This window comes from Canis lupus, chromosome 10 (assembly GCF_048164855.1).
Source record: "Canis lupus baileyi chromosome 10, mCanLup2.hap1, whole genome shotgun sequence".
Taxonomy (NCBI): Eukaryota; Metazoa; Chordata; class Mammalia; order Carnivora; family Canidae; genus Canis; species Canis lupus.
The window spans coordinates 58,540,421-58,662,316 of NC_132847.1; the positions used below are offsets into that span (position 1 = coordinate 58,540,421).

At 39.7% G+C, this 121,896-nt stretch overlaps 1 protein-coding gene and 1 long non-coding RNA gene across 6 annotated transcripts; one reads left to right on the top strand and one right to left on the bottom strand.

Moving 5' to 3' along the window:
- Positions 1–36,590: 36,590 nt before the first annotated feature.
- On the bottom strand, positions 36,591–70,471 carry LOC140641760 (uncharacterized). 2 transcript variants are annotated; one of them, XR_012038359.1, is made up of 4 exons: positions 70,371–70,471; positions 38,288–38,407; positions 38,098–38,196; positions 36,591–37,284 (listed from the first exon to the last, which is right to left on the bottom strand). It is a non-coding gene; the product is annotated as an uncharacterized lncRNA (long non-coding RNA). The 2 variants fall into 2 exon arrangements; XR_012038360.1 differs by lacking the exon at positions 70,371–70,471 and adding an exon at positions 53,825–59,019.
- Positions 70,472–72,571: 2,100 nt separating this feature from the next.
- Positions 72,572–112,923, top strand: NR4A3 (nuclear receptor subfamily 4 group A member 3). Of its 4 annotated transcripts, XM_072842090.1 has the most exons (9): positions 72,572–73,090; positions 76,370–76,543; positions 77,449–77,520; positions 78,838–79,892; positions 83,818–83,947; positions 84,404–84,576; positions 94,681–94,880; positions 97,371–97,549; positions 109,661–112,923. In XM_072842090.1, the coding sequence occupies exons 4-9, from the start codon at positions 78,840–78,842 to the stop codon at positions 109,906–109,908; spliced, it is 1,983 nt and encodes a 660-aa protein (XP_072698191.1). In that variant the 5' UTR covers positions 72,572–73,090; positions 76,370–76,543; positions 77,449–77,520; positions 78,838–78,839; the 3' UTR covers positions 109,909–112,923. The 4 variants fall into 4 exon arrangements, with proteins under 4 accessions (XP_072698191.1, XP_072698188.1, XP_072698189.1 ...); XM_072842087.1 differs by lacking the exon at positions 77,449–77,520; XM_072842088.1 differs by lacking the exons at positions 72,572–73,090; positions 77,449–77,520 and adding an exon at positions 74,604–74,830.
- The last annotated feature ends 8,973 nt before the right edge of the window (positions 112,924–121,896 follow it).

Below are 121,896 nucleotides of genomic sequence, written 5' to 3' on the forward strand. Positions count from 1 at the left end.
GAGCCCCACATGCCACTCCACACTCAGCAAGGAATGTACTTGAGATTCTCTCTCTCCCTCTCCCTCTGCCTCTTCCCATCCCTACCCCCACGTTATCTAATAAATAAATAACTCTTTAAAAACATACATTTCTGAGATAATCATCACTATTTCAAATCACAGTTTGATGCAGCCTTAAATAAAGTGTGCCTATATATTATTTGTAATTTATTATGTGGTGGTAATACATTTATGTTTAAGCTGGTTGTTTAATGAACTGTATATAATCCATTTAGTAATACATAATCAGCTCTCATTAATATCATCGATGCCCTTTTCTTCATTTTGCTATTTATTTTTTCTATTATGTTAGCATGAAAACTTTCAAACAGAAAAATTGAAAGAACTCTATTTTGAACATCCATACACATACCAACTGAATTTTACAATTAACATTTTGCCATGTTTGCTTTATCACATATCTACTCATCTTTGCACCTGTCTACCCATTCATTAATCTATCTCTTTTTCTGTTTTGTTTTAAAGTTTTTATGCTAATTCCAATTAACACAGTGTTACATTAGGTATAAAATACAGTGATTCAACACTTCCATACATCACTCAGTGCTCATCACAACAAGTTCACTCCTTATTCCCCATCACCTATTTCATTCATCCCCTGACTGACCTCCCCTCTGGTAGTTTGTTCTCTATAGCTAAAACTTTGTTTCTTGATTTATCTCTCTCTCTTTTTTCCCTTTGCTCATTTGTTTTGTTTCTTAAATTCCATATAGGAGTGAGATCATATGGTATTTCTCTTTCTCTGACTTACTTATTTCCCATAGCATTATACTCTCTAGTTCTATCCATGTTGTTGCAAATGGCAAGATTTCATTCCTTTTTATAGCTGAATAATATATATACATATATAAACAATGGGATATTATTCAGCCACAAACATATATATGTGTGTGTATGATATATATATATATATATCACTTCTTCTTTATCCATTCATTAATTGATCGACACTTGGGCTGCTTCCATAATTTGACTATTGTAAATAATGCTGCTATAAAGATAGGGGTTCATGTATGCCTTTAAATTAGTGTTCTTGTATTCTTTGGGTAAACACTCAGTAGTGTGATTGTTAGTAGTGTGATCCTAGGGTAGTTCTATTTTTATATTTTTGAGGAACCTCTATATTGTTTTCCACAGTGGCTTCATCAGTGTGCATTTCTATCAACAGAACAAGAGGGTTCTTTTTTCTCCACATCCTCACCAACACCTGTTGTTTCTTGTGCTATTGGTATTAGCCATTCTGACAGGTGTCAGATGAGGTGATATCTCATTGTAGTTTTGAATTACATTTCCCTGATGATAAGTGATGATGAACATCTTTTCATGTGTTTGTTGGCCATCTGGATGGATATTTTCTTTGGAGAAATATCTGTGCATGTCTTCTGCCCCTTTTTAGTTAGATTAGTTGGTTTTTTGGTATTGAGTAGTACAAGTTCTTTATATATTTTGGATACTAACCTTTTATTGGATGTGTCATTTGCAAATATTTTCTTGCATTCAGTAGATTACCTTTTAGTTTTTTTTTTTACTGTTTCCTTCTCTGTGCAGAAGCTTCTGATTTTGATGAAGTCCCTATAGCTTATTCTTGCTTTTCTTGCCCTTGCCTCAGGAGACACATCTAGAAAAAAGTTTCTATGGCTGGTATCAGAGAAGATACTGTCTATGTTCTCCTCTAGGATTTTTGTGGTTTCAACTCTCACATTTAGGTCTTTAATTCATTTTGAGTTTATTTTCATGTATGGTATAATAAAGTGGTCCAGTTTCTTTTGCATGTTGCTGTCCAGTTTTCCCAACATTGTTAGTTGAAAAGACTGTTTCCTATTGAATATTCTTTCCTGCTTTGTTGAAGATTAATTGATCATAGAGTTGTGGGTTTATTTCTGGATTTCCTTTTCTGTTCCATCGGTCTATGTTTCTATTCTTGCGCCAGTACCATTCTATTTTGATAACTACAACCCTGTAGTATATCTTGAAGTCTGGAATTGTGATGCCTCCAGCTTTTCTTTTTTAAGATTGCTTTGGCTAGTTGGGGTCTTTTGTGCTTCCATACAAATTTTAGAATTGTTTGTTTAGTGCTGTGAAAAATGCTGTAGGTATTTTGATAGGGATTACATTAAATGTATAGATTGCTTTGGGTGTTATAGACATTTTAACATTTGTTCTTCCTATCCACGATCATAGAATGTCTTTCCATTTCTTTGCGTCATCTTCAATTTCTTTCATAAGTGCTTTAAAGTTTTCAGAGTAAAGGTCTTTCAATTCTATGGCTAGGTATATTTCTAGGCATCTTATTATTTTGGGTGAAATTGCAAATAGGATTGTTTTCTTAATTTCTTTTTCTGCTGCTTCATTATTAGTGTATAGAAATGCAACAGATTTCTGTATATTGATTTTGTATCCTGTGACTTAATAGCTTTTTGGTGGAGCCTTTAGGGTTTTCTATATACTGTAACATGTCATCTGAAAACAGTGAAAGTTTTACTTGTTCTTTACTAATTTGGGTGCCTTTTACTTCTTCTTGATGTTTGATTTCTGTGGCTAAGACCTGCAGTGCTATGTTGAATAAAAGTGGTGAGAGTGGATGTCCTTGTCTTGTTCCTGATCTTATGGGAAAAGCTTTCAGTTTTTCCCCATTAAGGATGATGTTAGCTGTGGGTTTTTCATATATGGCCTTTATTATGTTGAGCCATGTTCCCTCAAAACCTACTTTGTTGAGGATTTTTATCATGAATGGATGTTGTACTTTGTCAAATGCTTTTTCTGCATCTATTGAAATAATCACATGGTTCTTGTCCTTTCTCTTATTGATGTGATGTATCATGTTGATTGATTTGTGGATATTGAACCACCCTTGCAACCCAGGGATAAATCCCACTTGATCGAGGTGAATGATGTTTCTTATGTATTGGACTAGATTTGCTAGTACATTGTTGACAATTTTTGCATCAATTTGCATCAGGAATATTAGCCTGTAGTTCTTTCATAGTGGTGACTTTTTAAAAGTATGTATTTATTTATTTATTTATTTATTTATTTATTTATTTATTTATTTGATGAGGGGAGAGCAAGCACAAACAGGGGGAGCAGCAAAGGGAGAGGAAGAAGCAGGCTCCCCACTGAGCAGGGAGCCTGCCTCAGGGCTTAATCCCAGGACCCTGGGATCATGACCTGAACCAAGGGCAGACACTTAATTGACTGAGCCACCCAGGTACCCCTTTAACTTGTTTTGGTATTGGGGTAATGCTGGCCTCATAAAATGAATTTGGGACTTTTCCTTCCTTTTCTATTTTTTGGAATAGTTTGAGTAGAATATGTATTAACTCTTCTCTAAATATTTGGTAGATTTCACCTATGAAGCCATCCAATCCTGGACTTTTTTTATTCAGAGTTTTTTGATTACTGATTCAATTTCTTTTTTCTTTAAGATTTTATTTTTTGATTTGAGAGAGAGAGAATGTGCATGCATGTAGGGGGTGCAGCACAGGGAAAAGGAGAGGCAAACTCCCTGCTTAGCAGGAATCCCAACTCAGGGCTTAATCCCAGGATCCCAGGATCCCAGGATCTTGACCTGATGGCAAACGCTTAAGCAACTGAGCCAGTCAGATGCCCCTACTGATGGTCTCATTCATTTGGGGAATATAAAAAATAGTGAAAGGGAATAAAGGGGAAAGGAGAAAAAATGAGTGGGAAATATCAGAAAGGGAGACAGAACATGAAAGACTCATAACTCAAAATAAAAAAAAAAAGAAAGACTCATAACTCTGGGAAACGAACTAGGGGTGGTGGCAGGGGAGGTGGGCGGGGTGTGGGTGTGACTGGGTGTTGGGCACTGAGGTGGACACTTGATGGGATGAGCACTGGGTGTTATTCTATATGTTGGCAAATTGAACACCAATAAAAAATAAATTTAAATCAAAAAAATTTCTTTGCTGGTTATCAGTCTGTTCAAGTTTTCTATTTCTTCCTGTTTCTGTTTTGGTAATTTATGTTCCTAGGAATTTATCCATTTCTTCTACATTGTCTAATAAAGTTTTTCATAATATTCTCTTATAATTGTATTTCTATGGTATTGGTTGTATTTCTCCTCTCTCATTTTGTGATTTTATTTATTTGGGCCTTCCTCTTTTCTTTTTTATTAGTCTGGCTAGAGATGCATCAATTTAATTTTTTTTTCAAAGAACTAGTTCTTGGTTTCACTCTTTTTCATTGTTTTTTTGTTGTTATTTTTGTTTTGGTTTTGGTTTCTATATCATTTATTTCTACTCTAATATTTATTCTGTCCTTCCTTCTGCTGGCTTTAGGTTTTGTTTATTATTCTCTTTCTATGTCCTTTAGGTCTTAAGGTTAGGTTTTAAGTTGTTTGATATTTTTCTTGCTTCTTGAGGTAGGCCTATATTGCTATAAACTTCCCTTTCAGAACTGCTTTTGCTGCATCCCAAAGGTTTTGGACCATTGTATTTTCATTTTCATTTGTTTCCGTGTACTTTTTTATTTCTTCTTTTATTTACTGGTTGACTCATTCATTGTTTAGTAGCATGTTATTTAACCTCCACGTATTTGTGGTTTTTCCAGATTTTTTCTTATGGTTGACTTCTAGTTTCATAATGTTGTCATCAGAAAACATCAGAAAACATGCATGGTATGATTTTTGGTCTTCTCAATTTTGCTGAGGCTTGTTTTGTGGGCTAAAATGTAATCCATTCTGGAGAATGTTCCATGTGCACTTGAAAAGAATATGTATTCTGCTGTTTCAGGATGGAATGTTCTAAATATATGTTAAATTCATCTGGCCCAGTGTATCATCAAAGCCACTGTTTCCTTGTTGATTTTCTGTTTAGATGATCTGTCTATTGATGTAAATGGGATGCTAAAGTCCCCTACTATTATTGTATTATTATGGATTAGTTTCTTTATGCTTGTTATTGTTTTATGTATTTGAGTGCTCCCATGTTGGGTACATAAATATTTATAATTGTCATATCCTCTTGTTGGATTGTCCCCTTTATTATCATATAGTGTCCTTCTATGTTGTTTATGTATACAATGGAATATTACTCAGCCATTAGAAATGACAAATACCACCATTTGCTTCGATGTGGATGGAAATGAAGGGTATTATGCTGAGTGAAATAAGTCAATCGGAGTAGGACAAACATTATATGGTCTCATTTATTTGGGGAATATAGTGAAAGGGAATAGAGGGGAAGGGAGAAGAAATGGGTAGGAAATGTTAGAAAGGGAGACAGAACATGGAAGACTTCTAACTCTGGGAAACGAACTAGGGGTGGTGGAAGGGGAGGAGGGCGGGGGGTGGGGGTGACTGGGTGGCGGGCACTGAGGGGGCACTTGACGTTTTGAATAACTTGGTGTTATTCTGTATGTTGGCAACTTGAACACCAATAAAAAATAAATTTATTATTAAAAAATATATATATAGTGTCCTTCTTTGTCTCTTGTTATATAGTCTTTGTTTTATTTTTTTTTTTTTAAATTTATTTTTGTTTATTTATGATAGTCATACAGAGAGAGAGAGAGGCAGAGACACAGGCAGAGGGAGAAGCAGGCTCCATGCACCGGGAGCCCGACGTGGGATTCGATCCCGGGTCTCCAGGATCACGCCCTGGGCCAAAGGCAGGCGCCAAACCGCTGCGCCACCCAGGGATCCCTAGTCTTTGTTTTAAAATCTATTTGTTCAATATAATATTGTTAAGTATTGCTCTCCAGGCTTCTTTTGACATCCATTTGCATGATAGATGTTTCTCCATCCCCTTACTTCAATCTGCAGATGTCTTTAGGCCCAAAATGAGTCTCTTGTAGGCAGTATATAGAGGAGTCATTTTTTTTTATATCCACTCTATCATGCTGTTCTTTTGATTGGAGTTTTTAGTCCACTTATATTCAAAGAAATTATTGGTAGATATGTATTTATTGTCATTTTATTTGTTTTGTGGTTGTTTTTAAAGATTTTTCTCTGATCCTCTCTTGTCTTTCATGGTTTGCTGATTTTCTTTAGTCATATATTTGCATTTCTTTCTCTTTATTCTTTGCATATTAATGGGTTTTGATATATCATATCTTGTCTATAACCACTTTTACATATAGTAGCCTTCATTAAGTTGATGGTTGTTTTTTTTTTAATTTTTATTTATTTATGATAGTCACAGAGAGAGAGAGAGAGGCAGAGACACAGGCAGAGGGAGAAGCAGGCTCCATGCACCGGGAGCCCGACGTGGGATTCGATCCCGGGTCTCCAGGATCGCGCCCTGGGCCAAAGGCAGGCGCTAAACCGCTGCGCCACCCAGGGATCCCAAGTTGATGGTTGTTTAAGCTTGAATCCATTCTTTGCCCGTCTTCTCCCCATATTTAGGTATATGTTGTTAGATTTTATATGAAAAATGTATATGAAATACTTTTATTTCATGGGTTCCTTGACTGATTTTTTTCAAAGATTTTATTTATTTATTCATGACACACAGAGAAAGAGAGTGAGAGAGAGAGAGAGACAGGCAGAAGGAGAAGCAGGCTCTGTGCACGGAGCCTGACGTGGAACTCTATCCCGGGTCTCCAGGATCACACCCTAGGCCAAAGGCAGCGCTAAACTGCTGGGACACCGGGGATGCCCCCTTGACTGATTATTTACAAAAATATTCATTTTTACTGCTTTTGTGTTTCCTACCTTCATACTATAATTTTTTATTTTTCCTTTCCACTCAATCCTCTTTAATATTTTTTTCAGAGCTAGTTTGTTTAGTGGTCATGAACTCCTGTAGTGTTTGTTTCTCTGGGAAACTCTTTATCTCTTCTTCTATTCTGAATGATAGCCTTGCTGGATAGAGTATTTTTGGCTGCAGATTTTTCCATTCAGCACTTTGAACAGAAAATTCCACTTTCTTCTGGTTTGGAAAGTTTCTGCTGAAAAATCCCGTGAGCCTTATAGGTTTTCCCTTGTAAGTTACTCTTCTTTTGTCTTGCTGCTTTAAAATTGTTTTCTTTTTCTTCTTTTTTTAAGTAGGCTACATGCCTAGTGTGGAGCCCAATGCAGGGCTTGAACTCATGACCCTGTGATCAAAACCTGAGCTGCAATCAAGAATTGGATGTCTAACCAACTGAGCCGCCTAGGCACCTCTAAAAATTTTTTATCACTATATTTTACCAATGAATTAGAATATGTCTTAGTGTGGATCTGCTTTTATTGATTCTGAGGGGAGTTTTCTGTGCCTCCTAAATCTGGATTCTTGTTTCCTTTCCCAGATTGGGGAAGTTCTCAGCTATTATTTCTTCAAATAAATTTTCTGCCTTGTTTTCTCTCTTCTTCTTCTTCTGAGATTCCTATAATATGAATGTTACTATATTTGATGGAGTCACTGAGTTCCCTAAGTCTATTTGTGTGTGTGTGTGTGTGTGCTTTATTTATTTATTTATGAGAGACAAAGAGAGAGAGAGAGAGGCAGAGACACAGGCAGAGAGAGAAGCAGGCTCCATGCAGGAAGCCTGATGTGGGACTCCATCCCAGGACTCCAGGATCATGCCCTGAGCCAAAGGCAGACACCCAACTGCTGAGCCACTCAGGTGTCCCTCTATTTTTGTTTTGAATAATTCTTTTTTTCTCTCTTTTGTTCAGCTTGATTTCTTTCCATTACTCTGTCTTCTAGGTCACTAATTTGTTCCTCTGCTTCTTCCACCCTGCTGTTCATTCCATCAATCATGTTTCTCATTTTGTTTATTGCACCCTTTATCTCTGCTATACTATTCCTTATCTCCAGGCTTTAAGCCCCGATGGTTGCCAGAAGTCACAAAATTTGGCACTTCTCATGTTCCAAGTAATTGCTATGGGGAACTGTTTTCCCTGTGTGCTCTCCCTATGCATTAATCTGTCTCTATGGGGCTCCCTCCTGCAGCAGCCATGATCTGCTTCTCTCCCAAACTGCATCTCCACACTTCCTACCTTCTTCAATGTGGCTTTTTCTCTCCTTTTAGTTGTGGAGGTTGTTCTGCCAGTCTTCAGGTCAATTTCTGGGGGGTTTTAGGATGATTTGATAGTTATCTAGTTGTGTTTGTGGAACAAGGTGGGACTAGGGTCCTCTCACTCTGCTACCATCTTCCTAACTCCCCTATCTTATTTTTTTTAATGCATTTCAAAGTAACTTGCAAAGAACACTTCCCTCAAAATACTTTGTCATACACATCATTAACTAGAGCTTAATATTTGTTTACAGTTGTTTGTGAGATAAAATTTATGTAGCATAAAATGCAAAAATAATGTTATAGTTGATGAATCTGACAAATGTGTACCTGTGAAACCCAACCCCTATCAAGTTGTAGAATATTACTTTAACTCAGGGAGTGCCCTTTGTTCTTCCCCTGTTAATCCCAGCCCACACTCCCCTAGAGGCAACCATAGTTCTTTTTTTTTTTTTTTTTTTTAAGTATATACTAGTTTTGCTTGTTCTGGAATTTTGTATAAATAGAATCACAAAATATTTGCTCTTTTGTATACTTCTTTCACTTAGTATAGCTTTTTTTGGTGTTTGGGAGGTTTTCATTTGTTTCATGACGTTGTGTATATGAGTATTTTGTCATTTTTTTGCCCAGTAGTATTCATTTTTTACCATACCATAGTATCTTTATCCATTCTCTTATGGATGGACTCCTAGGTTGTTTCCAGTTTTTTTAAATTATTGTACATTATCCTTGTACGAGTGATTTTGTGGTCTATTTTTCACTTTTCTTGGGTAAATACCTAAGTAGAATTTCTGGGTCATAAAGAAGTTGCATGCTTAACCATTTAAAAAACTTTCAGACTGTTTTCCAAAGTGGCGATACCATTTTACACATGCACCAACCAACAATAAATAGTTGTACTAGTTGCTCCATATTCTCTTCAACATTTGGTGATAAAAGGCTTTTAAACATTACACATTCTAGTGTGTATTAAATGTTACCTCATTGTGGTTTTAAATTGTATTTCCCTGCTGCTGAATACATTTTCATGTCTTTATTATTTAATGGCCATTTGTACATCTTCCTTTGTGAAGTATCTCTTCAAATATTTTGCTTATTTTTATTTGGTTGCTTTTATTTTTTTTGTAATTATGTCTTTGGTAAGATCCAACTTAAATGAACTCCTTTAAGTCCATAAAGCAAGATATCTGAACCATGCTGCACCAAGTCACAGTTTTGGTCATTGTATGATGACCAAAGTATAAAAACTTTAATTTCCCATTGATAAAAACTAAAACTTAATTTTTATCAGGTCCTTTTTAAAACAAATTAACATTTTCTCCTCCTCATATTGACCTTATATATACAGTAAGTAAATACAAGTGCTGAACTTCTTGATAAATGTTAAACTCCCTGGTCTATGCACACATTTCTGTAAAATGATATATACCACTCCCCCGTCCACTCTAAATCAGTGCTTATAATCTTTTTTTCTAGGTTCTCTGAACTTCTGAGTTCAAACCCTAGATCTCTGCATAACTTTCTAGACGACTGGGCAGCCCCGGTGGCTCAGCAGCTTAGTGCTGCCTTCAGCCCAGGGCATGATTCTGGAAACCCAAAACTGAGTCCCACATCAGGCTCCCTGCATGAAGTCTGCTTCTCCCTCTGCCTGTGTCTCTGCCTTTCTCTCTCTCTCTCTCTCTCTGTCTCTCTCTCTCTCTGTCTCTATGAATAAATAAACAAAATATTTTTTTTAAAAAGTGTAAAAAAAAACTTTCTAGACAAGTTTCTGGTCTCTTGTTTTCTAGAAAACAAATCTTGACCAACCTTAGATGTGAATCAGCCCTTCCAGACTACTCTTCTAGTTATTCTTAAATTATATATTACTTATTCTATCTGATTTCCTAATGATATTGCTTGCTTTGAATACTCAGTACACACTCAGCAAAGATACATGTCATCTAATATCTTAAGGACATTAATAAAAGAACAGTAACAAAATGAATCAAACAGTTATCTAGAGAAAAAGATGAGAAACGTGAAATGGCTAGAACTCCTTAGGTTGCAGAGTAACAGAAACCCAGCTTGAATTAGATTAGGCAAATGAGGAAATGTATTGGTTTGAGTGTTACAAGAAGGGAAGGACTACAGATGGACCTCAAAGATAGAGATTTGAATATAAGCAACTTTGAAACTAGAAATCTAGGTCCCACCAGGATTTTCTGTCTCTTCGTTGTTTTTTTCTCTGAAGGTTTATTTTTTTTTCTTTTAAACCAGTTGCAAGTATATGATGAGGAAATTGGCTCCCAACAACTACCATACTTCATCTCAGCTTTACCACCAGAGAACAGTCTATGCTCTCTGGTCCCTAATTCGAAACTTCAAATGATGAGTTCTGACCACTTTTCAGCCATCAAATGTGTCCTGGTTCAAAGTCTATCAAAGGAACATGACAGCTCACATCCAAATCAACTGTCTAAAGGGCAAGAAGGAACATTTTCCCAAAGGGGTGAATAATGTTCCCAGGAGAAAAGTCAAAACTGTAGACAGACAAAATAAGATTCACTACAAATAGCATAACCAGAGACCCAAAAGGCCTTCTCAGTGAAGGAAGAGGAAGATGCTGAAAGGAAGAGAAAGTCTAAGGGAAATACTTAATGTGGGTTGATGAGAGCAAAAAATCTATTTATGAGGGGGCACCTGGGTGGCACAGTCAGTTGAGCATCTGGCTCTTGGTATCAGCTCAGGTCATGATCGCAGGGTCCTGGTACAGGGGGCTCCATGCTCAGTGTGGAGTCTGTGTGATAGTCTCTCTCCCTCTCCCTTTGCCCTTCCCCCCACTTACACACACACTCTCTCTCACTCAAATGGATAAATTTTTTTTTAAGTTCGTGAGGAGACAGATTTCTTTCAAGTGCCTTTTGTCAGATACAATCTTTTATCTTATTTTCAAATACAATCTTTTAGATAGACATGCAATACTAATCCTAAAATGTCTAAGATCCTCACTTCCCGTATCTAATAAAAACACCCGATGTAATACAGACCAAATCCTAATCCACTTAATCCAACTATCCCCAGTGTATTTGTGTGCTGTTCTTTCCCAACTAATATGCCAAAATACTACACTAGATTTTGTGCTGTCCAATAAGCTCAATCTCCTACTTTCTGACAAAATTATAAGTAAACAAAAAGACAGAAATCAGTCACAACATTAAGATTCATTATTTGCTTAAAACAAAAATAATCGCCTTTAAGGTGGGTTGCATTTATTCTTAAACAACACCATTATATCACAGATGATTTGGAGAGAAAATTCAGGAATAGTTGAACAAACAAGAATTCGGTTGCATTTGGCTAAAGCTTAGTAATTTATCCCACTCTACATGGCTAGGTTAAATATCCAAAATAAATTTTTTTCATTTTTATTTTGTTATTAATACCCAAAACAAATGTACTCATGTGCTGAATCCAAAAGTCACTTAATTTTACTCTTATTTCTCTGTATTGCACATCCTCAGCAAATGATTGTTAAATAAGTAATACAGGATTCACAGAGGCAGAGAGAGAAACATAACTCATCCTTGAGGGAGGAGGTCGAGAAAAGCTTCATGAGTTCACTAAGGGGATAAGGCAGTTAAAGGAATAACATAGACAAACACAGAGGTCTGCACAAGCATGAGAAGCCAATTAGTTCACTGTACTGAGAAGGAAGACTACAAACAGGAGAGCAGGAAGAGAGATACAGTACAAAAAGTTGGCAGAGGTCAAATCCTAAAGGGCTTTATAAGCCATGCTAACAAATTAGATCTTCATTCAGTAAGTGATAGGAAGCCCCTTAAGATTTTTAAGTTGGGAGTGGGTGAAGGAGAAGAAAAAAATAATCATATTTTCAGTTTTCACATTTTACAAAAAATCACACTGAAAGCATTAAGGAGATAAATGGAAGAGATCTAGGCCAGCAGCTTAGGAGAGCAATTAGAGGTAAGTATTATATTAATTCATGGGGTAAATGATGAAAGGTCTAAATTGAGAGATTCCAAAAGAACTTCATCAAAAGAAATAATAGGATTTGAATCTTGGAAAGAGAATAAAGGGCAGAGACTAGAAATACTATCAAGTCCTCAGCCAAATATATGTTTGTGTCACAATCCAAGAAAAAATGCATACTAGCTTAAAAAATTGACATATGACATAAAGGGATGATTTGTTGCATGAAAAATATAAATAGCTAAGCATATATGTGTGTGTGTGTGTGTGTGTGTGTGTGTGTTTGTATATGTGTGAATACATATACAATAGAAGTTGTGGTTGATTCACTTGGAGGAGGATCCAACATTTGACAGAGCAAACCCCTCAAAGGACCATGAGTGGAAACCCTCTGCTATCAACTCAAGTGGGTAATGAGTATGGGAAGAGAAAGGTGGCATAACTCACATAGGGCCAAGTGAAGGCCAAGTGGTAACCTGAATACTTCTTGGTATACCACTTGGTATACCACTGGCTTTGATAACTAAAGAATGTCCTGAAGGCTTTTCTTGAAGAGCCTGCATTTTGCTCAGGTCATGAAAGACATCCATGATGCAGTGAGTCGACGGAAGGAGCAGAGCCAACAACTGCTGGTATGGAGCTGAATGCCATAGGAGAGCAGCAAGTTTTGGCATGAGAATTCTATGACAGTAAGAAAGATCCTAAAACTTACTGTGGACGAGTAGCAAAATAGCTTGAATGGCAATGTAGAATTGTTTACACTACGTAACTGTAACACTTAGGAATGGACCCATTTACTGACATATTTCTTGACTTGGCAAATCTCTGAAGAGAAAAATAAGTCTCACCCTTGGGCTCTCAAATACACATTTCTTAGAGTTGATCTAGAGATACTGCAGGAGACCTATAAAACCTATCCAAACCAGGGACTTATATGACAGTAAGTCATCAAAATATGTCATGTCATACTTTGATTCCTCAGTCCTCAGCATTCACCTAAGATGTTGTTCAACAGGTACTGGAAGATGGCCAAGGAGTGTAGACACCAAACAGTCTTAGAATATATTCAGACTTATCAAAACAGGGGCGCATAGGTGGCTCAGTGGTTGACCGTTTGCTTTTGGCTCAGGTCGTGATCCCAGGGTCCTGGGATTGAGTCCTGCATCAGGCTCCCTATGGGGAGCCTGCTTCTCCCTCTGCCTATGACTCTGCTTCTCTCTCTGTGTCTCTCATGACTAAATAAATAAAATATTTTTTTTAAAAAGAATATATTCAGACTCATCAAAAGATGCCTGGAAGGGGGCACCTGGATGGTTCAGTCAGTTAAGTATCTGACTCAGTTTTAGCTCAGGTCATAATCTCAGGGTTATGGCTCCTCTCTGGACATGAGGCTTGCTTAAGATTCTCTTTCTCCCTCTCCCTCTGCCCCAGTCCCAATCTCTCCATCTCAAAAAAAAAAAAAAAAAAAAGGATGCCTAGAAGGATAGTATTTGTTTGCCACTTTTTCAAGAACAAAGTTGTAAGTATCCTGGGTGTCAAATTCCATAAAGATCTCAGCTTGTGTTCAGGAAGACCAGTAGTAACAATGATGATAGCTAGCATTTATTGAGTACCTACCATGTGCCAGGCTCTATGGTAAGGACTATACACATATTAGTTCATTTAATTCTCACAACAGCCCTGTGATAAATAAAGAACACTTACAACAACTTCTCTTACAACAACTTCTATAAAGTCACATAGTAAAAAGTAGTAGAGCCAGAAGTCAAACCCAGATATTATTGGTTCCATTGATTATGTTCTTTATTTTATGCTACCTTGTCTGTTCTACTGAGAGCTTTGTATGGTTATACATGATGAGCTTACTAAAGTCACAGTTATCTTGCTAAAAAAGGTAAACACCATTCTTTTTCTTATTAAAGAAAACCAAGATAGATCCGGTGGGAGACATGGAAAATCGATCCATCCTCCACCATAAGTATTGCTGTACTTGAAAAGAATTTGAGCCTTTGGTTCTGTAGCAGTAGAAACACCAGCTTTCAGCTCCATAATACACCATCCTTGTGATAGCACAGAACATAAAGGGCCAGGGAAGCTCTTCGGCCTTCCCATTGGAGAATTCTTATCCATATATGGTAGAATTTTTCAGAATTCCTGGCAGAGGTAGAAAATGGGATAGCATATAGCCAGGTACCAAGAAAATATTGGTGGAAGAAATTTGAAGTGAACTAAAAGGTGTCTGGAACAAATTTAGGGAGAAATTAAAATAGTTTGGACATCTAGTGAAAAGCAAACCCCAGGCACTCTTGGTTTACTCTTCAGACACAATTTAAGGGGGGGCATTCTCTTTAGAATGTTGCCTTGCAAATAAGGACATCTATGGATAATGTCCAGGCTTTTGAGTCATAGAGAGCTTGGCCTGCCAAACCCAGGCTTCATCCACAGAGCTGCCAATACTTCATTGTGGAAACTGGATTCTTTGGCTAGGAATACCTCTGAAATGCAGAACACCTTTTCCTAAACTGAGACCTAAGAGGTAGTAAGGGTCAGAAGTCAGCTGTCCCTTTGTGGAGTTAAAAGTGTGGACTCCCAGCAGCAGTGAACACATATATACACACTCACACTCATACACACACATGTATACACACACCCTAGAAGAAACAGGTGTATCAGTAGCATTGCCTCTAACCAGAGGACAAGTTCTACCAATTCAGAAAAGTGATAAGGGTTTCGGTATCATTTCAGTGTGAAAGCCTCGCCTGAGGCCTCCTTGGAATTTAGCCAAGAAAACTGAGTCATTCCATTCCATCTCCTGGGCAAGAGGCCAGAATGATCACTGACCCTCACCTCACGCTGAAGCCTATGGACATCACTGATGGCATTCCCATCTGCTGTCACAGCAGGATAAAGAATAACCAACAATTACAATGCACTTTGAAAACACAAAATATCTAATAAAACTTGCATTTTTTTCTGGAATCACTTTCCATTTCAACAACCAAAAAAAGATACTCTGCCTATGTCTGTGACAATTCTGTCCGTGCAGTCTATGACTACTAAACCTGCATGTGAAAATGACACCGAAAGGCTGTGATCATTTTATTTGGCCCCTAAAGGTCACAGCTGAAATTCAATATAAAGTGCATATTTGATCCCATTCACAAAGATACATAAGAATATTATTTCACTACTACTTTTCTTAGAGTTCTGCTCAAAAATGAATCCTCAGAAATGCAAAGCTTCATCTTTAAAACGATTTATAGAAACTTGAGGGACTGTCTTGAGACCTGGAAATAAATTAAATATTTCTTAAAACATTTCAAATAATGTTCTCATTCCATTTCCAGAAATGATTGATTACTTTTGAATGTAATAATTTTCCAGACTATCTTCCACAACAATAGCTTTCACACTAAAAACTGGACCTTCATTATAGAATGAGCACAGTGACAACTGAGTTTCTATTAGATAAGTTAATTGGCAGTTATTTTGTATAAGTCAGACATTTAAATATTTACATGAAAAACCAGAATTGCTTAAAAATTTGAAAAAGCATTTCTTTTTTTAAAAGATTCAGATGGAGGGGCAGAGGAAGAGGAAGAAGCAGACTCCCTACTGAACAGGGAACCTGATGCAGGGCTCAATCTCAGTCAGCACTCTGGGATCACGACCTGAGCGGAAAGCAGACGCTTAACCAACTGAGCCACCCAGATGCCCTCAAAATTTGAAAAAATATTCTTATACACACACACTATACTATTACTGAATCATTTCCTATGACTCACTGGCCAGCTATCGTATTTATTCAACATACATAGGCACTGATCTTTGGTTGGGTCAATTTTTTATTTTCCAGATTCAGTCAAATTTCAGATTTAACCAGTTCCCTAAACTAACCTTACAATCAACTGTCACATCTCATTTCATGCAGAAAGAAGGGGGGAGGGAGACTCCAACAGATTCATGAGTAAGTTGCTTGGAATTAAACTCTTTATTTGTAAAATAGCGTGGGTGGGGGAAGGAGGAACTCTGTGAAATTCTTTTGAGTACTACTACTTGAAATAGTTTTCATTTTCTTGATTCATCTCTCACCTTCCCATCCTTATTTATCTCTATTACCACTCAAACATCCTCTTATTTACCTCTTATTAATTCCCTGTTCCATTCTCTTTAGTGGCCTTTTAAGACTTTCTCTTCCTCTATGTTCCTAAAATCCCCAATCACAAGACTTCACTTCTAGCCTGTTACTTTTCTGAGAAAATAGAAGCCATCTGAGGTATTTTTCTTTTTACTCTTCCCCTCTGAATTCCTCTGTATTGTAAATTGTATTCTTCCTTCCAATCTTTGGCTCCAGCATGAAATGTCTTTCATTCTGGTTAACATTATGCTCTTTGGCTTTACACTTAATCATAAACCCTCCTCTCCTTACATCCTTGCTTCTTCAATTCTCTTCCGTGATTTTTTTATCTTACTTTTAATCTTTTAAAATTAAAAAATTAATGAAGGACATAGAGAGAGAGGCAGAGACATAGGCAGAGGGAGAAGCAGCCTCATCTCAGGGAGCCTAATGCAGGACTCAATCCCTGGACCGGGATCACGCCCTGAGCCGAAGGCAGACACTCAACCACTGAGCCACCCAGACGTCCCTCGATTTTTTTTCTTTTCTTATCAGCCCTTCAACACACAAATAATTAGAAGAGGAATTTACATTTGTTTCCTATATGTCTTCATTAGCCCTTTACTCACATATGCCTCTAGAATCACAATGAGCTCCATGTGAAATCCAACTTCATTCTCTCAAGCTCTTACATTATTTAACACTGCAGATGAACCTTGGTTCCCTTGGTTTTATGACCTTATAGTACACTGTTTCTCCTAAGCATGTCCTGGCCATGCCTCTTCTTGTCCTTCCTTCTCCTGCCCTATAACACCAAGTATTTCCCCATAGTTTGACCCTCAGTCCTCCTCTTTATACTCTCTCACTCTATCCTTTAATAATCTAGTTCTTTGGGGGGTTCTTTTGACATCTGGATCTCCAGTCTACAAGTTCTCTCTCAAGCTGTTCCACACATACCTCTACCGGGAAGACAACGTCATCCATAACACCAGGGACTCCTCAAAGGCACAAACCAGGTTTTATTTATTTTTGTACTTCAATCTCTCACCTCCACCATAGAAAGGCAGAAATAGGGGAGTAGGAACTCAATAAAAGCTACTTAAGCTGAACAAAATAGTTTTCCCACCTGCACCTGAAACTGAACAGACACTGACAAAACAGCTGTCCAGCCCTCTATAACCCAAAACACCCAGCCTCTTAACTTCCCTATTTCTCTTAACTTCTAACATCCAGGCCTTAAAACCTCAGCTCCAACTCTGACATGTTCCTTTTCCTTGTCTCCTATATCCAATAAATTATCATATGTCATTGATTCTTCCTTTATGATGTTTTTACATCTGTTTACTCCTTTACCTTCTTTCTGTCATACCTTCAATTCAAGGCCTTAATTACACCCTACCTATCTTATTTTAACAGATTCCCAAATCAGTTTCTTCATTTCTTCTGCATACCAATTCTAGATTACTCTTCATTTAATACACTTCTAATACTAGTCTGCATCTCAGAAATGGTTAGGATTGATCCTTTGCCCAGCAAACTACAAATGTCTTGCTCTAGCATGGAAAGTTCTTCCTAATATGATCCCAAAATACCTGTATGTTTGGAAGCACCAGAGATCTACTCAAGCTACTTTAAGAGAAGAAAACATTAAAAAAAAAAAAATTCGTCTATCAACTGATAGCTGTCAGAAAACGAGAAAGATCTAAAACTGAGCCACTCTCTCTCTCTCTCCCTACCCATGTCACTGCTTCTCCTTTCAGTTTCTCTTCTCTCTATCGCCCTGCTCCCTCTGCTTATTCAGTTTCCATTCCCTCATGGTTTCAGCTAGCACACAGCACAATATGACCACTCCCAGACCTTTTCTACCTTGGCCATTCTCAACACTTCCTTGTAGTTTCTGCCCATACTGCTAATTGGTTCAGTCTTTGATTTCCCAGTTCTAAATTTTAAAGAGGCCAAAAGGCCTAGTCCATCTTTTCATGTTGACCACAGCTATGCCACAGAACAGCCTATGGACTGTCTATCCTTGGATCAGATGCCCATCCTCTTCCCATCAGCTGTGAACCAATGACATGGGGGAAGGGCAGGATAACAGGTTCAGAGAGTGGACCCTTTGGAAGCAGACCTGTGGGCAGAAATTCCTTTAAAAGGAATCCTTTTCTGCAGGGCAGGCAATGATCAACATCTCTAAGACATTACCTTTCCCTGCTCTGTTCTACATACACACCCTGATCCTATCACAGGATTTACCATTTCACACTCAATCCATAATTGTATAATTGTATCTCTTTGCTCAAGTTGTTACCTCCACTTAGAATAATCTCTGCTATCACCTTACCATCTTGAAATCTACCATCCAAAGGACACAACAGACATAAAATAAATTCACAAGTCAATACACAACAAGAAAAAGAAGCTATGAAAAATTATTTGAGCACACAAAAAAATACTCAAAATAGGTGCATTTTTTGTCAAATGAGCAAAAATAAATATTGAATGCTTAATGTACCTTATGATGACAGTTTCTTGTCTTCCAATAGAATATAGCTAAAAGGAAACACATTTAATTCCTGTCAAAATTTCACAAAGATGTCCAACTATAAATAAAAAGAAGAAAAGCACACCTAATATCAAGAATTTTAAAAATAATAGCGCTAGATGAAGTAATGTTAAGAACACAATAAAGCTGTTGGCCTTAAAAATAGCTGATGATATTGCAAAAATACTAGGACCCTCTTAGGAAACAATTGACCAACTTGATTCACTCTGGAATATACAGGAAAACTAAATTACTTTTCATTACTGTCAACTAGAGAAAAATATTTTTAATATTTTGGTTTGGGTACATATCCTTCCATACCTTAATATGTATATATTTTTCTTTTTTGAAAAAGCTTTGGGTCAAACTAGATATACTGTTAGATATTCACTTTGTTTTTTCTTATATCATGAGCCTCTGTCTATGCTATTAACAGTCTTCAAAAACATTATTTTTAGGAACTCCTAGGTGGCTCAGCAATTGGGCACCTCCCTTTGGCTCAGGTCATGATCCTGGGATCTGGGATGAGGTCCTGCATTGGGCTCCCTGCATGGAATCAGCTTCTCCCTCTGCCTGTCTCTGCCTCTCTCTTTCAGTCTGTGTCTCTCATGAATAAATAAATAAATCTTTAAAACACACACACATACACACACACACACACATTATTTTTAATGGTTGCATAGTAGTCCATCATATGAATAGATAAAAATAGATTTTTAACATAAAAATTCCTTAATGCTAGAATTCAGATTTTGTCTCCTTTTTCATAATTACTAATAGACTGAAATGAATATCCTTACATATAAATGTCTTGTACATTATCTCTGATATTTTCTTAAAATAAGTTCCCAGAGATATACTTGATAAGGCAAAGAATATAACCATTAAAAAGGTTTTAATAAGGGGTGCCTGAGTGGCTCAGTGGGTTAAACATCTGCTTTCAGCTGAGGTCATAATCCCAGGGTTCTGGGATGGAGCCCTGTATCAGGCTCCCTGCTCGGTGGGGAGTCTGCTTCTTCCTCCCCCTCTGCTACTCTCCCTACTTGTGCGTGCTCTCTGTCAAAAAAATAAAATCTTTTTAAAAAAAGTTTTAATAAAAGAACTTCCAAGTATCAATTTAACCAAAACTGTAATATGACAACAAGGAATGGGGGATGAGAAGGGAAGGGAAGGATGGTATAAGAGAGCTAAAGCTCCATCATCCACAGCAATAACCACTGCTACATAAAATGGGGGAAAAAAATTTAACTAGTGTAAGGGTATGATTTAGAAACAAGGAGGTAAAACAGCTAATAATGCAGAATAGTGGATAGGAATCAGATGTAAGAAAATATGACACAGAACATTGTTTTCATTATAAGTTTTGTTCTGACCTTTTAACCGTTCATTTGTATTGGTTTGATAAAAATACAAATTAAATCAAAAACATAAAACCAACAGTATAATTCAGCTGTAAAAGATGTAAAAGACAACAGATACACACTTCAGCTTCAGACCTCATGATTCTCATCATTAGGTAGAAAAAATCCTTTTTTTTTTTTTTGAAAAAATCCTTTTATGTATATATTGTCTATAAAAACCGTAAAAGTTACAATTTTGTGAATTCTTATTCAGAACCCTCTGTAAACAAAGCATGTTGACTAGGTGCTGTGGGAGGTCCTAAGAAATACTCCATCTTTCCATTCTCTCCAGAGAGAAGACAATTATTGTCAACACTAGAAATATTCTCTCCATATGACTCAGCTATGGAATGTCAGGAAACTGCCCATACAGAAAAGATCAAGTGTTCTCCCCCAAAATTTTAAATATAGAGAAAAACTAAGATTCCAATTCCTCGAGGTAAAGTTTAAGAAAGCTATATATTTTTCTTCAGGAAAAATACTTCCATTTTTCCATATCCCAAACACAATAGGCATCCCTCACTAAAATGTGTCAGAAAAATTGGAAAAATAAAAAGGAAAATTAGGATAGTGGTAATAAATAAAGTGTTAGAAATCTTCATTCTCCGGCAACTTCCTCACAGATCTTGTCATGTATACTTGGTAAATGTTTGGTTCTTCTTAGTTCATTTCATTGTAGGGCCAGAAATTTCCTCAGAATATTAGTACCTTCAGAAGAAATCATCATAGTGTCACCACACCAGTTCCCTTTCTTGATTCAGCTGATTTGAAGAGCATGTGTGCAGTACATAAGGAATCGGATGAGTCTCCACTGTCAATGGTTATTGAGTATCTCCCTCCCTCATATTATCTCCTACTAGTACATAAAGTGGAGCTAGTAGACCAAGAGTCCTGTCCCTTGCTCCCTCCCTAAAACCTTTCTCTGCCCCTTCCCCTCTTCACTCTTCATTTCTCCTTAACTCACTTTCTGTCTCCACTTCTCTTCCTCAAGCCTCATTTCTGGGTTTTCCCTCTCTCTCTCCTACCACTCTCCCACCCTTACCTTATCCACTCCAAACAACTGAAATGAAGAAGGAGAACCTTTCTTTTTCTTCCTCTATCTCCCTAAATGAAGTAGAACCATAAATTTTATTTATAGGTGATAGAAGTCCAGTAACAAAGACATCCAACAAAATCCAGCTAATATTTTAAGTATAATTCAGACTAAATTATTTGTAGGTTTATCAGAACTGCATGAACAATTTTCTCTTTGCAATTGAATGACTACCATTTTGGCATATTTATTTTTATTTACAATGGCAAACTAAATGTGTAGCTGCATTCTCTATGCCTATAGTTAATATGCTCCCTTCAAAATGTTTTGTCTAATGACCATTATACAACATCAGCATCCACTTACATATTGCTTCCTTCCCCAACTTTTACCAAAATCTACCCCTCTCCCCCAAATAGTGGGTATTTGGAAGGGAAAAAAGTGACTGTTTCCTATCTTCATCCAAGCCTCTATACTGGTCAACATGGATCTCTGTGCCAAAGAGTAAATTATATAATGTTCATTTCTTGGGAGTAGCCACTTCCAAATATCATACTGAGTAAAGTTCAAGTTCACATACTACATGAACCTTTAAACTCTGAAAAATGTGGCTTTGCATCCCAACAAATATGACTTTTGGAATGAACATTCCATCTTCCAGACAGAATGGAGATATTACAAGAAGAGCCTGGAAGGAGAGGATGAGATTAGTCTATCTGATGAATACATCAACTAATAAATGGGAGAAGATGCCAGAAATAGTTGGCTAAAAAGTAATACATCAAGCATTTATATTGTACAAGCTAGTCTTTACAGATAATCTAAATTTCAAAAAAGTATGTTCAAAATTATATTTGAAGTATAACAAATCCCAAAAATACCACCTTGAAACAGTCCTATAAAATAGGATGGCGCCCATGGGTCTAGGACTAAGGCAAAACCCATAGCCAATATTTGTTGATACTCCAAACTGTTGAATAGACGTAGTACATAAGAGCATAAGTACCAGAATGACCGGGACAAACTGCTCCCACTTGGTTTTTCTAATTCTTTTTCAGTATTATGGGCTAATGAATTCACAATTTATGAAAAAAACTTATTACAAGTCCACTATATGCTAAGCATCATGCTAGAGAATTTAGGGCATTTCTCTGCCATAAATGATCGGACAAAATATTAAAATTCTAAGTAAAGCCAGGATTAGTATCACCTTGGGCTCCAATAGGAGTAGGCACAGTACTATTACTGATCCTATTTTTATTCAATATGTTGGCATTTCATTCATCATGGATTTTTTGCATTATTTTTTAATATTGCATTAAAATGTTATTTAATCTTGATTACTGAGTTTTTCAGTGACCCTTTAAATTTTGCACCCTGGGCAAGTGTCTCACACTCCTCATCCTAATCCTGGTCCTACCTAGAGTTTACAATCCATGCAAGGGGTTGGAAAACTTTTCTATAAAGGACCAGATAGTAAGTATTTCAGGCTCTATGGGCCATGTCGTCTTTGTTAGAACTATTCAACTGTGCTATTATAGAGCTAAAACACCACCAATGATATGTAAATTTAAAAATGTGTTTTGTTCCAATAAAAATTTATTTACAAAAACACGCTGCAGGACATATTTGTCCCACAGACTGTAGATTGCCAACCCCTAATCTACACTAAATTCTCATTTAGTAGTCAAGCAATTCTCATTAATAAATTATCTGTAAATAGCTATAGCTTACCTTGAAGAGCCAATGGTAATAATATAACCAGTTTTGATCACAATTTTCCTAAAATGAACTAAAAAACTTATTTTTAATGTTTTATAATGCAGAAAAAAATTTAAAGAAAATTGAAAGCACCCATAATGACACTATTCCACAATTATCACTATTATAATTTTGGTGAATTGTCTTCAAGTCTTTCCTAAACATATTTTAATAAAGATAAGAGTATTGAGCAGGACAGGCATGAATATGCTGTGGTGACAAATTAACCCCTAAGTCCCAGTGGCCTAACTCAATTAAGGCTTATTTTTCACTCATGTTACCTGTCTATCATGGATCAGCAGAGTCCTTAGTCCATCAAGGACACAGACTGATTAGGAAATTTCACAATCCTGTAGCTACACCTGGAACATATGACCTCTTCAGTCACCTTGGGAAACAAAACAATATAGCTGGAAGATCTCACACCAGCTCTGCTATGCTTCAGCCCAGAAGTGACACACCACTTTCACTCACAGCCCATGTTCTACAACTAGTCATGTAACTATAGGTGGAAAGATAGAAATGTCAAGGACATAAAGTGAAATGTTTGATGGCCACCATTGTCCTTGTCACATTAAAAATCACATTACAGATATATATAAAATTTTATTCCCTTCTTTGCCCTTAAAATTATATCATAAGCTTTTTCCCCACATCATTAAATCTCTTCATAAACATATAGATATAATCCTTCATTACTCAGTCAGTTTTACTATCATAGCTTCTGCACAGCAAAGGAAACAATCAACAAAACTAAAAGGCAACCTACAGAATGGGAGAAGATATTTGCAAGTGACATATCTGATGAAATACCCAAAATATATAAAGAACTTAAACAACTCCATACCCAGGGACACCTGAGTGGCTCAGTCAGTTAAGCTTCCAACTCTTGATTTCAGCTTAGGTCATGATCTAAGGGTTGTGAGATCAAGCCCCATGTAGGGCTCTACATGGGGCATGGAGCCTACTTAAGATTCTCTCTCTCCCTCTCCCTCTGTCCCTCCTCATATCTCTAAAAACAAAAACAAAAACTCAACACCCAAAAAATGAATAATCCAATTTAAAATGGGCAGAAGACATTAATAGACATTTTTCCAAAGAAGACATTCAGATGGCCAACAGACACATAAAAAGACACTCAATATCACTGATCATCAGGGAAATACAAATCAAATAAAAACTACAATGATATATCACCCCACACCGGTCACAATGGCTAAAATTAAAAACATAAGAAATAACAGGTGTTGGCCAGGTTGTGGAGAAAGGGGAATCGTCTTGTACTGTTGGTGAGAATGCAAGAAAATAGTATTTACCCAAAGTATTGACCCAAAGAATACAAAAATACTAATTCAAAGGGATGCATGCACCTTTGCTATAAACAGCATTATCTACAATAGCCAAATTATAGAAGCAGTCCAAGTGTTCATCAATTAATGAATGGATAAAGAAAAAGTGGTATATATACACAATGGAATGTTAGTCATAAAAAAAATGAAATCTTGCCATTTGCAATGACATGGATGGAACTAGAGAGTATTATACTAAGCAAAATAAGTCAGAGAAAGACAAATACCATCTGATTTCACTGATTTGTAGAATTTAGAAAATAAAACAAACAAGCAAAGGGGGAAAAGGAGAAAGAGGCAAACCAAGAGACAGACTCTTAACTATAGAGAACAAACTGATGGTTACCAGAGGGGAGATAGGCGGGGGTTGGGTAAAATAGGTGATGGGGATTAGTGAGTGCACTTCTTGTAATAAGCATTGAGTGTTGTATGGAAGTGTTGAATCACTATATTATACACCTGACACTAATATTACACTGTATGTTAACTAACTGAAAATTAAATAAAAACTTTTTAAAAACTATTATAAACATTGCTATGTGAGGTAATTTTCCTAAGTACTTTATGCAGATATTGTCATCTAATTCTTGTAAGTAGTTTATGAGGGAAGTCTAATAGTACATCTACTTTACAGTTCTGCAAATAGAGGCCTAGTGAGTTGAAGTAAATTTTCCAAGCCACAGAGCCAGTAAGGGGTAGATCTGAGGCATATATAGGACTGTCAGACTTCATAGCCCATGCTCTTAACCAATGAGTGTGAACTAAAGGGCTGAGCTACAGTTCAAGTTTGAAACACAGCACTGCTGTGCTAGGCTATTGACCAGGAGGCAGATCATCACAGAAGTGGAAAAGGGTGCGTGAGACCATAAGGATTTGTTGTTACCGGTAATGTGGACAATAGAACAATGACAGATGAAAAATGGGACCCAATAGGATACTGGTCAAATTTTCTAGTTTTCTTCCTTTCTCTGTGAGGTATTTGGAAAAATTACTGATTTCTTTGAATTCATCAAGGTCCCTGGATTCTTAAACCATTTATGAGGGAGGGGGAATAATAAAGATACAGTGGACTCCACTACTCTGGCAATTTGGAGTTTATCAGATTTTAATTAAAAAAAAAAAAAGAAAAAAAAAGGAAAGCTGGCAGCCCTGATGAGATGCCACAAAGAACACAGGCAGGGCAGAAGCAGGGGAAGAAAAAGGGAAAAAAAAAACAGAAGAGTTATAAACATAAGAGTCTTCTTTAAAAATTTAACTATATCTAATCTATCTTTACTTAATGTGTGTTCTCTCCTTAAAGCAAGGATTGATATGTACAGATTTCTGTTGTACATAGTTTTTTGTATTCTTCATACATTTATGTCTTATCATAAAAATTCTAAAAATTGAGGGACTTGCTATATATAATCATGTATGTTAAAATTCTTAATGAACTGAAAGGTTTATATTTAAAAGGCACTATCAATATAATCATTTAAATATTACCACCAATAAATAAATAAATTAATTAATTAATTAATTAATTAATATTACCACCACAACTGTGTCTTAAAACTAAACCACATATCAAACTTAAGCATGCTGTCTTAGCCTGCTCAGGATGCTAAAACAAATATACCATAGACTGGGTAGCTAAAACAAAAAACATTTATTTCTCACAGTTCTGGAGACTGGGAAGTCCAAGATCAAAGTGCTGGTAGGTGTGATATATGGTTAGACCTTCTTCCTGCCTGGTTTATAAGCAGTCCTCTTTGCATGGGACCTCACATGATGGAAGGAGTGAGGGAGTTCTCTGGGCTCCCTCTATAAGAGCATTAATCCCAGTCATGAAGGTGGAGCCTCCCAAAGGCCCTACCTCCTAATGCTATCACATTGGAGGTTATGATTTCAACAATAATTTTGGGGGGAACACAAACATTCAGTCCATAACACACACTAAGTTCTGTTTTAGTAATAAGTCCATTCCTAGACTTACTATAGAGCAGAAAGACACATGAGAAATTTCTATTGGTCAAGTTTTATGTACTTAGAAGGTGTATTAGATGCCCAGGGCCACCATAACAAATTACCACAAACTTGGATGGTTTAAAACAAAATTTATTGTCTCCCAGTTCTGGAGGTTAGAAGTCTAAAATCAAGAAGTCAGCAGGGCCGTGCTCTCTCCGAAGGCTCTAGGGAAGACTCTCCTTGCTTATTCCTTTGTTTGGTGCTTGCTGGTTGGCACTCCTTGTCATTCCATAGCACATAGATGCATCACCCCAATATGTGCCTCCATCATCACATAGCATTCTTCTATATGTGTCTGAATTTCTTTTTATAAGGACACCAGTCCCTGGAGTAGAGCCCATTCTAATGTACTATGTCCTCATCTTAAATTGATTACATCTGCAAAGAACTTACTTCCAAATAAGGTTATATTCAAGGGATCTGGGGTCAGAATTTCAACATGTTTTGCCTGGAGGATACAATTCAATGCACAACAGAAGTCATAAAAGTGTTGTCATGTCTTCCTTGGAAGTATAGGTGAAGATGGCAGAAAGAGAATTACTCTTCACCAACTTTAGTGGAAGGCTCTGTGTTGAGTCATGAGAAATGTTTACCAGTAGATCCATATTCAAACAGTCTATCATATGCTTAACACATAGATTTTCAATCTTGAGTGGGTTTGGGGGAGCAAAACTGGGTACTTTTATCCCATATATAACAGTGTTTACCTAACAATCAATAAAAAGAGTTCCAGGTTCAAACAAACCATCTTACAAAGGAAATTTGGCAACCAACCCATTTGAAAGTTAGGAATTGCTTAGAATTTTGGCCATTACTCATTTTTCTCTCTTTTTTCTAAGGTTACGAGCTCTGTTATTTGATAACTACTATTTGTAAATGCTACTGGAACTTATAATAATCCCTGAACTAAAGGGTTAGCGACAAATATTAACAAATAATGATGATGATAATCATAACGCTGTTGATAATGTTAGCAATAAATCTAAACAGACATTTTTATGAATGTAGTAGCCTTCTGTTTTTATCATAAGTAAATTGTTAAAAGTAGATAACTACATTCAAGTGTTTATTATTTCTTACATAATAAGTACAGATAGAGATCCGGAGCTTATGTTAAAAATAAAAAAAAAAATTAACCAAAGCTCAAAATAAATATATTCAGTAGGGAACAATAGTCTTATAACAATGTAGCCTTTCGCAGAGCACCTTAGAGTGATGAATCATTGTACTTGATGATCTTAAACAAGTTTACATATAATTAGAGAGGCATGGAAGTTAGGGAGCTGGTATTGTTGTTTTACACAGAAACCTAGCACCAGACATCTAATAAACATTCAGACTTTGTATTTGAATTATGTAAGACTTACAACAACCTTAACAGAAAATAAAAATCCCTGGTCAAACTGTAAAATGATTTTTCACTTCCGTTTCTGAGTCACTTATTGCAAAAAGCAAGACAAAAATAAAGCACACAATCAGGAAAGGAGTCAAGCTAATTTTGTGTGATAGATAGATAGATAGATAGATAGATAGATAGATAGATAGATATTGTGTCTTAAGTGTATAATACACACATGCTTGTAATTTGAGTAATCTGGGGGAGGAATACTCACAAATATGTTGTGATATTGTAGTTTTTAAGCTTTTAATCTGCATTACTAACACTTAAAACTTTTAGAGACCAAATTTTATTTTAAATTATCCAGAAGAAAGAAAATTATCCAGGAGAGGAATCTTTGTGGTTTTAGTCATTTAATATATATTATGCTTTTCTTCTAAAAATTAAAATCTTGAATAAGATTGTTGTCTTCCAAGGTCCTGCCTTCTTATTACAAGTACCCTATCTTCATTAGGGTATTCTGCTATCTGGTTGTCCCTCCTCCACCTAAATACTGCAATCCTTACTACTTCAAACCCTTTATTTTTTAGTCTGTAACCCAGGACTCTCATCCCAATGCTTCTCTCCTAGGATGTGACACTATTAAGGCCTGATCTCAGCTTCAACGGATCACACTTCCAACAGAAGAGTGCTGACTAAGCCCTTAACAAAGGAGGAAGAACCAAACAAAACAAAAACCTTTCCTTTACCATATCAAACATGATTATAAGATTTGAACTTACAAAGTGATCCTTCAGCTGCCTCCAGCCCTCATACTTCCCCTCCCTTCAGGCTTTCTCTACCAGCCCTGAGAGCCTAATCACAGTTACATTGCTAAGACCTGGGGACCATTCTCCTGGGTTGCTAGGTTGCTACTTCTCATCCTCATGTCATTCAGCTGTGTAACAAGTTCTGTTTCCTCATCTGTCCTGAACCTACAAAAGAAAGACCTCTCATTTATAGATGAAACTATAAAAGCCTCTCTTCTTCATGAATCCTAGATAGCAAAGCTCCAGAATATGTGCCTATTTCTCCTTAAATCCTCAAACTCTCAAACAACTCTATCTCAACTATCAATTCTCACTGGTTCCTAAACTCCATAAAAATCTGCTTTTTTTCCACAGGAACCTTCTGTTGCTTTTCCTGTAACCCTGCTGGTATGAAACAGGAGGTAGAATGCTTTGATGAATTGGTCAAGTCCAGAAAAATAGGTGTACACCATGCCAGGAACCTAAGCTCAGAAAATTTAAGACATAATCAACTATTTGTGATGCTCTACTTAATAATAATAGTAGTAATAGATTGATTATGTTTCTTTGGGTCCTTCAGATGTAAAAGAACAAAACTCTAAATGGAGGCAGAAATCAGCCAGGATAGACAAATCCCAAGAAAGACATGATAGCCCTAGAGCCCTCATCTTTGAGCCTGAGCCCCCCGCCCCCCTCCCCGCCCAGCATGATCTAATATTTACAAAACTCAAATGGAGCAGACTGGGCAGGCAGGACCTTTGCCAGAGACCAACATATTCAAATGGGTAAGGTCACTTGATAAATAATATCTGGAAAATGATTCCAATTAAAATATTCCCCCCAAAATCTAAATATGCTCTAAATACAGTTCTATATGTAGATAGACATATCACTGTTAAAATGAAGACATAAACCACATTGGTGAAACTAAGCAAGAGAAATCATTAAGTCTTTGCCATGTTCAGTCTCACATTTCTGGCCACTTGCCTTGTGATGAACGAAGCTGATAATGGAAGAATTATATCCACAACCAGGCATTATACCCATGAGCTTGATACAAGGGCAACTTTGCTCACTTGGAAAATTAAATTTGCTGAATTAACAGCCCACCAGCCCAGTTGGAATGATAGTGTAGAAGGGCATTACTTAAAATAACAAATATGACATAATAACAACTAATGGCCCTATGAATGATATAGATGCAGATTTTCTTTTTTAACTCACCTCTCCCTGCTAATGAAACTGCACATAATAGGCATTGTATCTTCTCAAAACCAGTGGTGTTGAGCTTTGGCCATATGTGGAAAGAATAATATTTATAAATAAATTTGAATGAACTATAGCACTACTTGATAATTACATTCTGAAACACTGAGTTTATACTACCATGGAATAATCATGATACACAAAAAGAAATGCCTTAGGTAAATATACAAGAGGCTCAGTATCCATGTTTCCATACCCAAAAGCACTACGAAGCAAAAATCCCTTTGACATCCTTCAAATCAACAACAGAATTTACACATGATTATACTTATTATGTATATAAGTTTAATGTATGATAAAGATCACTAATTAGTGCAGAAAAGAATACACAATAAATGATGCTGTGATAAATTTGTAGCTGTATCTCATAAATAAATTTCAGATGGATAACAGATTTAAATGCAAAAATTTAACTTTATAATGCCTAAAGGAAAATATAAAGAATTTTATGTAAAAAAATGTACATTGGAAAAAAGTAATGGGAGTCATCTTAAAAGTTGTAAAAGTTTTTAAAGTGAAAGATTGATACATCTTTTTTCTTTCCTTTTTAAAAAATTTAATTGTGGCAAAATATACATAAAATTTTCCATTTTAACCATTTTTAAGTGTATAACTCAAGAGAATTAAATAAATTTATACTGTTATAAACCATCACACTATTTTCAGAACCTTTTCATCATCCCAAACAGAAACTCTACCCATTAAGCATTAACCTTCTTTTCTCTCCCCCCTGCCTCTCAGCCCCTGGTAACCTCTATTCTACTTATTATCTCTGTGGATTTGCCTATTTCTGTCTACTTTACATATATAGAATCATGTAATATTTTTTGTCTTTAAATATTATTTAATATTATTAAATATTAAATAAAAAAATAAAATTTTTTTATTTTATTTCACTTAGAATAATGTTTTCAAGGTTCATCCATGTTGTAGCATTTCAGGGTTTTCCTATTTTTAGTGGCTAAATAATGTCCATGTTATATAAATATCATACATACAGTGTTAATCCATTCACCTGTTGATAGACACCTGAATTGTTTCCATCTTTTGGCTATGGTGAATAATGCTGCTATGAACATCAGGGCACACATACCTGTTTTTTTATTATTTCTAGTACGTAGCTGGTATTGGAATTGCTGGATCATATAATAATTCTGTTTAATTTTTGAGGAACTACCAAACTGTTTTCTATTGTAATATCTTATTGTTTAACCTTTGCATCATCTGAACATACATCCCCTATTTTGTTATTTTTTCTTTTTTAATGTGTTAATATTTTTCCAATATTTTTATTTTTTAATTTTTTCTTGCAAAATACAAATAACATAAAATTTATTTTCTTAATGATTTTTAAGTATACAGTTCAGGGGTATTAATTAAGTACATTACACTGTTGTGCAACCATTACTACCATCCATCTCCAGAACTCCTTTCATCTTGCAAAACTGAAGTTTTGTTCTCATTAAACAATATCTTTCCATGAGCCCCTCTCCCCAACCCCTGGCAATCACCATTTTACTATTTAATTTTTTTAAAGCCTCACCCTCCCTGCATGCTCCAATCATTGGTAACCACCATTCTACTCTCTGTTACTATAAGGTCAGCTTTTTTATTTGTTTTTTGTTCTTTTTCACTTAGAATAATGTCCTCCAGTTTCATCCATATTGTCACAAATGACAGAATTTCCTTCTCTCTGAAAGCTGAATAATATTCCACTCTAAATATCACATTTTGTTTATCCATTCATCAGTCAACAAACATTTAGATTATTTCCATATCCTGACTATTGTGAATAATACTGCAATGAACATGGGAATGCATATATCTTTTAGAGATACTAATTTCATTTCCTTTGGTTATATACCCAGTAGTGTAATTACTAGGCCATACGGTAGTTTTTTTTTAATTTGTTGGGGAACTTCCATACTTTTTTCCATAGTGGCTGCACCAATTTACATTCCCATCAACAGTGCATAAGGATTTTTCTCCACATCCCCACAAACACTTGTTATCTTTTGACTTTTTGAAAATAACTATCCTAACAGGTATGAGGTGATATGTCATTGTGATTTTGATTTGCATTTCCCTGATGATGAATGATGTTGATCACCTCTTCATGTACCTGTGGCCATTTGTATGTCTATTCAAGTCCTTGGCCAATTTTAGAATCAGGTTACTTGGGCAGCGCCGGTGGCTCAGTGGTCTAGTGCTGCCTGCAGCCCAGGGCGTGATCCTGGAGACCCGAGATTGAGTCCCACATCAGGCTCCCTGCATGGAGCCTGCTTCTCCCTCTGCCTGTGTCTCTGCTTCTCTCTCTCCTCCTGTGTATTCTCATGAATAAATAAATAAAATCTTTAAAAAAAAAAAAAGAATCAGGTTACTTGTTTTTTTTACTATTGAGTTGTAAGATACTCTTGTATCTAAGTGTCCCTTATATATTTTGGATATTTGCTCCTTATCAGATATATGGGTTTGCAAATATTTTCTCACATTTCATAGGTTGCCTTTTCATTTTGTTGGTTCCATATATGCCAAAAGCACAAAATCAAAAAGTAAAAAGAAATGGAGAGAAATACAGAAATATGATGGACCAAGAGTCAATATAGCAAGAGCATACAAAGATTAAGAAAAATCCTAAAATTGTAATAAACCAATTACAAATGGCATAAGTAGATTCACAAAATTATAAATACAAACAGCTAATATATATGGTGGTGTATGTTAAACACGTATGATCAAAAATTTGAACAAGATTATTTTTGGCCTATCCAATTAGCAATAATTTTTTTAATGTTTGATTCTACTTCACCTCACCAGAGTTAGTAGAAAAGAAGGAAATGAGATCTGCTGATCACAAAGAAAAAATATTTAAAGATCCTTCTGGCAAAAAGAAAAGTGCCACAGGGAATTACCTCATCTCATACCCCAAGCAGCACTGCTGTCAGAGGCCCTGGAATGTTCCAATCCACAATCCCATGTTGCCCATCTTCTGAGATGTGTTCTAGACTTTATCTTTCAAATCCATAACTACCAAGCTTTCTTCTTGCTGAGATATGCCTAATTTTCAGTTATTTACATTCTTACTTTCACTCCTGATCTTGTATCTCCCAGTCTTTTAGATGGAGTCCCTAACTTCTGCTGTCTGTTGTCCTGAACTTGACTCCTTTTCCTGCTAACATGATAGATGCTAAACCTCCTCATATCTAGTAGAATTCCCAGCCTTTGCCTCCCCTGACCAATCTAATATCTTTTTATTCACACTGAAGTGGAATCATATAATCATATTGATAATCACTATCTATACCAAAGATAATAAAAGGAGCTAACTTTATGATATACTTCCTATGATCCAGGCATTATGTTGAATGCTTTACATACATTCTTCAATGGAGACTTCATAACCCTCTGAAATGGATAAGTAGTAGTATTTTTATTTTGCTTTGAGGAAGATGTTAAGTGACTCACCAGCCTCATATAGCTGCTGACTCTGGTCAAGTCAGCTTGATCCCTACATGTACTATACTGCCTCCCTCGGCTTTTATTACATGGAACACTTCTTGAAGACGATGGTTTGACTTACAGAAAGAAGTTCCTATTATAATAAACAATGTATATATAACATCCTACTGCATTTACAGCATCTAGCCAGGGAAATAAAATATTTTCTGGGAAACAAGTGAGTACTGAAGTAAACAGAGCCTTATATTACTTATCATAAATCATTATTTTCTATGATTTTTCTAGAAATATGAACTTGATAGATACAAAACAAAACTAAAATAAAACCATTATACCATCCCATAACAATAAAAGGCCACTAAATGACAGGAGAACATAGTCATATATAAAACCAGATATTAGTATGCCAGGATGTTGAATGGAACTTTTCCTATGGCCCCAGTACTGGCCCTAGAGTCTGCAGATGAAATCTAGCCTAGCCTCCCATATCTAAAGGGACAGATGCCTTTCCTCAAGGCTTAATAAGTAGTCAAAACTAAGACTATGACTAGGAGCCATCAACCCAACCCTCACACTTCTTCCCAGCTTGGGCAGGAAGAGGAGAGTGAATGGAATCCCCCAGCCTTGTTTATTATAAGGAAATTTTCTTTTCCCTCTCTTACAAAGCCAAGTTTGTTGGAGAGAGAGATGTGCTGCCCTAAAAACTCCTGGCAGACTTGGGGGCAACTACAGGAAAGGAGACCCACTATGCATCTCACCATGCTGTGAGTGGAGCACAGAAGAGCCTGGCATGTGAATTGTAGGGTGGGTTTGGCCTGAAGATGGGGACATGCACCTGTACACAGGGACTTGTGCCCACTTTTCCCTAGATTTCTGAAGGCAAGAGGCTTACTGGAGTAGCCTTGCAGAAGCACAAGGAAATACAGAGTAATAATCCTGGGAAGGGAAAGCTGTGTGGCACCTCCACCCCAGTTTCACGATAGAAGAAAACCCCAGTGGTTTCCCTTGGTCCACAGAAAGGACTATACAACAGATGATGGACAAAGAGACAAAAAGGGCTATCTGGACAGCCAGAACAAATGAGGTGACAATCTACCAGGGAGAAGGGAGGAGGTATGAACCATGGCTGAGTTGCCCCTCTCTAAGAAAGTCCTCACTGACAGTGTGGGCCAGGTTGAATAAGAAACCATCATATGGAGACCATTACATCAGCAAAGACTGCTAGAAACTGATAGAACCAGAGTGACCAGAGTATGTATGGGTACCTTTCCACAACTGGCAGGTAGTCAAGGGTGTAAGATTACTGTTACCTCCTCTATCCAAGAGCACCTTGCCCTAGTCATGAATTATCTACAGGACAGAGAGAGGGGAGGAAGTGTCTTAGGAGCTCATTGTATCTTTCTATCTATATCATCTATGTATTTATCTCTATGTCTATTTCTTAACACCTCTCTCGGTCTCAGGCTCTCTCCCCCACTCCCTCCCTCTTTTTCCAGTCCCTGCTTCCAACCCACTTTTTGGGTCCCTGGAGCAATGGGTTGGGGGAAAGTTTTAAATTGTATTGGACTGAACTTTATTCACCCAAAATGACCATTAGGTTTTGATACTTACTTAGATTCCATTAAAGGAAGGGAAAAGAAGGTTCTTTAGAGTTTAATAGAAAGAAGTCTCTGGAAAAAAGTTAAAGTGCTTAGTATTTACCACTGAGTTGTCAATCTGTAGATTATATTATACTACACTATACTGGAAGAACTCTTGCCAGAACCTTACCAAAAGTAACCCAATTTCCAGGACAATGTGCAAGAGTGACTGAGGTGAGCTCTAGTTTCTAATCTTTTTTGAAAAAAAAAAGTCATTTAATACAATTTCCATTCCATGGCATTCTATCACTAGAAATCAGGGCACCACAAGTAAAAAAATCAAATCAAAGACATAAGTCACATTTATGCACATCAGATAAACCTGAGATGGAACCTGCAGCCCCTCTCTGTGAGTCATCTCAATACTACAGAAAGCTGTGACCCTCTGTTTCCAGGAGGACCAGTCATACAGTTCTGCTGTGCAGATGAGTCATAAGAAACCTGGCCAACCGTACTTGACATCCTCAAAACACCTCCCTAGGAGCTGGCCATTTTCTTTCCATTCACTCTTATTCTTTTTTTTTTCCCTCATATTTCTTTCCAGAAGCCACCCTTATTTGAATTAGTATGACAAGAATATCCTACTTGCTGCCCTATGGAAAGGACAAGAAGACTTTCAAAAATCAGTACAACTACAAAATGATTCTACTATAGGATCCTTACTTATAAAAGTAAAATCGTTTTTTTTTTTTTTCTCCACCAGAAAACGGTCCAGATTCTCAACAGTCTCCAGTCTCAGCTTGGTACCATAATTGCCATAAATAAACTTCTTACGCACTAAAACCAGTTTTGCCCTTTTCCCAGGAGGCTTTTGTAAAGCTCAACATAAATTCAGCTATCTCATATGATGCAATTGTGATTTAGGAAAAGCCAAGACCATCATCAATACACAGTTCCATCCTCCCACACCAACAGCCCAATCTAACTGCTGCCAAGTCCCCAAACCCTGAAACTCCCACCCACAAGCTGCCAAACCCTCTGGTTGCCCTATCACTGGCAGATGCTACGATGCTCTGTCAGTAAAAGGTTTGTGAGAAACTGAAAAGTGTACAAAATCAAACAGAATGCAAAGACATTTTTACTGAACTCAGTATTTCAGGATTCTGGAATACTTAATGCTTAAGAATTAAGAGAGATTTGGGGATTCATAGCCCTGTGTTTCTGTCTGTCCAACTTTAAAATGGCTACTACCTGCCTACCCCAAAAGAAATCAGAGATGGCAGTTTGTAAAGACTTTCAACGTGTTCCCTGAAAAGCATCATATACATACAACTCTGTCAATGCAAAATATTTCGATCATGGGGAGACTCGGATGTGCCATAGTCATTATTTCTACAATAAAGCAATACAATGAATACTCACCAGTTGAGCCAAGTTATTCTGCTAAGGGGGAAGCCATATACCACTGTCATTTACATGTACCACATTGAGCTACGTCTAAAGACACTGACTAAAACCCAGACTCCTCGAGTCCTAGCCTTGTGCTCTTTCCATTCCTTTCTTCTGTGTCCCAGCCTCATACAAATCCACTCTCCCCACATATATCCTCCCACCCAAGTCTCACCTCTGTGCTATTACCCATGCACTTCAAGTCCCCAAACTCCTCCTCTGACTGCTTGAGCTGACCTTCTCTTTTCCTGATGTTTAACCCAATCCCTCCTTGGCATGGCACCATACTTTTAACACCATGCACCTAAAACTTGGGCTTCTCATGCTTCCCAATCACTACCTTCTGTTTCAGATTTCACTCTACCCAGCCCCAAGACTACTGTCTGATTCCTGAGCCCCAGGCCTCTCTCAGCTAATTCTCTGCCTGAAAGCTTATGTACTGCAGTAGTATGTAGGTTTTCTGTGGAATTCATTCTACTGTGCTATAAACAAATGGCTACAAAGTCAGTGGCTTGAAATGACATAAATTTATTATTTTATATTTCTGTAGGTCAGACATTTGATATAGGTCTCACTGGACTAAAACCAAGATGTGCTCCCTTCTAAAAGTTTTGGAGAGAATTAATTGACTTGCCTTTTCCAGCTTTGCAGAGGCCACCCCCGTATATTGACTCATGGCCCCTTCCTGCACCTTCAGAGCCAGCAACCTAGCATGGCTCTGAGACTGCTTCTTCATCACTTCTCTTTCCCTGACTCTCTTCTTCTGCCTCCCTCTCCCAACTTTTAAGGACCTTTGTGATAACATTGAGCCCACCAGGAGATCCCAGGATCTTAAGAATATCTCAGGGCATTGAGGTCAACTGATTAGCAACCTGAATTCCATCTGCAACCTTAATTTGCTTTTGCTACATGATCTGATGTATTCACAGGTTCTGAGTATTAGGACATGGACATTTTTGGGGGTATCGTTAATCCTTCTTCCCTTCAGCATCTGCTGCTCATTCATCCCTTGACACTCTCCACCCCAACAGAAGAATGGGTTCTTGATTGACTGAATCCCCAAATGACTATTAGGCTCATCTCACCCTCTATGCCCCAGTGATCTTTTGAAGGCTCTCCAGACCTCTCCTCTTCAGAGGTCTGGGAAGGGCATCAACCAGGCCAATCCACACTCCTCTGTCTACATAGAGCCAAGTGGGGCTGAACCTAGAAATAGAGAAGAGAAAGGTGAGAACTAGCATGGAATCCAAGAACCCAGAAAGAGCAGTACATGCAGTGCTATTGCTAGGGTTGGCCTTGGTGCTGATCAAAAACAATGTAAACACATAGGACACTGAATGTGTAGGTTGAGCTTTCAAAAGGAAATTCTGGGGACCAAACCTCATACTAGAAATTATGAAAAACCACTACATTGTGAGGTAATCTACATTGTGCTTTAGGGAAAAAAAAAAAAAAGCTCCAACTCAACTGTAGGAGACATTATGGAATCAGCCCTATGGAGTCCTGTTAACCACCTTATAAAGACTTATTTTTCAAAAAAAAAAATTTTGAAACAATTAAAGATTCACTGGAAGTTGCAAATATATAACAAAGAGATCCCATGTCCCTTTACCCAGTTCTCTCCCCAATGAATGCATCTTACGGAACTATAGTACAAAATTAAAACCAGGAAATGACATTTATATAGTACATGTGTATGGTTCTATGCCATAAGACATATATATTTTTTAAAGATTTTATTTATTTATTCATGAGAGATGAGAGACACAGGAAGAAGGCAGAGACATAGGCAGAGGGTGAAGCAGGCTCCTCGCAGAGAGCCCGACACTGGACTCAATCCCGGAGCTCCAGGATCATGCCCTGGGCTGAAAGCAGACACTCAACCGCTGAGCCACTCAGGTGTCCCAAGACTTATATTTTAAAAATCATAACTGGACAATTGAATATAGGTCTATATTCACCACTCAGTCAGAACCCTACAAAGATGGCAGTAATACTCCATGGAGCTTATGGACCTACCTTCTACCACCAGACCTGGACTGGGGAGCTTCTGGGAATCCACACAACCCCAACGTCAAGTGTGCAGTGAAGCACAGAGAACTTGACATGGGCTGACATCTGCAATGCAAAACCATAGGGAACGCTCAGTCCTTGAGACACAACCTGCTGAAAACAGGAAATGTTCTTGAAGCATTTTTGTATGGTTTACCTCAGTATATGGGGATTGTCTTAAAACTTCAAGGATGCCAGCCATCTCTCAGAAGAGGTGGGAGAGCTGACTGAAATCCCATCCAGGGTCTCTCTTCTTTCTCTCCACTCCAGGAAAGAACTTAAGAAAAATCCTCTGAGTTAGCACCACAAACTATGGCAGAATCTTAGACCTACCAGGGTCCCCAGGGACTTTATAGTTTGGTCCTATTCTTTACCTTACATATAAGGAAACTGAGACATAGAGGGGTGGAGGAGAGATTGCTCAGTCATATAGGTGGTTAGTGATTGTGCCAGGATTAGAACCTGAATCTTCTAACTCCCAAACTGGCACATTTTCTAGTATCTACATTATCTACAAATATATGTTTCAAATACATGCTCCTGAAACTTTGACATGAATTTAAGAATCATGTTATTTCCAAGAAAGGGAATAACATAATAAATGAGTAATGCTGTGTGGAATGAATTTGAGTGGGTCAGAAGTTGATACAGGAGACTGGTGAAGAGGCTGATGGAATACATTGAGGAATCTATACCATGGCTTCAACGTAAGTGATGGCAATAAAATTAGAGGAAAGCAAAAGGATTCAAGATATATGTTAGAAGGAGAGTCAGAGTTAGCCAAACTCTTTCATGTGGGTCATCAGTAGCCATTTTCTGCTTCATCCAGGGAGGCCTAAGGATCCAGACTATAAACATGAAATTGACCAAAGCTGAGTAAACTATATGGAAGCTACCCCTGAGAACCTGGCCTCATTGCCACTGTCCCTAGTAGGACTCACCAACAGGTACTCAGTTCAGATGGTTCCACTTGTCTTGGCAAGCAACACCTACTTGGTTCGCACATTTATAGACCTCACTTCCTACCACTTAGCTTCCTGCCTAGAAAACTGACACCCAAACTGTGGCCCAGAACTAGGTTCAATTGTATGCTTGGGTTTGGGTACTGACATCTTTGTCAGTATCAGCTCTACCATATCTGTGGAAGTTTTTCTACTTGCAAGTTCAAGTTAGCCCAAGTTTAGTGTCGTCTTAAGAGCTTCCTACCCTGTGTGTCCCGAAAGGCAAAGCAACAGCGATCCTAATGCTGGTGTAACCATTAGATGAAACCTAAATCATCTAAGCATTCAGCATATGGCCAGCTCATGAATCTATCCCTTCTACCCAAGAGCCTCTGGTTCCCTGAAGAGCTGGAACCAATTCACCTGGGAACCTGACCTCTTATCTAATGTCTGTAAGCACTTTCCTGAGACTGGCTTTCCGCACACCTCTGTCTCCCACACTCCTCTGGGGCTTGCAACCCAGACACACACAGACACCAAAAACAACTGTCAACTCAAAACCTGTTGTTCTCTGCATGTTTCTCTCGGATTGGATGCTGGTCCACATGAGAGTTGGTTTTGCCACATTCCCCAGTCTTAGTTTGGATCTTTCCATAGGGAAAAATCTGCCTTGTTTGAAATGTACAGTGGTAAAGGGAAAAGAGAATGGGCAACTCTCAAGTATTCGTGATTTTTTTTTTTTTTTTTGTATTCGTGATTTAAAAGCAAATTCATGCAACCACTTTGATGAAAAATTTGGCAAAGTCTTGAAAAGTTAAAGATGCAGATATCCAGTAACCCTACTTCTAGGCATACACCCAAGAGAAAGGGATGATATGCCCACTAAATAAAACATACAAGGTTGTACAGAGCCACTTTTTTCTTTTTGTGTGTTTGTTTTGTTCTGTTTGTTTTTTAAGTAAGTTCTATGCCCAACATGGGGCTTGAACTCACAACCCTGAGATTAAGAGTCACATGCTCTACAACTGAGCCACCAGGCACCCCCACAAGCCACTTTATTCTTAATAGCAAAAAACTGTAAATAATCCAAATCTCCAACAAAAGAATAAACAAATTGTGTTATAATCATTAAATGGTATATCACTAAGCAATTTAAAGAAAACATACTAATATATATAATATGAATGGATCTCATAAATACTATGTTAAACCAAATAATCTAGACCAAACAGGTACATACTATGTGATTCCATTTACAAGAAGCTCTAAAAAAAAAAAAAAAAAAAACAAGAAGCTCTACAAAAGGCAAAAACTAATCTAATGTAGGTCAAACTAGTGGTTATCTCTAGTGGGACATGGGGAGTGGGGCTACTGACTGGCAGGGGCCATAGGGAAACTCTCTTGGGTCATAGAAATAGTCTAGATTTTTATCTGCGTGGTGGTCACATAGATGTATACATATGTGAAATGTCATCAAATTATGCACTTAAAATTTGTCATTTTACTGTTATCTAAATTATACCTCAAAGGTATAAAAACTACAACAAATAACAATAACATGTTATCACTATAAAATGTTTTAAATAAAGATAAGCAAAAGTGAATCTATCATTCACTTTGCACCACTCAGATCTGACTACTCTTAAGTGCCTTTTGTAGCCATATCTTTTTAACTTACAATTCATACTGCTTTTTAAAGCAGTTGTTTTCTATTCAAAGTATTTATAATTTAATTGTTTTATTAAGGAGTGATCTTCAAACATTGTTGTAGCAGGAACTTCTTATGGGTACCTTCAACATACAAATATTGCTCTGGTAAAAGCATATTTAGGTAGGCATGCCCTGTCTGCCAGCCCTTCACCGCCCACGTCTGGCAGCCCCTGAGTCCTCTTAGGAGTACTCATGCAGCCTCAAACCACTGTCTTGGTTTCTTTTGTGACGAATGCATCCCAGTTTGCAAATGACCCACAGTTTGTTCAACTCTGGTGGTGACAGAAGTACCAAGACCTGAGTATCCACAGCCTCTTCTCCTTTAGACCCACAAAGGAAACTCTGCAGTTATCTATTGACCCGATTCATGGAGTTCATTCACTCACTCCTCTCTCAACATCCCTCAAAAAAAGATGGCTTCATCCAACCCAGTAATAATAAGGCCATTTTGAGGTAGATAGGTGCATGAAGAAAACAAAAAGACTTGTGAGGTCTTACACTGACTGGCAAGGGAAAGAATCATCAGCTGGAAAATAAACCCAGGAAAGGGGAAAATGGGGAGGAAGAAGATAAAGCTAGGCCCAAGAAAGAATATGAGAGAAATTTTGGACAAAGAGGTAATGGAGCAAATTGGAAGTAGCTGCAGAGGATGGGGAAACTGGGAGTTAGGGGAATTTGACATTGTGAAGAGGTGGGTCAGGAAAACCCTAAAATGCCTTTTCTAACATAAGCTTACTAGTACCCCAGCCAATGCTATTTTTTTAATAATACAGCATTTTTTCTGTTGACCTAAAATTTGTAACTTCATTATATACTAATATGTTATATATACTTGTGACTGTTTCTAGACCTTTGATTCTCTTGTTAGGATCTGATGATCTATTTCTGAACTCATTCCACACAAAACAAATCATCACAGCTCCATAATGTGCTTTAATAATTTACAGGGCAATTCTCCCTTCATTTTTTCTAAAATGTTTTTTAGAGATCTTTCAATGTTTGTAATTCCATTTAAACTTTAGAATCATGTTGTGGCATTCCCAAAACCTAATCTAATTTTGGTTAAAATTTAAAGAATAAGTTAGAGGAATTTTTATAATGTTGTAAAATTTTATAATTATAATTAGTTTTATAATTTTGAGTCTTTTCATCCAGAAATGTGGTCTGTATCCACTTATCCAAGTCTTTTCTCATCCCTTAGGAAATTTTGTTGCTTTCTTCATACAGTCCTATTTCTTGACAAATTGATTCCTAAGTCTCTGTATATTTTTATTTTAACTGTGGAAGGGATCGTTTTTTGCGATTATGTTTTAGCTGGTATATGTTGGTTCATATATACATGTGAAATTAGCATGCATATATGTACATATATGTATGCATATACATGCATGTGTATATGTCATATATGTGTATATGCACACGTACTCTAACTAGACTACTAAAAATTCATTTTAGCTCTAGAAGTTTTTCATTTGATTCATTTGTTTTCTAAGTACTTTCTAGGTAATAATAATTTATCTCTTCTGTTCCAATATTTAGCCTTAATTTATCTTTCTCTTTTTAAAACAATGGCTAGGATGGGGCATATGAGTGGCTCAGTCAATTAAACATCCAATTCCTGATTTCAGCTCAGGTCATGAATCCGGACCATGAGATCAAGCCCCAAGTCAGGCTCTGCACTGGGCATGCATAGATCCTGCTTGAGATTCTCTCTCTCCCTCTCCCTAAGCACCTTTCCTATGCCAGTGTACATGCTCTCTAAATAAATAAATAAATAAATAAATAAATAAATAAATAAATAAATAAATAAAGTTACCATCCATGTTGTTTGTTTGTTCTTCACTATAATTTTTGCTCAACTTCTTATTTTTAACTGTCTAGGTCACTGTTACAACAGCATATAGTTAATTAACTGTTGGTTTGGTTTTTCTTTTAAGATTTTATTCATTTATTCATGAGAGACACAGAGAGAGAGAGAGAGAGAGAGAGAGAGAGAGAGGCAGAGACACAGGCAGAAAGAGAAGCAGGCTCCATGCAGGGTGCTCGACGTGGGACTCGATCCTGGGTCTCCAGGATCATGCCCTGGGCGAAGGCGATGCTAAACCGCTGAGCCACCGGGGCTGCCCTTGGTTTGGTTTGTTTTTTTGTTTGTTTGTTTGTTTTGTTTTTTTAATTTATTTATTCATGATAGTCACACAGAGAGAGAGAGAGAAAGGCAGAGACACAGGCAGTGGGAGAAGCAGGCTCCATGCACCAGGAGCCCGATGTGGGATTTGATCCCGGGACTCCAGGATCGCGCCCTGGGCCAAAGGCAGGCGCCAAACCGCTGCGCCACCCAGGGGTCCTTTTGGTTTGGTTTTAATAGAGGTAAAATATACATACTATGAAATGTCTAACCTTAAGTGTACAATTCAGTGAGTTTTGATAAATATACATACCCATATAACTACCGTGGTCCCAATCAAGATATCAAATACTTCCATCATTCCAGCAAGTTACTGTGTACCCCCATAGACAACCACTGTTCTTATTTCTATAAACACAAATTTTCCCCTTCTATAATTTTATATAAATCGAATCATTCAGTACATATTATTTTGTGTCTTGTTTCTTGCACTCAAACGATGTGTTTGGGATTTGCTCATGTTGCTGTATAAATCAGTAGGTCATTCTTTTTTCTTGCTGGGTATTTAAATGACTTCTACCATAATTTATCCTTCTGTTGATGGATATTTGGGTTCTTACCAGTTTGGGGCTGGAATAAATAAACTTGCTGTGAGCATAGGTCTTCATTTCTTTTGGATAAATAGCTAGAAGTAGAATTTCTGAGCCACAGGTGTACAACTAATTTTATATGAAACTACCAGAAATTTTTCCAAAGTGACTGTGTAATTTTATACTCTCACCAGCAGTTTCTCTACATCTTCACCAACAACTGGTTTTGTCTTTTTAATTTTAGCTATCGTATTAGGTATGAAATGGTATTTCATACTTTTGTGTTTTCCCTGAAGACTAATGGTACTGAGCAACTGCAGGTGCTTATACATCTTCCTTCATGAACCACCTGCTCAAGTCTTTTGACCATTTTGTATTGGGTTTCTATTAATACTGGTTTATAGATGTGTATTGTAAATATTTTTCCCAATACATGTCTTCCCTTTCTGTTCTTGCCATGGTAACTTGATCAGCAAAAATGTTTCATTCCATTTTATCAGGTTTTTTTCCTTCTGTTCAGTGCCATTTGTGCTCTCTCTAGCTTTTCCTAACCCAAGTTTGTGTTTTCTTCTAGAAGTTTCATAGTTTTTATTTTATGTTTGGATCTCTGATCCATCTCTTAAGTATTTTATGTTTGGAGGAGCTAATACAGAATTATATTCTTAATTGTGTTTCCCAATTGTTTGCTGCTGATCTATAAAAATTCATTTCACCTATGTTCTGTGTTCTTTCTAAATTCACTTATTAAATTCCCTATGGCCTTTCTAAATTACTTTGTCCTCTTAAAATTCATTTATAAGTTCTAGTAGCTTTTTTTTTGCTTCCTTAAGATTTTCTATATAAAGAATCATATCCAGAAGAAATAGAGGGTTTTACTTCTTTCTTTCCAAACTTTATAGCTTTTACTTCTTTTTCTTGCGTTATTGCAATGGCAAGAACTCCAGTGCAGTATCAAATGGAAGTAGTGAGAGAGGATAGCCATACTTTATTCTCAATCATGAGGAAGGCTTTCAATATTCTAATGTTAAATATTATAGTACTATAGGCATTTTGTAAATGCTCTTCATCAAGTTAAACAAATTTCTTTCTATTTCTGATTTGCTAAGTCAAGAATTGTTGAATTTGTGAAATGCTTTTTCTGCACTTACTGAGAGGATTATATGGGCTTTTTTCCTTTATTATACTAATATGTGAAATACATTAACTAATTTTTGGATTAAACAATTTTGTATTCCTGGAATAGACTCCACTTGATTATGAGGTATTAATTTTTTTATATTGCTAGATTCAACCTCCTAATATTTCATTAAGGATTCTTCTTTCCGTCTCAGTTCACATTGCTATAACAGAATACCATAGACTTAGTGACTTTAAACAACAAACATTTATTTCTCTCAGTTCTGGAGGCTATGAAGTCCAAGATTAAGGCACCAATAGATTCGGTGTCTAGTAAGGGCCTTCTTCCAGGTTGCAGACTGTTAACTTCTCCATCACACTTGGGCATTAGGATTTGAACATATGAATTTTGTAGGGACATTCAGTATAACACAGTGGCTATAATCACAAGGAATGCTAATCAGCAATTTTCTTTTTTTTTTTTCTTTTTTTGAAATATTTTTCTCAGCTTTGGTGTCTGGGTAATGCTTACTTAAAAAAATGAGTTAGGGATTGCTCATTTCTTCACTTTTCTAAATCTGTTTAGCATTCACGTTGTTTTTTTCTTTAAATATTTGATAGTATTCATCAAAGAGACCATGTGAATCTATAATTTTCTTCATGGGAAGGCTTTTTTATCACAAACTCAATATTTTAGATAGATATCTGGATATTCAGATTTTCTATTCCATCTTGTATTAGCTTTAGTAAGTAATGTTTTAAAGTAATTTGAAAACCTCTAATTTGTTGAATTTAATATCATAAAATTTCCATATTATTTTTTCATTATTCTTTCAATGTCAGTATGATCTAGTGACATTCCTATTTCATTCATCATGTTTGCAATTTTTTTTTCATGTTGATAATTTCTGTTTTCTGTCCTTATCAATCATGGTAGAGGTATATCAATTTCCTTTTTCTAAGGACAAACTTTGTGCTTTGTCAGTTTTCTCTCTTAACTGTCTCTTTTCTATCTGGTTGATTTCTGCTCTTATCTTCAACCTTGGGTTTAATTTGGTCTTCTTTTTCTAATTTCTTAGACAGGTAAGAAAAGTAAACTTAAAGTAATATTTTTTAAGGAGGTTTGGAGACAGAGCAAGTAGTAAACAAGATTTGATGTGAAGCACACCAAATTCAAGCCTGGATAACACTTTCGCTTAAGTCTTAGAGATTACTTCCAGGTTGCAGACACATACACATACACATACACATACACATACACATACACACACACACAATATGCTTGGGCTTCAGAAGATGTTCATCCTTGGACACACTGTTTCTGCATATTGCAGTAGGAGATCCAGGGCCAATCAAAGTCCTGAAGGACTAAGTTCACTGCCTTAAACATGTCTGGATAGTCTACTGGTGTGTCATCATGGCCCAGACTAAACATGAGTCTGAACTTTCAAGCAAGGATAAGATCCTAAAGTTTAAGCCTCTTTTTCACATCTCTAAATGTTTTCCTAGGAAACCAGGAAGAGGTTTGGCTCAGCACTGCCATCTACATAAATTTGAGTTCATATAGAGACCAGAATTACAAAGGTTATTTATTTTGAGCCATGGGCCCTGGATATCTTCTATTTTCCTCAGATTATTTTCTCCCAACCCTTCTCTAACAGCAATATGTCTCCTATGACTTGTTAATTTCCATGTGGACTTAAATTTGTGGAAACTTTTCTACTTGAAGTCATGCAATTGCAAAAAAATTTGGAAAAATAGCATATCCCATGAGACAGACCTGCCTCCAACCTGGAGATCTCCTCCCTCATTTGTGAGGCATCCATTCAGTTCCTTACCACCAGAGCTATATTCAGGGCAATAAATCTTGAAGTTGTGTGAGCTCTAATGTGGCAGTGGAGTTGAAGGTGGGGCCTGCTTGCTAAAAACAATCTGTTCCCATAAAATTTAAAGAAAGGCAATATTTTTGCACACTTTTCTGTAATTGAATATCATTAAGGTACTGGATATACAATGCATCTTGCCTTTCTTTTATTCTTTCAAAAACTATTTATTGAATGCCTACTATATACCAAGCATTGTGCAAAGGATAAAGGGATAAAATGGTGAGCACAAAAAAAAAAAAAAAAGAGAGAGAGAAAAGAAAGCTAAAAGAGGTTATGACTGGAAAGAGTAGGAATGGAGAAGAAAAAGTGAATTGCTGGTAATCCTCTATTACCAAAGACTTTGTATGTTCTTGGGTCCTTAAATCAGAAAGAAAGTAGTTATGCTGGATCCCTCTGACATGTATGGCAAGGAGTGTGCGTGTGTGTGTGTGTGTGTGTGTGTGTGTGTGTGTGTGGTGCCTTTTGGAGAAAATGAGGGAGCATAAGGAGAATACCTCAATTTCTGCCCAATCGAAGTGGGAGGATGGAATCACTGATGTTCCAGAAGCTAAGAAAGGAAAAATGTAAATTATTTTCTTTACGCATGTGGTTTGCACAACATCCTCCAACATAAGACTCCCACTTGGGTCCTAAAGTTGGAAAAATCTAAGGAGTATGGAGAAGAGGAACAGCTACAAAACTTGACATTGTAATACCAGGTGCCAGCACTAGCAGATAAACAACTAGAGGGAGACCTTTGTAAGACATCCTCTAGGTTCATTAGCCATGTGCATTAGGAATCTGGAATTAATATCATCTACTTAAATTAGAGAGATATACTACTCACATAAGTCCTTTATGTGCAGAAAGGGTAGCAAAGGAAGAGTTCTTTAAGTGGGGGTAATTTGAAGAGCCCTAAGAATTCCCTACCCCAAATGGTATTTCCCATGTTGACTGAAATTCTTCATTTTGTTTCACTGCTTATAACCCATCTTTACTCATCTCACTATAACTACAGAAGTAGTTATAACATAGAATAAATAGTAATTAAAGATTCTGAAATCAAATTGCCTTGTTTATCCTGGGCTTCACCACTAATGTCACCAATGTGACTTTGGGTAATATTTCTTAATAATAGCTAAGAATTATATTCACTGAGCATGTAATCACTTAGTAATGATAAGGCCAACTACTTCCCATGTATTTACATGTATCATTACTCCTCACAATACCCTATGAGGTATATCATTATCATTATCAGTTTACAGACAAGGAAACTGAGGCACATGTGTAACTTTGAGGTCCAAAGTTAGCAAGTGGAGGGGCTTAAATTTAAACCTAAGTAGACTTAACTATTATACTGCTCCCCTCACTCAAACCCTCTAAGCCACTGTACTTACCTCAGAGAGTAGTAAGGATTAGATAATTCTAAATTAATTATCAAATAAAATAATCTAAAAAGATTTAATAGAGTGCAAAAGGGTTCAATACTATTACTGTTATTATTTCAGATAAACAAATCCTTGAAAAAAATAGAGCAGTACCCAGTAAACTCAGTTCAATTTTACTGGGCTTCCAGTATTAAGCTCTGTATTAGGTGCTAAGGTGGTATCATGATGTATACTACTTGATTCCTGCCTTCAGGAAACACAGAATTCAAAGCTTCCTTACATTGTTTCCACCATAAAATCCTTCAAGGGCTCTGTATTGCTTTCAGAAAGCTCATGGCCCTAGCTTGGCACAAAAGTCCCATCACAATTCCACCATGACTTGCTTCCTTGAATGAATCTCCTGCCACCTCCCCAATCCACACTCCAGCCTGAGCTACTTATTCTTCATATATGCAAGACATTTCACACCTCAATGACTCACACTGTGCTGTTCCATTAATCTGGGAAATTCCTTTCCCTACCTCCATTTCTCCAACTTCAATAATCAACTCGAATCTCTCTGGAATTCCCCAACCCCTGCTATATTTGATGCTCCCTCTCTGTGCTCCCACAGAATCCTGCACACACTTCACTTACTACGTTGCACTGAAATGGTTCTGCTCATTTGCCTCTACCACCATTTTGTAAGCTTCCTGAAGACTGTCTTTAGTGGTCTCTTAACCCAGCTCCCACAAGAATGTATGCACAGTCGACACTCAATGAATGTGTACATAATGAACAAATTAACAAATAAACTTTAATTAGTGCTCTAATGAGGATATAACGATTTAATGGAAGAATGAGCAGAGTGAAATTGACTAAGAAGGTCTGTGATGACTTCTTTGAGGAAGTGGCATCTGAATTGGCTCTTTGTGAGAAGGCAGTATTTGAATGAATGGACATATGTAGAGGACCGCTCAGTAAGAAAAGGTTTGAGGAAAGGCCCTAGAAGGACTAGAATGTAGGGGAGAAACAGAGAGAGTAAGGCAATAAAGTGGCAAGAGATTAATGGCAATAAAACTGGGACTTGGAGAGAAGCCAGACCATCAAAGCAATTCTCAAGTAATTTTCAATGAAAAAAACAAAATTTACTGCTGTAAGTAATGTTATTAGTTCCTAATTCTTCTATTTGTATTTCTTCCCATTCATTCATAATTGACCCCTGATAACCATATCAGAACTACAGCTATATGTACAGGGATAGGTTGTAGCAAGAGGATAGAAACAGGAAAAGGAAAATAGTATGGAGAGAAAAATAGGAGGAAACAGATATAAATTAACATACCAAGCCCATAGGCGTGTCTCACCTGTAAAACAGGAGAGACTATGTCATCAGCAATTTGATTATTCTTAGATTTTTAACTTTATGTCATGTTTTATTATATATATTTCTGCAATCAATCCACATTAACTAATCTAAGATGCAGAGACAGAGATCTCTAGAGGCAACCAATATCATTTTAGGAAGGAAACCCTTTGGCCCATGTGCTTTGCACTGCACCTAATAAGCCCCTGGCATCACTAAAGAATGAATCTGGCACAGTATTGAATACAGGTTGCATCAGGTAACAACAAAATGCACAACCACTTTACTCATTGTGCTCCCTGCTTCAAGCACCGACTCAATATTTACTGCACACCTGTTATGAGAAAGACACTGTTCTTGGCACAGATAGGGAATCCTCCATGAATCTGGTAAGATCCAGGCCTTTAAAGAATGTACAGAGTACATTCTGGTGAGCCAAATGTGTACATGATAATGCAATCCGGCGTGTGATGAATGTATGAAAAATGTAGCATGGAAGCAAATAAGAGGCATAAGTTGAAATGGGGAAAGAGTTCATGACAGTGTTAACTTTAGGGACTACTAGGAAAATTTTTCATTGTCTTTCTTTTTTAATTTTTATTCATATATTTTAATTACAAAGGTGATATATGTTCATTATAAAAAATTTCTAAATACAGATAAGCAAAAGATCACAAATAAATCACTATATTTTATATACACCATTTAAAAATTTATTTATTATAAAAATGAAACCATACTGTACATTCCTTTCAGTAAATAGCTTTTCCAGGCAACAATATATTACAACCATCTTTCCATGTAATTTACATTTTTCTACAGCTGACTTTTATATTTAAGAGGGTACATACCAAAAGGTATAAAAGAGTATACAGTAAAAACATGTCTCTCTACCATCCCATTCCATCATTATCTTTTAGTTTAAACCAGAAACAACCACTGTTACCAGTTTCTTGTGATTCTTCCACAAATATTTTACTTCTGTGTATATATTTCTTTTTAAAAAAGTGGTAGCCATACACACAAAATTTTATACCTCATTTTTCTCTCCTCAGGCAATACATATATCACTGCCTTATTCCTCTTGGTAGCTAAAGCGTTCCATTGTATGGAAATATAATAATAACTTGTTCATTCAGTCCCCTTCCGTGGACATTCAGAATATTTCTAATCTTTCACTACTACAATATTGTTAGATGTATCCTTAAAATGTAAATATATCTACAGGAAAAATTGCTAGAAGTGGAGTTTAACTCAAAGGATATATATTTTAAAAAATTTTAAAGATATTACCACAGTGTCCTCATTCCGGTGATCCTCCTGCCAATTACAAATGAGAATGCCTATCCCTTTCCCTTATTTGTGGTTGCCCAGTCAGAAACTATCTCCCATTCTCCCATGCTCCCCCACCCCCAACATACAAATATACCTTAGAGACAGCTGAGACCACCTACCTATCTGGCCAACCAATGGAATGTGAGAATGTGAATACAAATGATAGGCATCATGTCAAAGCCAAAGTAATCGAGAGTGTGCATCCTCCAACATATCTTTGTTTTTCTGCCAGCTGGAAAGAGATGATTTTAAGGCCCTAGGAAATGGTAAAACCACATGCAAGGGACCTGAGTCCCTGAATCTATACAGAGAAAAACTGTCTATCAACCAAAAACATCCACATGAGACTATTACATGAGTGAAAAATAAGTTCCTCTTTTATTAAGCTGTTGAAACATTAGTGTTTGTTAAAACATCTTGCTTTATTGTAACTAATATACCAAGATATCCTTTTTCATGTAAGATCCCAGATCTCAGGGCACCTGAATGGCTCAGTCAGTTAAGCATCCAACTCTTGATTTCAGCTCAGGTCATGATCTCCGGTTCATGAGATTGAGCCCCTCATCAGACTCTGCGCTAGATATGGAGCCTGCTTGAGATTCTTTCTCTCCATCTATCCCTCACCCCCTCAAATAAATAAAATCTCCAAAATCCCAGATCCCTATGCACTAATAGTGAAGCAACAGAAAGAGAAATTAAGAAAACAATCCCATTTACAACTGCACCAAAAATAATAAAATATTTCAGAATAAACTTAACCAAAAAGGAGAAAGACCTGTACTCTGAAAACTTTTAAAATGCTGATGAAAGAAATTGAAGACAACACAAATGACTGGAAAGACATTCCATGCTCATGGATTGAAAGAACAAATATTGCTAAAATGTCTAGACTACCCAAAGCAATCTGTAGATTTAATGCAATCCCTACCTAAATGCTAATGGCATTTTTTATAGAACTAAAACAAACAATCCTAAAATTTGTATTAAACCAAAAAAACCCCAAATAGCCAAAGCAATACTGAAAAAGAAAAACAAAACTGGAGGTATCACAATTCCAGACTTCAAGAAATATTACATAGCTGCAATAACCAAAACAGATTGATACTGGCACAAAAATAGATACATACATCAATGGAACAGAATGGAAAACTCAAATATAAACCTACAATTATATGGTCAATTAATATTTGATAAAGCAGGAAAGAATATACAATGGGAAAAGACAGTCTCTTCAACAAATGGTGCCAGGAAAACTGAACAGCTACATGCAAAAGAAAGAAACCAGATCACTTTCTTAAACCATACACAAAAATAAACTCAAAATGGATCAAAGACCTAAATGAGAGACCTAAAATCATAAAAATTCTAGAAGAGGGGTACCTGGGTTGCTCAGTCAGTTAAGTGTCTGACTCTGGATCTCAGTTCAGGTCTTGATCTCAGGGATGTGAGTTCAAGCCCCACACTGAGCTCCACATTGAACATAGAGCCTACTTAAAAAAAAAAAAAAAAAAAATCCTAGAAGAACACAAGCAAAAATTCCTCTGACATCAGCCATAGAAATATTTTTCTAGATATGTTTCCTGAAGCAAAGAAATGAAATAAAAATAAGCTATTGAAACTATATCAAAATAAAAAGCTTCTGCACAGTAAAGGAAACAATCAACAAAACTAAAAGGCAACCTACTAGAATGCAAGAAGATATTTGCAAATGACACATCTAATAAAGGGTTAGAATCCAAAATATATAAAGAACTTATACACCTCAACACCCAAAAAACAATCCAATTAAAAAATGGGCAGAAGACACAAACAGACATTTCTCCAGAGAAGACATCCAGATGGCCAACAGACACATGAAAAGATGTTCAACATCATTGATCATCAGGGAAATACAAATCAAAATTACAATGAGATATCACCTCACACCTGTCAGAATAGCTAAAATCAAAAACACAAGAAACAAAAGGTGTTGGTGAGGATATGGAGAAAAAGAAACCCTAACACACTGTTGGTGGAAATGCAAACTGGTGCAGCCACTGTGGAAAACATATGGAGGTTCCTCAAAAAGTTAAAATTGAAAAAAAAAATAGTTAAAATTGAACTACGCTATCATCTAATAATTGCCTTACTGGGTAATTTACCCAAAAAATACAAAAACACAAATTAAAAGGGATACATGCACCTCCCTGTTTATAGCAGCATTGTTTATAATAGCCAAATTATGGAAGCATTGCAAGTGCCCATTGACTAATGAAGGAATAAAGAAGATGTGGTGTGGGGAGATGCCTGAGTGGCTCAGTCAGTTAAGCGTCCAACTCTTGGTTTCAGCTCAGGTCATGATCTCATGGGTCATGGAGTCAAGCCCCACTCAGTGGGGCATCCAGCCCGACACTCAGTGGCACAGAGTCTGCTTGAGATTCTCTGTCTCTGCTCCTCTCTCTGCTCATGCGTATGTAGGCTCTCTCCCTTTCTCTCTCAAATAAATAAATAAAATATTTTAAAAAAAATGAAATCTTGTCATTTGCAACAATATACAGGGGGCTAGAGAGTATAATGCTAAGTGAAATCAGTCAGAGAAAGAAATACCATACAATGCTCATATGTGGAATTTAAGAAACAAAACGAATGAGCAAAGGAAAAAAGAGGGAGACAAACCAAGAAACAAATTCTTAACTAAAGAGAAAAAACTGATGGTTATAGAGAGGAGGTGGGTGGGAGGATGGGTTAAATAGGTGATAGGGATTAAGGAGTGCACTTGTGATGAGCACAGGGTATTGTATGTAAGTGTTGAATCACTATATTGTACACCCAAAACTAATATAAGACTGTACATTAACTATACCGGAATTAAAATTAAAAACTTAATTTAAAAAGTATCATTTAAAATAGCAACAAAAAAATAAAATAAAATAGCAACAAAAAACGAGACAGAGCTAACAAAATATATGTAAAATATGTATGATTAAAAAACATAAAACTTAAAAGAGATAAATAAAAAAGACCTAAGTAAAAATGGCACTATATAAAATATTCTCGGATTGAAAGACTCAATATTGTTAGAATATCAAGTCTTCTCGAAACTGAAGTATATATTCAATGCAATCTCAAAAATAATTCCAGCATAGTTTTTGGTAGAATTTGGCAGGCTGATTCTAAACTTTATATGGAAAAGTGGAGGACCTAGAATGGTAGAACAAGTTTGAGAAAGAGAAATAAAGGAGGATTCACATTACTTGATTTCTATACTTAAAATAAAACTAAGCAATTGCAGGGTACCTGGGTGGCTCAGCCAGTTAAGTGTTCAACTCTTGATTTTGGCTTAGGTCTTGATGCCATGGTCATGAGATTGAGCCCCGTGTCAGGCTCCATGTCCAGCATGGAGCATACTCAAGATTCTCTCTCTCCTTCTCCCTCTGCCCCTTCTCACCCCTTACATTCATGTGCACTCTAAAAAAAACAAAAACAAAACTAAGCAATTAAGACAACATGGTATTGGTAAAATGATATACATCAATGAAATAAAACTTAAAAAAAAAAAAACTAGATCCATAGTTCAAAGGACACACTTAGAAAATGTTCCTTATGTATTTCAATGCTAAATATGACAATGGCTATTAGGAAAGTATCCTCTCCTAGATTACCAAAAACTGGTTTTTATTACTTTGCTTTATCACAAATGAATATTGATGTACAAATACTGCTATAATATCTGTAGAAATGATCCTAAAATTGTTTTCCTTCAATCTATTAAGGCAATATATTAAACTAATATTTCCTAATGTTGAAAAGGCCTTGTACATCTCAAATAAACAATGTTTACTTGGTTATGATATTTTTATATACTGTTGACTGTAAGGGGATAACCAAGAAAAAAATAATTGACTGGGAAATTCTTTAAACGATTCATAAATTTCAATTTTCAACTGAGGAACTTAAAGAGTAGAACAGACCCTTTTGAAGAATAAATCTATTATCTGGAAAAGCAAGTGAATGAGCTATCACACTATCTAGACCAAAAATAAAAGAAATGGAATTCCTGAATGAAAAGAAAAGACAACTAGAGGGCAGGTCTAGGAGGCCTAACTGCAAATAAAAGAAATTCAAGAGGGACCACATTGGAGAAAGCAATAATCAAAACAGTGCAAGAAAACTTCCCTCACGAGAAGACTAGAGTTGTTAGATCAAAAGCACTCACTGCATGCCAGCCAGGATAAATGATAAAAGGCAAACACAGAGATATATCCTGGAAAAATTTCTCAAGTTTAATAAAGAAAAAATATAAACTTTCAAAAAGAAAGAACAGGTTACTTACAAACAAATGAGCGTGAGGCAGGCATTGGTACATGACTAAGCATGCAGGCTCTGAAGTAAGACTATCTGTCTTCAAATCTTAAACCTGAGCAAGTTGCTTAACTTTGTGCTTCTGTAAAACAGGGATGATGACAGTACTTAACTTCTAAGGTTGGCTGGAAGCAGTATTTGAGATAATCCACGGAAGATTCAGCACACAGTTAATTATAATCAGTGGACTTTGACCTGTTAATACTGAAAGCTGTATCAGAGAGTGAAAACTTCGTAGACTTTTGAGAAGGCAAGAGTCTAAACCCTCCCCAGAGCTAAACATTGAGCACTAATGATTGGAAAAGCTGTAGGATGATACTGCCTTAATGTTACCTGAGCAGAAAGAATCTCATTCATTAATTTTTATTAATGTGAACAAGGCAAGGATGACAGTTTTTTTTAGCCCGGAGCTCAAAGATTATTAGAGATGAAAAAGTTGTAGGCTCTGTCAAGAGTAAATGGACTCACAGTGGACTCTGAGTCATTGAGGACTCTCCTACAATGAATAGATCTTATTGTTATTGCCATTCAGGACCCTCCAAAAAGTGAACTAGTATGGGATTTGTGGCTGCCTGAACTAAGTGTCATAAAAATACTATTTCATTCATACCACAAGTTGTTTGAGCACATCTCTGTTACGTGTCAGGAAATATACTGGGGATCTGACTGTGAACAAGACACATCAAGTCCCTTCTCTCAAAGAGTTTACATACATGAATCTTGATTTATATGACCCAAATTAGAATGTCCATGTGATATGAGAAACCGATCATACTAAAGTCATTAAAAAAAAATTCAAAACATACATAGACTCCCTCCTCTAGCCCAATTACACAAGAAACAAAGATTAAAAGTCAGCTTTCAATAGTTAATCAGGAATAGTTGAATGTTACTTGAACTTAATTTTTCCCATTTTTTATAGTTCTGTGAATGCAAAAGCTAGCATAACAATTTGGTGGAACTCTTATATTAATTAGTTCAATTCTACTTACTAATCATGTAGCATCAACCAGAAAAAAATTTAGATGTTCCTCTCTAGGTACTAGCTAAAAATTCCCTAGTCTACCACCTATCTTCAGATGGAAGATTATTTCTTCAATCCAAAAGGAAGATATAAAATTAAGCTGCATATAATGAATGTAGGGGGCTGAATGGTAGCTGCTAAGGATATATTCATACCCTAATATCTAGAACCTGTGAATACTACCTTATTTGTATAAAGAGCCTCTGTAAAATGTAATTAAGGATCTTGAGATGAGGAAATCATCTGGCTTATCTAAGTGTGTCCTAAATCTAATGACAAGTGGAGTATTAAAGTCAGTCTTTATAGAGTTCTTTTCAGAGAAAAGTGAAAGGGAATTTTGAGACAGAAAAGGAAAAGACATGGAGCAGGAAAAAAAAGTAAGCTATGAGAACACAGAGGCAGAGCCTGGAGTGATGCAACCAAGTCAAGGAATGACAGCAGCCAGCAGAAGCTGGAAGAGGCCAAGAATCTTTCAGACTTCTGGCATCCCAAACTGTGGGAAAATATATTTCTGTTGTTTATCCCTCCCAGTCTGTGATCATTGGTTACTGCAGTCCCAGGAGGAAGTGAACAAAGGTATTTTGGTAAGGAGTCCTGGGTTCAAATCCCACACCAAGCAGTTAGTCCCTATTTGCTCCCTAGCAAGTCCCTTAGCCTCCCTGAGCCTCCACTGCCTTATTAGTAAAAATGGGATAATCAGACCTCTGCTACTATGCCCAGAGTTTTGATAAGACTAAAATGAAATGCCTGTGAAAATACTCAGAACACTAGAAAATTCTATGTGAAGATGTATTATTATTATTATACTTTATCTTGAATTTCAAATGAGGTTTCGAGCCTAGACTCTTTATTCAAACCCACTTGCTACAAATCTTTATGCAAATCAATACTTGCCCAATTTTAACAATGCCAACATTTTATCAATTCTTAATATCAAATTTTATTTATAGAATTAAGCTATCACTAATATACATGGTACCTCTTTAGTGCTAGGATTTAATGAAGGTCTAATTATCACTAACCCTATCATCTATTTTATTTCCCTCCAGATATCTTCTACTACTGTCATACTAATTTAGTAAAGAGACCATCTAATTGGTTTATTGCCCCCATATATATTAAAAAATCAGTTCTAGCTGATTTGCCTTCAACAATATCTGTGAACTCACTTAACATAACCATAATTCTTTCTCTAGCTGACCTTCATTATCCCATACTGAATTTTTCTCAGCAAAGAATGAACCATTAATAACCTCTTCCTCCTATTTCTGGTTTTCCCCAATAGGTAGATCCTGATCTACTGCCAGACCTAGTTCTTCTTTCCTAAAATCAAGTATATTTATGAAGTATAACCATAAACTAAGGATATTAGTTCCACAAGTTATGCACAAAAGTTAATTTCATTTCTATAATCTTACTTTATCCATATACAAGTTTATATTTTCTAGAGAACTTTTCCATTTTTACTTCATATAAAACATCTTCAAATACACTCTAAATTATTGAGAGGTTGGTTCTACTGTAAGCTGCAAATGTCCTTCCTTCAGGGCAAGGCAGTTTGACATTAAAAATAAAAAAAAAAAAATGGCACTTTGATAATGCAGTCTCAGAGTAGAATTTATTTTCTTGTGTCTTAATCATTCTATTCTGGATTGGAATTGAATGGCATTCAAATCTTCCTTAGATCTAACCCAGAGTACCATAAAAATTTTATTCTCTGAAATGTAGCCTCTTCAGAGATTTTTAAGTAAATGTAAAAGAATTTTTCCCAAAAACCAGCTGAATAAAAACTTCAATGGATTTTGAGATTTGTAAATATAATAATCACTTGCAATTATTATCATCAACGTACATCCTTAAGATGTCCTTTAAGAATGCTTTAGGTGTTCCTACCATGCTACTGAATTGTAATATGTTATTTTAATATACCTAACTTCACTACCTTTCCAGGGAACAATTAAATCACCTCCAAGATGCAAGCTAAACATTCAGTTCTCAGGATGGCCACTAAAAAATTTCAAATCAAAAATTATACTTAGGAAATCCACAGCCATTATTTTGTATATATAAGTGAACACTACCATATGGGATTATCCATAACTTTAAATATAGGCTTTATTCCCCCATAAATGTATTTATAAAGGTACTTACTGTGTCATCTGAGACCAATAAGAAATTTAGTAACAATAGTCTAATTTTCATGATCTCTGGCCTACAAAAAAGTAAACTGGGAGTCTCTTCCAAATGTAGCGTCTACATTTTTTGATCAATTCCACATGAAGCTGACAAAATGCTACATATTTCGTGGAATGTGTTAACTCCCCTGATAAGGAAGATCTTCTTCAAAAGTTCTAACTCTAGATCCTCTGGAGTCTTCTTGAGAAACTTAAAAAACATCCTAGGGCACCCAGCTAGCTCAGTCAGTAGAGCATGTGACTCTTGATCGCAGGGCTATAAATTGGAGCCCCTATGGTGGGTGTAGAGATTACTTAAAAATAAAATCTTTTAAAAAGAAAATAAAGAAATAAACTTTAAAAAAACACCCTAAAAAGCCATCCACGCCCCAATCTTAGCAACCGAAGTATAGAATCTGGCCCCTCGCCACTAGAGGGGGGTGTTTCTTCCATTGGTTTCTCTTTCCCCTAATTGGGCTTACCAGAATTTCTGGTTGAACTAGAAATAAGCCTCAATATAAACCTTCTGACCTTTATTTCTCCTTCATATTACATAGTCCTTTCATTTTATTTCAGACTGTAAGTAGTCACTGAAATATCAACTTCAATCCCTAATTATTTGTATTATTATGCCCCATATTACACTTTCTTCCTTTTTACAGACTAATAACAAGCTACACAGAGCTGATTCTAAGAGACTTCAACATTAGTTCACTGGAAAATAATCAGAAAATCCAACCAAGCCTGAGTACTTGTTTTTTAAAGACAGGGGTTTTTTACCTGCCATAGTCACATGATTTCATTTGAATCACAATACTATGAAAAAAAGAAAGACAATTACTAACAAATTTCAAAGAAGAAACTCCATGTTTTCAAGTGACTTGCCCAAGATTACAGGTACCAAATAGTAAAGCCACACGAAAATTCAAGTACCCTGACCTCTAGACATTTCTCGTGCTACTTAATTCATGTCATGAGTCAAAGACAGAAGATGAGAAAAATAGATCAGTTCTTTACTGCTTTCTGTGAAGAACCCTGGTCTGAGGCAGAGTCCCTTAGAGAAGACTGAGACAAGAACTGGCCAGTTAGAATCTACACGTACTTTATGAAGCCAGAAGACAGGGGAGGTCTCTGATAAAAGCAAATCTATCATAATAAAATCAAATCCATCTGACAAGAATCTGTTTGAGACAAAGTAGGTATACCATTCAGAATGTTTTTGGCTGCAAGTGACAAAATCCCAGAGTATTCTGGCTTACACAATAAGGAACTGTATTATCTAACAGAACTAGAAGTTCAGAGGTAGATCAGACCAAGTACAGTACAGTACAATCAGCAGTTCAGTAAGGTCACCAAGGGCTCAGGTTTCTTCTCTCATTCTACCACCTTCTAGAAAAGCTTCATCCAAAGCTAGTTTCTCTCACTGTCCTAAGATGGCCTGAGCAGTTCTAGCCATCATATTCACATGTAACCTCATCAGAGGAGGAAGAGGTACCATCTCTTTCTTCTGTATCTTTTTAGGCACAAGAAACTCTTTCCCAGAAGCACTCTGGCCCTCCTCCAGACTTCCTTTCACATCTCATTGGCCAGAACAGGTTACAGGCCATTCCTAACCCTTCACTGGCAAAGGAAATGGGATCAACCATAATTGCTTAGACTAATCATCTGGGGTAGAATGAATGCTGGAGAGTCAATCACCATGACCATACCATAGGCAATTTATAATGATGAGTATTACTGTGACATTGTTTTCACTCCAGAACAAAACGGTAATTTAATTATGCTGCTTCCATGATCATAACTATGAGGCATGTGCTTTGCCTGAGTCTCAGATAATTATTCCTTGCTCACATCTTATATTTATCATCATAAACTTATTCATCAGATATAAAAATTTTATTTAATTTTTTTAAACTTTAATGCAAAATTTTAGAGTAAGAATGGCAAATAGGTTTGTGTCCCAAACCTACTCCAGTAGAAACAGCTATCTAGAATCTCATTCAAGACAGATCCAAAGCTGAGTTTGGATCCAGTGAAAAATAGTGACATGACTCATTAGTGATGTCTTCCGTGGACTTGGGTTTGGGCACAATACCCTGAGTATTTCTGCCAACCCTGATTTAGAGAAAATCTCTTTAAATAATTCTCCTCCAATGATAGTAGATTTCTCTGCTGCAATGCCTCTTCATTTTTATTTTAGTGGGGACCCAATCTCTGTCCTCTCTCCACTCTCCCCATGTAATTTACATATACACACACATAATATACATCAGGCATGAACTCCAAAAATTATTTTATGTATAATAGAGTTCCACAGGAATTCCAAAAACTGACCCCTTTTGTAAGTCCATAGAAAGGCTTGGCAGAATGGCTTTACTTACAAACTGTCTCGCTTAAAGGAAGCAGAGGGTCTTTGGAGCCCAGTCTGGATATAGGCCTAGGCAGAATTGAGGGACAGAAAGAAACCAAGAATGGCCATCTATTCCAAGTCCACAGTGGCCAGACAAAAAACAGAAAGGAACTGAAACCTAATCTTAGGCACAGGTGACTAATTAGTTAAGTGAAGGATGCTTAAATAATGGCAGATTGCAAGCAATATGCAGAGTTCATGTGTATAAGATGCATTTGAAAAGACAGGGAAGGGCAAGAGTGGTTATTCTGGAATGAATTAACTTATGGCTTTTTCCTTTTGTCTTTCTATTCCTTATCTACATTTTTCTGACTGTCCTGTACTGCACATACACTGCTTTCTTAATGAGGAGGAAAGAAAAAAAGGAAATATGTTCGTATCTTATCGTTTAATGTTTTGGTTGTTCCAATTAACCTCTAAATGCCTTGTAGTTAGGATCAAGCTTGTCCAACTATTCTCCTATTCTCCTATGGTTGGGGAGCAAGCTTAACTTTTTGATATCACAATCAACCAAGTATTCTTGTAGCTAAAAATTAATTTGAAATATAAAAAAGAAAAATTAGGAAAATCCCTTAAAAATGAATCAAAAGAGTTTAATCACCCCATAATACTCTAAAATTACCACTACTCAAAAATTTTAATAACTTAGGATACTCTTTTTTTTTTTTTCTTTAACCCAAATTGCCAGTTGGGCAGTTTGCTTTCACTTAAATCGTATTTAGCCAAAATTGGTTTTGGCCAAAATAAGTTTTAAATCAAACTTGTATTTGACAAAAAACACACTACCAGCATCAGGGGAAAGTCTAAAGGCAAAGAAACACGATCCCTAAAAATGTTCAGTGCTAAAGAACAAGCAAGTTGGCATAGACAAGTATGAAAAAGGAAAATCACCTAAGGCAATGGTTCTAAAGTGAAAGGAAATTTTTTATCAAGGAACTGTAAAACTAACTAAGTAGCTTAGTAAGTGCTAGTAAGGATAACAAGTTAATTGAATTTCATCTGCCTGCTTGAATTCTCTCCTTGGGTAGACAATGCTAAGGTTTTCCCCACGTCCCGTACGAAAAAATTTAATCTGCCTGGGGTTCAAATTGAAAGTAAGTGTTCCCCAAAGCATTCCACAATCACTTCTCAGTAAATGAGGTTCTGGAGCTAGCCACTGCATGATGAGGGATCCAACCCACTGTTTTGACACAATATGGTTCCCATTCCAAACTATGCAAGGTAATATCCCATATTGTCACACAAAGTAGAGACAGCAGATGACAGGAATCGGCACAGAAAGAGCAATCCCAATTGGACTGCCTTAGGAGTGAAGGACTCGGGTAGTGGACTTCAGGTTCCATAATGTTTGGTCAATATGGCTAGAGAAAGCTAGAAGACATCTCTGATTTGAAGTCTTCAAAGGAACCTGATTATAGTTAGGATTTCTTTTTAGTCAGTTGTTGTTCAATGGAAAATCCTGGAGAGCTTTCTGACAGCCTGTATTCATTTAAATATTAAGTGGCTGCCAGGCTACTGGTGGTGTTGAGGTAAGCAGGGAGGTAGGAAGGTGAAAGACATCATTGCCATTAAAAAAGGTGTCCCAAAAGAGCAAAAACAGAGAACTGCATTTATATTCAATAGCAGCAAAGTAGGTATGAAAAAAGGGTAGATAAATCAGATTGCTTTTGGTAAGAGGCAGTATAACATTGAGATGGATTATTCACAAATGCTGTTGGGGCAACAGAGTAGCCAGCCATCTGGAGAAAAACGAAGTTGGACCCACCCATCACACCATACACCAAGAAAAATGAGCAAAAACTTAAGTGTAAAATAGAAACCGCAAAAACAGTAGAAAATAATATGGGAGAATTCTTTCATAACCTTGTGGGGGGGCAGGATTTTCTAACTATGATCCAAATTCCAGAAGTCATTAAAAAAAAAAAAAAACTAACAAATTCAATTACATTTCAGGAAAAATCTACTTAGCAAAAACACCATAAGCAAAGATGAAAGACAAATAACAAATGGGGGAAGTGGGTGGGCACGCTGCAATTCATATTACAAAGGTCAAATATTATACACATCATCTACAAGGTGGTTTTTAAACAAACCCCCTACACACCCCCCGTCCAAAAAAGGCAAAGGATTAAATATACACTTCACAGAAAGGATATACAAATGGCTCCTAAATATATGAAAAGATATTCAAACTCATTCATCAGAGAAATAGAAATTAAAACTACACCAAAATAACATTTTTCACCCATCAGATCGGGGAAAAAATACAAAAGTTCGCAAACACATTTTGTGGGCAATAATATGCATAATAAGGCACTCCCATATATTTCTGGTGGACGTGTACATTGTACCATCTCTATGGAGGGCAATTTGGTAGTACCTATAAAACTACAATGAGATATACTCTTTGGTCAGCAATTGCACTTTTAAGAATTTACCCTATAAATACATGTAAACAAGTATGAAATAATCTATGTAACAAACGTACTTATTGCAGTATTGTTTCTAATAGCAAAATACTGAAAACTTCCCAAATGCCCATCGATATGAGACTCATTTTTTTTAAAATGATGCTATATCCACACAATGATGTCAAAAAGATTTCCAAAATATATTATTAAAGTGAAATATATCTAGGGGGTACCTGGGTGGATCATTTGGCTAAGTATCCGACTTTTGATCTTGGTTTAGGTCATGATCTCAGGGTCGTGAGAACAAACCCCATGTTAGGATCCCTGGTGGGCATGGAGCCTGCTTAAGATTCTCTCTTCTCTGTCGGCCCCTCTCCCCTCAAAATGAAATATATCTGGAATATTTCCCCACTGTTATGGAAAAAACTCCAAGATACACTGTTAAGTGCAAAAGGGAGAATAACACATATAAGCTTCCATTTATATAAAAAACAGAATTTATATTTGTATTGGCTTAAATATGGATTTAAAAACCCTGAAAGGGATCCCTGGGTGGCGCAGCGGTTTGGCGCCTGCCTTTGGCCCGGGGCGCGATCCTGGAGACCCGGGATCGAATCCCACGTCGGGCTCCCTGCATGGAGCCTGCTTCTCCCTCTGCCTGTGTCTCTGCCTCTCTCTCTCTCTGTGTGACTATCATGAATAAATAAATAAAATCTTTAAAAAAAAAGAAAAAAAATAAATAAATAAAAATAAAAAAAATAAAAACCCTGAAAGGATGAGAACTGAATAGATGGGGAATGGGGTGGAAGGAAAATTGCATTTCTAAACATTCTGTTGCTTGAATCAAATAAATGTATTACCTTTTCAAAAGTTAAAACTTAAAATGCTTAATATATTAAAAAATGTTTGGTAGCTATAATTCAAGTTATATCTACTAACTACTCTGCATTTGGGTCCCTCTGTCTATGGGTGCTAAATGACAGACAAGTGACTGTGCACTTGGGAAGGGCTTCAACAGGCAGCATCCAGAACTGAAAAACAAAGTGAGGGTTACAGCTGAAAATCTGACAAATAGAAGTAAAGAACTCACTGATGAACAGGTTGCTTATGCCCAGGGCTGAGACAGTGAAGAAAAGAGAACACAATCTTGTGAAACTATCATAGTAAAAGAGGCACATCACAATAGGTAAGCCAGAGATTAATTCTTAGGGGTAGTTGAGGTCAAAAGGTGATACAATTCCTTAGGATACCTGATTTGTTCTTAGTTCAAACACAGGTAGTAAGGCAGCCCTGGTGGCTTAGAGGTTTAGCGCCGCCTTCAGCCCAGGGCATGATCCTGGAGACCTGGGATCGAGTCCCACATCAGGCTCCCTGCATGGAGCCTGCTTCTCCCTCTGCCTGTGTCTCTGCCTCTCTCTCTCTCTCTCTAATAAATAAATAAAATATTAAAAAACACACACACACAGGTAGTAGAATGGGGTAACTCAGGGCACTCAGCACTCAATACAGGCAGCTAGAAGTCTCTGTAGACGAAACTGCAACGGTAAGCCAGTGTAGTATAGTAGCAGTGGCACAGCGATGTGCAGCTGGCCTCCTCTGCTGCTCTCTTCTGCCTAAACTCTGAGTAAAACTCCCTCAGAAAACTTAGTTAAGGCCACAGGCTGGTAAAGATAAAGAAAATAGACTATTTTGAATAAAGTAACTTCTTGAAAACTGCTTTCATTCACTTATCAAATGTTTACAGAGCACCTACTCTGTGCTCAAGAACTGCTCCAAGTTTTCAATAAATTCATCCCCCAAAATAAGTATGTCCGAGATAATTTAAACAAAAAAAAAATATTTTAAAAGATTTTGAGATAACAGAAGCTTCTCTTAAATTTTTTTCTGAAATATAAAAAGGTCGGGGTGCCTGGGTGGCTAAGTCAGTTAAGCATCTGCCTTTGGCTCAGGTCATGATCTCAGGGTCCTGGAATGGAGCCCCACATCAGGCTCCCTGCTCAGCAAGGAGTCTGCTTCTCCCTCTCCCTCTGCTCCTCCCCTACACTCATGCACTCTCTCTCTCTCTCTCAAATTAAAAAAAAAAAAATCTTTACAAAATATGAAAAAGTCATTAAAAAGTCAAATGACAGTTCTAAAATGCTATGAAACTATATGGTAAATGGATTTCAATTTTTATCCAACTTTTTCTATTATCTTAAAAGAGTGAAAATAGTGACTTAATATGTGAATTTAAATTAAGACAATCATTCTCAGAAATTAGAAATAATGAAGTTTGTTTCAAATTTACTAAACTTCAATAGGATAAATCTTTAAAATGTAGCTTTCTATTCTCATCACTACAATCGATAAAACAGGAAAACATAACTGGAAAAGGGAACTAATTCAGAACAGATGTCAGGGAGGAATTTTTCCAGTAGTGAACTATAAACATGCAGAATAAATACTGGAAAATGTATTATGGTAAAAAAAAAAAAATCAGAATCAGTTACTAATTACATGATCTAAGCAGGAAACCAGATACCTAAGTATGTAGAACAGGCACTTAAAAAATAGCTCTAAATTAATGGACAAGCCATGTTTTTACTTTCCAAACCTCAGATAATACATAAACCTGCAATGTGTTAAAATGCAGGTATTTCTCAAAGTCTATAAAGTTGGCTCTTATTTATCCATAAAGATGTATCCAACTGCGTATGTAACAAGTTTGCAAACATAATTTATTGTATTCTTCCTGCTTGATGTGCTAATATTTTTTCAACCTAATACCTAGCACCTACTTGGTATTTTTCTTTTGACCAGCCTTCTCAATATTTCACCCTACCTATTTACACTCTGCAAAGAGATATAAAGACTTACAACTCCACCATCACCAGTCATTCTTCAGGAAAAAAACAAAAAGGACAGTTATTCTTTGGTTGCTACATCTAAGAAGAAATGGTTTATGCCTAGCATGCAGTGAGGATCAGAAAGGAATTGAAACAACACTATCCATTCCAATGAAAGTTTATTAATTTGTATGAAGTCAATTTGTTACTCATCCATATTCAAATGAATGTACAAAAACAAACTCCATAGTTAAATATAAAATGACTTTTGGGCTATCCAGGTTTCTGCTTGTTTCTACTTTATGGGTAGAAGGCTGTGATACCAGTAGGAGATTAACTCTCTCAGGCCACCAAGATCCTACTCAATAGCTACAATTAATTATCAAGCAGGCCAAAGCAGTTTAATATTACTACTATAAGCACATGTTACATACAGGCTATTGAGCCTACTGACTACAGCAACCAGGTTGCGACAGGAGACCAGAGCAGAGCTGACTCATGATTCACAATACTTAACTGGCCTAAAAATCCATTCAACTTCAGAACCTGAAAGATCCTGAAAGGTCATAAAGTGAGCCCAACAATGTCATTTTACAGATGATGATATCAAGGCTCCTAAAAAAAGCTTAATAAACTTACCCAGCGTTGGACAGCTTCATGGCAGCAAAGCGAGACCCAGGCCTCTGAGAAGCAATCTAGTGCTCAGTGAAATACAGCATCTAACTCTTGGAAAATATGCTGAAGCAACTGAAGTACATGTGAGGCAATCTTTTTTTTTTTTTTTTCAGAGTTGAGTAATAAGAAAAAGGGTGATGTGGTTATATTTGGAAAGAAATATTAACTTCATCTATCATTTCTAGCTAAAATGAAGATCTTATTTTATAGGTATACATGATATCCTGAAGTGATTGATCACACAGGAGTAGTAACTTTTCTCCCCCAAAACACTGTGGTCTTTCAGAGTTTACCAGCAACTGGGGGCTAACATGACTAAGAAGTAAACACTCTTTTAAAACTCACTGCAAGTCTGTTGTTAACTAACAGGCAAAAAAAAAAGTCAATGATATTTTAAAATATTATCAGCACTTATACTATTAAATAATCTTCCTCAGTTTTTACTCTTTCTAAAATCTTCCATAACTTAGAAAGTCTTCCCTGATCTATTATATTACTTTTTCCTTTTAAATTTTAATATTCTAAGTCACACAGGCCTCTCTCTAAAACTTCCAACAAATATGATTCCAAAATCTCTTTGTCTAATTTACTTCTGCATATATATGATGACACACAAATCTAGTTAAATATATTTTTGAAGAGGTAGGAAATTAACAAATTTTTATATTTAACATTATACACAGATTTTTTTTTACACAGATGTTAAGAGTTCTCAATTTTCTAAACTTTAAGAAATTTTTCCGAAAGACGACATTACATTTCCTAGCCTAGAACATCCAGTTCATCACTGAGAAAAAGCAGTATAAGATAAAGGGCAAACAGAAGAATAGAAAGGGTAGAATAAGAATCAAACCAAAGTCTAGCAGGAAAAAAAAATTCATAGCAAATCTTCCTACACAGATATAACAGGTACAAGCTAAACTGTAGTTTCCTTTTATCACCATGCAACTAACTGTCTGGGCTTGTAGCAGGCACCTTGAAAAGGTATCTTCAATCAGGACAAGTCAAAAGTTGAGGTTAAAAAAAAAAAAACAACTAACATATGATCTCATTTATATCCATTCACGCCAAGAATCTCCTAATCCATATAATTTGTTACCTATATTATGGTTGCTCTCTATTATATTCAAATTTATAAGGGGGAAATATTTTTTGGAGATATATTATCTATGTTAAACTTAGGTGCCACAGAAATTTCAAAGACGTATGAAGCATGTTTCTGAGCTTATAGCTTGACAGGGGAATAAACTATGGACACAAAAGCACAAAAGGAAAGCAGTAAAAATAAGAACTCTATAGAAGACTAAATAAAGCATAATCTGAGTTCATTTCTTGAGCCAGTTTTACAGAAAAGATAAGATTTCAATAAGCAGGGGAAAAGGAAAGACGGGAATGCCATACAAAGGAAAACCATGAACAAACGTGAGAGGGTGAAAAGATGTTTGAAGAACAGTAAAGATACCATAAAACAGGGAAATTCTGTGGAAATAAAGAAGCCAAGATGTGGAGAGCTTGGGGTTTTACTTTGAAGACAATATCCAGCTGCTGAAGACTTCTGAGCAATGACAGACTTGATAGGAAAGACATGGTATGCAGGCAGATTAGACATAGTACTACAGTAGTCCCATGTTCCTGAGCCCAGAACACTTAAGTTTGTAAGTCAATGTCAGCTTGCAGTTACCAAACTTCATGTATATATTTATTTATATATACTTATGTGTTTAAATATATATTTATATTATACATTATATTTATATTATATATGTACATACATGTATACATAACATAGAACTTCTACAGTGATTCTAGAGACTTGGACTTACACAATTCTTTCATTTTTCCTTCCTATTTTCACCTTAGGTAACAACTTCTGGCTTGGAATTTTTATTTCACCTTTCCCTGCCCAATCTTTGCATTAGTAAGACTCATCCTCATTCTTTGTGTATTAGCAAGATCAACAACATTATATATTATTGCTTAATCAGAAGAGCATTTAAAGCAATTTTTTAAATCCCATTTTGTTAAAGCAATTGTTTTCTATCACACACAATAAACTTCCCTCAAATTTCATATTTTATTTTCCAAGAGAAAGAGCACTTTTTCTTTTCTTGCAGACTACACCTAGGAAACCGAAACAAAATGAAAGGTTATTTATTATCCAGTGAATCTGTAATAGTTACTTCATAGAGTTTTTAACAGATTGGCTGCCATAAGTATCATGAAAACAGAAACTAACTGCTTTCTTTGCTTTGTGTGTGTAAACTAGGCCACATGTGAATGCCCCTCTTCTAGAAAAAAGACCAAACCAGGTAAGTTTTCAACATTTCATAGATTAAGGTCGTCTTATTCTGTTTGATTTCCCAAAAGAAGAGCTCTCATTATAAAGTATTAAGTTTCATTTAATACAAAATAGTCATCGGAAAGGTAACTTAGATTGCTGAAAGTCCTATTACATATGCCTTACAGAATATTAATGTGTGATCCCCAGTAGATCAAACTTATGAAAAGGTACAGAACAATAGATGGTAACTAAAAAAAAAAAAAAAAAAGAAAGAAAAAGAAAAGAAGAGAAGGATTCATTTTGTTTGAAGAATTGCACAGGTTTAGGGACCCAGGATTAAGGAGAGGATGGTGTCCCAGTTTGCAAGAGAGCCTTGTCTCTGCTTCCATGACTCTCCATTTGAGTGCAAAAATGTTGCCACTTATCAGTGACCACTGGAACCTCTCCAACAGGCAGTCCAGCTTCCTACCCAGAGGAGCACTAAGCCAGCTGATTGGCTCAGGGCAATCAGACAACAGCCCTCAGCCCAGCAGCAGTCAAGGAACAAAGATTGGCGACCCGATACTCAGGAAGGAAAGGATGCAAACGAGGCGAGGGGTGGGGGAAAAGCACAGAATCAACCAATAGAGATGTCCTGAAAGACTCACCCACTCAAATAAAGAAATGCTTATACCTGGAGATATTTGGCCAGGGATGGATTTTTCTTTTTTTCTTTTTTAAAGTTAAACAAGGATAAAGGTTTAAAACCGTCACTGGAGGAGCCTAATTCGTATGAAAACACTTGGTAGCTGCTTCACAACTACCTTGAGTGGGCAAGGGACCTTTTTATATATATAACGTTTGGAAAATGGAGTTTATTCAATAAATCCATCAAAAGATATCCTGTTTCCTACAAACTGTACCTAATTTTAGGGTTCCTGCTTCACAGTGATTCCAGTTCTGCGTGAGATTTCAAACTGAAGAGGTACCGGGAGGGGTGCAGAGCCCATGAAATTTTTACAGCATGGAAATAAAAAGTATTTTTAAACCTTCTAAGGGGTGAAGAATTAGACAAGAAGCAATACGTGGAAACTGTCAAGTGCTTCTCTACACACACACACCCACCCACCCACCAGATACCATCGCAGCCGGGTAGGGGAGTCTCCCTCTCCTTGCCTGACAGCTTCACTTTCTTTGAGGTCTCGAGCTGGTGATCACACTGGCCCGTCATGGTATTTTCAGTTAACAAAGCAGTTACTCAACAGGGGAAAAAGCCACAAAGGAGCAGAGCAGCTGCTGCTGCACCCGTGATGCAAGTGCAGGATGAGCCCCGGGCCGCCACCGCCGCCTCGGCTCCTCCGTGACGTCCGGGAGGGGTATCCCCGGCTCTCAGGAAGCGGTGGCCGCGGGCGGCTCCGCCCCCACGCGACTCGGGCTGGCCGGGCCGCCGCGCGCCAGGGCTGCCCCGCGAGCTGGCAGGCGGCTGCGGCGGCGGCGGCGGCGGCGGCGGCGGCGGCGGCGGCGGCGGCGGCGGCGGCGGCGGCGGCGGCGGCGGCGGCGGCGGCGGCGGCGGCCGGCCGGCACCTGCGCGCGCACCCCGCGGGCCGCGCACCCCGCCGCCGCGCCCGCGCCTCGCCCTCTGCGCCCGGCCCGGCCCGGCCCGGCCCGCGCCCCCTCGCTCCCGAGGCTCTCACCCACTCACCCCGACCCCCTGCGCGGAGCCTGGCCCAGCGCCGCCGGTCACCAGACGGGGTCGAGCCGGGTCCAAGATGGCGACTCCGCCCCCGCCCCCGCCCCCTCCGCACCCCCGGCGGGGTCAGGGCGCCCCCTCACGCGGCGCGCTCGCGCCCGGGGCCCGGCTAAAAATACCCGGGCTCCACTATATTTGTTCGGCCGGATCCCGGCGCGGCCGCGCGCACTCGGCCCCGCCCCCGCGCCGCGCCCCGCCCCCCGCGCCGCGCCCCGCCCCCTGCGCTCCGCCCCGCCCCGCGCAGCACTGAATGGAGAAAGGGGCGGGGGTGACCGAGGGGAACCTACTCCGCTATCTGCGGCGCGCGCCGGCGGCGAGGCCCGGCCAACCGCCCAATTTAGTAACATCGCCTGCGTCAATCACGCGCCTCCTGTGCGTCAGCGCCGCGCGGCTCCAGGTCCTGCTCCCCTCCACCCCCCCACCCCCCCACCCCCCCCCCCCCCCCCGCCACCACCAGCCTTTGAATGGATACAATGTAGCAGCGCCCTCCTTCCTTCCGAGACTGGATTGGAACCCGCGGCGGTGCACGGGCTCGGCTCCCCTCCGCGGGGTCAGCTCTCTCAGCATCCTCCCTCCCACGGTCTTCTCTCCACACCACCCTGCCTGAAGTGGAAGTGGGAGTCGAAGAAATATATCCGTGTCGTATATAGAAATAAAATTAGTTTTGTTTTCAAGTTTCTGGTGCTAATAACTCGAACCTTCTTCCATTCTGAACCGCATGCTGTCGACAATAGGATCCTCTCCCACCCACCCCCCACTGCAAAACACACACACACACACACACACACACATGCAAACACTGGGACGTGTCAAAGAAATAGAATATCACGTGTGATTTAAGCGGACCGCATGGAGACCATGCCTGTCTGCAACGTTGCACTCAACTATTTTATCCCCCTTAAGAATTCATATCTGAGAGAGGTTGCTTTTCACTCAGCTGCACTTTGGAACTAAGAGACAGACTTTAACTTTGATAAATTTTTGTTTCTGTTTGCAGCAAGAAATTCACACTTAAATTCATCATTTCCAGGAAGAAATTGCTCTCCTTCACACAGTCGCCCAAGCTTTCAGCACACCATTTCATGACAAATGTGTCCCAGTAGAAGAGAGCAAATCCCATGGCGAGGAACTGACTAATAAATCCTGTTGATTGATTTCGAAATGTTTAATTTGGGAGATTGGAGGGGGGGGCAACCATGAAAAAGTGAAAGTGCGAGCTGAGATTTCCATTTCTGCGGGGTGGGGGTGGGGGGAATGATTTGCAACAGTCAGACCCGGTCAGCTGTTCAACACGTGTGTGTTTGTTTTACACACATTAAGTAGTTTCTGCGGCAGCGCGCACGTGGATGATGGATGTGCACTCAGTTGGCTTATTGTGGGTCCAGTTAGGAAATCCACACCTTAGCATAAAGAAATAAAACCTTATCTTCCCGGAGGCATCTGCATCCCTGGGCGAAACACGCACTCAGCAAATGATGCGAGGAGGAGCTGGATTAGCCTAGACGCTGCGGGCCAGCGAGACTTAAACAGCCTTGGAACTGTTGCTTGAGGAAAGCGCAGCTGCATGCACCTCGGAGAGTCTTCGGGCCGGTGCCTGACTCCTGCACCGGCTGCCAGGTCACTCGGAGAAGCTGGCTGGCGGAGCCTTCCCTTTCGGAAGAGCTGTCCTCTCCCTTACCCCCTCTCCCTGGCTCCGTGCCTCGGGGCAGCCTCGGAGGCGCGCCAGCCGCACTCCTCCAACACTACTCCACCCGAGCCTGACAGCTGGGCGGTCCCGCCTGACCCGCGGGCGGGCCGCTGCACCCTCCGGCAGACTCGCGCCCTGGCGAGCAGCGCCGCTGCAGAGGGGTTGGCGGCTCGGCTCCCAAAGGCCCCCCTGCCGGGCTTGGCCGCGCGGCGCAGTTTCCATTGTGCAGCCCGGAGAATGGTCCGGGAACGCGCGCGCGCACACACATGCACACACACACGCACACACACACACACACACACCCTCCCTCGCACACGCGGAACCGGCTGGGCCAGGGGAGGGAGGGGGAGGGTGACGTAGCGTCCCATGGCGTCACATTGACGTCTCGCATTCCAGGCACTCTATGGAGAGGCCGCTAGGGCTCCTGTGGCATAAATGACGTGCCGAGAGAGCGAGCGAACGCGCAGCCGGGAGAGCGGAGTCTCCTGCCTCCCGCCCCCCACCCCTCCAGCTCCTGCTCCTCCTCCGCTCCCCACACACAGACAGGCTCACACCCGCTCCCTCACTCGCACACACAGACACGCGCGCACACAAGCTCCGCACACACACTCCACTCTCTCCCGCGCGCTCACACCCCTCTCGCCCTGCGCCCTTGCCGGTGCAGAGCCGCGCGGCAGCCGGACGCCCCTCCCGGACTCACTTTGCAACGCTGACAGCGCCGGCGGCGGCCTCGGAGGTGGGAACTGCGGCGGCATCCTGCCCCCGGGCCGTGGCCGCAGCCAGGACGCCCGCGGAACCCCTCGCCGGCACTCTCCCATGAGTCGGGATCGCAGCATCCCCTGCCAGACGCTCACCGCCTCTGGGAGCCGCTGGGCTGGTTCACGGCAGCCCTTCCGGGACAGCAGCTGTGACTCCCCCCCCAGTGCAGATTTCGGGGCAGCTCTCTAGAAACTCGCTCTAAAGACGGAACCGCCACAGCACTCAAGTACGTATGAGATTCGCCCAGTGAATTGGGGGACTTGCTAAAAAGTTGGCGCGCTGGGAAGCGTCGCTCCTGAATTGACAACTTTGAGTGTGGGTTTTTTTTTTTTTTTCCCCCTCGCCTCCTCGCTCCGGCTTCGCTCGCCGAGCGGCCCGGGGGGTTCTGATCTGAAACTTTTCCCCTGTAGCGGGCCCGCGGGGACCTCTGGAGCTCGTGGGATTCCTCCCCCAACCCGAAGAGGCGAAAAGCCTCTAACAAAGAGGAGGACCGGGATTTGTTCAGTAGCAGCTCCAGCGATGTAATTCAGGGTATTTCGGCTCTAGTTGTCATGGTAATGATGCTCTCGGCGGCGGCGGCGGCGGCGGCGGCGGCGGCAGGGAGTTGCAGCTCCGCTGATGAACGGCAGTAATTTTCCTGCCTTTTAACTAGGATTGAAAACAGGGGCTCCGGTGGGTCCAAGTTAATATACCTAATGGTGACTCCCAGCCGGTTGACTCGGGGGAAGCTGGAGAGGGAAGGGGCCTGGGCAGCGGTGGTTGGAGTTTGCAAAGGCGCTCGGATGATCTCTGGAAAGAGGGCGTAATTGTAGGAATGTGGCTTTATTGTATTGAAATGAGCCTGGGGCTCCACTAGGCACGTCTGCCTGGCGTAGCCTACTTGCCCGTGTGCACTTTTCCCTTCAGAGGTAATAGGCTGTAATTGCTGACTCCCGAGCCCGGCCACGCGTGGGGATCGTGTTCCTTTCCTTCGGGCCTTGGCTTGGTGTGGGAATGTTTTACTCTTAAGTGACGGAACTCGCGCTTTTGGAGAAGTTGCTCCGAGTGTTTTACTCTTAATAAGAATAAATGAAAGTTCTCAGTGCTGCGGGGAGAGCGGTTATGAGAGCGCAGCCTGCGGACAATGACTTCCAAAGGCACCTCCCGAGCCGGTTGGAAGCTTGGGTCAGGACTAAGAGAGAAAGCGTTTGTCCCTTGATTCTAAAGGACGTTCCTGGAGATTGCCTTTTATTTAATGCCTTCGGATTCGTGAGAGGGAAGAGCGGCAAGGAGTTTGGTAATCAGAAATGTCGGGCTGTCATCCCAGAGCCTTAGGGTGCCAGGAGACAGAGGTAAAGGGCAAATCCGTCCTGGATCTTCTATTCCCACGATGGAGAAATATTTTACAGAACTGAGTTGGGGAAGCAAAAAGCTGCCCAACGCGGCTACCGGGCACAATGAATGAAGTCAGAGTTCCCTTGACTTATCTTACCTGTGCGAGGTGCTCCTAGCGTGAATATCAAAGACTCCTCCTCGGGCCAAGCCACCTCCACGCCGGCTCCCTCCCCAGCCCCCACCCCCCGCACCCACCCACTCCCTTCCCCGCGACCGCGCGCGCTCGCAGAAATTCTCCCCCGCGGTTTGTCTCCTCTCCCTCGGTCTTTCTGAGAATCTCTGTCTTTCCCTTTCTGTCGGTCTCTCCTTCACTCCTACGGCCCCCGCCCAACCTCCGCCCCCGCTCCCCAGGGTTGGAAACTCCGCGGAGGAGCCCCGGTCACAATGGTGCGTTTCACGGTTTCCTCCACACACTTCACCACGGGGAGGGGAACATGGGGGTGTTCCTTTCGTCTGCCCACGAGAAAGAAAGGAGCTTTGACAGAGGTGGTTATTTCTACCTAATTTACAACCCCAAGGCTCGGTGCTCCGGCCCCGGCGGCCGCGAGCGGGAGCGGCGGAACGTGTTTCCAGGCGCGGAGGCTTTGCCTAGGTAACCGGCCATGGGAGTGGGCGGGGGGGGGGGGGGGGGCGTGGGGCTCTTGGCTCGGCTGTAGGAAACGTGGTGTGGCTCTTTCCCGCGAACACCCGGCGCTCGAGGGGAGCCCTTTCCTAGAGGAGACTCAACCCTCACCCGGCGGAGTCAGAGGCCGAACCTCGGAGAAAGGACCCAGGGGAGGGCAGGAGTGAGGGCACCTACTGCAGGAGGTGGTGGCAGGGTGCTGGAGACCTGTATTGAAAATTCGGGGCGGACGGGAAGCTCCTGCCACAGCCGTGGGAAGATCCGCGCGTGCTTGCGCTACAGCGAGCGCAAGATTTCCGTAGGATCATCTGGGGCAGGGCAGGGGCTGGGGGTGACAAGGGAATCCCCCGTTTCCTGGCTTTCGAGGGCTTACCGGACCTGGGGGTTCCGATGTCCCCTCCCTCTCTTCCTTCGGGCAAGCCCCTGGCGCAGGGGCGGAGGGGGACGAAACTTACACGCCCCTCTCGGCCCGCGCACCCCCGCGATTTTGGGGGGTTGTGTTTTGTTTTTTGGGTTGGTTTTGTGTTTTGTTTTGTTTTTGTTTTTTTTTTTCGGTTTCATGTTCCCAAGCCTCAAGATATGAACGGGTCCAGGCAAAGAGGGCGCTGTAGGCCAGAGTTTGGGGCAGCGGATCCTTTCCCCCGAGGCCCGCCGAGCTGCGCTTCCAGCTACAAAGTTTCGCTGAGCCTGGGCGCGGAGACGCTCGCCCCGGAGCCGCGCTCGGCGCCCTCCGGAATGTGCCCCCTCGGGGCCGCGGGATGGCCCCGAGCCTCGAAGTCGCCCACCCTCAGGGATACCTCCTGCTGGGTGCAAGGGGCCTCCCTCCGCCCACCCTACCAGCCTGGAACTCCAACTGCCTTGTCCCCTTGTCTCCAGCGCCGGCCTATTTCTACTGTGCCCTTTTGTTTGCTTGACCCCTGGCCCCCGAAACTCGCGGCTAATAGAAGCGAAGCTCCATTAGCATTTAGAATGAAAAGCGCAGACTTTCTTAATTCCTCGGGGCATTCACACATTCGTTCCGGACCTGGTGCATTTCCTATGCAACGTGTAAATTCTGTATTTGGGGAGGAGGGGGGACGGGCAGTGGAGTTGGAAAATGCGCCCTCATTGACCACACGAATTCCGTCGAAACTCTTCCTCAGGTGCCCCTTCTGTGGTTTTCCTGACTTAGCGAGCTCAGAGCCAATTGTGGAGACAGAGATATCGATTGCTGGGCGATGACAGGATGCACGTATTTTTAGCCTAGGTTTGGGTGCCACAAAACGGTGGTGAGCGCAGTGGGTGCCTGACAACCTTTCTGTGGCTCCCCCCAAGGCGGCTGGTCGCTTCTGCCCAGGGACTCCGTTCACCTTAAGAACTGCTTCCTTACCCTTTTAATTCTTTGTAATCAACGTAGCATTCATAGAGACCCCCTACCAAACCACCCTCTCTTGATACGCCCAGCCCAGGCCACGACGACCACCAGCCTGGTCTCACTTTGAGCTCTGTCCTCTCTCCCGGTGCCCGCAGAGCCTACTGCGGAAGAGCGCAGTCCGGCAAGCCCTAGCCCTGAGCCTGGACCCTCCGCGGAGCCAGGCAGCACTGCCACCGCTTCCCCTCGCCGGACGTCTCCGCCTCCTACCCTCTCAGCCTCCGCTGGAGAGACCCACAGCCCCACCATTCAGCGCGCAAGATATCCTCCAGGTAGGTCTAAAGGCGCGACCCCTTATTCCTTCCAGGTTGGGAGAGGTGGGGGTTGGGGGGAGCCACGCACCCAGCAGGCAGGCTGTTCAACTTGCGCAGGGCCAGGACAGTGACTGCTGGCCACGTATTTCACAGCACAGGTGGCTTCTTTGCACGAAGCTCCTCTGGATACCACACCCTGTTGCTACCTAGTGGAGCAGCCAGATTAAATTACGCGTTGCATTTCTCAAAAATAGGTTTCCTAAGAAAAAAAATGTAATACGCCAAGAGATTAGGATCTTTCTATACATTTTAATGTCTTCATTTTTGCTCTCCTTTTATATCCAGTTCATAAATGTAAAAGTTATGGGATCGCTTTGAGCAATACAGGGCATTTATGTTTGTATAGAACCTAAATCATTTGATGCAGAAGTTTGGATTGTTGAAGCTCAGAGGAAAAGAGAAAAAGCATTTAAGCTGAAAACCAAGGAGTAAATTCGAGTTGGGCAAAAAGAGAGGATTGCAGGTTTGGCTTGTAACACCTCTTTATGCATTTCTTAAACAGATACCAAGTGCCTGGACTGTGTAGTCGCCAAAGATATGCATCTAAATAGAACTTAGTACCAAGCAAACTCATATTCTAGCTGGAAACCTAAGAAAGACACAAGGAAGAGTAATACATAGGGATTGGCAAGGAAAGATGACAGAAGACTGATGGAGAAATCCTAGAGGGGCTGAAGGAAGGAGAATAGATGGAACATTGGGCTGGGCCGTGTTCTTTCTTTTAAATATTTAGCCTTTCATTTCACCCCAACAACAGGACAGCAGGATAACTAATCCTTGACCTTCAAACTAGTGTTTTTAAGGCCCTTCTTGGAAAGTGAAGGCTTGAACTGGCCTCTCCTTATCACTGCTTCTTCCAACAGGCCCTCATCACCTTTTTTCAAGTCAAGATTTCATCCCATACACGCATGACTCAATCAGATTTGGAAATGTGGGTAAGAGAAAGATGTCAAAGGAAATGTGAAGTACACACTTTTTTTTTTTTTTATTAGTCACATCTTCTATACCATAGACTCCAAACAGAGGTTAAGCACCTGCTGTTCCTTTGGTTCAGAAAAACCAACCACTAGCAACTGCCCATTTTATCATTTCTAGTTAGCCATAGAGAAAGGGAAATAATTAGATAAAATCAGATCCAATAATTCTCAAAGCCTTCTCATCCAACTCAACCTCTCTGAACAATAATAAGCATCCTGGATACTAGCCCCTTTTGGTGGCTCAACATACAGTCAACTGGAAGAAAAACTAAACCTATTAAGGAACTGCTTTCTTTTGTAGAGGTACTAATTCTTCTGTCATAAGAAAAATTGTAGGCTAACTCACCTATTACAGTAGCTGTAAACTGTTGTCTTAAAACAGCCACTGATATATTTGATTAGTCAGAATTAGAATATATATATATATATATATATATATATATATATATATATATATATATACTGTATATGGCAGAGACCACGTTTGGTGGGTGTTTTGTTGCAGCTGCTGATCTTTTTCTTTGCAGATGGCACAAACTCCCCCGAGTCCATTTCCTGGGCCTGTGTTCCCACCCCTCCACCTAGCTGGCTGAAGTCATCAACAGGGGTCCAGTTTGTGTAGGCTGTTAGCTGTGTTTGGAGAAATGGGGAGGGGGTGGGAGAAAGCGACCACAACGTGTGTGGGTGGGCTCAGTTGGCACTCATAAAATGTTAGAATGTCAGACTCCCTTGGCCGGTTAGTCCCACGTAGGACATCCTTTTCTTTTCTTTTCTTTTCTTCTTTTTTAACTAACTCATAGATTGCTAAATCAGTGTGTGTGAGTTGGGGCACCAGTGGCCTCTTTCCCCCAAAAAATAAACTAACGGAGCATTCCCTGGCATCTTTTTGTCCTCCCAACTTGTGGCTGAGACCATCCCCAATTAGTTTACAGGGCTCAAAACCGCTCTGTCAAAACATCACCGGGCTCATGAAGGAAGGGATCCAATTTCCCCAGATCTGGTGAAGAACAAGGGCAAGGGAAGGAAGGTGGGCAGAGGCCCCCAGGAAGCCTGCTTTTGGCATCTGTGGCCCCTTTGACAGTCTGTCAGGGATTCTGCTTTCCTCCCAGGGAAGACAAGGAGTATGAAGCTTTTCAATCTAAGCCACCAGGAGGAGGGGAAAGATGTCACTTCCTCTCCCATTTTCCAGATCAGGGAGCAATGAATCCAGTGCTACCTGTCCGCTAGGAGAGAGTGCTGACTTGACTCTGAGAGACCCTGTTCCCTGTCCTGCAGATATGCCCTGCGTGCAAGCCCAGTATAGCCCTTCGCCTCCAGGTTCCAGTTATGCGGTGCAGACCTACGGCTCGGAATACACCACGGAGATCATGAACCCCGACTACGCCAAGCTGACCATGGACCTGGGCAGTACTGAGATCACGGCCACCGCCACCACGTCCCTGCCCAGCTTCAGTACTTTCATGGAGGGCTACTCGAGCAACTACGATCTCAAGCCCTCCTGCTTGTACCAAATGCAGCCGTCGGGGCCGCGGCCCCTGATCAAGATGGAGGAGGGCCGGGCGCACGACTACCACCACCACCACCACCACCACCACCACCATCACCACCACCAGCCGCCGCAGCCGCAGCCGCCGCCGCCGCCGCCGCAGGCGCAGCCGCAGCCGCCGCCGCCGCCGCCGCCGCCGCAGCCGTCCATCCCGCCGCCGTCCGGCCCGGAGGACGACGTGCTGCCCAGCACCTCCATGTACTTCAAGCAGTCCCCGCCGTCCACCCCCAGCACGCCGGGCTTCCCCGCGCAGGCGGGGGCGCTGTGGGACGACGCGCTGCCCGCCGCGCAGGGCTGCATCGCCCCGGGGCCGCTGCTCGACCCGCCCATGAAGGCGGTGCCCGCGGTGCCCGCGGTGGCCGGCGCGCGCTTCCCGCTCTTCCACTTCAAGCCGTCGCCGCCGCACCCGCCCGCGCCCAGCCCGGCCGGCGGCCACCACCTGGGCTACGACCCGACGGCCGCCGCCGCGCTCAGCCTGCCGCTGGGGGCCGCCGCCGCCGCCGCCGCAGCCGCCGCCGCCGCCGCCAGCAGCCAGGCCGCCGCGCTCGAGGGCCACGCGTACGGGCTGCCGCTGCCCAAGAGGGCGGCCGCGCTGGCCTTCCCGCCGCTCGGCCTCACCGCCTCCCCCACCGCGTCCAGCCTGCTGGGCGAGAGCCCCAGCCTGCCGTCGCCGCCCAACAGGAGCTCGTCGTCCGGCGAGGGCACGTGCGCCGTGTGCGGGGACAACGCCGCCTGCCAGCACTACGGCGTGCGCACCTGCGAGGGCTGCAAGGGCTTCTTCAAGGTGAGCGCGCGCCTCCGCCTGGCGCCCCCGCCCCCCGGCCACCGGCCTCCTCCGCCCCGAGGGCGTCCCACCCCTTCCCCTTCCAGGACCAGCAGCCTTGTTTTCCTGTGCGTTCCTGCAGCCCTTCCTAAACACCTTCACATCCACCCTCCCAGGGGCCCGCTAACCAGGCCAGCATGGACTTCAGGGAGCCGTGAACTTCCTGACTTGGCTTCCTTTATTTTGCCAGACAGAGCAGATTCTCAAAAAGGATCCCTGCCCCCCACCCCCACATTGTATTCCTTCCCTGTCCATGCAGGGTATCTGAGGGCATGGGGGTCTGTGTGCCACGTCCTGGATATTTGTATCTCATTCAATCCTCATACAAGAGCTGGGACGCTAGAATCAGATCTGAGATGGAACTCTGGCCACACGTGAGCTCTTCTTAGTAGTAGTATATTGAAGGTAGCTATTAATTATCCTTGTTTCACAGATGAGGAAGTGGAGGCTCAGAGAGGTTATTCAAGTTACACCGAGACGCACTCAGAGTGCGATGGAGGCAGGATGCCAACTCATGTTTGCACGATCCCGAAGTCTAGACCCTCTTCACAGGTCTGCAACTGCAGAATAGACAGGAGCAACTGGCTGGGTGCCGTTTGAGGCGGCTCGCTCTGTAGAAGATAGAAGCTGGGGTCTCACCAGTTTGCTCCAACTCTGTGCCACACACAGTGAGGTGTAGACGCGGTTCCTTATATCATAGACGCAAAGGAGAATTTTACAGTGGGAGGGTCTTCAGCCTCCCCAATATCTTATCCCTCAAGGTGAAGCCTAGGAAGAGAAGCCTTGTGCATTCTAGAAATGGTGATTTAGTGGCATGTTTGGCAGTTCCAGCTGGTTACTTTCAACATTTGAGGTCAGTGCTCCTTCTTTCTACTGTTTTTGCTTTTTTAAAAAAAAAAAAAAAAGATTTTATTTATTTATTCATGAGAGACAGAGGGGTGGGGCACAGAAACAGGCAGAGGGAGAAGCAGGCTCCACGCAGGGAGCCCAACATGGGACTCGATCCCGGTTCCCCAGGATCACGCCCTGGGCCGAAGGCGGCGCTAAACCACTGAGCCACCTGGGATGCCCTCTTTCTTTCTACTGTTGAGGTGGAAGAGGCCTTGTTCTCTTGCTGCTCTACTTTTGCTATTGACTTCCAGAATTCTAAAGACACTTAATTCTGTGCCACCCTCCCCACTCCCTTGGCCATTATCTCTGGCATTTGCAAACCCACAAATGTTCTCCCACAAAAACCACTCCCTAGACTCCAGGGCTGGGCAGGGTGGAGGGAAAGGGGAAGCTAGGTGCTGATTGGGTAACTGGTATTTGGGAGACCAATAGGATACATCTGGGAATGTGCTAAAATTGGACTCAGAACACTCAAACAGGAGTCCTTTGATCTGTCACCTACCAATCTATGAGGTTGAACATGATCTGTCTTTCTAGGCTTCCGTTTTTCAATCCGATGAATAAAATTCAGAGAAGGGCTATGAGTATTAAATTAGACAAGACAGATATGAATGCACTTTATAATCTTTAAAGGGCCATAAAACAGTCGTTCATTATTAAATGAAAACTACAAAGTATTTACTAAAATGCACATGTATGTGGATTGGTATACCTACCAGCAAGCATCAATTATTTTTGATCTGGGATTAGGAATCATGCCATTAATTAACTTCTGCAGATAAAGGAGAAAAATGCTTGTGGAGAGACTTTGCAATATGTCTAGTGCCATATAGGAGTTATGCAGAAGTATGATGTTTTAAATGCAGAACCCTCAGTTTAGCCATTTTTTTTCTGTCTGAACTGCTCAAGCTTTACCAGGGTTCTTTCCAAGTTAACCGCATTCCCGTAGCAGATTTCATTTTCACAGTATTTCAGTGGAAATGCTGAAGGGCAATGAAACAGGCAGCCAAAAAGGGGTAAAAGAAAGAAAAACAATTAAGAGAAGTACGATTAACCCACAAATATAATCACCTCTGAATAATTGAGAGTTAACCAAAATACAGGACTGGTAATACATTCCTAGTCTAGAAATGTCAATTAAGTGTTCCCCAACAGCATCCCTTTTCTGCAGCAATGCCTTGAAAACAAATCTATACTTGAAAGGGTGGGGGTAGGATGGGGGAGAACCACCCCACAGATCTGTTAATTAAAGGAACAGGAGCAGGTTTTACCCAGTGGCTTTCTACCATTAAATTGAATTCTTTAAAAATGTGACATGAGGTGCAGTTAATGATGGGAATTCAGTGATTGAACCATAACGATCTCTCCCTGTCCTTAAACTGTGCAGGCACACACAACTGTGGGGAAGGCTTCAGGTTATTGGGAAAATGTATACCTGAAGCAAAATGCCACCAGCACTCAAATTGGCATATAGCCTTGAGGATGATGGCAAGAAACAGAGTTTTAGAAATTACTGCATGTCCAATGAAAGAAAGCTTCATTCAGGAAACATAAGTTTCCTACCCTTACAGACTGTTGAGAATTTAAATGCTGGAAACTCAGAGATATGTTTGTGTTTGGGAATTTTGCATTTTAAACTAAATGAATCTGGCTTTGGTAGATTTTTAAAGTCATAGAAGCAGTTTAGAAACCGTTTCCTAAAATGAAATTAAAAGGTGATAAGGTGAAAATGAATACATGGGGGTTGAGAATTGCTAAAAGTAAAAGACTAAAAGTAAATCTAGAATTTTGGATACAAAACAGATCACCAACCCAAATTATGTGGATTTCTTTCTTTTCTCTTTCTTTCTTTCTTTCTTTCTTTCTTTCTTTCTTTCTTTCTTTCTTTCTTTCTTAATGCAGCCCAGGCTTACCAAATAAATTCCAACTTTCTGCTCTATTTGGAGTTGTATAGATTCAGGTAATTTCTGAATAATTTCACCCTAAGTGGTGAATACACATCCATTTGCACAAATGTCTTTAATTTTTTTTAAAAAATCATTTTTTAAAATCTTGAGCATAAAATATGCTTCATTATTTCTCCATGTGTCATTTTAAAATTATATGTGATTCTGAAGAATAAAACATCAATTTATATCCAAGTCTAAGGTTTATGATGTGTTGTTTACAATATGGCTATTTTGATATCTGTCTCAATAGTCGTTTATGAAATAACCTGTTAATGGGAATTTTTATTGAAAATTTATGGCTCTCATACTTCCTCCTTTCTTTCCTCTTTTTGTTTATTTGTTTTCAGTTGTTATAGCAGCTTTTAGTAACCAATTTTAAGATGTTGCTTTCAAAACTCAGAAATAACCAGTTGACCATACGTATTCTCTTAAGAAAATATTCTCTTAATACATTTTATCTTAATATCTTAAAGATAAAATAAATGATATAGGCAGATTAAGGATAGTGATTTTTTTTTTTTTTGCATAAAGGCATTTCCTATATGCTTTAACTAGTCAAGTCCTGATTTTGCTTTTTATGATTTCATCTCTATTGGGGAACAAAGCCAGTTACTGTGATATTTGACTTATAATAGTGATAGCCAACAAAGTACATCCCAGATAATTTTGATTTTATTTTAATAAGGTCAGCAATAATCAGGGGAGTGGAACAAGTAGAAAATTGTTCCCAAAGGGATATTAAAAGTGGAGATAATCTAATCCTCCAAGGTATGATATGTTGACCTGGTAATTTCAGATATGATTTTATCATTCAGACTTGGGTGTCTCCTGAGACTTGCTTCAGAACAATCCGAGATGATTTTCATTGTCAGCAGCTAACACTAATAAAATTGTTTTTCCTGCAGGCTAGCGTGTTAGGAAATTAAATTTATCTAATTATACGAATTGCACTGTCGCTTTTCACATTGTAATTAAAATACATCTTGTCAGGTCCTACCTCTTTCCAGAAACTATTAGTTGACTATCTCTGTATTGTGTTTTCTCAGAGAACGGTTCAGAAAAATGCAAAATATGTTTGCCTGGCAAATAAAAACTGCCCTGTAGACAAGAGACGTCGAAACCGTTGTCAGTATTGTCGATTTCAGAAGTGTCTCAGTGTTGGCATGGTTAAAGAAGGTATGGATATAATGCTTTTTATTCAGCTTGCTTATATATATATTTTCAGATATCACTGAGAAAAATGTTAATATTGACGTTGGGGTGGTGAATTTTCCTACTTTCCAAGATTTTACTTTTATGGTGTATATTACCACTTAAAAATAGCTGAGGACTACTTATTCTAATTTCTCAAAATCAATAGAGAGCTTGTGTACATACATCTCTGTTCTATTTAAGAAGGAGACTTTTAGGGCTAATTCATTACTAGATGTAAGTACGGGTGACTTTTATGCTGCTTGTTTCAACTCTCATTAAATCATTGTGTGGATATAATTCCAAACTTACTGCCACTTTTAAATGGTTGGTCTTGTTAATGATTGCTCAACTGTAATGTGTTTTGATTGCTTTTTGTGATTTATGGCTCTTCATGAATATCTTTGGAGACATTTTTTTCTTTTTTTCTTTTGGCATCAGTTGTCCGTACAGATAGTCTGAAAGGGAGGAGAGGTCGGCTGCCTTCCAAACCAAAGAGCCCATTACAGCAGGAACCTTCTCAGCCCTCTCCACCTTCTCCTCCGATCTGTATGATGAACGCCCTTGTCCGAGCTTTAACAGACTCAACACCCAGAGATCTTGATTACTCCAGAGTAAGTTTTATGATGTCCTGTTTTCAAATGATGAGGTCTCTGTTCATGATATTAGGAACAAGAGTTGATTGAATGACTTTGCGCCTTTCACTGTACTAAACAGTTTTCATACCTTCTCTATATTTCTCACTTCATTTAGCAATCCCAGTGCATCCATTGCACCAAATCATTTTTGCCTTATTGGATCTCTAAATGCCTTAACAAATTATCCTGACAGTGCTGCACCTGTCATACCATTGTTGCAGGACTCCTGGTGGTTGTGCCAATGAAAATGTGCACAGGTGAATTATAGTGTGTAGATTTCTTTCGTGGTTTAGAGGTAGTAACTACCGTTTTTTTCATATTGTGATCAAACCATCTGGGTGAGCCTCAAGTTATCCTTCAGCAGTTTATCCAGTTGTATCAGCACTGATTGACCTGCTGCTTATTCAGAGGGACTCGACCACTGATGGAGAGGAAGGAGCTCTGGCCTTGACATTGGGAGGTGTCAGGGGGACCAGGATGGAACACTGCCTGTGCTGATTCCTGCCTGTGTCACCTGGCTCCCACTCTTGGCTTTCTCGTCCCTACAGTGGAGATGATTATAATATTTAACCCCGGAGGGATGTTTGGAACATCAGTCACACAGGAATGATTGTTTTGAAAAGCATAAGTGAGTATTGTTATTTAAATGAAACAAAGCATATCAATATTTTTATTTATTGTGAGATAAACTAAAATATCATCAGTCTGAACTCTGAAAAGTCCCCACACAGGAAAACCATAAGAAGGGATTTTCTGAGCAAATGTATAAACAGTACTGGAAGGCAGTTTTGAAAAAGACTTAGAAAAGCAAAATTCTAGTAAGACAGGGTCTTACCAGAGAGAGAAAGAAAGGAAAAGGATTACAATTACTGAGCTATTTCTGCATGCTAGACATTGTTGTCTGTTGTCTCATTTCATCATTTAAAGAACCATGAGGGATGCCTGGATGGCTCAGGGGTTGAGTGTCTGCCTTCAGCCCAGGGCGTGATCCTGGGAGCCCCAGGATCTAGTCCCATGTCAGGCTCCCTGCATGGAGCCTGCTTCTCTCTCTGCCTGTGTCTCTGCCTCCCTCTCTCTCTCTCTCTCTCTCTCTCTCTCTCTCTGTCTCATGAATAAATAAATAAATAATCTTTTTTAAAAAAGATAAAGAACCATGAACTGTGAGGCTAGTCACCCCCTCTCTGATATAAGAAAACTTAGAAACATAGTGTGCACACCGATGAGAGAGAGAGACCAGTCCAGGGATCTCCGGTTGGTTGATCTGGCTTGGCAGCTACTACCAGATTGCCCTACCCAGGCCTAATCAGTATTTCAGACTTCTGACAGAAGGGGTGATTAATATACCCACTGGGATCCTCCTTCCCTCTGTACCCTCATTATAGGCTGTGAAGCCTCCTCTCCACACCTAATCACAAAACTTCAAATGAGAAGCATGGTAGACCCTTAGCACCAAAGGTTGAGGACTCTTACTCTGATTACAAGTAGCATCTCTTAACTAAAGTCAAGTCTCAAATAATAGTCTAATGAAATAATGCAGTGGTTAAGGGCTTAGGCTTTGGAACCACACCAGCTTAGATGAAAATCCAAATCCATCATTTAGTAGATAGGTGACCTTGAGCAACTGATGAAACCTTGCAACACCTCAGTTTCCTCACCTGTGTTGTGGAGTAATAACAATAATATCTACTTCCTGTGGTGGTTTGTGAAGAAGATTCAGTAAGGTGATAACTTGTCAAAGTTTTGACCCAGTGCCCTGTACGTTATGTCCTTGACCAGCCTTTCTCACTTTACCATTTATTGAAGGTACTGAGAAGTATGAACACTACCTATGTCAGAGGCCATGTAGCAATGCCATTAAGGTAAATGTTATCATGTGTTTCGAAGATGAGGCCATGAAAACCAGGAAACGTTAAAGGAGTGACTTGCCCAAGGTTACATAGCTGATATTTATCAAAGAGAGAATTGGAAGCCAGGTGCACCGGACTCCAAAGTCTGTGTTTCTAAATACCGTGCTTCACTGTGTCTTTGGCTTCAATGATAGTGGGTACTGGAAAAGCATTCGGGAATAAGGGTGTCCCCTTCCTGAAGCAAACTTTGCCTCCCTTTATGCAATTTGTCTGAATTAATGAAGCTGCTCCACATAGCCTCTGCCGAGCCCATAGCACAAGGTTTGACGTTGGTCTGGGGCATTGGAAATCACTACCGATGGTCAGTCCAGAGAACTAAGGCCCCCAAAGTGATTTTTTGGCCCCAAATTATCCAACTATTGGTCTATATGGCCTAATTAGTCATTCAGTGGCAAACCTTCGCCAGCACTTTGAGTTGTCCCAGCTGGGAACTGTGTCCACACTGAAAAATCAATCCAGTGTGTTTGCTTGCCTCTGCACTATTCAGTGTGTTAGACTAGAGTCATCATCCTCATCAACAAACATTTATCCAATTTAATTGTTAGCTTTGTCCAAAATAGCAGATTGACCATACCAGAGTCCGGGTCACATTCATACTACCTTTGGGGCCCCCGCTCAATTTTGTAAAGCACATTTATTTTAATTGCATTGTTTTGGAATCAGGTTGAGCCTCATAGCTTGGATTCTCCTGCTTTTAGATAGCTTTACAAAATTATCTAAACTTGGACCAAAATCAATTAAATTAAAAGACTTTTTAAAAATACAGTGAGTTTTCATCAAAAACTTGGATGAAGGCATAGAAGGCATGCTGATCACATTTGCAGATGACAGAAATCTGGGAGGGATCGCTAATATGATGGATGTCAGTATCAACATTCAGAGTGATTTCGACAGGTTGGAACAGGATGGGCTGAAGCCATCATGAAGAAAGTTAACAAAAATAAATGTTCAGCTCAGCATTTAGAATTTCAAAACATGGGAGAGCCTTGGCCCATCAGTAGTTCCTGTTAAGAAGATCTTGGGACTTTATTCAATACACAGTCAATATGAACCAACAAAGTATACGTGTGGTGGAAGGAAGGGATGCTGAACTACCTTAGGGCTGCGGTAGTAGAAATATAGGACCAGAACCAAGTTGGTGGTGGTCTCACAGGCTCCGTCCTGTGAGACCACACTTCAAAGGTGAAGTCCCTTCCCAAACCGGGGTTTAAGGGGGATGTGGACATACTGTTTCTGGAAACTTGTAAGGGATGGTTGGAGGAAATGAAAATATCTAAACAGGAAGGCAGAAGGTTTGGCAGGATTAGGTCACTCTTTTACCCTGTGGAAAGAGGACTGTTGCTCCCAAGAGCAGATCTGAAGGGAGAAGAAGAGGGGGGCCCTTCCAGCTCATTCTGAAGATAAGGATGAGCTCTCTCTTAGCTACAAGAGCTGCTGTGGAAGCGTGAGTTCATCAACACAAGAAGTAACTAAGGAGAACACATAACAGGATTTCTCACAAGCAGAGAAGTTATTTTGAATATTGAATTCCTTCCAATTCTAAGATTTTATGATTCTGGGGTTTGCCTTATTGTTCCTAAATGCAAGTGATTTTATATTTATGTGATATTTTATTTATATATATATATATATGTGTGTGTGTGTGTATACATATATATGTGTGTGTGTGTTAAGTAACTTGTTATTTAACAAGATTGAACCTGCTTTGTTCTCTAAAAAACATTACCATAAAACGAATGAAGCAAACTGAATTTATTGAGTGCCTACTTTGAGCTAGGCACCATCACATATGTTCTTACATAATTTCCCTTAAGCCACAGACTTATGTGCTATAATTTATGGTTTCCGTCATTTTTTTAGGAATGTCATTCGTTAAAACTCAGTTTTCATCATACCTTCTCCTGATATATATGCAAATGTTAGAACTGGAGGGGACCTTGAGATCATCTAATCCACCCCCATACTTTCAGAGGAGTAAATTGAGGCTTCTAGGGGTTAAGTGTCTTGCCTGAGGTCAGGAGCAAAGCTAGGACTAGATCTGAATCTCATCCCTCAAGGTATTAAGTTTCTATTTCACCATACTGCCACTTCCCTGTAATGAAAAGTTACTAGTTTTTTCTAATAGAAGCTTTATGAGGCTTTTAAAAATAATAATAATTATTATTACATATATATATACATATACCCATTCGGTTTTGTTAAAAGGCAAACCATTTAGAAGAGGACAGAGTGAAAAAAATCAAAGTCTCCTCTTTATTGCTGATTAATCCCACTCTTCAGTGGTAACAAATGTCACCATTTCAGTGTGTGTCCATAATTTACTATATTTTAAGTAAGAATTTGTCCTGTTGGATTTGAGTCAGACAGTTGATTTGACCAAGGCAATTTATTGACAATGCCAGTTTCCCCCATGAATCTGGTAAATAGAGAAATGAGATGATGTTTGCCAGATAGGTATGTTCTAACCTTCTTGTACCCGCCTGTATGCCTCTAAGGTCCTAAACGAGTGGTTTTCCTCATTGTGAGAGAGGGAGGAGGAAAGAGTTGCGTTCCAAGTCACAGAGGGAATGCATGCATGTTTTAGAGGCCAGAAAGAGAGCTCCTCGCACTGTGAAGTGTTCCTGGCTCCGGGACCTTCACTTCTCCTTTGGGCCAAACTTCTCTCCTTCAAAAGTGAGCTCAGATCATTGTATATCAGTGCAGTCAAAACATGTCACGTTTGATTTGTTTCTTCTCGAAATGTAGCTATCCTCTGTCCCACAGTTGCTTTTAATTTAGCAATACAAGTATATATAGATACTGGGCTTGGCTTCAGAGCCTGCACAATTACTAATGAGAAAATATATTTAACGTCCTCATTAATTGGTCATTTCTAGTATTTTTCAGCAAACGGGGATGTTTCTTGGTAATTGGTGTCATTCAGTGTAGTAACAGACTCCAAATACCACTCGGAGATGCCACTCGGATAAAACCAGGCACCAGCAAATGGCATTTAAATATGTTAACAAGATAGCCTGAGAAACATCGTGGCGAACACATGTTAGACTAGAGAGTAAACAGCCTAAAGACTCGGCAAAGAGAAAGGTTGACTGAAGCTACTCAGAAGACCCTCTCAAATTGCCATCAATACCCTAGGTGACTTCAAGTCCGTTCCTGGGCCACAGTGGGTCGCAGCTTCCCTGTCTGAATGCTGGGGAGACTGGGCTAAAGGCACCACCATGATCCCTCCCAGCCTTCTCATTCTCTGACCCTCTAACCATTACACCTGCCATAAATCCACTGTGGGGAGAGCTCAGCATCTCCCAGAGTGTGGTACCCAGAAAGACCCAGGGTGTTTGCTTAAAAATTCAGATTCCTGGGCCATACCCAGACCAATTAAATCCGAACTAGGAGAGGGGGAGGAGGCAGACAGGAATCTGCATGTTAACAAATGCCTTGGATGACTTGTTGCCACACGAAGATTTGCGAACCATCAATATAGTTTAATAAGAACAATCCAATTTTACCTCAAATCTCCCGTCTCCCAGCTTTGTTTTTGAGGCCGAGAAGGAATGAATGATAGACATATATATACATTTTCAAAAAGTCACCAAGTCATTTAATAAATATTTATCCAATGGCTGCTGGGCGTCAGGTGCTGTTCTACAGCAGTGGACACGTTGTGGAAGAGCAGCTCCTGCCCTCAGGCAGCTGACATGGTGTGAAGGAGAGAGAAAGTAAGCAAATGTATAATGCAGTGATGCCATTAGTGGGGGCAGGGGAGGGTTTTGTTTTTTAGCAGGGGAGGCAGTTAGAAGAGAATTGGGAGGAAAACATATTTGTTGCCAATTTGTTTTAAAGTGTAAGAACTTAGGAATATGTATACATAGTTTGGCTCATGTCATGATGACATCTAAAATGTATAAAGAAATAGAAAGGCCCAGGGAAAACTAGCATTCTGAGGGGAGACAAAATGTTCTTAGGACATTTTACATACTCAGCCTGGACTGGCAGTGAGGTAGAGTAAATAGCAGGTTCCATTCTTTTATGAAAACATCACATTGCTAATGTGGTAGGGCTGGTAGTCACTGAGGGTCTCACTTAATTCCCAAACAACTTATTTGAGGCCTGGGTTGTTGATGAAGTCTGACCTGCACAGCCATAGTATTGCCATATGCAAAATGGAGCCTCATTTAAGTAACTTCTGTTGATAATTTCAGCTCTAGATTCTCAGTCTAGATTACTCAGAGAAACTTATATCAGGCATTAGCTGTAGCCTCTTCTAACTGGTTAGTAAATGTGGTATTGTCTTTGACTAGACATAAAGCCAGACTTTGGATGAATCAATTTATTCACATAGGCTGGAATAAAAAGCCTAAACAGGAAAAAAGATTCGTTATTTAAAGTCTTCCTCTATTTGGCCTGAATTTGATTAGAATGATCAATAAACATTTCCAGATTTTCTCCAGTGAACCACAAACCTGCTTATCCCAGAGATAGAATGATATAGGGGACCCTAGAAGCAGAGAATGGGGATTTGATTCTTGCAATTTCAGATGGTTTTATAAAAAGTGCCAGACCAGGTGAGAAAGGATCTAAAATGTTTTGTTTTGTTTCTTTAAATCTTATGTTCAATAGAGGGGACACTTGGTTTGTCTTTTCCCCTAGCATTGGAGGCTAACCCACCAGTCACCCCCGAGTTACTGGTGGCTCACGCTGAATTCATTTTGGCTCCAGAATTTTGGAACGTGGGCCAGAATCAATGCAGGTGAAGCCCAGAGGGGCTGGCTGGAGTCTGGCATGCTGGGCCTGCTGGCTTTTCTCCTTGCTGGACTCCATCAGAGACAACTGCTCATGCAGGGTAGGCAGGGTTTGCATCTCCCTGTGTGCAGGATGCATGAAATGTGAGCCCAGCAGGGACGGAGGCCTGCAGAGGATGCTGGGTGGAAGCTAAGCACTCTGGAGAGTTCTGAGCAAATATTGAAAGCAGAGAGATTATTGAGTTGTGAGCCATGGTTTCAGGGAGGTCAGTGCAGAAGGGAGCTATTAGGTCCCATTCCCAGGAAAAAGTTTATAACCTTTGGTCTTTTTATCTCCATTTACCATCCTATTTTAAGACAAAATAATGCTGAATCGGTGTCAAATTCTAGGCAGTAACATCATACCTGGTATGATTAGCAACATTTAGAATCATTGAGTGCAAGAATCCATCATATGGAACATTCGCCAGGATAATTGATAGTCTGGGCCATAAAACACACCTTAACAAATTTAAAAGAATAGAAAACACACAATGTCTGCCGCCAAACCACAATGGAATTGAATTAGAAATCAGTAACAGAAAGACAGCTGAGTGCAAAGAGCCAGAAGGAATCTTAAAAATCAGGTAGCCAGTCACTTCCTTCTCCAGAAAAGTTAAGTAACTTGGCTAGGGCTGCATAGCAAGTCCATGCCAGAGCCTGGAGGAGGACCCCATAACCTGCAGCCTGGTCCAACATTCTTTTCTCTACCCCAGGTACCACTTGGGAGTTTCACAAGTAGTGCTGTCAGCTTTTTAAAGGGGGTTCTACTCTAATTTTCCTCCTATCCTTGGAGAGTATTTGGAAAGAGATGCACAGAAGAGAAAGTTTTTTTTTTTTTTTTAAAGTTAAATAAAATCCCTTTCTCCACTCCCTTTCAGTTAGTAGTGTATGTGCTAAAAGGAGGTGGGGGGAATTATCGTGACACCAGGATCATGCCACCATCCTTGACCATCTGTGGGAAGGAGGACTGCTTGCTTCTCCCGGACTTTGCTCCCAAGAAGTCCCATCACATCACAGAAACATCCAGGACTTCATTGAATCCAGGCCCTGGGTGGAATTATTGAGAACAGAAGAGCCAGGACTGAACTGGACCTGATGTTACAGGATCCTAGAAAATCAGGGCTGAGAATTAGAAACCTTCCAATTCAACCCCTTTCCCCATTTTATAAATATGCAAGTGGTGGAACAGTGTTCATTCCATCATCATTATCAGTACCATCGCTGTCATCATTTGTTAAATATCCTTATGTTGGGCCCTTCAAATATATTATCATATATAATCCTTACAACAGAATCTTGAGGAGGGTATTATCCCCATTTTACAGAGGGGAAAACCGAGGTTCAGAAAAGTGAAGTAATATATCCCAGATAACTACAGGCAGAGCTCCATTATTTCACAAATTAGGGGCTAGGATTAGAGCAGCTGGTCTCCTTGTCTGATGGTGTCTTTTGTTATTTCATGATGCCTCGTGGGAAAGCATAAAGGGAGAAAAAGAGACCCAATTAAGACAAGTACTTCATTTCCTCGTATCTAAGTAGTTCCTCAGTGAGCACCTGGTGTTTATTGGCTGTCCCTCCTCCAGCCAGATTAGGGCATTGTGACAAACTTAGGCGCTCCCCTGACTACTCTTTCACTAAACAATACTCAACAACAATTTATTGGGGGTCATTTATGCGCTAGTCACTGTGCTGCCGACAAAACATGGGACCAAATGAGTACACACAGAGACCTCCAATTAGAGCAAAGCAAAATGCTTTAGTTTTAGTTTTAGAAAAAAAACTATTCCACAGGCTACCAACTAGGAACATCAGACATATTACCAGCCAGGAAGTGCAAGAGTGGAAGTCACAGGGCCATGTTTAAGTTTTGGCTGGACCACTGTTAGTTGTGAACCTTGGGAAAGTCCCTTAGCCTTCCTGAGTCCCTCTGAGCTTCCTTTTTCTCATCTGTAAAATAAGGATTAAAATCCATACCCCGGGGGAACTGAGAGAAAGGACACAAACGCACTCAAGGCTGTGTTAGGGCAAAGGAAATGATGCACATATTTACATGAGTATTTCTGCAGATCTCAAATCTCCGTGTTGTTGGTTGTGCCTTGATTATTATCTTGCTATATCAGTCTTTCTGCTGAAACCAAGAGGACTTTTTCCCCCAGTGACTCGAGCAAAACCCTGACTCTACCAAAATATCCAAGAGTAGAACAGGGGCTTTATTCCTACCTGTACCTTTCTTCTCCTGGGATCCTTTAGATCAGAGCCGTCCAATAGAATATTCTGCAGTGAGGGAACTGTTGCCCATCACACGTGGCTTTGGAGCCCTTGAAATACAGCCAGTGCGACTAAGAAACTGGACTTTATGTTTTATTTAATTTTCATTAATTTAAGTACCCACAAGTCCTGAGTCTGAGGGCACACGACTGCCTGGGTCCTGCTTAAGGAAACACCCTCCCGGGATCCCTGGGTGGCGCAGTGGTTTGGCGCCTGCCTTTGGCCCAGGGCGCGATCCTGGAGGAGACCCGGGATCGAATCCCACGTCGGGCTCCCGGTGCATGGAGCCTGCTTCTCCCTCTGCCTGTGTCTCTGCCTCTCTCTCTCTCTCTGTGTGTGTGTGTGTGACTATCATAAAGAAATCAAAATTAAAAAAAAAAAAAAAGGAAACACCCTCCCCTGCCTGGTTTGTTTTTACCTCACAAAAGTCCACCTGCAGGAAGCAAAAATCATTCTCTTCTCCTGTTGATTAATTCTGTGGTTCCCAGACTCCAGTATGCATGAGAATCAGCTGGAGATCTTGATAAAGCAGTTTCTTGGGCCTACCCTCAGAGATTCCACTCCGGTAGGTCTGGGATGGGACCCAAGATGTTCATTCCTGGCACATTCCCAGGTGTTGCTGATGCTGCTGGCCCAAGGACTACACTTTGAGAACTGTGGCTTAATTAACATCTTAGAGACAGCTGTGCTGTAGTGGAATCAGTAGACCCTGGCGGCCTGCTTGGACCCAAACCTCTGGGGTAATGGTTCTTCTCAACAATAGCTGCTCTTTGGAATCACCTGGGGAGCCTTTGAAATTCTTGGTGACCAGTCCCCATTCCAGACCAGTTAAATTCGAATCTCTGTGTGTATGAGCTAGACACAGTGCTTTTTAAGCTTGATTTCCATCTTGCATCAAGATTAAAAACCACTGCACTAAAGAGACTTAGCCAGATTTCTTTTGTCTGTTAAGAGGTAACAGAATTTGCTGTTTACATCGTGAGAATCAGAAGAGACCAAATGCCAAAAAAAAAAAAAAAAAAAAAAGTTTCGGGCACTGACAGTCTTGCAAGAGCCAATTTGCAAATAATGTTGCCATCCCTGTTGAACTAAGATAATGCTGCTCTCTGTGGTTTGCATTCCAGTACTGTCCCACCGAACAGGCCGCTGCAGGCACCGATGCTGAGCACGTGCAACAGTTCTACAACCTCCTGACAGCCTCCATCGATGTGTCCAGAAGCTGGGCAGAAAAGATTCCCGGATTTACTGATCTCCCCAAAGAAGATCAGACATTACTTATAGAATCAGCCTTTTTGGAGCTGTTTGTTCTCAGACTTTCCATCAGGTAATTACTATGATTTTATCTTTTCTTTAGTTCTCCCCTTACTTCGAAGAAGTTGGAAACCTGCTGTGTTCATAATGGAGTCATCCATGAAGAGTTTGCTCAGGAATGAAATAGGAAATATGGTCAGGCATTAATAAAAATGGGCAGTGGCTAAGAGCACTGGCCTGGAAGCCAGGACTCGTGGGTTCTAGTGTCAGTTCCAACATGAACTTGCTGTGAAACTCTGAGAAGGTCACTGGCTTCACCTGAAATTCACTTTCCTTTGTGCAATGAGGAGGTTAGATCTGTTGATCTCTGAAGCCCATTGCAGTTCCAACATTCTATGATTCTAGGAAGATTCTCTCATGGTGCATAAGGTATTTCCTGGCAGGCGAGTATTTATTTTGAACATTGCATTTACCTCATGGGTTTCTATTTAACAAGTTACTGTTCTAGTACGCCAGATGGGGCTCTAAAGAGTTCCCACAGCTTCTCAACCCCCAGTGTTTACTCCAAGCGAATAGCTTCTGGATCAAAAGATGTGCTTCAACCTATCCTACTCGGTGACACCAAAGACAAAGAGGCAGTGATTTTTCAAAAAGCTGGAACCTCAGATCTAAGCTTCTCTCTAAGCTTTTCATACTGTGTTACCAGAAGCTCTAGTGTAAAGTGCAGATTCCCGTGCCTGATTCCCAGCCATTTTGGTTTAGAACTATCTTGAAAGAAGTCCAGAAATCTGCCTTTTTAACTCATGCTCCAGTGATTCTGATGCCAGTGGCCTGAGGTCCAGGTTTTAAACTCTGAGGCTGAACCATGCTGTCTGTGTGTGCCTCTGTGGCAGGATCTGTAGGAGAGACAGGGGTGAAATTACAGCTAAGGAGTCAGTAATTAGCATAATTACAGCCAATCTGCTGTGCACAGGATCCAAGGCAGCAATGGGACTGTCCTCTATTAGGCAGGCAGCAAAGGATTAAGTAAGGAATAAGCTCCATGCAGGCAGGTGCCATCTATACACTTTTCACCAAGTTTTCTCCAGTGCCTGGCTCCAAGAATGGCACATACTTGGTTCTAAGGAAAGACTTGCTAAGTGAATGAATGAATAAAGCTACTCATCCAAGAAGTACAAATAAAGAGATATTAACTTGTTAATGCAGTAGGCCGAAAGAGAGAAATATGTAGCAAGGGACTTGAAAATTAAAGGAAAGGTAAGATTCAAGGAAGGACCATAGAGAATTCAGAACTAGCTACACCTAATACTGGTTGAGCTCCTCTTGTGTCCCAGGTAGTGTGCATGGGCTCTCAGAGCCTTCATTTAATTCCCACAGCAATCTTAGGAGGTAGTAATCAGAATTCCTGTTTTATAGATAAGGAAAAGGAGAGATGAAAGGAGTGCCCTCAGCCCCACAGCTAAGTGGTGATGTCTAGATGTTCCAGGACAGCTTCCATGAGAGAGAAACGAGATGATGATGGACATAATATGAACTATCAGGCAGTTTTAGAAATAGCCCTCCACAGATCCACTGTTGAAAGTACAGAGGGATACAAAAAAATGACTATTTTTTACTTGGGTCACTTTTTATTTTTGTGATTGACTTCTGGCAGTTGCAAGGACCGGGTGTTCTTGGAGTCTGCACAATGGAATTGTAGTGTCTAGTCTCAGGTCTTATCAGTTTTTGACATTTAAGAATAAGAGGGAGAAGTCCTGGCCAAGGAGCCCTGAAGAGAACAGAATCGTGTTCACCACAGAAAGAGGCGCTGCCTGGGGTTTCACTTCCATACTTCCTGAGTGCCTCTCCTCTGTCTCCCATCCTTGGTGGGACAGTAACTGACTCTGGTAATAAGAGAGCAGGTGCTCCATCCCCAGCTCCCCAGAGCTGATGCTCACTGAGAAAGTTAGCACAGACAAGTGGCGGTGGTTGTTGATCCCAGGAGCACAGTCTTTTTTTTTTTTTTTTTAAGATTTTATTTATTTATTCATGAGAGACACAGAGAGAGAGAGAGGCAGAGACACAGGCAGAGGGAGAAGCAGGCTCCATGCAGGGAGCCTGACGTGGGACTCGATCCTGGGTCTCCAGGATCACGCCCTGGTCAGAAAGCAGGTACTAAACCACTGAGATACCCAGGGATCCCCCAGGAGCACAGTCTTGTTCATCAAGACGATCTGGGTAGAGGGCACCTGGGTGGTTCTGTGGTTGAGTGCTGCCTTCGGCTCATGTCGTGATCCCAGGGTCCTGGGATCCAGTTCCACATCGGGCTCCCCACAGGGAGCCTGCTTCTCCCTCTGCCTGTGTCTCTGCCTCTCTCTCTGTTTCTCTCATGAATAAATAAATAAAATCTTTTTTAAAAAAAAGAGTATCTGGGCAAGTTCCATGACACCACACCGGGTTCTGAACACTGCCCAATGGCTGTTTAGGTACCTTTGTGTTCTGATGTTGGACAGATTGAATACACCTGTTTGATGTGTCTCTGTCTTCCACCCCTGCCCCTCCCCCCCATGACTTTGTCTTGTAGGTCGAACACTGCTGAAGATAAGTTTGTGTTCTGCAATGGACTTGTCCTGCATCGACTTCAGTGCCTTCGTGGATTTGGGGAGTGGCTCGACTCCATTAAAGACTTTTCCTTAAGTTTGCAGAGCCTGAACCTTGATATCCAAGCCTTAGCATGCCTGTCAGCGCTGAGCATGATCACAGGTAAGCACCACCCCGGTCACTGAAGTGACTGTGTCCCCCTCCCTCTCCTCTCCTGTGTTAAAGGTGGATTCTGGCTTTGGCTGTGACACACACACACACCCCAGAAATTAAGGAAAACGACTGCTACTTTTCTAAAATCTGTTAAGTTTAACCTAGTTTAAACAAAGAAACATATTTTTTGCAACTTATTGTCATGAACCTTCAGGAAAAATCTAAATTTCCACAGAAGCTCGTTGCCAATTGGAGCACCTGCTTCAGGGTTATTTTTACATGAGGTTTTTGAAGGAAGTTTACCTTAAGCAGCCTGTTCCTATGAGGCAGAGGGGCGAGTTCTCCCCGCTCCCTAGTCCTTGGCAGGTGACCCAAAGTAAAAGCAAAACACTGCACGTGTATAAAACATACCTTTACTTATTTGTTTAGGACTTGATTTAACAACTTTGGTTGGCAGAGAAGTGAGAAAAATGGATATTTGTAAAAAGCAAAAATGACTCAACAACTGTTTTTAAAAGTTAAGAACCAGAAGCATAAAACATATTCAATTAGTGTATTATGCGTTCCTCCACCTAGATGCCTCTCCCTTTCTATCTTTTGGGAGATAGAGGTTCCCAGGGCAGAATGAGAAAGAGAAAGGCACTCGGTTGAGAGAAACTGTGGCATCTCCCCAGGGCTGCCCTCAGGGCCCCAGGCCCCAGCTTCCTTTGCCCCCTCACACTTGCAGAGTTTCCTGCTCAGTCTCATCCTTCTCATCAGACTGGGACCTGGTGAGCCAGTGACAGCGGATGGAGGCTTCAGGAGAGGCTCATCCCACCTGGGGCTCACCTGCCCAGGGAGGAGGGCTCACTTCCTTTTCATCAGAGCCAAGCATGAGCTAGGCTGTTGGGACTAGGTTCAGATTTGCTACACTCTTAGCTGCAGAAAACATGTTTTTCAGGCAGGTGATGAACTTCTCAGAGGACCAAACAGATCCTTTGAGACCAGTGGGCCCTTTTTTCTCATGCATCAGAAATGGACATTACTTACATGTACCTTCTTGGGACATCTGTTAACTAAAGTGAGATGTATCTGAGGACCTTCAGAGGCTAGCCTGGGTCATCATTTAATGGTTTCCATGCAGGCAAAGAAAATGTATGGTAGGAATCAGACACTAGCATGTTCTTTCAGTATTCCAGGTGGGACCCCACTTCCTCCTGGGCTTTGGTCCTAGATAAGAAATTCCCTTCTTTTGATGGGGCCTGCCAGAGATTTCCACGGGAGCCATTAATAAAGCAAAAACAAGGCTACCTCCCAGAGTATGAATTCCATTGAGAGGGCTCTCCCATGGCTCACGGGAGCACCTGAAGTAAAGAGGCACGGTTCATGCACAAGTGTGACAGTCCCCACCTGGAGATATTGGGCAGCTCAGTGCAGAGAATATGGAAAAGGGATTAGGAGAAGGTGATATGAGTCCCACCTCTGCCTCCAGTCTGCTGTGTGTCCTGCCATTACAGTTGCTAAGCCCACCGTCCTTGATGTGGGGATTGCTCATAGAGAAGGCAGTTGGGCTTAGCAGAAACAGCATGGACTGCAGAATCCTGCACCCCCAGGTTGCAGTCTAGGGTCCTGGATTGAATAAGCGTGTGTTATTCAGCAATGCATCTCATTTCTCTGGACTGCAGTTACCCCATCTTAAAATGGGGATCCACAACACTTAGTCTGTGAGGCAGCAGTAAGGATTATGGGAAAGTAGGTTTGTGATGTAGCCAAAGTGGATTCAGAATAGGCACTCAGTCCGCGTGCATTCCCTCCTGGAATGTTAGTGACAGAGACCCTCTCAAAGTAGGCACATGCCTGTCCCTTCCCCTTGGAAGCCCCAGGGAGTCCAGAATCAAACTTGGTGGCATAAAGACACGGATGGGAGCTTTAGGAGGTATTATGTTTGGTGAATATATTCTTGGATGCTCGAGAAGCTCCAAGGAGGACATGATGTGGAAAAAATGAAGCTGCACTCACCAAGAGCAGGGGCACAGCAAGCCATATCCTTCATGGGGCAGTTCTACGTCCCACCAGCCTGTTGTCCTTGCTAGGGTTAATACCCACAGGAAAAACAAGCTCCTCTTCTCTCATTTCTGGACCTTGCAGTACTTTGTGATTTGCTCTTGGGAGGGGGGGTGGAAATGTGCAAAAGCATCAGGAAATGGCATAAAAAGTGACGTCTGGAAAACAGCAGCATGCCTTGTTGCAGATACTAATTTCCATTTGAATATGGGCTCCCATGAAATCCCAACTTTGGAATAAGCTCCACTGATTATACAGACTGATGGCAAGACTGTGATCAGGTGGGCTAGTGGCATCACAAACCTCATCCCAAAATTGTCTGCTCCTAAACCCACAGGGAAGAACTCATGACAAGGAAATGAGCTGTTAGAAGTTTAACCAGTCTCTTTTCCAGGAAAATTATTAAGAATCTGGGCAGTATTAGAAGTTTCATACACAAGGCTTTTATTTTCTACTTCTTTTTTTCTGCTTCTTCTACTTCTCTCTAGGCCTCCTTGTGAAAAACTAGGTGATTAGGTGGGGCAGGAAATGGTTTCTTTCAGATCACTCTCCTTCTCCACAGTTGTGGTTGTCAAATGTTTTTAAGTCCCCAGTTTATCTGCCCTAACTGTCTTCTTTCACCGGTGCCCCATCCCTGACATGGGAGCAACAGAAATGCTTTGCTTCTGATGGGATACCAGGGAGGTGATGTGTGGTAACTTAATTATGTTTAATACATAAGAAGACCCCCAAACAGAAAGTTAGTGTAGAATTATGGTTTTATAAGTATCCATTCATTAAATAAATATTGAGGACCTAGTATAGGCCAGGCTTGGTGTCAGTCTCTCAAGATGCAAAGATAAGCCATCCATCAATTCTACTGTCAGAAAGGGTATGGCCTTCTAGGAAGTCATATGTGATTATGATACAATGAACTCAATGTGTGGTGGTTAGTGTCCAAGTCCTTAAAAGCAATAGATTCAGTGCAGGGGACGTCCGGATTACTGCTCACTTGTTTTTTTCAGAGAAAGGTGGAGGTGCTGGTCATGAATGGCTTCCCAAGGAGGTAGCATGTAGCCATGGGAAGATACAGAGGCAGGACATTCCAGATCAAGGAAATAGCATCACAAGGGCTTCAGCACCTGTAGGGAAAAGCAAGTGCAGTGGCATTGCATTGCACATGTGTTAAATCACACATATAATCTCGATAGAAAGAAGAACCAAAAGAGTGCAGGCTAAATACTCCAAGTGTGTCTATCCTGGAGTGAGCATGAGAGAGAAGACCTGAATCCACAGTGGGTCCTGAGCTTGGGCTCTCTGTTTCCAGTGGTTAGAGCTGCACTTTGAGGAAATTTAAAGCATTTCCAGGGAAAAGATTGATTCAATGCGATATTTATCTTATGGCCTGCTTTTATGCTCTAGCCTCAGAGTAAAATACCTCTCCCATATAGTGAAAAGGGAAATAAGATCAGGAAGGACGTTTTAGACCAGATGGTGGAAGGAATCTTGAGTGCCCAAATGCCATTTGGCATTGCTACACTAAAAGAATGTTCTCCATGGCTTTCTTTTCCCTCTCAGGTCTTCTGTCAAGTGAGAAAATGACTCCTTTCTCTTATCCCTGTAGTCTTTTTTCCTGATCTTATTGGAACATGAATTCTAAGGTTGAGGAGCAGGAAGGAAGGATGGACCAATGGGCAGAAAGCAATGAACAATGACATAGAAGAACCAGGCAGGTGGTTGGTCCTGCCATGCCCTCTACCACCTGTCTTCCCAGAGCTGCCCTGCTCATTCTAAATGGTTACCTGGTTACCCCTTTTTTATATCATATATAGCCATCAGCTACATTGCAGAAGAAAACTAAGGACAGTATCATTTTTTTTTTAAAGTAGAGATTATCTTGGGATTTGGAGATTGGAGATCTTCACTCTGCTACTGCCTGCCTATGTAGTCTTGGACTAATTCCTTATGCAATCTCTCTCTCTTTTTTTTTTCTTACACTCTCTGAATCTCAGTTTTCTCATTTTTCACAGAGATAATTATGTCTACTTGTAAATTTCCTATAAAGATTAAATGAGCTAATGTGTACTTTGAAGAGAAAAAGATATTAGACAAATCTTCATTATGATTATCCTAAATGTTATTTTCTTACCTCAGGAAGAGCTAACTATTCTCCTGAGAATCCATAACAATTTCCTGTGTCCCTACAATTCCACATACACATTATATTAAGTAATTTATTTGTGTCTCTTCTTTTCTAACTAGACTGTGGGTTTCTTTAAGGCCAGGGAGAGTCTTATTCATCTTTATAATTACTTTGGCATTTAAAAGTGTTTGGCACATGGCAAATATTGGTTAAATGAATGGGTTATAAATTTCGGGAAGTCTCCCAAATTAGGAAAATTAATTATTTTTAGCCTACCACTTTGTTATTAGAAAATAGTCTGAATTCCTGAGGACTACCGTATTTCAATTCAGATTAATTCAATAATATTTATTGAGCATCTGCTATGTGCCAGGCACACAATCCCTTATCCTCAAAGAGTTTGTGGTCTCCTTGGGGAGACAGACACATACTCTAATAAACCAAAGACAGACAGACTGGAAAGCATATTACAGCCTCGGCTCAGAGTGCCGACCAGCTCAGTGTCCCTGGGGACTGTCCAGCAATAAAGGATGTTCCATGTGCAATAAGAGGTAGCAGTGAGATGACTTCCCCAAGAAAGAAATGGAGCCCAGAGCAGAGCAGGAAGGTCCTGTCTGTTGGTTGGTGTTAGCTTTCCTCTTTGGCTGGAACTGTATTACTGTTGTCCTCGTGTTGGCCTGTGCCCTGAGACCTGCTCAAAAAGAGAAAGAATTGCTTTTCCTTATTGGATCTCCTGACAGCTACCCTCACCCTGTCCTCATCTCCGCTACTTGCCATGAGAAAGAGAATCTGTTTCTTGTATGTGCCCAAGAGACAGAACTGGGAACTGTAAAATTCAGCTCAACATAAGAAAAACTTTGTAGTAGAAATGATTTGATTCTGGAACAAGCGGCATCGGGGAGTTAGGTGTACAGAGACTGGGTGACTGGTAGGTGCAGACTGGCTCAGGCATCTCGTGGGGACCAGGACTGGCTAGAGCAGAGCTTCCCTAGCTTTCATGTGCATCAACCCACGAAGCATCTTGTTAAATTGCACTTATGATGAGGCAGATCCAGGGCAGGGCCTGAAATTCTGCATTACTACCAAGCTGCCGGGTGATGTTGATGCTGCTGAGGTAGTGACGACGTCTGAACAGAAAGGAACAATGAAAGCTATTGGTAATTAGAATTCCAGGAAGTTAATAATTTTCAAATACCCTGTGCCAGGCACTGTGCCAAGGGCTTTACATGTGCTATTTTGTTTAATGTTGTCTAGTTAGTAGATCTGGAAGGACCTGGCATGGATTACAACAGAGATGGGAAGCAGATGGACAAGCCAAGAGCTATTGAAACAGTGTAGGTAGCAGTTACTGAAGACCTAGGCCAGAGGGATTGCAGGGAGGAGCTAGATGCAAGGAACATCACAGAGATGTTCACCAGTGTTCTTACAATGGATTAACTATGATGGCCAGGGAGGAAGAATTGTTAGACATGGTGTGGGAGCGATGGGGAGGACGGTGAAATCCTTAACAGGCAAATTCAGAGAAGCAGCCGATTTGAAGGGGGTATTAATGAGTTGAGCTGTAGACATAGAGGATACTTGCTAATATTTTTTAAGTAGTTACTATATGCGGGCATTGTCCCAAACACTTCACATGTGTCAACTCATTTACTTCTCCCCACAACCCAGGAGGCAGGTATCCTCATCAGCCCTGTTTTTACAAATGGGGAAACAGACCCAATAAGTGGCAGAGCTAGGTTTTACATCCAGGAAGTCTGACTCCAAAGCTTGTAATGTGGTAGGTTTTAGAGTTTGTGAATGTTGTCTACTGCTCATTAACTACCAACTTCTATATTTATTCTGAGCAGCTTATGTGTTTAGTATTCATTTAATCATATTTTACAGGTCATTGTTCCTCTGTGTACATATTCACTGAACAGATAGTTATTGGTGTCTCCTCTGTACTCAGGAGGTGTAATGATGGGCAAACACAGCCCACGCCCCTGTGGAGCTTACATTTAATGGAGAAGGCAGGCAAGAGTTAGATAGATATCTGATTCTAACCTGTTATATCCTTGAAAGGGAAAAAAAATAGAATGCCATAGGAGAGCATGATCTAACTGGGAGTATTACTCAGCCTTTAGAAATGACAAATACCCACCATTTGCTTCGACGTGGATGGAACTGGAGGGTATTATGCTGAATGAAGTAAGTCAATCGGAGAAGGACAATCATTATATGGTTTCATTCATTTGGGAAATATAAATAATAGTGAAAGGGAATAGAGGGGAAGGGAGAAGAAATGGGTAGGAAATATCAGAAAGGGAGACAGAACGTGGAAGACTCCTAACTCTGGGAAACGAACTAGGGGTGGTGGAAGGGGAGGAGGGCGGAGGGTAGGGGTGACTGGGTGACGGGCACTGAGGGGGGCACTTGACTGGGTGAGCACTGGGTGTTATTCTGTATGTTGGCAAATTGAACACCAATAAAAAACAAATTTATTATTTAAAAAAATAAATAAATAAACTGGGAGTAAAAAGGAAAGTTGCCTTGAAGAAATATTTGATCCGTAATCTAAAGGACAAGTAGCTCTTAACGAGGTGAAAAGGGAAAAACATGAGCACAGATCTTAGTAGCTCTATTATTTCACTGGATCTCTCCCTCTTCCCACCCTCTTTGCTTTCTCCCATTCCTTCCCTTTCCCCCTCCCACTCTCCCTCCCTCCTCTCTCTCCACCTCCCACCTGCTTCCGTTCCTCTCTCAGCAGAGAGGTCTGTGGCATGGATAGCTAAAATTGCATAGGAATTCAGCAGTTTCTTTGGATACTAACACCACACAGGTCAGTGTTGTCCATCTGTTTTGTTCACTGCTCTTCCCCAATGGCTATAATATTGCTAGGCACAGAATGGGCACTTGGTACGTATTTGTTGAAAGAAGTAATTAATCAGTTAGTTAAATAGGTACACAGAAAGTCAGGAGTTATAGGGAGGCTGAAATCATCTCAGGATAAAGAAGAACATCCTAATATGACGTTCAAGGCATCCCAGTATAATAGAAACATGCCTGGACTTTGAGCAAAAGAAATTAGCCATTTGCTAATTTTGACTGTGGGCAAGTCACTTACTTAACTCTCTGAGCCTCTCAGCCTTCTTATCTATTAAGTAAAGATCATCTTTGTCCTACCTGATTCACAAGCATATTGAGAGAGTGTGATAAAATAATCTAAGTAGAAGAGTATAATATAAAGTGCTACTAAGTCTATTGTTATTTTCCAGTGGTCGGGCACTTTCTTTGTGACCTCTCATGGTAGGGATTCTTGTTTTGGGTGGGAGTGTGAACTAAATGATTCAAATCCTTTCCAACACATATGTTCTATGATTGTGACACGTAAATTCATTACTTAACCATTTCTATAAGATACATTTTAAAGTTTTGGATACAGAAAGCTGAGTTAAATACTGACGTATTAGATAAAAATGATGTAGATCAAAGAGCAAGAAATGCCGAAGGGCTTGTTTTGTTTAATGGTGGACAAAGATCATACACTAAAATCTGTGTGTGATTCTCTAGGAAGGGGGAAATCCAAATGTCCAATTTCCCCCAGAATTGATGAGGTCTCTGTATATCAGCATTGCAACCATGTTTACCAGACACCGAAAAGAAAAGAAGTCCTTAAATGAAAACGTCAGTGATTGGGGTTTTAAGGAATTTCAGATTACTAGGAAGGTCCCAGCCACTTAGTGACTCCCTAGTGATTTGGAAATCTTGCTGGCTGCTGGCAGTAGTTTGCATGGAGACTGAATTTTATCTCAGCCCTTTTGAAAAAGTAAAGAAACCACAAATCCAGTAGCTGTTCAAAACAACAAAGAAGGTGCCTTTGGCTTCTAACAGGAGTGTCTCTGAATTCCTCAAGGAATTCCAGGCCTAGGGTTGATCCAGCTGGCAGGGAGGTATCGATCTCCACTTGAATTCACTGAATAAATAATGGTTGCCATAGTTATTGAGCAGTCACAACTGGTTGGAGAGCAGGGAAAACTCTGAGGCACCTTCTGTGAGTTTGGCCATGAGAAAGTCTAGTTATAAGGTTCTGTAATCAACCCCCTCCCCAAATCCAGCCAATACCATTCTCTGTTTCTTTATCCTGAAAACGAATATGGGATCTTGAATGCAACACAAGACATGGGCACTGAAAAGAAGGCACATGTTAAATCAATAGATTGGTTATTTTATTCTGGGAAAAAGCATCCCTCCCTAGGTTCGGAACCTAATTTGCCATAGCTCAGTATTAATAGACATTATTATCAGCAAGATGACTGTTTGAGCATGTTACAGCTACTAGAGAGACCAAATCCCAGGTTGTTTTATGTTAACAGTTTAATATACAAATACTGCTAACTTGGGAATTTTAAAAGAAAGGAAAAGAGTTATCTGACAATCTCATAAATATTCTCACTTTTCTGTTTCTGTTCACCCTTCTTTATATGCAGAAATAAATTTTGCATAGATGTCATCCCAGCTTAGATGCCATTTTATATTCTGTTCTTTCTTTTATGCGATATATGTTTTTCCATGTTGCTTGACAGCCTTCATATCTGTCCTTTCTGATGCCTACATTTATGTGCATATACCATTTTTGACTTAATAGTTCCCTTTTCTTCCACCCCTTATCTTTTTCCCAGTTTTTTAAATAGATACTGCAACCCTAAATGTCTTCATGCATACAGTTTATTCTTCTGCTGAATTTTTCCTTCAGATAAATTCCCAAGAGTGGGATTACTTGGGCAGAGGCTATGAACATTTTACAGTTCTTGAAGTTTACTGCCAAACTTGCAGTCTGCTTTTCTGTTTTGGTGGCAGGGGCAAAGGGGAGAGGGAGGTGGAATAAGAGTTTAGAAGGAACACCGTTGCAGGCAAAATTTCCCTTGAAGGTCACTCCTGGGTGTGTCTTTTGAGACTAAACAGAGAGACTACGTATATAGTAAAGATAAACATAGAGGACAGGTTTGCACCTAGGCTGATTAGCTAATAGTTCCTGGGAAGCAAAATCATGCACTGCAAAGCTTGAGAAGTAGGGGACTTTGTTGCCTTTTGTTTGACCTGTGGTTGCCAACCATTTGCTGTTTGTCAGGCATTGTTGCAGGTGCTGACTGTACCATGCATGGAGCACTCTGCAGTTGGTAGAAAGTTGGTAGCATCATCTTAGTTGAGCCTGTCAATACCCATGGAAGTAGGTTTTATTATAACTATACTTCTTCTTTCAATGTTTTGTGTAGTATGTAGGGCACAAAGAAAAGAGGAACCTGGCAGGCTTAGCCCATAGAGTATGCAACTCTTGATCTCAGGGTTGTGAGTCTGAGCCCTACATTGGGTGTACAGATTCCTTAAAAATAAAATCTTGGGGAGAGGAGCTGGGTGGCTTAGTTGCTTAAATGTCCGACTCTTGATTTCAGCTCAGGTTGTGATCTCAGAGTTGTGAGATGGAGCCCAGAGTCAGACTCAAAGCCAGGCATGGAGCCTACCTAAGATTCTCTCTTCCCCTCTGCCCTTCCCCCACCAGCCTCCCTCCTCACGCCCACTCTCACACACATGTGTACATATACACGTGCATACTCTTCTTTAAAAAAATTAAAAATTAAAATTAAATAAAATATTTTTTAAAAAGAGGTACACAGAAAGGAATAAAGAAGAATACAATAAAGACTTGTGTATCTACCACCCACCCTGTAATCCCCATTTTCCTACAAAGACATGGTCCTAAGAGATTAAGTCACATGGCTAGTAGTAAGTAACAGAACCAAAACTGGAACCCAGCTCCGTCTGACTACACATCCAGTGCCCTTTTCTCCATATTATGGTGCATCAAGATGAGACACCCACAAGTTACAGCCAACTGAGATGCCACTGGCAATTTTCATGGTTGTAATTTAATGTAATTATAACACATCAGAGCTAGAAGGGACCTTAGAGGTCATTAAATCCAACCTCCTCCTTTTAAGATAAGCCTTAAACCTATGGAAGAATGCAGATCTCCTGGTCCCTGGGCCTCCTTTGATTTAGGACAAGAGGGGAAAAAAAATGTCTGGATATTGCTCCATTTTGCTAATTGACTTTTTTTGTTTTAAGGAAACAACTTCCCTAACAAAAATATCCCCAAGAGGATTAAGAGTACACTTATCTTGATGAGCACAGAGTTATGTATAGAATTGTTGAATCACTGAACACTTTTGTACACCTGAAACTAATATAATGCTGCACATTAATTATACTGGAATTTTAAAAAATGAGAAAGCATATATCCCCAACTGAAAAAATAAACGTGGGAAAAATTAGACACTGTTGCTTGATTTCCCTTTGGAAGGATGTCTTCAATCTCATGAGAATTATTGTTTTACGTGTAAATATACTTAGAGATACAAACCCTGACTAACTAGGGCCAAGACCTTCTCTCAGGAAAGAGACTTTGGTATCTAAATGTTGAGGGAGAGCAGAGTGGTTTATACTGGATGTGATGCTCCTTTCTGATTAGAGATGCAACATTGCTCTGTGGCAGGAGGACAAAATGTGCCTCAGGAAACTGAGTTCAGATCAGTTTAGCAGCTTTTAGCAGCCAAAATTTAGACTTTGGGAAAATCACTTAACATTAAAATAAAATGGGAGATCATAATATTTAACATGTGGATCACTTTGTATATTGTTTTATAAAATATCAGATACAGGTGTTCATGTCTTGCTACATTGTAAAGTCCCTGCAGTGCCTCTTTCAGGGCCTCTTCCCTTCTCTTTGACTTTTCCATCTCCACAGCAGGAAGACACGTGTATTTTGTACAGAGTGCCAGGTGTAGGACAATAGGTGTTTCAAGGGGGAGTGAAAAACAGGGAAAAGAAAAGCTGGATTCTTCTCAATGCTGGTTAGCATGAAAACATAAGAATGTGCTTTGTGCTGGGTCTTGTGGGGCAGCCCCTGCATTAGCAAATGGAACTTACAGATCCCCCTTCCCCATCTTAACAGATGGGGACATTAATTCACTTTCCTCGATGTGTTTCTTTGTCACTCTGAAAAAAGAGTTGATTTCTGATAGGACTTTTATAGGATAATGTATGCAAAGTAATAACCACTCTGTCATTCATTCAATGTGACTATGTGCCAGGAACTGTGTGCTTCACCTAAGTTGGTCCTCCCAGAAACCCTAAATTAGGGACAGTTATTATCTTCACTTTATAAGGAACCTGGGGCGCAGAAAGTCAGAGGCTAACTCAGGAGCACACAGTGAGGAAGTGGTAGGACTGGGATTCGAACCCTGATGCCATTTGATAACAAAGGCTATGAGTTACCTCTAAGATGGAGGCACTTGGATTCTAAAATGCCATCCCAACTGGTAGAAGACACAGACCTCAATTTGGGATTCGAAGTCTCTTAAGATGAGGCTGTCTACTGGGTGTTATATAAGACCAATGAATCACTGACCTCTACCTCTGAAACCAATAATACATTATATGTTAATTAATAAAATTTAAATTTTAAAAAAATTTGCTAAAATGAGAAATTAAAAAGAAGATGGGGATGCCTAGGGCCCCTGAGTGGCTCAGTCAGCTCAGTGTCTGCCTTTGGTTCAGGTCATGATCTCAGGGTCCTGCGTAAAGCTCCCTCCTCAGCAAGGAGTCTGTTTCTCTCTCTCTCTCTCCTCCTCTCTCTCTCTCTTTCTTTCTCAAATAAATAAATAAAATCTTAAAAAAAAATAAAATAAAATAAAATAAAATAAAATCTTAAAAAAAAAAAAAAGATGGGGTACCTGGTTGGCTCAAGCAGTAGAGAGCATCCAACTCTTGATCTCAGGGTCATGAGTTCAAGCCCCATGTTGGGCGTGGAGCCTACTTAAAATTAAAAAAAAAAAAAAAAAAAAGCAAAAATAAAGAAAACTCAAAGTCTCTTAAGATGTAACATCCTCCTAAACTTGCCCTTTTGTATCCCTCTACAGAACGACATGGGTTAAAAGAACCAAAGAGAGTGGAGGAGCTATGCAACAAGATCACAAGCAGCTTGAAAGACCACCAGAGTAAGGGACAGGCTTTGGAGCCCAGCGAGCCCAAGGTCCTGGGCGCCTTGGTAGAACTGCGCAAGATCTGCACCCTGGGCCTCCAGCGCATCTTCTACCTGAAGCTGGAAGACTTGGTGTCTCCACCTTCCATCATCGACAAGCTCTTCCTGGACACCCTGCCTTTCTGAACGGGAGCCGCCTGGCACCTACTTGCTAAGCAGCAAAGGAATGGGTCTGGACACCTATCGTTTTCTGTCCTTCCTTAAGAGAAAAAGCAGCTCCTGTAGAAAAGACTTTTTTTTTTTTTCTGGCACTTTTCCTTACAACCTAAAGCCAGAAAACTTGCAGAGTATTGTGTTGGGGTTGTGTTTTATATTTAGGCTTTGGGGTTGGTGTGGGAGGGGAGGGTAGAGTTCATGAGGGTTTTCTAAGAAATTGCTAACAAAGCACTTTTGGACAATGCTATCCGAGCAGGAAAAAAAAAAAGGATAATATAACTGTTTTAAAACTCTTTCTGGGGAATACAATTATAGTTGCTTTGTATTTAAAAACAAGAACAGCCAACGGTTGTTCGCCAGGGTAGGATGTGTCTTGAGGTTGATCTTTAGAATACACTTCCTGTATCAAGGGTATGTATGTGGTGCAAAGAAGGCAGAAATTCTCTCTTTTAATTTCTTTCTTCCTTTATTTTATTTTAACAAATGGTGAAAGATGAGGATTACCTATAAATCAGACATAGCAAAATGATAATGGCTGTTCGCTTCCATATACAAGTGCAATTTTTAAAGTGCTGTCTTACTAAGTCTTGTTTATGAACTCTCCTTTCTTTTATATGGAAATAAAAAGGAGGCAGTCATATTGGCAAATGACACGTGTTCATTTTCCTAGCAGAGGCTTTGTCCACCTGCCCTGTAGAGCGCTTCTGAGGAATGGTCCATCCAAGATTTTAGGCCACTCTTAGTGGATCCAGAGCTCTGCCCTGATGCCCAGCTGTCCTGAAAGGGGCTCAGATTATAAAATGGATTGCATACAGCTGTGTTGGTTGTGTTCCATCAACTGAGACAGAGTTCCCTAAAGTTGCTTCAGTTAATAGCAACTGACTGGCACATTCATTCAGAAGCCCCAGGAGCATCCAGTGAGTCTCAAGGGTTTGATTCCTAAATAAGAACATACAAATAAGTAGGAACTGATCATACAGGGTAAACACCAGAGGTAATAAGATTTTTGAAATATATATAATTTAATTTTTGTTATTGGTGACAAGGACAATTTTGGAGAGCAAGCGAGTCTTATTTTAAAAAATAATAGTATGAATGTGACTACTAGACAGGATTAGTGGGCTGCGTTTCAACATTCCGTGTTCGTACTCCCTTTTGTATGTTTATACTGTCGATGCCATATTACTATGAGATAATTTGTTGCATAGTGTCCTTATTTGTATAAACATTTGTATGCACGTTATATTGTAATAGCTTTGCCTGTATTTATTGCAAGACCACCAGCTCCTGGAAGCTGAGTTACAAAGTACTTAAATGGGGTGTTCACAGTAACTTGGATACACCAATTAGAAATTAAATAAACAAATATATATATATAAATATAGCAGGTTACATATATATATTTATAATGTGTCTTTTTATTAACCATTTGTACAATAAATGTTACTTCCCATGCAGTTATTTTATGATTCATTTGCAGTGACTTTTAAGGCAGTACTGTTTAGCACTTTGATATTAAAATTTTGCTTATGTTTTGCTAAATTCGAATAATGTTTGAAGATTTTTAGGTCTAAAAGTCTTTATATTATATACTCTGTATCAATCAAAATATCTTTGGCCATTTTGCTAAGAAACAAACTTTGAATGTCAAAATGATGTCACAGTAGTTTTTGTTAGCTTTAAATCATTTTTGCTTTAGTGTTTTTAAAGAAAAAAATAACAAAACTATGCTGTTTATATTGTCATTAAATTATACAATCAAACAAATGCCAAATGAATTGCCTAATTGCTGCAAAGGATAACCCAGATAGCAAAGCATATATGGTTTGGTTCCCCCCTGCCCCAAGAGTCATTCTGATATTTGATCATGTATTATGTTTGTGTGAGCTTTTATGGAAGATTATTATTTTTATATCCAGGTGATAGGGTCTGCAATGTTAGGCCCTTGGAACATTAGACTTTGCAGGGGCCTGACTTGTCAACTGGTCCCCCACACCTCTGAAACTCATAGAGGAGACAACCGGGACCCAGCGATAAGTAAAAATTGCCCAAGGTCCAACAGGCCAATACCAGAATCAAGACCAGGACCTACTTCTCCTTTCTATAGTGTTTTTACTCAACTTATTGCATCTATAGGAAAACAGGCTTTTAAAAATAACCACTAATATTTACATTTTACCTGATAACCGTGAGTAAAGTAGTACTTTTGCATTAATTTTTTGAGCTTATATGCAAACATAATAAACATTATTAAATATCAGGAAAGCTAACATTTCATACAAGGTAGCTTCAGACCAAATTCAAATTGAATTTGAATAAATTAGAAATACTGTGCATACATAACCCTTTGGTGCACCATTAGTATTGGAAAGTTAATCCTTGTTTTTTGTCATGTCCATAAAAGAAAAACAAAACAAACAGAAAAACCAGAGCCCTGGAGAAATGCTGTTACTTTTTATTTTTACACCCATCAGATTTAAGGAAAAGACTTTTTAGCTGTGATATTGATTGGTTGGTTGGAAAGAATGAAGGTTTTTAGTTTTAGGTCCAGACACTAGTGTTGAAAATAAAGGTGATAGCCAGTGTTCTTCTGTCTTCCATAGTTGTAAGAACTATGAGAGCCTCCCACGTAATCCATCAACTCAACTCTCTTTTTTTGTCTTGATGTTGACACACAAGTTTATACAGAGTGGATGACCAAACTAGCTCAGAAGAGGACAGCAAGAATTAAAGCAGGTGATTCTTCCCTTGTGGGAGAGCTCTCTCAGTGCGAACATGCCTTCTGTGGGCGGAAATCAGGAATCCACCAGCTGTTAATGGAGAGTGCCTTGCTTTCATTTCAGACAGCAGAGTTTTCCAAAGTTTCTCTGCTCTTCTAACAGCATTGCTCTTTAGTGTGTGTTAACCTGTGGTTTGAAAGAAATGCTCTTGTACATTAACAATGTAAATTTAAATGATTAAATTAAATTACATTTTATCAATGGCTACCGGTGTGTTAAATAAGCATGCTTCATTTTAACAGTATTCTCTTCATCATGTATATGATAGTATTTGCTGTGATCTCTTAAACACATCCCCAAATGGATTTTTTCTGAAGGCTTACTAATGCTGAAAAATTAATAGGCATTCTGAATTGGAAATATATTAAACCTCACTGATTGGGAAGAAGGACATTCTAAATTCGATAACCATGTATTGACTACTTCCTGTGGACAAAGCACTGCTGCGTGCTTTGAGGAGATGCAAACATGCACAGTGTTGAAGCTATTTTTCTTTCAATCATAAATTATTAAATATAGTATATATTTATATGTTTTACACATATATATTAAATTAAGCTAATAATTGATTGCCTAAAAGTATTCTTTAAGGGCTTTAAGGACTTACCTTTATTAAGATAATGGGATATCAGTTGTTTATGAACCAGAATTTACAAGAATCAGGATTAGAGTTCTCCAAGATTGATCAGTACTCTCTGCCTTTTTGCTGACACCACTACTCTATATTGCCTAGAAACCTCTCTCCGTGGGCAGTGCAAATGCAACTTTCATTCAACTCTACCCCAAATATCATTTATTCTGGATTAGGGCAAATCTATTTTGTGTGTGTGTATATTGAAGGCTCAAAACAATGTGGAGCTCTCCCAATTTAATTCAACAGTTCATGTACAAAGAATTTTCTATGCCATCTAAGTGCTGTGTTTAGTCTAGGGGACAAACCTTCTTCCTGCTTCTCAGCAGTGCCTCCATTTCCTCGACCATACAGTGTGATTAGTAAGAAAAGAATGAGAGAGAGGGTGGAATGAATTTAAACATAGGTACTTGGGCAAAGGAGGAAAAAACAGAGGGTTAATAAGCTTCTTCTCTGGGGACTCCAGAGGCAAAAGTCTGGTTTGAACAAGGAGAGAGGCAGGAAGTTCAAGACTGCATAAGGGGCAGGTGCTTATAGTTGAAATTTCCATAAGTTAAATGCACAAAGACAACAAAGGAAGCTAACTGTTGACTTTTTTTTTTTTTTAACTGGGGTAAAATCCACATAAAACTTACATTCTTAACCATTTTTAGTGCACAGTTCAGTGATGTTAAGTACATCCACATTGTTGTTTTACCAATGGCCTTTCATCTTACACAACTCAAACTCTATAGCCTTTAAAAAGTAACTCCCCATTCACTCCTCCTGCAGGTCTGGTAACCACCATTCTTTTTGTGTTTACAAATTTGACTACTATAGAAACCTCATATAAGGGAAATCATACAGTATTTGTCCTTTTGTGTCTGGCTTATTTCACTTAGTCCCATGCCCCCAAGATTCATCCATGTTGTAGTATGTCTCCTTTTTAAGGCTGAATACTATACCATTGTAGGTACATACTACACTTTCCTTATCCATGTGTTGGTGGATCCTTGCGTTTCTTCCTCCTTTACACTATTGTGAATAATGCTGCTATGAACATGCGTGTATAAATATCTTTGCGGGACTCTGCTTTCAATTCTCTGAGCTACCTGTTACTGACGTTTGAGCTTAAAGTATGGTATACATGCTTTTCAAGTACAAGTCATTTTTTTTCTCAGGCACCAATATCAGACCATCCCCATTTCTCTCTCAGAAGAGAAGGCACCTGAGGTGATTTCGTGAGCAAGCTGTTTGTAAACCTTTGTTCTAAGACTTTGCTACAAATGGAAAGGACTAAAATCTAAGAGTATCAAATGGTCTATCATCTCACCCAAATACATTTTGAAAAATGCCATCTTTTGTCCAACAGGTTGAAAATTCCATCAAATTTCAAAGAAGATTTTTGCACCTTTTGTTATCTGACACCTTTTACCACGAACAAAATTTCTTCAAAAAATGCCTCAGAAATTTCTTCCTCAGGGCTATCTCTGAGTTGCACTGTGGCACTAACAGATGATATTTCTTGCTTGGGTGTTCTGTTTTGCTAGTGTTGCAAGGACAGTATCATTCTTGCTTTATTTTTATTTTGTCTCTGCCCATCTCATGGTTCCATCAATGAGCCCAATGATCATGGCCCCTTCTCCATTTACCTGCTATGATGCTGGCCGTCCTTCATGCTGGGGTTCTAAGGGCATTTGATTTGAGGGGAAGAGAAGAGAGGTCTAATATTTATTAGACATCCACTGTGTGTATCAGACATTCTGGTAAATACTTTCATACATGATCTCATTTAATATTTACTACTTCTGAGATGGTGGTGTTATCCCAGCCTGAAAATGGGGAGAGGCTGGGAAGGGTTAAGTACCTTGTCCAAGATCCTATTAGATTTGAACACATGTCAATATATCTCTACAACCCCTGGCGACCTTTCTTTAGCTTCGTCTTTTAGAGTCCTGCTCCTCTCTGAAGCACAGGGATCATTTACCCTCATCATTTACTGCTCATCAACAAGTGCTGAGGAATTCTTCACAGATACCAGAGCTAATACCCTAGACTCAGACTCAACCTAATTTCCCTTCCTGTCAAATTTGTCACCTGTCCTACTCATCCCTCAGAATTTTTGACTCAAGGCCTCTACCATTTGTCTCTAGGTCTCTAACTTTGGCCTATACCAGGCCTATACCCAAAAAGTCTTTTTTTTTTTTTTTAAGATTTTATTTATTTATTCTTGAGAGACCCAGAGAGAGAGACAGAGACATAGGCAGAGGGAGAAGCAGGCTCCCTGCAGGGAGCCCTAGGTGAGACTCAATCCCAGAACCCAGGGGTCACAACTTGAGTCAAAGGCAGACCAGACATTCAACTAGTGAACCAACCAGGTGCCCCCCAAAGAATCCTATAGTAATGAAACCCTACTCCCCTTCTGGGATCATTTCTCTTTATGCTCTTTACATTTGTAAAGAGCTCTTTATACTCAGAGCAAACTTCAATCATTTGAACCCTCCCAACTCTTTCTTCTTCCTTTTTAAGTATATAGAAAAAACACATATGTTAGTATACTACCTAACAAAGCTGCTTGCATATGTTTCATTGTCCATTTATCCATACTTAGGGTTTTTATTTAAAAAATTAAAAAGTACATCCTTTATATTTGTGATTTTACTTTTTATATTGCCAAGATTCTATGGAAAATTAAAATAATATAAAATTGGAAAAATAAAGCTGATTAAAAAGAATAAAGTACAATATATACACAAAAATGGAAATGATTTAAAGCCAAAAAATAATTATAAAAATTATTTTTAAAGTGACTTTTTTATTTTATTGCCTCTTTTTTTTTTTAAATCATTTTGTTAATTTTTTTTCAACGTGATAAGTTGCATTTCTAGCAAGTTCCCAAGTAATGCTTATGCCACAGTCCTGGGACCACACTTTGAAAACCACTAGTCTAGAGAGATTCTTGCCTATGTTTATCAGGAAATGTGTACAAAAATGTTCATCTCCTATTGTCACCCCCGCACCCACTCCCCTCTGGTAACCATCAGTTCGTTCTCTGTTGTTAAGAGTCTATTTCTTGGTTTGTCCTTCTCTCTCCCCCACCTTTACTCATTTTCTTTGTTTGTTAAATTCCACATATGAGTGAAATCATATGGCATTTGTCTTTCTCTGACTGACTTATTTTGCTTAGTATTATAAATCATAAAATTGTTTAAACATATAAATTAATATTATAAAAAACTATGAACATACCATTTGGCAAAAGAACAGTTGGAGTCTCTGTGCTCCTCCAGTTGTATTTCTCTCTTCTCCCCATCAGCCTGAATTTTGGTTGATTGTTTCATATGTATACATTCCTGATCAACTTACTGTTTAGAATTACATTTTTAAAAATTTCTATTAGTGGTATCATGAAGTATATATTCTTCTGCGACTTGTTAGTTACTTTGCTCAAAATTGTATTTGCAGTTTATCTATGCTGTCATATAGCTCTAATTTATTTTCACTGCTCTATAGTACTTCTTCTAGTACATTATAATTTGGTTCATTTTCTTGTCAATGGATATCTAAGTTGTTTCCACGTTCTTGATATTAAAAGCTATAAAAATAAAAATAAATAAAAAAAATAAATAAAAGCTATAAAACTATGAACATTGTCTGTACACATCTCCTGATAAACATAGGCAAGAATCTCTCTAGACTAATGATTTTCAAAGTGTGGTCCCAGGACCAACCGCATCAGCATCACCTGGGAACCTGCTAGAAATACAAATTTTCAGGGGTGCCTGGGTGGTTGAGTCAGTTAAGCATCTGCTTCAGCTCAGGTCATGATCCCAGGGTCCTGGGATGGAGCTCCACATCAGGTTCCCTGCTCAGTGGGGAGTCTGCTTCTCCCTCTCCCTCTATGATCTCTCTTATTCTTACTCTCTCTCAAACAAATAAATATAATTCAAAAAAAGAAAGAGAAAGAAAAAGACAAAGAAAGAAAGAGAGAGAGAGAGAAAGAAAGAAAGAGAAAGAAAGAAAGAAAGAAAAAGAGAAAGAAGAAAGAAAGAAAGAAAGAAGAAAGAAAGAAAGAAAGAAAGAAAGAAAGAAAGAAAGAAAGAAAGAAAGAAAGAAAGAAAGAAAGAAAGAAAGAAAGAAATGTGGGACGCCTGGGTGGCTCAGTGGTTGAATGCCTGCCTTCGGCCCAGGGTGTGATCCTGGGGTCCAGGGATCGAGTCCCACATCTGGCTCCCTGCATGGAGCCTGCTTCTCTCACTGCCTATGTCTCTGCCTCTTTCTGTGTGTGTCTTTCATGAATAAAGAAATAAAATCTTTTAAAAAAATGCGTATTTTCAGGCCTCACCCCAAACCTACTGAATCAGAAATTCTAGGGGTAGGGCTCAGCAATCTGTTTCAACAAGCCCTCCACATGATTGTGATGTATATGAAAGTTTGAATCACTGCTTTGGGCTTACCAAGAAGTAGAGCTGCAAGGCTATGGGGTATACAGATCTCTTTTACTATATATACCATTTTGCTTCAAAAGCCTTGTACCAGTTTACACTCTCAACGATGTATGAGAATTCCTACTGTTCTAGATCTTCCCCGATGCTTGTATTCATCAGAATTTTTCATTTTAGCTAATCTAGTGGTTATAAAATGGCATCTTGTTGTGCTTTATACAATTATGGATGGAATTCCCATAAGCATTTATCTATAGGTCTTTGTGTGAACCATGTCTTATTTCTCTCGAGAGAAAACTAGGAGTGGAATTACTGGGTAGGTTTAAGCTTATAAGAAGCTGCCAAACCTTTCTATGTAGAAATAGAATATCTAACCAGGTTCATAGTTGCTCAGGATAAACACACTTCTCAGACTTCCTTGTAGCGAGACATGGTCTTGGCCCATGTAGGTGGATGTAAGTCAATTGATGTAAGTAAAAGTGTCATCTGGTTACTATCTCTATATGTCACTCTCTCCTTCCAGATGGCATTTGACAATGGCCTTCTGAGACATTATTATTGTCTGGCCCCAGAACATGGCCCTATAGGGTGGAAATTTCAAGTTGGAGAAGAATCAAGAGTAGTATCTTGATAGGTAATATTTTAGGATAGCTTATACATCCTACCAGTCTTAGAATATATCTGATATGTATTGTAACCCACATATTAGCTGGGGCCTCTTCTGCTTAGGATCTAGAAGAGATTGTTTCAAACTCACTAATCTATGAATAGAAAAAGCCAAATACTTCAGATACCTGCAAATTCTGACAATTTTTACATTAGTTCCAGCTTCAGAGTTCCATTTCTGTTTATTTAGCTCTTTTAATGGACTGTCTTGCTGTACTTCTGGTGTCATCTCTATATCTTGTGTCACTCCAGAAGTGGAACTTAGATGTTTTTCTTACTTTCCACCACAAATCACATAGAGGACTTTCCCGGGTTCTAGAAAACTGTCTTAAGCAACAACTGGTATCTTTTGCCCTTTGTTTATTCCCCTTTCTATCTTCCATCTGGAACATGGATGCTACCTTAGATTATGGAGATAAGGGTACCTCCTAGGGATTGGAGAAAAGTAAGTTGGAAGGAGAAAGGCTCTCAGAGGGTTTTTGTTTTTTGGGTTTTTGTTTTGTTTTGTTTTTTAGGGTTTTTTTTTGTTGTTGTTGTTTGGTTGGTTGGTTTGGGTTTTGTTTTGTTTTACTTTGTTTGAGAAGAGATACCCTCTTAGCCCTGGGTTGCTTGTGTCTAAACTTGGCATAAAGGAAATAAATTCCCCATTTAAACCATTGTTTTTTTGAGTTTTTTCATTACTCAAAGCTGAACTATCTCCCAAATAAGACATATAAGATGCAAGAAACATAGTCCATCTGCAGTATAGTTTAAGAAAAAAAAAAGTCAAGAATAATAAGAATAGTGACTCAGTATGAATCATTCATATTTTGAGGCTACCGAATAAGCCAAATATATCTTAAGTCACAAGTATTTGTTTATTTATTAATTCTTTGATTCATTAAGCTTTGAACTAGGTCCTGTATTTCTAGTTCTTCATAACCTTGTAGAACTAATGCTGCCTGCCCCCTCATGGTCTTAATTCTTTTCTTATGGTTTCTCTCTTATCACCTATTAATTTCACTTTTGCTGCTAACAAATCTTATTCAGCATTTTCCAATTCCTAGTCCTGAAAGAGAAAATCTAATAGGTTTAGCTCAACTTTTCTTCCTAGGCCAACTGTAGGTCCCTGAACAATCTGTGAATAAAGTGACCTTGAGACATCTCTGGTCCAATCAACTGTGGTTGAAGAAGAATATGCATTGACCCTTCAAAAATATTGTGACTTGGGGTGTCTGGGTAGCTCAGTCAGTTAAGCATTCGACTCTTGATTTCAGCTCAGGTCATGATCTCAGGGTCATGGGATTGAGCCCCACAATGGGCTCCTTACTCAGTAGGGAGTCTGTCAGAGATTCTCTCTCCCTCTGCCCCTCCCCCTCCTGCTCTCTCTCTCTCTCTCTCTCTCTCTCTCTCTCTCTAAAATAAATAAGTCTTTAAAAAAAAAGAAGATACTGTCTTGAATAGTCTCACTCTAAAGGGGCTGTAAATAGAGTGAACTGTGACTGTCATATCTAGTATAGTAGGATGCTTGACTTGGCTCATGGGGCCATTTGTGGAGAGCAGCTCTGATAGAATTATTCCTTATCTCCTTAGTGCCTAGCACAATGTCTGCTTCCCTAGAAACCCTTAAAAAATGCTTCTTGAGTGAATTCAAGGTAGATATTCATTCAGTAAGAGATGGAAAACATATCAAATTCCCAATTCCATATGTCATTTCAAAGTTGGTACCTAGAGCCAAAGGTCTAGTTTCATATTTTTCTGAACTTCATTGTAAAAAAAAAAAAAGAAAGAAAGAAAAGAAAAGAAAGAGAGAGAGAAAATTAACACAATCCCAGGGAAGGTTTGTTTTTTCCTTCCCTTTAGAAAGCAGCTGTCAGTTTAACTTATCCCAAAATACTGTCAGTGATGAGCATGACTGAAAATGCATTTTATCTGTAATTAGAGAGATTACATTAAACACTATTATTTGCAGACACACATTGAATTAACCCTAATCGAGGCTAGCAAATAGTAGAGCCTGCCTATTTTTTGCCCCAAAATTTTTAGAAAATTGTGACAGTTGACACACGAGGGACAATGCTGACTAGATTTCTTTCCATCAAATACCAGACAGTAATTGTAATTGCCTTTAAAAATGTTTTAAGCAGTTTTGTTAGTAAATCAGAAGTTGCCACAAATCACGCTGAATAGTTTCTAAACATGGGGGTTGTTGACTGTGCATTCCAATATGAGTTTAATGAATTGATTTTATAAGGAATTTAACTTTGCATCTGTTTTCAGGTGTAATTAATTCACTCTGATTAATGTGATTAGCATGGATATCAGTGGATTACGCATGATGCCCTTTATTTATTCACTTATTTTTAATCTGCCACACTGTCCATCGGGAAATTATATAAGAGTTTTTTGGGAAACATCTTGCTGGTGACCCTGATCACATTGGATTACTGCAAAGCAGAGCTCTGGTAGGAATTTACTAATTATTCACAGGCTGTGCAGCAATGTACTTTTGTTTGAGGGACCTATTAAAGTTTACACAGTCCTTGCTTTTAAAGAGCTTATAATTCAAAGGGGAAGATTAGATGAATGGTCCAATGCAAGTCACTCAAAAGGAAGAATGTCCTCAGATTTTCCTTTGTCTGAGCACCTCTTCCCTACTCTCCCTAAATAATGCTATTCCTTAGGGTATGTCAATGGCCCCCCTCTTCTCTAAGGCCTCCTATCTTGAGCAGTCTTATTCATACCTCAACTACAACTCCCATATTTATTTACCTAGCTCAGTCCTTCCCTATAAGCTCCAGACCTAGAGGATCCAAATGTCTCCAGATATCTTCACTTGGGTATCCCATAGGTACTTCAAATTTAACAAACCCAGATTCATGATTTCCAACCAAACTTGTCCCTCCTGTCTTCCCAATTCTATAAATGGCTTCTCCATCCATGCAATCATCCAACCTAAACTATTAGTGTGAGAACAGGGAGGAATTCATTTATTCTCTGAGTTTCTCAAAATTTAATGTTCATCTTTAGCGCTTATTGGAATCATCTGGAAAGCTTATCAAAACACAGTTTCCTGAGACTCATGCCCAGAAATTCTGATTTAGCCGTCTGGAGTGGGGGTCTGTGAGTTTGCATTTGTAACAAGCCATGGGTGACATCAACGCTGTTGGTCTAGGGACTACATTTTGAGAACAATTGCCCTAGAGAATGAAAAGAATGCAGGCACATTTCCATGATCCATCACCACTATGAAGGACTCATTGTTGGAGAATAGAAGCTCAGAATGAAAATCTCCTCTTTTACCCAAGGGATACAAAAATACTGATTTGAAGGGACAGGTGCACCCCAATGTTTATAGCAGCATTATTGACAATAACCCAATTATGGAAGGAGCCCAAATAAATAAAGAAGATGCAGTATATATACAATGGAATATTACTCAGCCATAAAAAAAGCAAAATCTTGCCATTTGCAATGA

Coding starts and splice junctions, on each gene's coding strand:
- NR4A3 (XM_072842090.1), top strand. CDS start 78,840: ATGCCCTGCGTGCAAGCCCAGTATAGCCCTTCGCCTCCAGGTTCCAGT. Junction 94,881..97,370: donor GTTCTCAGACTTTCCATCAG/GTAATTACTATG, acceptor TTTGTCTTGTAG/GTCGAACACTGCTGAAGATA. Junction 97,550..109,660: donor AGCGCTGAGCATGATCACAG/GTAAGCACCACC, acceptor ATCCCTCTACAG/AACGACATGGGTTAAAAGAA.